Genomic DNA, 124,174 nt, shown 5'->3' with positions numbered 1-124,174 from the left:
CGCACATCTGATTCCTCTGTTGGCGCTCTTTCCTGTCCTCTCTGTCATCCTGGAGGACTGTAACCTGGAAGTAGCTCCCATGCTGCTATGTAAACTGCTTCCTGCTGCTTCTCTGTGCCTGATGTTCATTTGTGTTTACAAGTGCTTCTGGCCACCTGTGGTCTCTGAGCGTTCCTAGCTCTCTGACTTTGGGTCTCCTCCGCCCTCTGCAGTGCCTGCCTGTTTGCTGTGTTCCTGCCTTGTTCCTTCAGTTCCTTTTCCTCTGCAGTACCTGCCCGGCTCCTATATCTTTTCCTTGCTCCCGTCAGCCTCGGTCTCTCCATATTGTCCTGCCAGTCTCCGTGCCTGCTGTGTTCCCATCTGTTCTCAGTCGACCCTCCAGCTTCCGTGGCGATAGTCCCTCACGGGCCTGCCCCTAACTCTCCCTGTATAGGGGGCGGTCCACCTGGTCAGCTCGTCCGAGAGGGGTTCGTCATCACGGTCCAGTGGGTCCACTCTCCGTTTGAATATACATGCTCTAATCGGACTGCACTCGGGTGACATCCGAGTGCAGCCAGATTCTTACAGCGTCACAGTAACATCAGGCCATGGACCCCGCTGGAGTCTCTGCCACTCAAAGGGAGTTACTCTTTTTGCGTGAAAACCAGACTAGGATCATGTCATTTTTAAAGAATATGGAGTCTCGCGTAGCGGCTTTACAGCCTTCTGATCCTGGTATTGCTCCGCAGTTGGTTGCCCTTCAGCAGGAGCTAGGTCAACAACGGGACACTCGGTCCCATATTTTGAATTTTATGGCCTCCATTAATGATCGGCTTCGCTCCCTCCAGAATGTGGCCTCTGGTTCCACTCCTGTCTCTGCGCCACAACCCTCTCCCCGACTTGCTAGACCTCCTCGGTATGGTGGGGATTCTAAAGCATGCCGTGGCTTTCTTAATCAATGCCAGTTGCATTTTGAATTGTCTCCGCTACTTTATCCTACCGACCGAGCTAAGGTTGCTTTTATAGTATCCCATTTGGAGGGTGAGGCTTTGGCATGGGTTAATCCCCTCTGGGAGCGTGATGATCCTTTGGTCTCCCAACTCAATCCGTTCCTGGATACCTTCCGTAAGGTTTTTGATGAACCTGGTCGTCTGGTCTCTACCACTGAGTCCCTCTTTAACCTTTACCAGGGTACTCTCTCAGTAGCCCAGTACGCCATCCGTTTCCGGACTCTGTCCTCAGACCTTGGGTGGAATAATGAGGCTTTGGTTGGAGCGTTTTGGCGTGGTTTGTCTTCACGGATTAAGGATGAGTTGGCGGGACAGGACACTCCCACCTCTTTGGATGATCTTATCTCCTTGGCCATACGCATTGATCTGCGCTTTCAGGAGCGCACTCGTGAGCTTGCCAGAGAGAGGAGACCTCTTCGCCAGACCACTGTTGCTCGAGGGACTTCCTTTTCTCAAGCAGCCCCGGTGGCTTCTTCATCTTCTCCTGAACCCATGCAGGTCGATCGCCTTAAGTCTTCTGAGCAACGCCGCAAAGAGAGACTCGCACAAGGTCTTTGTTTTTACTGCGGCAGTGCCTCTCATCTCTTACGCGCGTGTCCTCAGAAGTCGGGAAACGCATCCGCCTAGGACAGGTAAGAGAGGCCTTCCTAGGTGGTTATGATTCCTCTCCGCCTCTGGTTTTGTCTGTTATTCTTCATTTAGGTTCCCATCACTTTTCTCTGGAGGCTTATGTTGATTCAGGAGCGGCTGGGAACTTTGTTCAGCTCGAGGTTGTTAACAGGCTTGGGATACCTGTTAGACCCTTGGAGACTCCTAGACAAATAGCTTCTGTCGATGGTCAGCCTTTGCGGGAGACCGTCAACTTGGTTACGGAGGAAGTCGAACTTCAGATTGGAGCACTTCATCGTGAGAAACTGGCCTTTTATGTTTTACCTTCTTTGTCTCATTCTTTCCTTTTGGGTCTTCCTTGGTTGAGAGATCACGAACCCACGCTGGACTGGCGTACTGGAGATGTTCTACGGTGGGGACAGTCTTGTCTGAACAGGTGCCTGCTTCCCGTCAAGCCTGCGTCCTCCTCTTGGTCTGCTTCGGAATCCATGGGAATTCCTCCTGCCTATTGCGCTTTCTCGGACGTCTTTAACAAGAAGGAAGCGGAGATTTTGCCGCCGCACCGTTCTTATGACTGCCCGATAGACCTTGTTCCTGGTTCTACTCCACCTAGGGGTCGTATTTACCCATTGTCTCCTACCGAGACGCAAGCCATGTCCGAATATATTCAAGAGAATCTGGCCAGAGGCTTCATTCGAAAGTCTTCCTCACCTGCAGGAGCTGGGTTCTTCTTCGTTAAAAAGAAGGACGGTTCTCTTCGCCCATGTATAGACTACCGGGGTCTCAACACCATCACGATCAAAAACAAGTACCCACTTCCTCTCATACCAGAACTCTTTGATCGTCTGCGTGGAGCACGAATCTTTACCAAATTGGATCTCAGAGGAGCTTATAATTTGATCCGTATCCGTTCTGGTGACGAGTGGAAGACTGCGTTTAATACCAGAGATGGTCATTATGAATATTTGGTTATGCCCTTCGGTTTATGCAATGCACCCGCAGTCTTTCAGGAGTTCGTAAATGATGTTTTTCGGGATCTACTTTACACCTGTGTTGTAGTGTACTTGGACGATATCCTTGTGTTCTCTCCAGATCTGTCTACTCACAGAAGAGATGTACGGCAAGTACTTCAGCGTTTGAGAGAGAATCGGCTGTATGCAAAACTGGAAAAATGTGTCTTCGAACAGTCATCTCTACCCTTCTTGGGTTTCATCATTTCCGACGCTGGTTTGTGTATGGATCCGGGAAAAGTTTCTGCCGTGCTCAACTGGCCGCGTCCTCTTGGAGTGAAAGCAATTCAGCGATTTCTTGGATTTGCTAACTACTATCGGCAGTTTATACCTCACTTTTCCTCTCTTTCAGCTCCAATCTCCTCCTTGATTCGGAAGGGTGCCAATCCTCATCTGTGGTCGTCTGAAGCCGAAGAGGCTTTCCGGTCCATCAAGCAAGCCTTTGCCTCAGCTCCTATTCTTCATCGTCCAGTGGCCAATAAACCCTTCATCCTTGAAGTAGATGCTTCTGCAATTGGAGCTGGAGCTGTGCTCTCGCAGAAATCCTCTTCTGGTCGTCTTGTGCCTTGTGGTTTTTTCTCAAAGATCTTCTCCTCCTCGGAAAAAAATTATTCCATCGGTGATAAAGAACTGTTGGCAATCAAGTTGGCATTAGAGGAGTGGCGGTACCTCTTAGAAGGGGCTTTACATCGTTTTATAATCTACAGCGATCACAAGAATCTGGTGTATATTCGTTCTGCGCAAAGACTTAATCCTCGGCAGGCCAGGTGGGCCTTGTTTTTCGCCAGGTTTGACTTCGAACTTCGTTTTTTGCCAGGAAATAAAAACTCCAAAGCCGACGCTCTGTCTAGGTCATTCCAGGTGGTGGATTTGGAGGACGAGCCTGCACACATCATTGATCCTGCCAGAGTCATCACAGTTGCTCCAGTCTCTCTTACTTCGTTGCCTCCGGGTAAGACGTTTGTCGCTGAAGGGAACAGGAGACGTGTCTTACTTTGGGGTCACGCCTCCAAACTGGCTGGACATGTTGGTTTCAAAAAAACCTTTCGTTTGATCTCTCGTTTTTACTGGTGGCCAACGTTGTCTAAGGATGTCCAAAGTTTTGTCGCCTCTTGTCCTTCCTGTGCCAAGAATAAGATTCCCAGGCAACTACCTTCTGGGCTTCTACATCCTTTGCCAGTACCTTCCTCTCCGTGGCAACATTTATCTATGGATTTCATCACTGATCTGCCTCATTCTTCTGGTTCCACCGTCATCTTCGTGGTTATGGACCGTTTCTCCAAGATGGCTCATTTCATCGCTCTCCCAGGTTTACCTTCTGCTCCCGAATTGGCAAAGATTTTTGTTCACCATATTTTTCGTCTTCATGGTCTTCCTTTACATATTGTTTCTGACCGAGGTGTTCAATTCACCGCCCGCTGCTGGAGATCCCTCTGCAGATCTATGAACATTTCGCTTGATTTTTCTTCGGCCTACCATCCACAGTCCAATGGCCAGGTGGAACGTACTAATCAGACCTTGGTAACTTATCTCCGCCATTTCTCCAATTCTCATCAGAATGATTGGTCTGACTTACTGCCATGGGCTGAGTTTTCTTACAATAACCATCCCAGCGAAGCTACTAACAAATCTCCATTTTTTATCGTCTACGGTCAACATCCTGGTCTTCCTCTTCCGGTTCCTCCTGTCTCTACTGTACCAGCGGCTGATCTTCTGTCTAGAGAGTTCTCCAGGGTCTGGCAGGAGACCAAGTCCGCCCTTGAGTTGACTCAAGTTAGGATGAAGAGACATGCGGACAAAAGACGTCTTGATTCTCCTATATTCCATCCTGGGGACAAGGTTTGGGTTTCTTCTAAATTTATCCGTCTCAAAATCCCTTCACATAAGCTGGGTCCTCGCTATATCGGTCCATTCGAAGTTTTGTCTCGTATTAATGACGTTTCTTACAAACTTAAGTTGCCTGCCTCTCTGCGTATTTCTAATTCTTTTCATGTGTCTCTCCTTAAACCTGTAGTTTTTAATCAGTTTCATTCTTCTAACCTTTGTTCTCCTTCGCCTGTTTCCGAGGATGATGTCTTTGAGATTAGGGACATCTTAGCCATGAAAAAACTTAGAGGGAGAACTTTGTTTTTGGTTGACTGGAAGGGTTTTGGTCCTGAGGAGAGGTCCTGGGAGCCTCGAGAGAACATTCGGGCTCCTCGTATTTTGTCCCGGTTTCTTTCTAGTCTTAAAAAGGAGGGGCGTAAAGGTGGGGGTACTGTCATGCCGTTGCTGCCGCCGCCTCTTCCCACTGCAGCTCGCCGGATGCGCGCGCGCGCCGCATTCAGCTCTGCGCGTGCGCACATCTGATTCCTCTGTTGGAGCTCTTTCCTGTCCTCTCTGTCATCCTGGAGGACTGTAACCCGGAAGTAGCTCCCATACTGCTATGTAAACTGCTTCCTGCTGCTTCTCTGTGCCTGATGTTCATTTGTGTTTACAAGTGCTTCTGGCCACCTGTGGTCTCTGAGCGTTCCTAGCTCTCTGACTTTGGGTCTCCTCCGCCCTCTGCAGTGCCTGCCTGTTTCCTGTGTTCCTGCCTTGTTCCTTCAGTTCCTTTTCCTCTGCAGTACCTGCCCGGCTCCTATATCTTTTCCTTGCTCCCGTCAGCCTCGGTCTCTCCATATTGTCCTGCCAGTCTCCGTGCCTGCTGTGTTCCCATCTGTTCTCAGTCGACCCTCCAGCTTCCGTGGCGATAGTCCCTCACGGGCCTGCCCCTAACTCTCCCTGTATAGGGGGCGGTCCACCTGGTCAGCTCGTCCGAGAGGGGTTCGTCATCACGGTCCAGTGGGTCCACTCTCCGTTTGAATATACATGCTCTAATCGGACTGCACTCGGGTGACATCCGAGTGCAGCCAGATTCTTACAGCGTCACAGAAAATTGTCTTGCAGAAGTTATTGTCTTGTTGCAGCAAGTAGCAGAGACAGCTGGTCACAGTGAACAACGTGCTTTGCAGAAAGAAATCAGAGCCCTAATGCGGAGACAGCAAGTGGAGCTGACTGGTGGTGAAATTAGCCGGGTCACAGTGAGTGATTCGAATCCCATTGCAATACCCCCAGGAGTGAAATGTTACTATGGTGTCGGGCAGCCATAGGCCTCGGGGGTAAGGACTATCATGCCCTGGTAGAACCTGTGTATTCAAAGAATAGGCCTACCCTCATGACAGCCAGAGGGGTGGTTGACGTCCGCAAGGGGAGGGTACCGGTGCGTGTTCTTAACTGCGGGGAGGAGGAAGTCCACCTAACCAAATATGTCACACTTGCCAAGCTGTTCACTGTTAATAATAGTGTGATACACGCACCCGGGCCCTTGGCTCCGTCCAAGTCAGTGGAGGACAACGGCTCTGCAGAGCAATCAAAAGATTGGTGTCAAGAATTACATGTGGGCACTGATGCTACTCCATCTCACCAGATACAGGGGGCCTACAGGGTGATTCACGAGTATGAGCGGGTATTCAGCAAACACCCCCTTGATTTCGGGCAGGTAAAAGGGATTCAACATCACATCCCCACCGGAGATCACCCACCCGTAAAAGAAAGATACCGTCCTGTACCCCCAGGTCATTATCAGTGTGCCAAGGACATGTTACGAGAGATGGAGGCTGGGGTAGTGAGAGACAGCTGTAGCCCCTGGGCAGCTCCGTTAGTCCTCGTTAGGAAGAAAGATGGCACCATGAGGATGTGTGTGGATTATAGGCAAATAAACCGCATTACACATAAGGACGCATACCCCCTGCCTAGGATAGAGGAGTCCTTGGCTGTGTTAAAGTCTGCTAATTACTTTTCTACTTTAGATCTCACCAGTGGGTATTGGCAGGTTCCCGTGGCAGAGGCGGACAAGGAAAAGACAGCCTTCATGACGCCGATGGGTCTCTGTGAGTTCAACTACATGCCCTTCGGATTGTGTAACACCCCGGGGACGTTCCAGAGGATGATGGAGTGCTGTTTGGGACACAAGAACTTTGAGACCGTGCTGCTGTATCTGGACGATGTCATTGTCTTCTCTAAGACCTATGAAGACCATCTGAAGCACCTGGCCGAGGTATTTGAAGCGCTGTCCAACTTTGGCTTAAAGGTGAAACTGTCCAAATGCCATCTGCTGAAACCCAAAGTACAGTACCTGGGCCATGTGGTGAGTGCCGAAGGAGTGGCCCCAGACCCCGACAAGGTCACGGTGATTAAGGACTGGCCGCAGCCCAGTACCCTTCATGAGGTCCGGCAGTTCCTCGGCTTGGTGGGTTACTACCGTTGGTTTATCAAGGACTTCTCCAAGAATGTCGCGCCGTTGCAAGACCTGTTGGTGGGCCAGCCCAAAAAACCCAAGGGTAAGAATACCCCGTTGGATTGGAACGACAGACTGGAAGGATCATTCACTTGCTTAAAATCGGCACTGACGGGAGAGGAAGTACTAGCCTACCCGGAATACGACCAACCGTTTGTATTGTATACGGACGCCAGCAACGTGGGGCTGGGAGCGGTGCTGTCCCAGGTCCAGAAGGGCAAGGAACGAGTAATCGCTTATGCCAGCAGAAAGCTTCGCCCCACTGAAAGGAACCCAGACAGTTCCTCGCCGTCGTTTGGGCCGTGACAGAGAGGTTCAAGCACTACCTGGCCTCAGCGAAATTCACCGTCTTCACGGATAATAATCCACTTATGCACTTGGACACAGCGAAACTCGGCGCCTTGGAGCAGCGGTGGATGGCCCGGTTGTCCAATTACGACTTCACCATCAAGTACCGGGCGGGGCACAAGAATGCGAATGCCAATACATTGTCCCGAATGCCTCACCTACCCGAAACGGAGGAAGACCCAGAAGCATTTGAAGAAGTGGAGCTGCCCGCTCTCCATCGTCCCAAGGCAACTCAGTGTTCCCATCAGGTAGAGAACAGGCGCAGAAACAAACAGGGCGCCCCGTTGAATCCCCTGCCCCACCACGGGTGGACAGAGAACCAGGATGGTGACCCTGCGGTCCATCGGGTGAAGGAGCTCCTGACGCAGGCAGGTTTGCACCCTGGCCCGGATGATCCACCGGAGACATTACAGTTGTGGAAGGAGAGGGGCAAACTGTTTCTTCATGATGGCAAGCTGTGCCGAAGGAACATCGACCCTCGCACTCACGAATTAGTGTGGCAGATTGTGGTCCCCAGACAAGATGTGCTCATGGTCCTGGGAGCGTACCACAATGGGGCAGGACACTTCGGATGGAGGAAGCTGGAGAGGCTAATCCGTGGGAGGTTCTACTGGATCGGCATGAGGAAGGCCATCGAGAAGTGGTGTCGAGAGTGTGGCCCCTGTAGCCTACATCGGAAGGATCATGGCAGCCAACGGGCTCCCTTGCAGCCCATCATCACCAAATGGCCGCTCGAGCTGGATCACGTAAAGCTAACACTAACACCTAGCCGGTCAGGGTATATCTACGCTCTCACCATTGTGGACCACTATTCCAGATTCCTGGTAGTCGTACCAGTCAAAGATCTGACGGCTAGGACGGCTGCCAAAACCTTCCAGCAGTACTTCTGTGGACCCCATGGGTACCCATAGAAGGTGTTGACCGATCAAGGGCCGGAATTTGAAGCGGAGTTGTTCCAGGAGTTCTGCAATTTGTACGGGTGTAAGAAGATCAGAACCACGCCATACCATCCACAGACCAACGGGATGTGTGAGAAGATGAACCAAGTGGTGATCGACTTACTGAAAACCTTACCTGTAGAGGAGTGGAACTTGTGGCCTACAAAGTTACCAGACTTGGTAGACATGTACAACCACATCCCGGTGAATTCCACCAACTGCACCCCAGCGTACCTGATGCGCGGAAGGTCTAGCAAGTTACCCGTCGATCTGGACATGGGGGTTCTGACCCCCGAAGATATATCACCAGATGCGGATTGGGATACCGAGAGGCAGCAGAGGTACTGCAAAGTACAGGAATGTGTGGAAAAGAGTCTCGCTCAGGCCAGACAGAAGCAAGAGAGGGACTACAACCAGAAAGCTCCCGCGGCTCCATTGGCACCTGGTGAGCAAGTACTCAAAAGAAAGAGGAGACTACACAAGCTTGATGATCAATGGGAAGCGGAACCGTATACCATTCTCCCCTCCGACTTCGACAATACAAAGGTCTGTCTCATCAGTAAAGACGGAGGGGAGACCTCAGTGGCCATATCCAGAGACCACCTGAAAATATGCCCTGATAAGCTGAAAGATGGGGAAATAGATCCCAGGACTTCTCCGCCCGTGGAAGAAGAGAAGATGATACACACTGTTCTTGGCGATTTTCCCCAGTCCTGAACTCAAATAAATCAGGCCATTGTGGTACCTGTCCTAATGTTCCATCAACCAAGACCGCCAGAACTAAATGTGGAGCCAGGGCAGCTGGACCCGCCAGCGCAGCCGACCCCACCAGAAGATGCGATGCCAACGGTCGAACCAGCGGGTCCTCCCTCTGTCATCGGTGAATCTGCCATGCCCACCACTAATAGTTGTAGCACTGAGGACTAGGGTTGAGCGAAACGGGTCGGCCACTTTCAGAAGTCGCCGACTTTTGGCAAAGTCGGGTTTCATGAAACCCGACCCCTGTGTGGGGTCGGCCATGAAGTCGGCGATCTTCTGAATGTGGTATCGGAATTCCGATCCCGATTTCCGATATGTTTGCAATATCGGAAATCGGAATCGGAATCCATATTTAATGTAAAATAAAGAATTAAAATAAAAAATATCGCTATACTTACCCTCTGACGCGCCCTGGTACTAACCGGGAACCTTCCTTCCTTCAAATCAGCGCTTCCAGGACCTTGCGGTGACGTCGCGGTGACATCGCGGCTTGTGATTGGTCGCGCGGCCGCCCATGTGACCGCTCGCGCGACCAATCACAAGCCGCGACGTCACCGCGATGTCACGCAAGGTCCTGCAAGCGCTGATTCTTAGGAAGGAAGGCTGCCGGAAAGAAGCAGGGCGTGTCCCAGGGTGAGTATATACCTAATAGGAATATACTCACCCTCGGCCGACCCCGACCCCGACTTTTTTTATAGGATCGGCCGATTTCACTCGACCCGACTTTTGAAAAAGTCGGGTTTCGTGAAACCCGACCCGATCCTATAAAAGTAAAGGTCGCTCAACCCTACTGAGGACTCCAGTATGCCAGTGCTGCCCAGACTCACTAGAAGTGTAGCTAGAAGACAGTGCACTACACTAGCGATAGCAAGAGTAGCGGGTCCTGTCAGGCCAGTAGCAGCCCCTGCACTGCGGAGGTCCACGCGTAGCACCAAGAATCAGACTCCACTTCGTTATAGACCTTGGCGATATTAACGGTAGTTGTTATTTGGTTGAAAATGCTTGTGTAAATATCTGTGTTATAGGTTTAAAAAATGGACAATGGTGTGATGGACAGTGAATCACTCCAAAACTTTCACAGAGGCCCCTTTGTTTACCCGGGGTCCCTGCTATTCTATGGTTACACCTACAGAACTGGGAGTCATGGACTGTGCATGACCAATCTTTTGCAACGTTCAAGCGTCCTTACCTTCCATAACGGAAAGCACTGTTATATTTATTTGTTCATAGTATATATATATAAGAATTTTTGTGTGTTTTCTATTAACATGTATTGTTGTTCTTCTTTTCCCAGTCCGGGAGTACTGGATTTAACCGGGGGGGAGTGCAGCACCCCAGAGATCTGGTCGTTGCAGTAATGTCGCTCTGCCACTAAGGGGAGTGATGGTACATCTGACTGCACTAAAGGAGTTCTTTGACCAGGTATCACCAGCACACATTACACTTCATACTCCGGCCACTAGGGGGAGTAAAAGGCTTATTTATTGGGGGCACTCCTCACATTGGTAAAACTGGGGGTTGGACAGGAAGTTAGGCAGAACGAAGCCTGGGAGAGCTCCAGGGAGGACCTGTCAGAACTGGGAAATCTGGCAGGTACCTAGCGAAAGGACAGATTGTTACGGAACCGCGCCTGCACTACCCTGCGGCGGTATCCTAAGAAAGAGACACGAAGCGAAGGATATTGTGGAACAGTGAGAAACGAGATCAGCACAAAGGAGATCCAGTAGTAGTCGTGCCCCGAGAACGGCAACATCCTACTGAGGCGCATAGCCGGTGGCCGGAGCACCGAGGAAGTAACAGTCTCTACGCATTACTTCAAACAGCGGCAGGACAGTTAATTACAGGTTGGCTGTCTACCATATAACACCTAAGCAGGACATAGGAGGCAATCGTGGGAGAGGGGCGACACTAGGGTTCCAGAATAACTCCAGGCCTACCTGTCATAAAGGTGCATCCTAGCCATAACATACCTGGGGGACGGAGAAGAGAAAGATCTAGAAAGAACGAGAACAGAAGTTGTGAGGACTATCCTGAATGCTCAGCAGGGAAGCACTACAACACACAGGCGCTAGTGGGTAGACACTGATTTCCACCTGCAAAGGGAACTCTGGAAGTGCCTTCGGACCGGCCGGTCTCAGACAGCCCGATTGACAGTGCCCTGGATTGAGGATCCTGAAACCTTCAGTAAAAGGTAAAGAAACTGAACCCTGTGTCCTTGTTATTCCTCGCACTACGCAACATCAACCCTTTATTGGACGCCCCTTAGCAGGGTCACGGACCGGGTCCAGCCACCGTGACATCCCCAGAACTGAGCCAGCAGAGGATCGGTACCGAGTACCTCGTGGCCCTGTGTCTGGGGGCGATCCATTAGCACAGCTGAAAACAGTTTGGCTGATTAGAGAACCTATAAACCTGACCTTCCTTTGAGCTAGTTGAAAATCTGGAGCATTACATCTGTTGGTTCCATTAAACTCTCAAAATGGCCAGAAAAAAAGAACTTTCATATGAAACTCGACAGTCTATTCTTGTTCTTAGAAATGAAGGCTATTCCATGCGAGAAATTGTGAAGAAACTGAAGATTTCCTACAACGGTGTGCATTACTCCCTTCAGAGGAGAGCACAAACAGGCTCTAACCAGAGTAGAAAGAGAAGTGGGAGGCCCCGCTGCACAACTGAGCAACAAGACAAGTACATTAGAGTCTGTAGTTTGAGAAATCGACGCCTCACAGGTCCTCAACTGGTAGCTTCATTAAATAGTATACACAAAACGCCAATGTCAACATCTACAGTGAAGAGGCGACTCTGGGATGCTGTACTTCAGGGCAGAGTGGCAAAGAAAAAGCCATATTTGAGACTGGCTAATAAAAGGAAAAGATTAATATGAGCAAAAGAACACAGAAATTGAACACAGGAAGATTGGAAAAAAGTGTTATGGACAGACGAATCCAAGTTTGAGGTGTTTGGATCACACAGAAGAACATTTGTGAGATGCAGAACAACTGAAAAGATGCCGGAAGGGTGCCTGATGCTATCTGTCAAGCATGGTGGAGGTAATGTGATGGTCTTGGGGTGCTCTGGTGCTGGTAAAGTGGGAGATTTGTACAAGGTAAAAGGGATTTTGAATAAGGAAGGCTATCACTCCATTTTGCAACGCCATGCCATACCCTGCGGACAGCGCTTGATTGGAGCCAATTTACATCCTACAACAGGACAATGACCCAAAGCACACCTCCAAATTATGCAAGAACTATTTAGGGAAGAAGCAGGCAGCTGGTATTCTATCTGTAATGGAGTGGCCAGCGCCAGTCACCAGATCTCAACCCCATTGAGCTGCTGTGGGAGCAGCTTGACCGTATGGTGCGCAAAAAGTGCCCATCAAGCCAAACCAACCTTTGGTAGAGGCTTCTGAAAGAATGGTGTGAAATTTCTACAGATTACCTCAGCAAATTGACTGCTAGAATGCCAAAGGTCTGCAATGCTGGAATTGCTGCAAAGGGAGCATTCTTTGACTAAAGCAAAGTTTGAAGGAGAAAATTACTATTTCAAATAAAAATCTTTTCTTCGAACCTTGTCAATGTCTGGACTAGATTTTCATTTCATTTGGCAACTCATTTGATTAATAAAAGTATGAGTTTTCATGGAAAATATAAAATTGTCTGGGTGACCCTAAACTTTGGAATCGTGGAAATTTTACCACTAAAGTGAAGTACAATATGTCATGAGAAAACAATTTCAGAATCTCCAAGATCTGTTGAAGTGTTCCAGAATTATTACCTCATAAAGGGGCAGTGATCAGAACTGTAAAAATTGGCCCGGTCATTAACGTGCAAACCACCCTTGGGGGTTAAACAGAGACCTAGGCTCCCATCTTTCTTTTTAACAAAGAAAAATTCTGCTACTACAGGCGAAGATGAGGGTCTAACATGTCTCTTGGCAAGACTCTCAGAGATATAGTCTTTCATGATCTGTATCTCAGAACCTATCAAATTATATAATCTAGTCTAGTAACTTTGAACCCGGAAGCAAGCTCACAGAACAGTCACACACACCATGAGGAGACAGCTCTTGATACCCCTTTTCACAGAACATCTCTTCATAATCAGAGAAAAAAGATGGAATGCTTTTAATGGAGACATTAGAGATAATAGTACATAGGCAATTATTCTTGCAAAAATCACTCCACTTAATTGTATCTCTGGCCTACCAGTCAATGATGGGATTATACTTAAGGCCCCTTCACATTAAGCGACGCTGCAGCGATACCGACAACGATCCGGATCGCTGCAGCGTCGCTGTTTGGTCGCTGGAGAGCTGTCACACAGACAGCTCTCCAGCGACCAACGATGCCGGTAACCAGGGTAAACATCGGGTAACTAAGCGCAGGGCCGCGCTTAGTAACCCGATGTTTACCCTGGTTACCATCCTAAAAGTAAAAAAAAACAAACACTACATACTTACCTACAGCCGTCTGTCCTCCAGCGCTGTGCTCTGCACTCCTCCTGTACTGGCTGTGAGCACAGCGGCCGGAAAGCAGAGCGGTGACGTCACCGCTCTGCTTTCCGGCTGACCGACGCTCACAGCCAGTACAGGAGGAGTGCAGAGCGCAGCGCTGGAGGACAGACGGCTGTAGGTAAGTATGTAGTGTTTGTTTTTTTTTACTTTTAGGATGGTAACCAGGGTAAACATCGGGTTACTAAGCGCGGCCCTGCGCTTAGTTACCCGATGTTTACGCTGGTTACCAGTGAAGACATCGCTGGATCGGTGTCACACACGCCGATCCAGCGATGTCAGCAGGAGTCCAGCGACGAAATAAAGTTCTGGACTTTATTCAGCGACCAACGATCTCCCAGCAGGGGCCTGATCGTTGGTCACTGTCACACATAACGATTTCATTAACGATATCGTTGCTACGTCACAAAAAGCAACGATATTGTTAACAATATCGTTATGTGTGAAGGAACCTTTAGTCATCCAGGGAAGACCAAACACAATAGGAGCAAGGAGGCCTTCCAGAAGATAACAAGAAAAGAGCTCCCTTTGAAGAGCACCTACAGTTGTGCTCAAAAGTCTACATACCCCGGCCGAATATTTGTTTTCTTGGCCTTTTTACAGAGAATATGAACGATTACACCAAAACTTTTTCTCCACTCATGGTTAGTGGTTGGATGAAGCCATTTATTGCCAAACCACTGTGTTTTCTCTTTTTAAATCATAATGACAACCCAAAACATTCAAATGACCCTGATCAAAAGTTCACATACCCTGCTGATTTTGGCCTGATAACATGCACAGAAGTTGATACAAATGTGTTTGATTGGCTACTTGTAATGTGCTGCTGCAGTGCAGTATAGAGCAACCTCCACCAGGGGGTGCTGATTAAGGAAAGGAGGCTGCACAAACAGCACAGCAACACTGAACAACAACACAGGTGTCACAGGTAATGAAAGGGACATGAAACAAGCCAAGGTCATACACGGAGATAGCAGCGCAGTATAGAAGGGGCGAGCAGAGAATCGTCGGGGACAAGCAAGATGTCAGAACCTACCGGGAACGTGGTAACCAAAACGTAAGACGTAAGACGGAGTCGGGGTACAGTCCAAAGGTCAGAACAAGTAACAAACGGATGCAGGCAGTCAGAGGCAAAGAGGAACACTAGAACAGGGATCCAGGTCAGGAGCTCAAACAGTGCAGGATGAACTATAGCTGACACTGGCCCACAGGCTTCAGAGGACTTAAATAGCTCAGCCAGCTCCAGGGTGAGGCAGAGAGGATTAACTCCCACATGACCAGTCCAGAGACAAGAGAGCTGAACATAATCTCAGAACTGGATCATGACACTACTAAAGGTAACATCCTCACCTGTGACCTGTTTGCTTATAATCAGTGTGTGTATAACAACTGAGTGAGTTTCTGGGATCCAGATAGACTCTTGCATCTTTCATCCAGCCACTGATGATTCTGGATTGTGAGTCATGGGGAAAGCAAAAGAATTGTCAACGGATCTACGGGAAAACGTAGTTGAACTGTATAAAACAGGAAAGGGATACAAAAAGATATCCAAGGAATTGATAATGCCAGTCTGCAGCGTTCAAACAGTGATTAACATATGGAAAATCAGGGGCTCTGTAAAAACAAAACCACGGTCAAGTAGACCAACAAAAATTTCATCAACAACTGCCAGAAAAATTGTTAGGTATTGTAGCATGGCTAAAGGGTTTGTAGTCGATGGGAGGTATGTGCCACATAAGTGCCTGGTTGCTGTAATGTAGCCCGGAGTATTCCTTTCTTGCACATAATCTTGTATATGTGTTTCAGGACCTGTGGTAATGTCAGACCACATGGCTAATCATGTGATGGGTTACTGGGTGGGGTTAGCTCTTTATAAGACTGGCTAATCCTTTACACAGCAGAGATGTGTGGAGGTGAAACCCTCCTGAGTGTGTTACGGCTTCAGGACTGAGCCGGATGAACTGGACACTTGTTTTTCTTTACCTGAACCAAAGGCTATTTGTTTTCTGTTGTTTGCAACATGGTTTATGAAGCAATAAACCCAGTGAACTTTAAAGGAACACGTCTCCTGAGTGTCAGCCGTCGCAGCTGAGTGAGTGAAATCCTTACAATTAGTGGAGACGTGCGAGCAGCATTCCCAGCGGAGACGTGAGTTTATTTTGAATGTCCTGGGTCAAGGCTGTTGCAAGCCAGCAAGCATTGCCGGAGAAAATGGAGGACCTGCTGAAACAATTGGTCCAGATGCAGTCACAGCAGGAGAAAAGGCAGCAAGAGACCAACAGGCTGTTGATGCAGCAGATACAACAGAGCCAGCAGGAGCAACGGCAGCAGATGCAACAAAGCCAGCGGGAGCAATGGCAGCAGTTACAACAGAGCCAGCAGCAGATGCAGCAGAGCCAGCAGGAGCAACGGCAGCAGATGCAGCAGAGCCAGCAGGAGCATCAGCAGCAGATGCAGCTTCTGGCAACCGCCATCCAGGGCAAGGCGAGCGCCCCAACCCCAGGTTTGGCTGATGACACCCACGTCCGGAAAACGGTAAGACGCGCGTTGCAGAAAATTACTCCCGGGGATGATGTTGAGGCCTTCCTGACGGTGTTTGAGAGGGTCGCTGAGAGGGAAAAACTTCCGCCAGAGCAGTGGGCAGAGGTACTTGCGCCATACCTGACGGGAGAACCCCAGAAGGCGTACTATGATTTGACCTTGCAGGATGCCAAAGAGTATCACAAATTGAAAGCCGAGATTCTCGCACGTTTGGGGGTGACACTGACTGTCAGGGCACAGCGAGTTCACTCCTGGGGCTATCACCGGGACAAACCACCTCGTTCCCAAATGTTTGATCTGTTGCTCCTGGTCCAGAAATGGCTGCAGCCAGAATCCTCTGCGCCTGCACAGATGGTAGAACGGGTGATGATGGATCGGTTTGTCCATTCCCTCCCGAGGCCTATACAGTCTTGGGTTGCCCAGGGTGATCCCCAGAATGCCGACGAGCTGATCGGACTGGTTGAGAGGTACCAAGGGTTGGAAGGCTCCTTCGGGAGGCAGCCCATGCCGTACTGGGGATCCCAGAAGGCAGCTGAGTCCCAAAAAGGGGTGGTGCGTCCAAAATCACAAAGGGCGGGGGAGGTGGTGCCCAAGGTCCCCACGGGTGATATTATTTGTTGGAGGTGCCACAAGCCAGGACATATAGCTGCCCGTTGTTCCCAAACCACTGAGCAGATGGACTGCAGCATGGGACGCCGTTGTTCATACTATGCGTATCCAGCTTGCAGTGTGAACTCTCCGCCCAACGAGGGACCTCAAGCATGTCCCGTGAAGGTGAACGGTCAAGCAGTAACGGCACTGTTAGACTCGGGGAGCCTAGTGACCCTGGTGAGGGCCACTTTTCCTCTCCACCTGCTCCCGGGAAAGAAGGTCGGAGTGCGGTGCATACATGGTGATGCAAAGGACTACCCTGTGGCCAGTGTGAACATTGAAACGACATGTGGCACGGAGTCCCACATAGTCGGCGTCGTTCAGGACTTGTTGCACCCTATAATTATTGGCCGGGATTTCTGTTTGTTTTGGGATTTGTGGGGGAAAGGTTCTGAGCTCCCTAGCAAGAGTAGGGAACCAGTGAACCCGGGAAGGGTGGTGCCACACCCAGAGTCAGACAGATTTCCTTTTTGTGTCCTGGCTGGAGATGAGGAGGAAGTGTCCCCTGCATCTGACATTCTGGAGTTAGAGGTATCCGGTGAAAATTTTGGGACTGCCCAACATAGGGACCCCACTCTGAGGGAAGCCTTTAATAATGTCACAGTTATTGACGGGGTGGTACAGGAGCCGGGGGCAGACACAAGATTTCCCCATTTTCTAATGAGCAGGGAGTTGTTGTACCGGGTCACGAAAATAAGGGAGGAGTTGGTAGAGCAGTTGGTAGTGCCGGGTCCATATAGACGGAAGGTGTTGGACATGGCCCATTCACACATCTTGGGTGGACACCTAGGGGTGGAAAAAACGCAGGAACGGGTTGTGCAGAGGTTCTATTGGCCTGGGTGCCACCGGGAAATAGTGAACTATTGCAGGTCCTGCCCTACATGTCAGCTAACTGCTCCCACTCCTCATTTCCGGAACCCCCTTGTGCCACTGCCCATTATTGAGGTGCCATTCGAGAGAATTGCCATGGACTTGGTCGGTCCCTTAGTTAAATCAGCCCGGGGCCATCAGTATATATTAGTCATCCTGGACTACGCCACACGCTATCCTGAGGCAATTCCCTTGAGAAATTCTTCTTCAAAGAGTATAGCTCGCGAGTTGGTCCATGTCTTTTCCCGGAAAGGTCTGCCGAAGGAGATCCTGACTGACCAGGGGACACCTTTCATGAGCAAGGTGATGAGGGAACTATGCAAAGCCCTGAAAATCTCCCAGTTGAGGACCTCGGTGTACCATCCCCAGTCAGATGGCCTTGTTGAGAGATTTAACAAGACACTGAAGAGCATGCTGAGAAAAGCTATAGAGAAAGACGGTAGAGACTGGGATTGTCTCTTACCCTATTTGATGTTTTCCATTCGTGAAGTTCCACAGGCCTCCACAGGTTTCTCACCGTTTGAGCTTCTGTATGGCCGACATCCACGAGGACTCCTGGATATAGCCAAGGAAACCTGGGAAGCCGAAGTCACGCCCCACAGAAGCGCCATTGAGCATGTGGCCCTGATGCAGCAGAGGATTGCAAAGGTGATGCCTATCGTGAAAGAACACCTTCTCCAAGCACAAGAAGCTCAGGCCAGGGTCTACAACCGGTCTGCAAGAGTGAGGCAATTCAATCCGGGAGACCGAGTTCTTGTGTTAGTTCCGACAGTGGAAAGCAAGTTCTTGGCCAAATGGCAAGGGCCATATGAGGTTGTCGAGAAACTTGGTGAAGTAAACTATAAAATTCACCAACCAGGAAGACGGAAACCATTCCAAGTATACCATGTCAACCTTATCAAGCCGTGGCAAGATAGAGAGCCGACAGTAACTCCATCGTTGTTAAGCAACCCAGAAGATGAGGTTGGAGCGGTTACTATAGCGGAGACGCTATCGGAGTCCCAGAAACAGCAATGCCGGGAGTTACTCCAGAAAAACAGGGACCTGTTTTCCGAGTTGCCTGGGTACACGAAGGTCATAGAGCATGAGGTCCTGACAGAGCCCCATGTGCGCGTGAACGTGAAGCCCTATAGAATTCCTGAGGCCCGTCGAGAAATAGTCTCCAAGGAAGTGGAGCGTATGTTGAAGCTTGGAGTCATTGAGGAATCCAAGAGCGGTTGGTCGAGCCCAATTGTCCTGGTCCCAAAACCTGATGGGGAGTGGAGATTTTGCAACGACTATAGGAAGTTGAATGAGGTCTCCAAGTTCGACGCATATCCCATGCCCCGAGTTGATGAGCTCATCGAAAGGCTTGGGCCCGCCAGGTACATAACCACCTTGGATTTGACGAAGGGGTATTGGCAGATCCCCATGGCACAGGAAGCCAAGGAGAAGACGGCGTTTTCTACACCAGATGGATGCTTCCAGTATGTCCGGATGCCATTTGGCCTACAGGGAGCTCCGGCCACCTTCCAAAGGGCTATGGATAGAGTCCTTGCACCCCACAAGGCATACGCTGCTGCGTACCTAGATGATATCGTCATCTTTAGCCCAGACTGGGAGAGTCATCTGGAGAAAGTCCAAGCGGTGTTTGATGCTATAAGAGAGGCCGGATTTACAATAAACCCGAAGAAGTGTGCATTGGGTAAAGAAGAAGCTAAGTACCTTGGATACATAGTGGGTCATGGAGAAATAAAACCCCAAATCAGTAAAGTGGAGGCAATTCAAACATGGCCAAAACCAGTTTCCAAGAAGCAAGTTAAAGCCTTCCTGGGAATCGTGGGATATTACAGGAGGTTCACGGCGGCGCCTCTGACTGACCTGCTAAAAGGGACAAAATCAGTAATGGTTAAGTGGTCCGAAGAAACAGATTCAGCCTTCCAAGAAATGAAAGAGGCTTTATGTAAGCAACCCGTTCTGATGGCCCCAAACTTCAAGAAAGAGTTTATTCTTTAGACAGATGCCTCAGATGTTGGGGTGGGAGCAGTCCTTTCCCAAGAACTACATGGGGAGGAGCATCCTGTTCTCTATCTGAGTAGGAAGCTGTCCTCATCTGAAAAGAACTACTCAGTCGTTGAGAAGGAGTGCTTGGCCATAAAATGGGCAGTGGACACATTGCGGTACTATCTGCTGGGACGTAAATTTAGACTGGTATCTGAGCATGCCCCGCTTAGGTGGATGAGAGAAACGAAAGGAAGAAATGCTAGAGTCACCCGTTGGTTCTTAGCCCTGCAGGACTTCAGTTTCCATGTGGAACATAGGGCCGGAAAGCTGCACGGTAATGCGGATGCCCTATCGAGAATCCCTTGTTTAGTGGGGGAAAGTGCCAAGCCCCACGGCTTTAGGCAGAGGGGGGAGGTATGTAGCATGGCTAAAGGGTTTGTAGTCGATGGGAGGTATGTGCCACATAAGTGCCTGGTTGCTGTAATGTAGCCCGGAGTATTCCTTTCTTGCACATAATCTTGTATATGTGTTTCAGGACCTGTGGTAATGTCAGACCACATGGCTAATCATGTGATGGGTTACTGGGTGGGGTTAGCTCTTTATAAGACTGGCTAATCCTTTACACAGCAGAGATGTGTGGAGGTGAAACCCTCCTGAGTGTGTTACGGCTTCAGGACTGAGCCGGATGAACTGGACACTTGTTTTTCTTTACCTGAACCAAAGGCTATTTGTTTTCTGTTGTTTGCAACATGGTTTATGAAGCAATAAACACAGTGAACTTTAAAGGAACACGTCTCCTGAGTGTCAGCCGTCGCAGCTGAGTGAGTGAAATCCTTACAGTATGCAAAGAAAAACCCACAAATAACATTAGCTTCAGTCCATACTGGACTCTCTGAAAGCTAGCGGTGTGGCTGTTTCAAGATGCACAATAAAGAACCACTTGAAGAAAAATGGGCTGCATGGTCGAGTCGCCAGAAGAAAGCCATTACTGCGCAAATGCCACAAAGTATCTTGCCTACAATGCAGAAAACAGCACAGCAACAAGCCTCAAAACTTCTGGAACAAGGTAATTTGGAGTGATGAGACCAAAATTGAACTTTTTGGCCACAACCATAAGCGTAACATTTGGAGAGAGGTCAACAAGGCCTATAATGACAGAAACACCTTTCTTACTGTAAAGCATGGAGGTGGATCGCTGATGTTTTGTGGATGTGAGAACTATAAAGGCAGAGGAAACTTGGTCAAAGTTGAAGGAAAAATGAATGCAGCAAGTATCAGCAAATACTACAGGCAAATTTGCACTCATCAGCCCAGAACATGCGCACTTGATGTACTTGGACGTTCCAACATGACAATGAGCCAAAACACAAGGCCAAGTCGACCTGTCATTGGCTACAGCAAAACAAAGTGAAGGTTCTGGAGTGGCCATCTCAGTCTCCTGACCTCAATACCATTGAGCCATTCTGGGGAGATCCCAAGTGTGCAGTTAATGCTAGACAGCCCAGGAATTTACAGGAACTGGAAGCTTTTTGCCAAGAAGAGTGGGCAGCTTTACCATCTAAGAAAATAAAGAACCTCATCCACAACTACCACAAAAGACTTCAAGCTGTCATTGATGTTAGAGGGGCCAATACACGGTATTAAGAAATGAGGTGTGTGAACTTTTGATCAGGGTCAGTGTTATGACCTGGTGGTCAGGACAATAATGGACCTGGTGGTTAAGAGCACACGGAATGACCTGATAGTTACTGATAATAAAGGACGAGCTCTGGGACGTGGGAACTCTGCTGACCGCAATCCCTAAACCTATCAACCACACTAGAAATAGCCGTGGATTGCGCCTAACGCTCCCTATGCAACTCGGCACAGCCTAAGAAACTAGCAAGCCCTGAAGAAAGGAAAATAAAGCCTACCTTGCCTCAGAGAAATTCCCCAAAGGAAAAGGCAGCCCCCCACATATAATGACTGTGAGTAAAGATGAAAATACAAACACAGAGATGAAATAGATTAAGCAAAGTGAGGCCCGACATACTGAACAGACCGAGGATAGGAAAGGTTACTTTGCGGTCAGCACAAAAACCTACAAAAAGACCACGCAGAGGGCGCAAAAAGACTCTCCGCACCGACTCACGGTGCGGAGGCGCTCCCTCTGCGTCCCAGAGCTTCCAGCAAGCAAGACAACAAATTAAATAGCAAGCTGGACAGAAAAATAGCAAACCAAAGAAATACAAGCTGGAACTTAGCTTCTGATGGGAAGACAGGTCACAAGAACGATCCAGGAGTGAACTAGACCAATACTGAAACATTGACAGGTGGCGTGGAGCAAAGATCTAAGTGGAGTTAAATAGAGCAGCAGCTAACGAATTAACCTCGTCACCTGTGAAAGGAAACTCAGAAACACCCACCAGAGGAAGTCCATGGACAGAACCAGCCGAAGTACCATTCATGACCACCGGAGGGAGCCCGACAACAGAATTCACAACAGTATTTTGGTCTTTTTGGATGACTGTTGTGAATTCCCATTTTTGCCATAGTAAAAGCACACTCACGTCTTGCAGCAAACTGCAAGAGACCCATAACAGGGAGAAGCCCCCCCTAACTGCATAGGTTCTTTAGAGGACACAGGGAGAACTACAACATGGGGTGGGGTTACTACTGGTCTATCCCGGAGGCATCTGTCTATACGTATGGCAAGAGCTATGGCGGCATCCAACAACGCTGGAGTTTTGTACAACATCAATACATCTTTTAACCATTCAGACAGGTCCTGATAAAACTGACTCCTAAGGAAGGAGTCATTCAACTGGGTGTCAGTGGACTGTCTATGGAATTCTGAACAAAATTTCTCTGCCGGTCGGTCTCCCAGCTGGATCTTATGTAGTTTAGATTCTGCAAGGGAGACCCTGTCCAGGTTATCATAAATGAGGCCAACAGCCCTGAAAAATCCATCCATCAACTGGAGTGACAATGAGTCAGATGGGATTAAGTAGGCCCAGGATTGAGGGTCTCCTTTTAGGAGAGAGATAGCAATCCCCACCCTCTGTACCTCACTCCCAGTTATCCATGGACGAAGCCTGAAATAGAGCTTACAGGCTTCCCGGAACACAACAAATTTATCCTGACACCCCCCCCCCAGAAAACCTATCCGAGAGTGCCACTTTAGGTTCCAGTCCAGCGTGAAGAAACCTTAGACTGTAGGTCTGATAGCTCACAAGACAAACCCTGCAGCTGTCTCGCAAGGCTAGCAACAGGATCCAAGTTAAGATCAAAAAGTGTGGAGCCTGTGAAAATGTCATGCTGTGACAATCTTTGGTAAGCTAGGGGGGCCTCAAATTGACCATGCAACTGGGACCCTAACTATCCCTGTCCCAGGGGTACTCTTAACCCCTTAGCGACCGCCGATACGCCTTTTAACAGCGGCCGCTAAGGGTACTTATACCACAGCGCCGTTAGCTGTGGAAAAAGTAAATAGCGCCCCCCAGAGTCGGATTTTCTCTGGGGTCTCGGCTGCCGGGGGTAGCCGAGACCCCAGAGAACATGATTCTGGGGGGGTTTTACCCACCCCGCATTTGCGATCGCCGGTAATTAACCGTTTACTGGCGATCGCAAAAAAAAAACGCGATCTCTTTTTAATTTCTCTGTCCTCCGATGTGATCGCACATCGGAGGACAGAGAAAAGGGGTCCCAGGTAGCCCCCCGATACTTACCTATCTCCCCCGGTGCTCCTCGTGGCTCCCGGTGGGCGCCGCCATCTTCAAAATGGCGGGCGCATGCGCAGTGCGCCCGCCGGCCGGCCCCGCGAGAATCTTTGGGGTCTCGGCTGCCGGGGGTAGCCGAGACCCCAAAGAGCATGATCGGAGTCGGTTTTACCAACCCCTGTTTTGCGATCGCCGGTAATTAACTGTTTACCGGCGATCGCAAAAAAAAAAAAAAAAAAAAGTAAAGTTTAATTCTCTGTCCTCTGATGTGATCGCACATCAGAGCACAGAGAAATAGGGGGATTCGGGGACCCTATCATACTCACCTGTGTCCCTGGATCCTCCTGCTGCTCCTCCTGGCCGCCGGCAAAAGAAAATGGCGGGCGCATGCGCAGTGCGCCCGCCATCTGTCTCCATCTGCTGGCCGGCAGGAGAACAGCAGTTGGGGCTAAAATTAGGGTTAGGGTTAGGGCTAGGGCTAGGGCTAGGGTTAGGGCTAGGGTTAGGGTTAGGGCTAGGGTTAGGGCTAGGGTTAAGGCTAGGGTTAAGGCTAGGGTTAGGGTTAGGGCTAGGGCTAGGGGTGGGGGTAGGGTTAGGGGTAGGGTTAGGGGTAGGGTTAGGGGTAGGGTTAGGGCTAGGGGTAGGGTTAGGGTTAGGGTTAGGGTTAGGGCTAGGGTTAGGGCTAGGGTTAGGGTTAGGGCTAGGGTTAGGGCTAGGGTTAAGGCTAGGGTTAGGGTTAGGGCTAGGGCTAGGGGTGGGGGTAGGGTTAGGGGTAGGGTTAGGGGTAGGGTTAGGGGTAGGGTTAGGGCTAGGGGTAGGGTTAGGGTTAGGGTTAGGGTTAGGGCTAGGGTTAGGGCTAGGGTTAGGGCTAGGGTTAGGGGTAGGGTTAGGGGTAGGGTTAGGGCTAGGATTAGGGTTAGGGCTAAATTTAGGGTTAGGGTTGGGGCTAAATTTAGGGTTAGGGTTGGGGCTAAATTTAGAGTTAGGGTTGGCGCTAAATTTAGGGTTAGGCTTCTTTCACACTTACGTCGGTACGGGGCCGTCGCAATGCATCGGCCCGACGTACCGATGCACGTTGTGAAAATTGTGCACAACGTGGGCAGCGGATGTAGTTTTTCAACGCATCCGCTGCCCAATCTATGTCCTGGGGAGGAGGGGGCGGAGTTACGGCCACGCATGTGCGGTCAGAAATGGCGGATGCGACGTACAAAAGAACGTTACATTGAACGTTTTTTTGTGCTGACGGTCCGCCAAAACACTGATCCAGTGCACGACGGACGCGACGTGTGGCCATCCGTCACGATCCGTCGGCAATACAAGTCTATGGGCAAAAAACGCATCCTGCGGGCACATTTGCAGGATCCGTTTCTTGTCCAAAACGACGGATTGCGACGGATGCCAAACAACGCAAGTGTGAAAGTAGCCTTAGGGCTAGGGTTAGGGTTGGGGCTAAAGTTAGGGCTAGGGTTGGGGCTAAAGTTAGGGTTAGAGTTGGGATTAGGGTTAGGGTTTGGATTAGGGTTGGTATTAGGGTTAGGGTTGGCATTAGGGTTACGCTTGGGATTAGGGTTAGGTTTGGGATTAGGGTTAAGGTTAGGGTTGTGATTAGGGGTGTATTGGGATTAGGGTTAGGTTTGAGGTTAGGGTTGAGATTAGGATTAGGGGTGTGTTGGATTTAGGGTTTTGATTAGGGTTATGGTTAGGGTTGACATTAGGGTTGTTTTGGGGTAAGGGTTGTGATTATCGTTAGGGTTGTGATTAGGATTATGGATCAGGTTGGGATTAGGGTTAGGGGTGTGTTGGGATTAGGGTTAGAGCTAGAATTGGGGGGTTTCCACTGTTTAGGTACATCAGGGGGTCTCCAAACACGATAGCCAATTTTGCGGTCAAAAAGTCAAATGGTGCTCCCTCCCTTCTGAGCTCTGCCGTGCGCCCAAACAGTGGGTTACCCCCACATATGGGGCATCAGCATACTCGGGATAAATTGGACAACAACTTCTGGGGTCCAATTTATTCTGTTACCCTTGTAAAAATACAAAGCTGGGGGCTAAAAAATCATTTTTGTGAAAAAAAATTTTTTTTTATTTTCACGGCTCTGCGTTATAAACTGTAGTGAAACACTTAGGGGTTCAAAGTTCTCACAACACATCTAAATAAGTTCCTTGGGAGGTCCAATTTCTCTTGTTATCCTTGTGAAAATAAAAACTTGGGGGCTACAAAATCCTTTTTGTGGAAAAATATATAAATATTTTTTTTTATGACTCTGCATTATAAACTTCTGTGAAGCACTTGGGCATTCAAAGTTCTCACCACACATCTATATAAGTTCCTTGGGGGGGTCTAGTTTCCAAAACGGGGTCACTTGTGGGGGGTTACTACTGTTTAGGTACATCAGGGGCTCTGCAAACGCAACATAACGCCCACAGACCATTCTATCTAAGTCTGCATTCCAAAACGGCGCTCCTTCCCTTCCGAGCTCTGCCGTGCGCCCAAACAGTGGTTTACCCCCACATATGGGGTACCAGCATACTCAGGATAAATTGGACAACAACTTTAGTGGTCCAATTTCTCCTGTTACCCTTGTGAAAATAAAAATTTGGGGCTAAAAAAATTTTTTTGTGAAAAAAAAAATATTTTTTATTTTCACGACTCTGCATTCTAAACTTCTGTGAAGCACTTGGGCATTCAAAGTTCTCACCACACATCTAGATAAGTTCCATGGGGGGTCTAGTTTCCAAAATGGGGTCACTTGTGGAGGGTTTCTACTGGTTAGGTACATCAGGGGCTCTGCAAACGCAACATAATACCCGCAGACCATTCTATCAAAGTCTGCATTCCAAAACGGCGCTCCTTCCTTCCGAGCTCTGCCGTGCGCCCAAACAGTGGTTTACCCCCACATATGGGGTACCAGCATACTCAGGACAAATTGGACAACAACTTTTGGGGTCCAATTTCACTTGTTACCCTTGTGAAAATAAAAACTTGGGGGCTAAAAATCTTTTTTGTGGAAAAAAAAATATTTTTTATTTTCACGACTCTGCATTATAAACTTCTGTGAAGCACTTGGGCATTCAAAGTTCTCACCACACATCTAGATAAGTTCCATGGGGGGTCTAGTTTCCAAAATGGGGTCACTTGTGGGGGATTTCTACTGTTTAGGCACATCAGGGGCTCTCCAAACGCGACATGGCGTCCGATCTCAATTCCAGCCAATTCTACATTGAAAAAGTAAAACGGCACTCTTTCTCTTCCAAGCTCTGCGGTGCGCCCAAACAGTGGTTTACCCCCACATATTGGGTATCAACGTACTCAGGAGAAATTGCACATCAACTTTAGTCATCTAATTTCTCCTGTTACCCTTGTGAAAATAAAAATTTGTGGGCAAAAAGATCATTTTTGTAGAAAAAATGCGATTTTTTTTTTCACGGCTCTACGTTATAAACTTCTGTGAAGCACATGGGGGTTCAAAGTGCTCACCACACATCTAGATAAGTTCCTTAAGGGGTCTAGTTTCCAAAATGGGGTCACTTGTGGGGGGTTTCCACTGTTTAGGCACATCAGGGGCTCTCCAAACACGACATGGCGTCCAATCTTAATTCCAGCCAATTCTACATTGAAAAAGTAAAACGGCGCTCCTTCACTTCCAAGCTCTGCGGTGCGCCCAAACAGTGGTTTACCCTCACATATGGGGTATCGACGTATTCAGGAGAAATCGCACAACAACTTTTGTGGTCTAATTTCTCCTGTTACCCTTGTGAAAATAAGAATTTGTGGGCGAAAAGATCATTTTTGTGTAAACAAAAGCGATTTTTTATTTTCACGGCTCTACGTTATAAACTTCTGTGAAGCACTTGGGGGTTCAAAGTGCTCACCACACATCTAGATAAGTTCCTTAAGGGGTCTAGTTTCCAAAATGGTGTCACTTATGGGGAGTTTCCACTGTTTAGGCACATCAAGGGCTCTCTAAACGTGACATGGCGTCCGATCTCAATTCTAGCCAATTCTGCATTGAAAAAGTCAAACGGCGCTCCTTCACTTCTAAGTTCTGTGGTGCGCCCAAAAAGTGGTTTACCCCCACATATGGGGTATTGGCGTATTCAGGAGAAATTGCATAACAAAATTTATGGTTACATTTCTGTTTTTACACTTGTGAAAATAAAAAAAATGGTTCTGAATTAAGATGTTTGCAAAAAATAGTTAAATGTTCATTTTTTCCTTCCACATTGTTTCAGTTCCTGTGAAGCACGTAAAGGGTTAATAAACTTCTTGAATGTGGTTTTGAGAACCTTGAGGGGTGTAGTTTTTAGAATGGTGTCACACTTCATTATTTTCTATCATATAGACCCCTCAAAATGACTTCAAATGTGATGTGGTCCCTAAAAAAAATGGTGTTGTAAAAATGAGAAATTGCTGGTCAACTTTTAACCCTTATAACTCCCTAACGAAAAAAAATGTTGTTTCCAAAATTGTGCTGATGTAAAGTAGACATGTGGGAAATGTTATTTATTAACTATTTTTCGTGACATATCTCTCTGATTTAAGGGCATACAAATACAAAGTTTGAAAATTGCAAAATTTTAAAAATTTTCGCCATATTTCCGTTTTTTTCATAATCGCAAGTAATATCGAAGAAATGTTACCACTAACATGAAGTACAATATGTCACGAAAAAACAATCTCAGAATCAGCGGGATCCGTTGAAGCGTTCCAGAGTTATAACCTCATAAATTGACAGTGGTCAAAATTGCAAAAATTTGCTCGGTCATTAAGTACCAAATTGGCTCTGTCACTAAGGGGTTAAAGGTAGAGAGGCCTGAGACTGCGACCTTACTATGCTCCTCTTAATGTTCTGAACTGTCCCCTCCCCCTCCTCCTAGGGGCCTGGACAGATGTTAATGTATATGTAACACCCCAGTAAGCCAGATGTTACAGTGGTGCCACTTTCCTTTCGGGAAGGGTGATGCCATGCCTGGAAGTGAGGAGGATCCCTTTGACAGGTGGTACATACATGCAACATGTTCTGATTCCTGGCCAGAAGGGGGAGCTCTGAACCCAGTTTCAGTGGAGTTTCCCTAGATATATACAGTAGATTCTGGCTTGGAGGAGTTAGTTTTAGTTGGTGTCAGACAGTCGGTTGGAGAAGAGAGAGGTGAGCAGGAGAGCTGGGGCCGTGCAGCCATGTGGTGCTGCAGCTCCAGGCCAGAGAGGAGAAGCAGACAGTGTTGTATCTGTAGAACGTGCCAGAGGGGAGAAGCACAGGAGAACTATGGAGTTGGAAGGGAGCTGGTCAGAGCTCCTTCCATGCTGAAGCGCAAGAACTGGGCACCGGGAGCCCGAGGCTGTGTGGAACTGTATTTCCCATAGCAGAAACTAGAGGGCAGAAGATTCTAGGTCGTCTGTCTGCACCCATACCCGAAGGCACAGCAACACATAGAGCATGGAGTCAGAATTAGAGACACCTGTAAAAAGGCTTGCGTTGCCTACCATGCGGGTACTGTCTTAGGACAGGGAAAGAGAGGACCTTGTGTGGAGCCATAGATAGCAAGGGACTCGCCTTACAGCACAAAAAGGAAGGCTTTTAACCTCACCTGAAAGGGGATCCATAATCGCTTTCAGGACGATCGGACCTTACCATCACCTGTCACTGGTACCCTGGACTGTGGCTGCTGCATATCAGTAAAGAAAGGTAAAGTGAATGCAACCTTGTGTCCTCTAGTTCTTTCTGGCACTATACCATATTTCCCTACAACAGCGGGAGCCCTGGGGACCCAGCTTTACCTGTGGGAAGCCCTACCATCCCTGCTGCCATAATATCACCCCAGTGGACCCCTTTTAGCAGCATCGGTCATCTCTGACAGAATACTACAGGTGGCGTCACAAACAAACTTTATTTCAAATAACCCCTTTAAAGTCCTTTCCATTTACTTGGATGCCCAGGGCCACGTACTAGGTCGCTGTCATCGTGACCACCCCTTTAACGACAACCGGACCCAGTACCGCATACACCCAGGGCCCTAGTGGGGCGCTACATATATACACGCAAGACAAACAGGATAACAAAAAGTAGCTTACATACAAAAACACTCACCAAGGGTAGAGATGAATAAAGGGAATGATAGTAAGGTGCAAACCAAATGGGAATAGGATAATGGAGATAGCATATACACAAAAACAGCAGATAACAATCTCCAGCAGCAACTACAAACTCCAACTTCATCACACCAACTCCAGCAAAAGGAGAAGCAAAACTTATTTTCTTATTTTTTCTCATTAATGTACACTCTGCACCCCATCTTGACTGAAAAAAACAGAAATGTAGAAATTTTTGCAAATTCATTAACCCCTTCCCGACCTGTGACACAGCGTATGCGTCATGAAAGTCGGTGCCAATCCGACCTGTGACGCATATGCTGTGTCACAGAAAGATCGCGTCCCTGCAGATCGGGTGAAAGGGTTAACTCCCATTTCACCCGATCTGCAGGGACAGGGGGAGTGGTAGTTTAGCCCAGGGGGGGTGGCTTCACCCCCTCGTGGCTACGATCGCTCTGATTGGCTGTTGAAAGTGAAACTGCCAATCAGAGCGATTTGTAATATTTCACCTAAAAAAATGGTGAAATATTACAATCCAGCCATGGCCGATGCTGAAATATCATCGGCCATGGCTGGAAATACTAATGTGCCCCCACCCCACTCCTCCGATCGCCCCCCCAGCCCCCCCGATCTGTGGCCCGCTCCCCTCCGTCCTGTGCTCCGCTCCCCCGTCCTCCTGTCCGCTCCCCCCGTGCTCCAATCACACCCCCCCGTGCTCCAATCAAACCCCCCCGCACTCCGATCCCCCCCCGTGCTCCGATCCACCCCCCCTGCACACCGATCCACCCCCCCTGCACACCGATCCACCCGCCCGCACACCGATCACTCTCCCCCATGCTCCGATCCCTCCCCCCCGTGCTCCGACGCCCCCCCGTGCCCTGATCTCCCCCCCCTGTGCCCTGATCTCCCCCCCTTATACTTACCGATCCTGGCGGGGTCCGTCCGTCTTCTTCCCCGGGCGCCGCCATGTTCCAAAATGGCGGGCGCATGCGCAGTGCGCCCGCCGAATCTGCCGGCCGGCAGATTCGTTCCAATGTGAATTTTGATCACTGTGATATAATCTATCACAGTGGTCAAAATAAAAAAACAGTAAATGACCCCCCCATTTGTCCCCCATAGATAGGGACAATAATAAAATAAAGAATTTTTTTTTTTTTTCACTAAGGTTGGAGTTAGAACTAGGGTTAGGGTTAGGGGTAGGGTTAGGGGTAGGGGTAGGGGTAGGGTTAGGGGTAGGGGTAGGGTTAGGGGTAGGGGTAGGGTTAGGGGTAGGGGTAGGGTTAGGGTTAGGGTTTCGGTATGTGCACACGTATTCTGGTCCTCTGCGGATTTTTCCGCAGCGGATTTGATAAATCCGCAGTGCTAAACCGCTGCGGATTTATGGCAGATTTACCGCGGTTTTTCTGCGCATTTCACTGCGGTTTTACAACTGCGATTTTCTATTGGAGCAGTTGTAAAACCTCTGTGGAATCCGCAGAAAGAAGTGACATGCTGCGGAATGTAAACCGCTGCGTTTCCGTGCAGTTTTTCCGCAGCATGTGTACAGCGATTTTTGTTTCCCATAGGTTTACATTGAAATGTAAACTCATGGGAAACTGCTGCGGATCCGCAGCGTTTTCCGAAGCGTGTGCACATACCTTTAGAATTAGGCTATGTGCACACGGTGCGGATTTGGCTGCGGATCCGCAGCGGATTGGCCGCTGCGGATCCGCAGCAGTGTTCCATCAGGTTTACAGTACCATGTAAACCTATGGAAAACCAAATCCGCTGTGCCCATGGTGCGGAAAATACCGCACGGAAACGCTGCGTTGTATTTTCCGCAGCATGTTAATTCTTTGTGCGGATTCCGCAGCGTTTTACACCTATTCCTCAATAGGAATCCGCAGGTGAAATCCGCAGTAAATCCGCAGGTAAAACGCAGTGCCTTTTACCCGCGGATTTTTCAAAAATGGTGCGGAAAAATCTCACACGAATCCGCAACGTGGGTACATAGCCTTAGGGTTAGGGTTGGGTTGGAATTAGGGTTGTGGTTAGGGTTAGGGGTGTGTTGGGGTTAGGGTTGTGGTTAGGGTTACGGCTACAGTTGGGATAAGGGTTAGGGGTGTGTTGGCGTTAGAATTGAGGGGTTTCCACTGTTTAGGCACATCAGGGGGTCTTCAAACGCAACATGGCGCCACCATTGATTCCAGCCAATCTTTTATTCAAAAAGTCAAATGGTGCTCCTTCCCTTCCGAGCCCCGACGTGTGCCCAAACAGTGGTTTACCCCCACATATGGGGTATCAGTGTACTCAGGACAAACTGGGCAACAATTACTGGGGTCCAATTTCTCCTGTTACCCTTGAGAAAATAAAAAATTGCTTGCTAAAACATCATTTTTGAGGAAAGAAAAATGATTTTTTATTTTCACGGCTCTGCGTTGTAAACGTCTGTGAAGCACTTGGGGGTTCAAAGTGCTCACCACATATCTAGATAAGTTCCTTGGGGGGTCTAGTTTCCAAAATGGGGTCACTTGTGGGGGGTTTCTACTGTTTAGGCACACCAGGGGCTCTGCAAACGCAACGTGACGCCCGCAGACCATTCCATCAAAGTCTGCATTTCAAAACGTCACTACTTGACTTCCGAGCCCCGACATGTGCCCAAACAGTGGTTTACCCCCACATATGGGGTATCAGCGTACTCAGGACAAACTGGGCAACAATTACTGGGGTCCAATTTCTCCTGTTACCCTTGAGAAAATAAAAAATTGCTTGCTAAAACATCATTTTTGAGGAAAGAAAAATGATTTTTTATTTTCACGGCTCTGCGTTGTAAACGTCTGTGAAGCACTTGGGGGTTCAAAGTGCTCACCACATATCTAGATAAGTTCCTTGGGGGGTCTAGTTTCCAAAATGGGGTCACTTGTGGGGGGTTGCTACTGTTTAGGCACACCAGGGGCTCTGCAAACGCAACGTGACGCCTGCAGACCATTCCATCAAAGTCTGCATTTCAAAACGTCACTACTTGACTTCCGAGCCCCGACATGTGCCCAAACAGTGGTTTACCCCCACATATGGGGTATCAGCGTACTCAGGAGAAACTGGACAACAACTTTTGGGGTCCAATTTCTCCTGTAACCCTTGGGAAAATAAAAAATTCTGGGCTAAAAAATTATTTTTGAGGAAAGAAAACGTATTTATTATTTTCACTGCTCTGTGTTATAAACTTCTGTGAAGCACTTGGGGGTTCAAAGTGCTCACCTCACATCTAGATAAGTTCCTTTCGGGGTCTAGTTTCTAAAATGGGGTCACTTGTGGGGGGTTTCTACTGTTTAGCCACATCAGGGGCTCTGCAAACGCAACGTAACGCCCGCAGAGCATTCCATCAAAGTCTGCATTTCAAAATGTCACTACTTGACTTCCGAGCCCCGACATGTGCCCAAACTGTGGTTTACCCCCACATATGGGGTATCAGCGTACTCAGGAGAAACTGTACAACAACTTTTGGGGTCAAATTTCTCCTGTTACCCTTGGGAAAATAATAAATTGCAGGCTAAAAAATCATTTTAGAGAAAATAAAATTTTTATTTTATTTTCATGGCTCTGGGTTATAAACTTCTGTGAAGCACTTGGAAGTTCAAAGTCCTCACCACACATCTAGATTAGTTCCTTTGGGGGTCTAGTTTCCAAAATGGGGTCATATGTGGGGGATCTCCAATGTTTAGGCACACAGGGGCTCTCCAAACGTGACATGGTGTCCGCTAATGATTGGAGCTAATTTTCCATTTAAAACGCCAATTGGCGTGCCTTCCCTTCCGAGCCCTGCCGTGCGCCCAAACAGTGGTTTACCCCCACATATGGGGTATCAGCGTACTCAGGACAAACTGGACAACAACATTTGCGGTCCAATTTCTCCTATTACCCTTGGCAAAATAGGAAATTCCAGGCTAAAAATCATTTTTGAGGAAAGAAAAATTATTTTTTATTTTCATGGCTCTGCATTATAAACTTCTGTGAAGCACCTGGGGGTTTAAAGTGCTCAATATGCATCTAGATAAGTTCCTTGGGGGGTCTAGTTTCCAAAATGGGGTCACTTGTGGGGGAGCTCCAATGCATAGGCACACAGGGGCTCTCTAAACGCGACATGGTGTCCGCTAACAATTGGAGCTAATTTTCCATTCAAAAAGTCAAATGGCGCGCCTTCCCTTCCGAGCCCTGCCGTGTGCCCAAACAGTGGTTTACCCCCACATATGAGGTATCGGCGTACTCGGGAGAAATTGCCCAACAAATTTTAGTATTCATTTTATCCTGTTGCCCATGTGAAAATGAAAAACTGAGGCGAAAAGAATTTTTTTGTGAAAAAAAAAGTACTTTTTCATTTTTACAGATCAATTTGTGAAGCACCTGAGGGTTTAAAGTGCTCAATATGCATCTAGATAAGTTCCTTGGGGGGTCTAGTTTCCAAAATGGGGTCATTTGTGGGGGAGCTCCAATGTTTAGGCACACGGGGGCTCTCCAAACACGACATGGTGTCCGCTAACGATGGAGATAATTTTTCATTCAAAAAGTCAAATGGCGCTCCTTCCCTTCCGAACCTTACCATGTGCCCAAACAGTGGTTTACCCCCACATGTGAGGTATCGGTGTACTCATGAGAAATTGCCCAACAAATTTTAGGATCCATTTTATCCTGTTGCCCATGTGAAAATGAAAAAAATTGAGGCTAAAAGAATTTTTTTGTGAAAAAAAAGTACTTTTTCATTTTTACGGATCAATTTGTGAAGCCCCCGGGGGTTCAAAGTTCTCACTATGCATCTAGATAAGTTCCTTCGGGCGTCTAGTTTCCAAAATGGGGTCACGTGTGGGGGAGCTCCAATTTTTAGGCACACGGGGGCTCTCCAAACGTGACATGGTGTCCGCTAAAGAGTGGAGCCAATTTTTCATTCAAAAAGTCAAATGGCGCTCCTTCCCTTCCAAGCCCTGCCGTGCGCCCAAACAGTGGTTTACCCCCACATATGAGGTATCAGCGTACTCAGGACAAATTGGACAACAACTTTCGTGGTTCAGTTTCTCCTTGTACCATTGGGAAAATAAAAAAAATGTTGCTAAAAGATAATTTTTGTGACTAAAAAGTTAAATGTTCATTTTTTCCTTCCATGTTGCTTCTGCTGCTGTGAAGCACCTGAAGGGTTAAAAAACTTCTTGAATGTGGTTTTGAGCACCTTGAGGGGTGCATTTTTTAGAATGGTGTCACTTTTGGGTATTTTCAGCCATATAGACCCCTCAAACTGACTTCAAATGTGAGGTGGTCCCTAAAAAAAATGGTTTTGTAAATTTCGTTGTAAAAATGAGAAATCGCTGGTCAAATTTTAACTCTTATAACTTCCTAGCAAAAAAAAATTTTGTTTCCAAAATTGTGCTGGTGTAAAGTAGACATGTGGGAAATGTTATTTATTAACTATTTTGTGTCACATAACTCTCTGGTTTAACAGAATAAAAATTCAAAATGTGAAAATTGCGAAATTTTCAAAATTTTCGCCAAATTTCCGTTTTTATCACAAATAAACGCAGAATTTATTGACCTAAATTTACCACTAACATGAAGCCCAATATGTCACGAAAAAACAATCTCAGAACCGCTAGGATCCGTTGAAGCGTTCCTGAGTTATTACCTCATAAAGGGACACTGGTCAGAATTGCAAAAAACGGCCAGGTCATTAAGGTCAAAATAGGCTGGGTCATGAAGGGGTTAAAAAAGAAAAACTGAAATATCATATGGTCATAAGTATTCAGACACTTTGCTCAGCCAAGATGGGGTGCAGAGTGTACATCAATGAGAAAAAAATGTACTGTTTTGAATTTAACAAATGGCTGCAATGAAACAAAGAGTGAAAAATTTAAAGGGGTCTGAATACTTTCCGTACCCACTGTAAATGATGTATTGGTAGAATACATCAGCACTGCTTGAATTGCTTGGTAGCCGCCGCCAAGTAGTGCAATACATTCACTTCAATAGAAGATAAAGTTTATTACTTTCTGCGACTACTAAGCCAGGCAAGGTGATGCTGTGTTCTGTCCAGACATCAAGCAGTTATTAGCTGATCGGTTAGTGTGCCAGGTGCCAGACCCCCTCTGATCTCATATCAAGCACCTATCAAATTGATATGCTATGATGAGACCCGGGAACCCCTTTAAGCTCTGTAGCAATACCATATACTGTGATTTTGGCACGCTGGATTTTACTGAATTGTTTATTGGGGGGCCGAGTCATTTTTCCAGAGTCTTGAAGCCACTGGTAACATGGAAAACCTTCATTTTTAGATTGACAGACAACAGATCTAAGTTGGGGCTTGTGTTCTGTGGGATGAATTGAAGATTTTATTGGTGCCATTTGGGGGTACATAATATTTTTAATCACTTCTTATCGCTTCAAATTTTTGGGAAACAGAATTAAAAAATAAACAGCAATTCAGGAATTGTCTTAACTTTTTTACACTGTTTACAGTGCTGTAAAAGTGTTAAGAAAACTTTATTCTCAGGTCATTGTGATCACAGCAATGCCAGGATTATGTAGTATTTTTGGCATTTGTTATTTAGCACACTAAAAACACTGATTTACAAACATTTGGTGGCTGACTAAATACTTTTTTCCCCACTGTACATAATTTCTCTGGGTGTTGTACTGCAGCGGTGACCTTGCTGTGCAATGAGACGGCAGTGACCCAGGAAAAGGTTCAAAATAAAGTCTTGTTTATTATTCAGCATACTCACAAACAGAAAGTAAACGAGTCCTCCGGTACGCAGCCAGGAAAAATGAAGACAGTTTCCATGAACGAACTATACCACCGTGCAGGGCTGCCACTAGAAATTTCGGGGCCCCATACTGGCAAAATTTTCGGGGCCCCCTTGAGACTCCGCCCAGGCTCCACCCCAGCCCCGCCTCCAGGCTCCACCCCTCGAACTGTCCACAGTCCCACCGCTCTCTCTTGGAAAAACTCCACTTCTCACCAATCACACATTAACAGTTCCCATCACCAGATCACACATATAGCAGGCAGCTTTTGTTTTGGCCAAAAGATTTTTTAAGCCGCCACCATAACACGGTAGACACTTTTGGCCGGGCCCTACTCTGCTGTAACCTATTAAATATTTGTTAAAATATGCAATACAATTTAGGTATATTTTTATTTATTTTTCAATTTTTAAAATGCCCAATAATATCACATAGAAGGAACAAATACCACAACACCATGACCAGATGACATATTACCACCACAGTGATCGAATAATATCACATACAAGGAACAAATACCACAACACCATGACCAGACCACATATTACCACCACAGTGATCGAATAATATCACATACAAGGAACAAATACCACAACACCATGTCCAGACCACATATTACCACCACATAGTGACTGAATACTACAATTCTGATCAGTAATTTTTAAAAAAGCACCATACTATCACCATAAGTGCCATTATACACAGGAGATCTGTACTTAGTATGCAGTGTCTGTGTACAGATAATATAGTGATCACTAGTGAAATTATACACAGGAGCTCTGTATACAGTGTATAGTGTCAGTGTATAGGTAACACACTGACTCACCAGTGACGTCTCTAGGTGAAGTCCTTCATCTTTCATCCAGCACAGACCGCCATCATTTCATCCAGCCAGGACTTCTCTCTGCAGGAAATAACACAGTTATCTCGAGCTCCGCTTGCAGAACACATTACTTAATTTTTCACAACTTCTACATTACACCACATGAAGAAGGCGACATAGTATCATTCTATACAGTAACAGGACCGCCCCCCATTTAAAACAGTATACTCAAAAAATAAAATAAATACATCACTGCAGTAATAATATCCCTAAATTAGTCCCTATGGTATTAATAATATCACCCAGCCTGGCCCCGTGTGTCTCATTCCTGGCGTCAGCCAGATATTCTCCCATCCTGCCCTCATGAGTATCCATTCTGCCCCATATGATCTCCTTATCCTGCCCCATATGATCGCCCCATGTGATCTCTCCATCCTGCCCCATCTGTCTCCATCATATCCATCCTGCCCCATGATCCTGCACGATCTGTCTCCAATTCTGCCCCCAGTGTCTCCAATCATGCCCCATGTCTCCATTCTGCCCCCTATGTCTCCAACCATGCCCCCATGTCTGCAATCCTGACACTTGTCTCCAATCATGCCCCCTGTGTCTCCATTCTGCCCCATCTGTCTCCAATCCTGCCCCATCTGTCTCCAGTCATGCCCCCATGTCTTTCATCCTGCCCCGTGTCTCCAATCATGCCCCGTATCTCCATTCTGCCCCGTGTCTCGCATTCTGCCCCTGGGTCTCACAGTCTGCCCCTGTGTCCAGCATTCTGCACCTGTCACTGTGTCCAGCATTCTGCCCCTGTCACTGTGTCCAGCATTTCTGCCCCACTGTGTCCAGCATTCTGCCCCAATGTCCAGCATTCTGCCCCTGTCACTGTGTCCAGCATTTCTGCCCCTGTCTCCAGCATTCTGCCCCACTGTGTGTCCAGCATTCTGCCCCACTGTGTGTCCAGCATTCTGCCCCACTGTGTGTCCAGCATTCTGCCCCACTGTGTGTCCAGCATTCTGCCCCACTGTGTCCAGCATTTCTGCCCCTGTGTCCAGCATTTCTGCCCCTGTGTCCAGCATTTCTGCCCCTGTGTGTCCAGCATTCTGCCCCACTGTGTCCAGCATTCTGCCCCACTGTGTGTCCAGCATTTCTGCCCCTGTGTGTGTCCACCATTCTGTCCCACTGTGTCCAGCATTTCTGCCCCTGTGTCCAGCATTTTTGCCCCACTGTGTCCAGCATTTCTGCCCCACTGTGTCCAGCATTTCTGCCCCTGTGTGTCCAGCATTCTGCCCCACTGTGTCCAGCATTCTGCCCCACTGTGTGTCCAGCATTTCTGCCCCTGTCTCCAGCATTCTGCCCCACTGTGTGTCCAGCATTCTGCCCCACTGTGTCCAGCATTTCTGCCCCTGTGTCCAGCATTTCTGCCCCTGTGTCCAGCATTTCTGCCCCTGTGTGTCCAGCATTCTGCCCCACTGTGTCCAGCATTCTGCCCCACTGTGTGTCCAGCATTTCTGCCCCTGTGTGTGTCCACCATTCTGTCCCACTGTGTCCAGCATTTCTGCCCCTGTGTCCAGCATTTTTGCCCCACTGTGTCCAGCATTTCTGCCCCACTGTGTCCAGCATTTCTGCCCCTGTGTATCCAGCATTCTGCCCCACTGTGTCCAGCATTTCTGCCCCACTGTGTGTCCAGCATTTCTGCCCCTGTGTGTGTCCACCATTCTGTCCCACTGTGTCCAGCATTTCTGCCCCTGTGTCCAGCATTTCTGCCCCACTGTGTCCAGCATTTCTGCCCCACTGTGTCCAGCATCCTGCCCCCATTGTGTCCAGCATCCTGCCCCACTGTGTCCAGCATTTCTGCCCCACTGTGTCCAGCATTTCTGCCCCACTGTGTCCAGCATTTCTGCCCCTGTGTGTCCACATTTCTGCCGCACTGTGTCCAGCATTCTGCCCCACTGTGTCCACCATTCTGCCCCACTGTGTCCGGCATTTCTGCCCCTGTGTCACTGTGTCCAGCATTCTGCCCCACTGTGTCCACCATTCTGCCCCTGTGTGTCCACCATTCTGTCCCACTGTGTCCAGCATTTCTGCCCCACTGTGTCCAGCATTTCTGCCCCACTGTGTCCAGCATTCTGCCCCACTGTATCCACCATTCTGCCCCACTGTGTCCAGCATCCTGCCCCCATTGTGTCCAGCATCCTGCCCCACTGTGTCCAGCATTTCTGCCCCACTGTGTCCAGCATTTCTGCCCCACTGTGTCCAGCATTTCTGCCCCACTGTGTCCAGCATTTCTGCCCCTGTGTGTCCACATTTCTGCCCCACTGTGTCCAGCAGTCTGCCCCACTGTGTCCACCATTCTGCCCCACTGTGTCCGGCATTTCTGCCCCTGTGTCACTGTGTCCAGCATTCTGCCCCACTGTGTCCACCATTCTGCCCCTGTGTGTCCACCATTCTGTCCCACTGTGTCCAGCATTTCTGCCCCACTGTGTCCAGCATTTCTGCCCCACTGTGTCCAGCATTCTGCCCCACTGTGTCCACCATTCTGCCCCACTGTGTCCGGCATTTCTGCCCCTGTGTGTCCAGCATTTCTGCCCCACTGTGTCCAGCATTTCTGCCCCACTGTGTCCAGCATTCTGCCCCACTGTGTCCACCATTCTGCCCCACTGTGTCCGGCATTTCTGCCCCTGTGTCACTGTGTCCAGCATTCTGCCCCACTGTGTCCACCATTCTGCCCCTGTGTGTCCACCATTCTGTCCCACTGTGTCCAGCATTTCTGCCCCACTGTGTCCAGCATTTCTGTCCCACTGTGTCCAGCATTCTGCCCCACTGTGTCCACCATTCTGCCCTACTGTGTCCGGCATTTCTGCCCCTGTGTGTCCAGCATTCTGCCCCACTGTGTCCACCATTCTGCCCCTGTGTGTCCACCATTCTGCCCCTGTGTGTCCACCATTCTGCCCCACTGTGTCCAGCATTCTGCCCCACTGTGTCCAGCATTTCTGCCCCACTGTGTCCAGCATTTCTGCCCCTGTGTGTCCAGCATTCTGCCCCACTGTGTCCACCATTCTGCCCCTGTGTGTCCACCATTCTGCCCCTGTGTGTCCACCATTCTGCCCCACTGTGTCCAGCATTTCTGCCCCTGTGTGTCCACCATTCTGCCCCACTGTGTCCACCATTCTGCCCCACTGTGTCCAGCATTTCTGCCCCTGTGTGTCCACCATTCTGCCCCACTGTGTCCACCATTCTGCCCCACTGTGTCCAGCATTTCTGCCCCTGTGTGTCCACCATTCTGCCCCTGTGTGTCAAGCATTTCTGCCCCTGTGTGTCCACCATTCTGCCCCTGTGTGTCCAGCATTTCTGCCCCTGTGTGTCCACCATTCTGCCCCTGTGTGTCCAGCATTTCTGCCCCTGTGTGTCCATCATCCTGCCCCCCGGGCCCCCCTGGATCGCAGCAGCTCTCAAAGAAAAAAAAAAACACAACTTCTTACCTGGCCAAGCTCCAGCGCCGGGTGAAGCTCCCTCTCCAGGCTCCACACAGACGCACTCGCCGCCGGGCCCGGCGGCTGACAATGACGTCAGACGCCGGCGGCGACGAGTGCGCACTGCGGCCCTTTTCAGCCGCCAGCCTCAGACTGGCTGGCGGCTGTTAACTATTGACGTGCGGGCGCGGGCCCGCACGTCAATAGTGTGCCGCTGCCACAGCGCCTGCAGGGGGGGCCCGGTGACCAGATGAGACGGGGCCCGATGCGGGCCCCCTGTGCTCACCGGGCCCCATACGCCAGTCACGGCTGTCATGCCCTGATGGCGGCCCTGCCACCGTGTACGCTGGGGTGTCAGGCTTTAGACTCTGCCTGGCCCTGTGTTGCTCCACACAGAAAGAGCTCTGCACAAATCTCATGCTTGGTCTGCTTCCAAGACCAACACTAACACCTGACACCTGACACACCCCTCCCTATACTACAGGGCTTTTAATCAGTCACTGCTTTACCATTGTAATCACAGCTACACCTGCGACTGCAATACCCCCTCATGGCCTCACTATGCCTCCGTGTGCATTCTGGGGACTACAAACAGCGCCCCCTAGCTGTAACAAGGGTCACTGCCTCACAGTGTTTAGTTTCTTTTAGCCTTGGTTGAGTTTATTTAGGGTACCAGGTGTTTTTATTTTCTCATTTGTCTGCCCTATCACCTTTCGGGTGCAGCTTTATATACTTCCCCCTGGTAGTATTATCTGCTGGTGATAGTCTTATTTGGGTGTCCAGCCATACTACTGCAGTTTTGGCCAGTCAGCGAAAGACCTGCTAGGGTTTATCTCCCTGTTGTTTGTTCTTTAACTTGCACCTATCTTCTGTAGGTGAAAAAATTCTCTAACAGTTCATGATTGATCCTTTATTTTATATTATGTGGTTGTTTAACTCACTCTGGGATCTGTTTCAGCACAGATACTGCTTTCGATTTCGTTAATAGTGATTTTGTGGGTGCACACTTTCAACTCTCGGTCATCCTATAGAAGTATCCGCAATTGATAATTCTCCCCTTATTCAAAGTCATGTTACTTTTAAGGTTGAGAATGTGTGCATGAGAGTGGGAGAGTTATACACAGAATCTATTTCATTCATGGTGTTTCCTTCCTTACAAGCTAAAAGTGTTTTGGCTATGCCTTGGTTGCTGAAACAATCCTACCGCAAATTTGGAGACTCGTGAGGTTAAGTCTTGGGGGAAGTTTTCCACTTGTTTATCTAAATCCCTGGCATCTATTAGATCTCTTCTTCCAGATTTTATTCAGGATTTTGAGAATGCTTTTTGTGAGACTGAAGTTATTCCCCCTGTTGTGAATTCTGTGGCAGAGCTCCCTCCTGTGGTCACAAGTGGTACTTCGGCTGATTCTCTCTGGGAGCTTCCGTTTGTGGAGGAAAGTGGTACTGCGGCTTCTGAGTTTCCTCCCTCAGGTGATCTGGTGAGGTCGTTAGGTGCTTCTCTACTTAACTCCACCTAATGCTTTGATCCATGCTTTGTCAATGTTCCAGTGTTGGACTTGTTTTTCCCTGGATCATTCCTGTGGCCTGCTGCTCTGCATAGCTAAGTTCTTCTTTGCTATTTGTTGCTATTTTTTCTGTCCAGCTTGTCTAATTGTTTTGCTGGAAGCTCTGGGACGCAAAGGGTGTACCTCCGTGCCGTTAGTTCGGTACGGAGGGTCTTTTTGCCCCCTTTGCGTGGTTTTCTTTAGGGTTTTGTGTAGACCGCAAAGTTATCTTTCCTATCCTCGCTCTGTTAAGAAAGTCGGGCCTCACTTTGCTGAATCTATTTCATCCCTACGTTTGTCTTTTCATCTTAACTCACAGTCATTATATGTGGGGGGCTGCCTTTTCCTTTGGGGTATTTCTCTGAGGCAAGGTAGGCTTATTTTCTATCTTCAGGCTAGTTAGTTTCTCAGGCTGTGCCGAGTTGCATAGGCAGAGTTAGGCGCAATCCACGGCTGCCTCTAGTGTTGTTTGGAGAGGATTAGGGATTGCGGTCTGCAGAGTTCCCACGTCTCAGAGCTCGTTCTATTATTTTGGGTTATTGTCAGATCACTGTATGTGCTCTGACCGCTATGTCCATTGTGATACTGAATTGCCTATCACAACATCCCCCGCATAAGTCATTTGATTGTGCTATCAAAATTATCCCAGGAGCCAAATTTCCTAAACCTTGTCTGTTTAACCTCTCTCTTGCTGAAAGAGATGCCTTGGAAGAATACAGCACATTTAAAAGAGTCTCTCCATGGGTTACATAACGCCTTCCACATCACCAGTCTGTGGGATTTTTCTATGCTAATAAAAAAGATGGAGGTTTACGTTCTTGTTTGGATTTTACAGAGATTAATAAGATTGCTGTAAGTAATCCATACCCAGTACCTCTTATTCTTGATCTGTTTAATCAACTAGCAGGGGCCAAATGCTTTTCTAAACTGGATCTGAGAGGGGCATATAACCGTATATGTGTTTGCCATGGTGATGATTGGAAGACTGCCTTCCATACACCTGAGGGTCACCTTGAAAATTTGGTGATGCCCTAGCATTTTTTCAGATTTTTATAAATGATATTTTTTACTCTTTGGTGGGTAGATTTGTGGTGATGTACTTGGATGATATCTTGATTTGCTCATGTTCTTGTGTGAAGTATATGGAGCAATTTCCTCTGGTGCTTCAGGTTCTTCCTGACAATCATTTGTTTGCCAAGCTAGAGAAGTGTAAATTTAAGTTGCATCAGGTTCAGTTTCTAGGTCATTTGGTTGCTAAAAGTTTTCAGATGGATACCATTAAGGTGCAGGCTATTCTTGATTGGGTACAACCTACTAATCTTAAAGAGAACCTGTCAGCAGGATTGTGAACAGTAACCTAGAGGCACTGGCAGGTCGGTGCCATTTTACTGATTAGAATGATACCTTATGTTAGGGTTGGTGGAATGCACCTAGTATAAATATATGTAATAATAGGTGCGTTCGCAACCCAGGGTCCACCGTGCAGGAGAGGAACCTGCTGCTAGTAATTGGCGGCGCTATATGACCGTATTAGCAAACTCTGTTACTTCACAGAATTGCTAGGATAGGGAAACCCTGTGCCCTGTTAACCTCACAGATGAACACAGCTACCAAACAGAGCAAAACTGTGGTCATGCAGTCAGCATAGCACACAAACAACTCCTCACCGGAGGTGCCGGTATTCTAGGGGCTTATTTCAGCCAAGACCTGAATCCAAACACACAAAACTCCTCACCGGAGGTGCCGGTATTCTAGGGGCTTATTTCAGCCAACCCTGACCACATGCAAACATGACCACACAGTAGCAAGGCTCAAAACATAGGTTAATACTAGAGCATGGCCATGCGAACCTTTTATAGCTGTAGCAGACAAGGACCTTCCTGGTGGTCCAATAGGAGCTGCTACAGGACCTGAGCATATGACCCCAGACCTCCAATGGGAGGTCGTCCCGTGGGTATGCTCAGTATGGGAAAAGCGGGACCTGCTCGCTGCTGAACATTGCTGGCTACAATGACAGAGCCTGGAAGGGCAGTAGTATCCTGTTGTCCAGTATCAGCCTGAGCCAGATGCTGGGACTGACGTCTCCGCTGAGCAGGCTCCACTGCGGCTGGAGAATGGGAGACTGCAGCAGACATGGTTCTAGATTCCCCCTGTGCAGCGGCGGGAACTCGACACCTAACACCTTGGTTGATTAAATCCGTCTTGAGGTTGTGGTTTAGTTTTTATTTTAAGTTTTGAGTTAATGATATGCTCGTGCTTCGGGTCAGCCTCTGGGGGTGGCCATAATACTGTATGGAGGATTATGGGGAGTGCATCATACTATATGGACGAATATGAGATGCACTATACTGTATGGAGGATTATTGGGAGTGCATTATACTATAAGGAGGACTATGTGGCGTTCATTATACTATATGGAGAACTATGGGTTGCATTATACCATATGAAGGACTATGCGGTGTGCATTATACTTTATGAAGGACTATGGGGAGTGCATTATATTATATGGAGGACTATGGGGAGTGCATTATACTATGTGAAGGTCTACGGGGAGTGCATTAAATGATATGGAGGACTATGGGGAGTGCATTACACTATAAGGAGGACTATGGGGTGCATTATACTAAGCGAGCAAAATGCTGCCTATTCATCAAGAGATTGGATTGTTTATGCCGGAACAAAAATCATTGTTCTCAGCAGCACATCTCCCGGGATAAAGTGCAGATATGCTGCTGATAGCATGATACTGTACTGTATGGGGACAGACTGATCTACTTGTGATCGTTCTGTGCTTATTATAATTTTCCTGATGAAGGCCATATTTGTGTAGGTGTCTGCGAACAGTGAAACAATGTACCACAACTTCACAGTTTGCTAAACTTATCTGAAGGTCTTTTGCATTCAATCATTGGTTCTGATTTACCTTTCTAGCAATTCTACAAGCAGCTCTCACTGAAATTTTGCTTGGTCTTCCAGACCTTATCTTGATCTCCACTGTTCCTGTCAAATGCAATTTCTAAGGGTACGTTCACACTAGCGTTGCGCCGCCCTGCGTCGGCGACGCAACGCGCGACGCATCGAAAAACGCGCGCAAACGCGCGCAAAAACGCGCGCGTTTTGCGACGCGTGCGTCGTTTTTGATCAAAATCGGACGCACAGAAAATGCAACTTGTAGCGTTTTCGTGCGTCCGACGCCAGCGTCGGAAACGACGCACGTGGCGAAAAACGCAACCAAAAAGACGCACGCGTCCCCTATGTTAAACATAGGGGCGCGTCGCCGCTGCGTCGCCGCTGCGTCGCCGACGCAACAGCGGCGCAACGCTAATGTGAACTTAGACTTAATGACATTTCGGACTGAGGAAAGGGCAATTTGAAACCGCTTTGCTATCTTCTTATAACCTTCTCCTACTTTGCGGGCCTTCACCATTTCCAGAGTGTTAGGCAGCTGCTTAGAAGAACCCATGGCTGTTGGTTTTTGGCACAAGGTTTGAGGAGGCTGGGTTTTATAAAGCTGGGAAAATTGCATCACCTGGTCTTTCTTAACGATGACAGTGAACAAGCCATGACCCAAACTGGCTACAGATGCTTCTCACAAAATTAGAATATCATCAAAAAGTAAATTTATTTCAGTTCTTCAATACAAAAAGTGAAACCCATATATTATAGTCATTACAAACGTCATTACAAACAGAGAGATCTATTTCAAGTCTTTATTCCTGTTAATGTTGATGATTATGGCTTACAGCCAATGAAAACTGAATAGTCATTATCTCAGTAAATTAGAATAATTAACAAAAAACACCTGCAAAGGCTTCCTAAGCATTTAAAATGGTCCCTTAGTCTGTTTCAGTAGGCTGCGCAATCATGGGGAAGACTATTTATTCACATAATCATCAAGCACCAACATACACTGTGGCTGAGAGCAAATGGAAATAGCCCTCCCAAAGCACCCCACGGATGCCAAATCATCAGGATAACTCCGAATAGATATGATCACCAGAAAATGGAGTAAAAACATCCAAAGCAACATATTTAAAAATACAAAGTTTATTAATTTACTCATACAAAAGTCACAAGTCTACATATACGTGCTGTATACACTATATATAAATCAGAAGATAAAAAGGAGGAGACATGACGGTAGCCGAGTCAGGAAGGGGATAACAAAATACATCCCCAAAAAGTAAGCGTGGAGAGAATATATATATATTACCAGAGGTCACAGACCCTCAAGAACATAAGTCACAATGAGTCAGTGCAGTATAGCCATACAAATAACACCCCAAAGTCACATTAGTACATGCTTACCCATTTCAGTAATCAGGGGAGTATCCCCACCTCACCCGGCAGCCCCGGACGCGTGTTTCGTGTTTTAGCTTTTTCAACAGGGGTTCATAGGGAAGACTGCTGACTAGTGTTGAGCATTCCGATACCGCAAGTATCGGGTATCGGCCGATATTTGCGGTATCGGAATTCCGATACCGAATTCCGATACTTCCCGCGTATCGGATACCGGAATCGGAAGTTCCCAGAATTCAAACTGAACGCAGCAGCCAATGAGGAATGATTGGAAGTGTGGGCACATCCTGTTTAGCATGGTGGGCATGTAAGTACTGGCAAGGCTGTGATTGGCTGCTGAAATGATGTCACTCTGCACTATAAAAAACGCTGCCGCCATTTTGCGCTCACTCTGCTGTGATTTCAGTTAGGGACAGGACGCTGTGTTCTAACTGAGGGCCAGTTGAGATAGCTAATTGCTTTATTTTCCTTTCCAAAGGCTAATTTAGCAAAACGCTGTGTGTTCTTCACTGTTCACCTTGCTCTTGCCTTGCAGCGCTGTTTTAACAGCGTTCTGCAAGGTCTCTGTGTGTGTGTTTGTGCAGCTCACTCTGTAGTCTGTGTGCAGCCATATACCCGGTTGTATTCAGCTCAGGGGGGGTTCACACTGCCTCACACAGTTGTCCTTCTTTGCTCATAGTGCAGCCTGCTGCACATTTTTTCTCAAATTTCCTATTAGTGTTTTTCCACCCGTCCCCAGCTAAATTGTGGAAAAACACTACATAGGATAACCTAGAGGGGGGTTTTTGGGCCTTGCAGCGCCGTTTACGGCTGTCTGCACGGTCTCTGTGTGAGCGCAGCTCGCCCTGTAGTCTGTGTGCAGCCATAGCCGGTTGGATTCAGCTCAGGGTGCGTTACTGCCTCATACCTTGAAAAAAATTTTACTTTTTTTCAAATAGTGCAGCCTGTTTAAACTTAAAAAAAAATTTCCTATTAGTGTTTTTCCACCCGTCTCCAGCTAAATTGTGGAAAAACACTACATAGGATAACCTAGAGGGTGTTTATTGGGCCTTGCAGCGCCGTTTACGGCTGTCTGCACGGTCTCTGTGTGAGCGCAGCTCGCCCTGTAGTCTGTGTGCAGCCATAGCCGGTTGGATTCAGCTCAGGGTGCGTTACTGCCTCATACCTTGAAAAAAAATTTCCTTTTTTTCAAATAGTGCAGCCTGTTTAAAATTTAAAAACAAAATTCCCTATTAGTGTCTTTCCACCCGTCTCCAGCTAAATAGTGGAAAAACACTAAATAGGATAACCTAGAGGAGGTTTTTTGGGCCTTGCAGCGCCGTTTACGGCTGTCTGCACGGTCTCCGTGTGATTTAAACTAGCTCTGTAGCTCGATCTGCAAAAAAAAAAAAAGTAAAGTTCACCAAACACAACTTAACACTTGTGTAGGCCACATTTGAAAAATAATAAAGTTTAGTCCATACTTTACAACATTAGTGTTTCTTACACCTGTTAGGAGGAGCATTTCAGGAATAAGCACACTAAGGCCTTAGTACTTTTCTGCTTATCTTTATCTGTCAACCAAGATGAAGAGGGCAGGGAGTAAGGCACGTGGGCGTGGGCGCGGAGCAGGGAGAGGAGCAGGGAGAGGACGTGGTGATTCTGTGCCTGCTGCGGGCGCCGGTGACTCGTCGTCACTCAGTTTCAGCAGGGAACAGTCCTTCATGCGCAGCTTTGTCGGAGAGCGCCGTGCACCGCTGCTGCGTGAAGACCAAATTGAAGCCGTTGTCGGGTGGATGGCAGCTAACGCCTCGGCATCGACTTCAGTTAGTGCCACATCCTCTCAGGCACAGACCACTGGAGAGCAGCCATCTGTCTCTTCACCACCTGCCAAATTGGCCAGGCAGTCAGAGAGCCCAGGACAGGAGCCGTCTCTACTTCTGTTCTCTGAATCTCTTCGCTTGGAAACAGGGGGCCAGCCAAGCAGCATTGGAGAAATGGAAGAAGAGGCAGTGTGCAGTGATGCCCAACAGCTTTGTCTCTCTGACTCTGAAGAGGCGGGTGGGCCAGTGCCTCCGGTGACCACAGCGCAGTACGCATCTGATGATGAAACTCAGGTGACGCTTTCTGGTGTGTACTGTGCTGCCGAGACTACCCAGGAGGAGCAGTTGGTGGCAGAGGGTAGTGGAGATGATGAGGTCGTTGACCCATGGTGGCGTGAGGAACAGGAAGGTGGTGGGAGCAGCTCTGAGGAAGAGATTCCCCTTACGGGCCAAAGAGGGAGAGGGAGGGGGAAGACTGCGGAGCCTGTAGCCTCCACTTTGGCACCCGTTAGGAGCCTGTCTCTTTCCAAAGCCAAAAAGGGTGCTCCCAAGACTTGCAGTGCCTGGTCCTTTTTTGACACAGTTGCAGATGACATTTGTTTTGTCAAATGCAAGCTGTGTCATCAGAAAGTCAAAAGAGGGAAAAATGTCAGCAACCTCAATACCACAAATATGTGGAAACATGTGCGGACCAGGCACGCGGTGGAGTTACAGAAACAGACTGAAGATGTAGGCCAACCAACAGCGGCAGCTACCACCTCTTCAGCTCGTGTTGCCTCTTCCTCCAGCTCACGCACAGCTGGTTTGGCTTCCTCCCAGGATCGCCATGGAAGAACCTCTGGCACTGTTGTCCAGAGACCTTGTGTAATTCCACCCACAGCACCACCTTCCCAGTCATCCTCACACTCCCAGTCTACTCTACAGCCATCGGTAGTACAGGCATGGGAGAAAAGGCGGGCATTCTCGGCCAACCACCCCCGAGCACAGGCTCTGAATGCAGGCATTGCTGTTGTGAATTCTGTGGCTGAATTCACTCCTGTGGTCACAAGTGGTACTGCAGCCTCTGGGCTTCCTCCCTCAGGTGTTCTGGTGAGTTCGTTGGCTGCCTTGTTATTTAACTCCACCTGATTCTGTCTTCCTTGCTCCTTGTCAATGTTCCAGTGTTGGATCTGAGCTCCTGGATCTTTCCTGTGGCCTGCTGCTCTGCTTAGATAAGTGCTTCTTTGCTTTTGTTGCTGTTTTTTCTGTCCAGCTTGTCTATTCGTTTTTGCTGGAAGCTCTGGGACACAAAGGGTGTACCGCCGTGCCGTTAGTTCGGCACGGTGGGTCTTTTTGCCCCCTTTGCGTGGTTTTTGCTTTAGGGTTTTTTGTAGACTGCATAGTTCTCTTTGCTATCCTCGCTCTGTCTAGAATATCGGGCCTCACTTTGCTGAATCTATTTCATCCCTATGTTTTGTCTTTTCATCTTGCTAACAGTCATTATATGTGGGGGGCTGCCTTTTCCTTTGGGGTATTTCTCTGAGGCAAGTCAGGCTTGTTTTTCTATCTTCAGGCTAGTCAGCTCCTCAGGCTGTGCCGAGTTGCATAGGTAGTGTCAGGCGCAATCCACAGCTGCCTTTAGTTGTGTTTAGGATAGGTTCAGGTATTGCGGTCTACAGAGATTCCACGTCTCAGAGCTCGTTCTATTGTTTTTGGGTTATTGTCAGATCACTGTATGTGCCCTGATTACTGCACACTGTGTTACTGGATTGCCTACACAACAGTACAAGAAGCCAAACCAATGATTCTCAATAGAGGGAAAAAAGAAGTTCTGACATCATTTTTTTTTCTCAGCTCTGTGTTCAGTCTTTTTTTTCCCCTAGACATTAGGGTGCTTCAGGACACAGCTGTGGACATGGATATTCAGGCTCTGTGCTCTTCAATGGATAATCTCGTTATAAATGTACAAAAGATTCAAGATACAATTGATCAGAAATCTATGCTAGAACCAAGAATTCCTATTCCTGATTTGTTTTTTGGTGATAGAACTAAGTTTCTGAGCTTCAAAAATAATTGTAAGCTATTTCTGGCCTTGAAACCTCATTCTTCTGGTAATTCAGTTCAACAGGTTTTGATTATTATTTCTTTTTTGCGCGGCGACCCTCAGGACTGGGCATTTTCTCTTGCACCAGGAGAACCTGCATTGAGTGGTGTCGATGCGTTTTTCCTGGTGCTCGGATTGCTGTACGATGAGCCTAATTCAGTGGATCAGGCTGAGAAAAATTTGCTGGCTTTGTGCCAGGGTCAGGATGATATAGAAGTATATTGTCAGAAATTTAGGAAGTGGTCAGTACTCACTCTGTGGAATGAATCTGCGCTGGCAGCTTTGTTCAGAAAGGGTCTCTCTGAGGCTCTTAAGGATGTCATGGTGGGTTTTCCTATGACTGCTGGTTTGAATGAGTCTATGTCTTTGGCCATTCAGATCGGTCGTCGCTTGCGCGAGCGTAAATCTGTGCACCATCTGGCGGTATTGTCTGAGATTAAACCTGAGCCTATGCAGTGCGATAGGACTATGACCAGAGTTGAACGGCAAGAACACAGACGTCTGAATGGGCTGTGTTTCTACTGTGGTGATTCCACTCATGCTATTTCTGACTGTCCTAAGCGCACTAAGCGGTTCGATAGGTCTGCCGTCATTGGTACTGTACAGTCCAAATTCCTTCTGTCCATTACCTTGATATGCTCTTTGTCATCGTATTCTGTCATGGCGTTTGTGGATTCAGGCGCTGCCCTGAATCTGATGGATTTGGATTATGCTAAGCGTTGTGGCTTTTTCTTGGAGCCTTTGCGGTGTCCTATTCCGTTGAGAGGAATTGATGCTACGCCTTTGGCCAAGAATAAACCTCAGTACTGGGCCCAGCTGACCATGTGCATGGCTCCTGCACATCAGGAAGTTATTCGCTTTCTGGTGCTGCATAATCTGCATGATGTGGTCGTGTTGGGGTTGCCATGGCTACAAACCCATAATCCAGTATTGGATTGGAACTCTATGTCGGTATCCAGCTGGGGTTGTCAGGGGGTACATGGTGATGTTCCATTTTTGTCTATTTCGTCATCCACTCCTTCTGAGGTCCCAGAGTTCTTGTCTGATTATCAGGATGTATTTGAAGAGCCCAAGTCCGATGCCCTACCTCCGCATAGGGATTGTGATTGTGCTATCAATTTGATTCCTGGTAGTAAATTCCCTAAAGGTCGTTTATTTAATTTATCCGTGCCTGAACACACCGCTATGCGCAGTTATGTGAAGGAATCCCTGGAGAAGGGACATATTCACCCATCGTCATCACCACTGGGAGCAGGGTTCTTTTTTGTAGCCAAGAAGGATGGTTCGCTGAGACCGTGTATTGATTACCGCCTTCTTAATAAGATCACTGTTAAGTTTCAGTATCCCTTGCCATTGTTATCTGACTTGTTTGCTCGGATTAAGGGGGCTAGTTGGTTCACTAAGATAGATCTTCGTGGTGCGTATAATCTGGTGAGAATCAGGCAAGGAGATGAATGGAAAACGGCATTTAATACGCCCGAGGGTCATTTTGAGTATCTAGTGATGCCGTTCGGACTTGCCAATGCTCCATCTGTATTTCAGTCTTTTATGCATGACATCTTCCGTGAGTATCTGGATAAATTCCTGATTGTTTACTTGGATGACATTTTGATCTTCTCAGATGATTGGGAGTCTCATGTGAAGCAGGTCAGAATGGTTTTCCAGGTACTGCGTGCTAATTCTTTGTTCGTGAAGGGATCAAAGTGTCTCTTCGGTGTGCAGAAAGTTTCATTTTTGGGGTTCATCTTTTCCCCTTCTACTATCGAGATGGATCCGGTTAAGGTCCAAGCCATCCAGGATTGGACTCAGCCTACATCTCTGAAAAGTCTGCAAAAGTTCCTGGGCTTTGCTAATTTTTATCGTCGCTTCATCTGTAATTTTTCTAGCATTGCCAGACCATTGACCGATTTGACCAAGAAGGGTGCTGATTTGGTTAATTGGTCTTCTGCTGCCGTGGAAGCTTTTCAGGAGTTGAAGCGTCGTTTTTGTTCTGCCCCTGTGTTGTGTCAACCAGATGTTTCTCTTTCGTTCCAGGTCGAGGTTGATGCTTCTGAGATTGGAGCAGGGGCGGTTTTGTCACAGAGAGGTTCTGGTTGCTCAGTGTTGAAACCATGTGCTTTCTTTTGCAGGAAGTTTTCTGCTGCTGAGCGTAATTATGATGTGGGCAACCGAGAGTTGCTGGCCATGACGTGGGCATTCGAGGAGTGGCGTCATTGGCTTGAAGGAGCTAAGCATCGCGTGGTGGTATTGACTGATCATAAGAACCTTACTTATCTCGAGTCTGCCAAGCGCTTGAATCCTAGACAGGCCCGTTGGTCGTTATTTTTTGCTCGCTTCGATTTTGTGATTTCGTACCTTCCGGGCTCTAAAAATGTGAAGGCGGATGCTCTGTCTAGGAGTTTTGTGCCCGACTCTCCGGGTTTATCTGAGCCGGCGAGTATCCTCAAGGAAGGAGTCATTGTGTCTGCCATCTCCCCTGATTTGCGGCGAGTGTTGCAAAAATTTCAGGCTAATAAACCTGATCGTTGTCCGGCCGAGAAACTGTTCGTCCCTGATAGGTGGACTAGTAAAGTTATCTCTGAACTTCATTGTTCGGTGTTGGCTGGTCATCCAGGAATCTTTGGTACTAGAGAGTTAGTGGCTAGATCCTTCTGGTGGCCATCTCTGTCACGGGATGTACGTGCTTTTGTGCAGTCCTGTGGGATTTGTGCTAGGGCTAAGCCCTGCTGTTCACGTGCCAGTGGGTTGCTTTTGCCCTTGCCGGTCCCGAAGAGGCCTTGGACACATATTTCGATGGATTTCATTTCTGACCTTCCCGTTTCTCAAAAGATGTCAGTCATTTGGGTGGTCTGTGATCGCTTTTCTAAAATGGTCCATCTGGTGCCCTTGGTTAAATTGCCTTCCTCCTCTGATTTGGTGCCTTTGTTCTTCCAGCATGTGGTTCGTTTGCATGGCATTCCTGAGAATATTGTCTCTGACAGAGGTTCCCAGTTTGTTTCAAGGTTCTGGCGAGCCTTTTGTGGTAGGATGGGCATTGACCTATCTTTTTCCTCGGCTTTCCATCCTCAGACTAATGGCCAGACCGAACAAACCAATCAGAACTTGGAAACATATCTGAGATGTTTTGTTTCTGCAGACCAGGATGATTGGGTGTCCTTTTTGCCGTTGGCTGAGTTCGCCCTTAATAATCGGGCCAGCTCGGCTACCTTGGTCTCTCCATTTTTCTGCAATTCTGGGTTCCATCCTCGTTTCTCTTCAGGACAGGTTGAGTCTTCGGACTGTCCTGGTGTGGATTCTGTGGTGGACAGGTTGCAGCAGATCTGGACTCAGGTAGTGGACAATTTGACCTTGTCCCAGGAGAAGGCTCAACTTTTCGCTAATCGCAGACGCCGTGTGGGTCCCCGACTTCGTGTTGGGGATCTGGTTTGGTTATCTTCTCGTCATATTCCTATGAAGGTTTCCTCTCCTAAATTTAAACCTCGTTTTATTGGTCCGTATAGGATTTCTGAGATTCTCAATCCAGTGTCCTTTCGTCTGACCCTCCCGGACTCCTCTTCCATACATTATGTATTCCATAGGTCGTTGTTGCGGAGATACGTGGCACCTATGGTTCCATCTGTTGAGCCTCCTGCCCCTGTTTTGGTGGAGGGGGAATTGGAGTATATTGTGGAGAAAATTTTGGATTCTCGTGTCTCTAGACGGAAACTCCAGTATCTGGTTAAATGGAAGGGTTATGCTCAGGAGGATAATTCCTGGGTTTTTGCCTCTGATGTCCATGCTCCAGATCTTGTTCGTACCTTTCATGTGGCTCATCCTGGTCGGCCTGGGGGCTCTGGTGAGGGTTCGGTGACCCCTCCTCAAGGGGGGGGGGTACTGTTGTGAATTCTGTGGCTGAATTCACTCCTGTGGTCACAAGTGGTACTGCAGCCTCTGGGCTTCCTCCCTCAGGTGTTCTGGTGAGCTCGTTGGCTGCCTTGTTATTTAACTCCACCTGATTCTGTCTTCCTTGCTCCTTGTCAATGTTCCAGTGTTGGATCTGAGCTCCTGGATCTTTCCTGTGGCCTGCTGCTCTGCTTAGATAAGTGCTTCTTTGCTTTTGTTGCTGTTTTTTCTGTCCAGCTTGTCTATTCGTTTTTGCTGGAAGCTCTGGGACGCAAAGGGTGTACCGCCGTGCCGTTAGTTCGGCACGGTGGGTCTTTTTGCCCCCTTTGCGTGGTTTTTGCTTTAGGGTTTTTTGTAGACTGCATAGTTCTCTTTGCTATCCTCGCTCTGTCTAGAATATCGGGCCTCACTTTGCTGAATCTATTTCATCCCTATGTTTTGTCTTTTCATCTTGCTAACAGTCATTATATGTGGGGGGCTGCCTTTTCCTTTGGGGTATTTCTCTGAGGCAAGTCAGGCTTGTTTTTCTATCTTCAGGCTAGTCAGCTCTTCAGGCTGTGCCGAGTTGCATAGGTAGTGTCAGGCGCAATCCACAGCTGCCTTTAGTTGTGTTTAGGATAGGTTCAGGTATTGCGGTCTACAGAGATTCCACGTCTCAGAGCTCGTTCTATTGTTTTTGGGTTATTGTCAGATCACTGTATGTGCCCTGATTACTGCACACTGTGTTACTGGATTGCCTACACAACACATTGCCAAACTGTTGTCCCTGGAAATGCTCTCGTTCAGGCTGGTGGAGACTGACAGCTTCCGTGACTTGATGGCATTGGCAGTCCCACAGTACAAGGTGCCCAGCCGCTTTTACTTCAGCAGGCAAGCTGTCCCTGCCCTGCACAGGCATGTTGAGGGAAACATAAAACATGCGCTACTGAACGCCGTCAGTAGCAAGGTCCACCTCACCACCGATGCGTGGACCAGTCAGCATGGACAGGGGCGATACGTTTCCCTCACTGCCCATTGGGTTAATGTTGTTGAGCCAGGTACAGATCGTGCGAGTGGCGCAGGACGTGTCCTGCCCACTCCAAGGATTGCAGGAATCCAGTCTGTACGCATTGACTCCTCCTCTTACACAAGTTCCTCAGAATCAACTCTGCAGGAGCCGTCACAGTCCACCTCCACATGGACCCGTGAACGTTTACCTATGACCGACATGAGCACAGCCGTGGCCAAACATCAGCAGGCCGTCTTGAAACTTGTTTCATTGGGGAATCGAAGCCACACAGCGCAGGAGCTCTGGAATGCCATCAAGCAGGAGAGCGATGTGTGGTTACTGCCAGCGAATCTCCAGCCAGGCATGGTAGCTCTGGTGGCAGCTTTGGCCCTTGGCAACCTCACTCACATCCCATGTCTGGCACATGTGCTCAATTTGGTTGTGCAGAGTTTTCTGAGGGACTATCCGGATCTTGATGCCCTGCTGCACAAGGTCCGCCTAGAGTGTGCTCACTTGCGGCGTTCCAGCTTGGCCAGATCCCGCATTGCTGCTCTGCAGCGCCGATTTCGCCTTCCGGAACACCGCATCATATGTGACCTACCTACCCGGTGGAATTCCACGTTACATATGTTGGAGCGGTTGTGTGAGCAGCAGCAAGCAGTTATGGAGTACCAGCTGCATCAGGCGCAAAGAAGTCGCAGTCAGCGCCGATCAGACTTCACAACCACAGAGTGGGCCACTATGAAGGACGTCTGCCAGGTTTTGCGTCCTTTTGATTATTCCACGCGGATGGCAAGTGCAGATGATGCACTAGTCAGCATGACTGTCCCCCTTATCTGCCTGCTTCAGCAAACTTTGCAAGGGTTAAGGGATGATGTTGTGGAAGAGGTGGAGGATGAGGAGTCACCTTTTCCATCAGCTTCTGGAGAGTCAGCGCCACGTGGTTCCTCACAAAGGGGTACGCAGGGGCCAATTTGTGAGGAGGATGAGGAGAGTCAATGGAGGAGGAAGAGCTCCGTCCAGAGGAGGGAGCGACACAATTGTCCAGTGGTCAGTGTGTACAGCGAGGGTGGGGTGATGACGAGCGGGCAGAGATCATGTCTCAAGCAGGGGACAGCGTTTCTGGGCCAGTTGGCAGTCTGCAGCACATGGTGGATTTCATGCTGCAGTGCCTGAGAAACGACCGCCGCATCGACCACATTCTCAACATGCCTGATTATTGGGTGTTCACCCTCCTCGATCCTCGCTACCGGGACAACGTCCAAAACCTCATCCCAGCATTGACCCGGGAGCGTAAATTGCGGGAGTACCACGACACACTGGTGAATTCCATCATCTTCTCCTGTCCAACTGAGAGGAGTGCTGCTAGTGCTTTACAAAGCAGCTCAGTGCGTCGAGGCAGTGGGGGAGGCTCTGCCCAAAGAGGGAGCAGAAGCAGTGCCTCTGCCCAAGGCAAGCCCAGTATGGCACAACTCTGGCACACTTTTGTGTGCCCGCCCCAAATGTCTACACCATCACTGGCGGCTCCAGTCAGCAGGAGGCAACGGTTCCGTCAGATGGTGACAGACTACATGGCTTGCCCTCTTACTGTACTCCCAGACGGCTCTTCCCCATTCAAGTTTTGGGTCTCTAAGCTGGATACATGGCCAGAGCTAAGCCAGTATGCATTGGAGGTGCTGGCTTGCCCTGCGGCTAGTGTCTTATCGGAACGTGTCTTTAGTGCCGCAGGTGGTGTACTAACAGACCGTCGCATGCGACTGTTCTCCGATAACGTTGACCGGCTTACTTTCCTGAAAATGAACCAGGCCTGGATCTCGCAGGAATTTGCCACTCCTCTGCCTGATTAAGTAATTGGGTGTCATCCAGGTCTCCTGCTGTGTTCATCTTTCTACCACCTGAACTGCTATTCCTGGGCTCCAACACCGCCAGTTGCGGCTCAGAAGTGCAGGCTGCACAGTAAAAACATACGACCCAGTGTTATTGGGTTTCAGTAACGTCAGCTGATCCCCAGCTGTGTAGCCGGCAATGTGTCCTGCGACCGCCACGCTGGCACAACAACCTAAATGTAAGGGAACCTGTCCCCCCCCCCCCCGTCGTTTGTTACTGAAAGAGCCATCTTGTGCAGCAGTGATGCTGCACAAGGAAAAGGTAGCTCTTTTGGTTTAGCTCCTTGCACACGCAGAACTTAACACTTATAAAATGTGTTCACTGATACCGTTATACCGTCCCGGAGCTGGGACTTTCCTTCGTAATGTGACGCAGCACAGCCGTCATTCCTACCCCCTTGGTGCCATGCGCTGCCTCCTCAGCGTTGTTTTAAGCTGTCACGGAGCCTGCACTGTTCTGTTATCCCTTGGGCATGCCCTATTTGCACTGCCTGTCTTCTGACATAATTTGGTGTCAGGCTGGCTGCGCCTGTGCGGCCGCGCTGCCCGAGATCCCGCCTCGCAGTGTCTTCTGATTGAGTCACACTGCGGGCCTGGGATCCATGGGCATGCGCAGTGCATATCTTCCCCTCGGGCTCTCGCTCATTTCCCTCTGCCTTCTTTAGACTGTGCGCCGTCAGCTGATCCCTAATAGCATGCCACGGCCGTGACACCGCACAGTCTGAAGAAGAGGGAAGGAGGGGAGTGAGAGTCGAGTATATGCACTGTGCATGCCCATGGATCCAAGGCCCGCAGTGGGATTACGTTAGACGAGACTGCGAGGTGGGATCTGGAGCAGCGTGGACGCACAGGCACTGACAGCCTGACACCAAATTATGTCAGAAGACAGGCAGCGCTAATTGGGCATGGCCAAGGGCTAACAGAACAGCGCAGGCTCCGTGACAGCTTAAAACAACGCTGAGGAGGCAGCGCACGGCACCAAGGGGATAGGAATGACAGCTGTGCTGTGTCCCATTACGAAGGAAATTCGCACCTCCGGGACGGTTGAACGGTATAAGGGGACACATTTTTAGTGTTTACTTCAGTGTTTGCAAGGAGCATAATTAAAAGAGCAACCTTTTCCTTTTGCATCCTTAGTGCTGCACAAGATGGCTCTTTCAGCTACAAACGTCTTGGGGGGGGGGGGTTAAAGGTTCCCTTTCAACTTGCTCCAATCAGGCTTCTGCCTACACTCTGTTCCTCTGCTCCTCCTGCTGACCCTGGGCTCTAACACCGCCAGTTGGTGCCTGGAAGTGCTGTGTGCACAGTTAACAGTCGCTCCTCTGTTATTGGGGTTCAGTAACGTCAGCTGATCCCCAGCTGTGTGTGCGGCAATACCTCCAATCTGCTCCTCCTGCTGTCCCTGGGCTCTAACACCGCCAGTTGGTGCCTGGAAGTGCTGTCTGCACAGTCAACAGTCGCTCCTCTGTTATTGGGGTTCAGTAACGTCAGCTGATCCCCAGCTGTGTATCCGGCAACGTGTCATGCGACCGCCACGCTGGCACAACTAAAATGTAAGGGGACCTGTCCCCCTCCCCCCCAGGCGTTTGTTACTGAAAGAGCCACCATGTGCAGCACTAATACTGCACAAGGGAAAGGTCGCTCTTGAAATTATGCTCCTTGCAAACGCTGAACTACACACTTATGTAATGTGTCCCCTCACACCGTCCAACCGTCCCGGAGGTGGGACTTACCTTTGTAATGTGACGCAGCACAGCCGTCATTGCTACCCCCTTGCCACCGTGCGCTGGCTCCTTAGCGTTGTTTGATTCCATCATGGACCCTGCGCTGTTATGTTATCCCTTGGCCATGCACAGTTTGCGCTGCCCGTCCTCTGACATAATTTGTTGTCGTCCTGGCTGCGCCTGTGCGTCCACGCTGCCCGAAATCCCACCTCGCAGTGTCGTCTAATGTGATCCCACAGTGGGCCTGGTATCCATGGCCATGCGCAGTGCATATACTAGCCTCTCACTCCCCTTCTTCACGCTTCTTCAGACTAGGCGGCGTCAGCTGATCCCTAATAGCATGCCACGGCCGTGACGCCGCACAGTCTGAAGAAGCAGGAAGGAGGTGAGTGAGAGGCGATGATATGCACTGCGCATGCCCATGGATCCCTGGCCCGCAGTGGGACTACATTAGATGACACTGCAAGGTTGGATCTCGGGCAGCTTGGACGCACAGGCACTGCCAGCCTGACACCTACAGTGGGGCAAAAAAGTATTTAGTCAGTCAGCAATAGTGCAAGTTCCACCACTTAAAAAGATGAGAGGCGTCTGTAATTTACATCATAGGTAGACCTCAACTATGGGAGACAAACTGAGAAAAAAAAATCCAGAAAATCACATTGTCTGTTTTTTTAACATTTTATTTGCATATTATGGTGGAAAATAAGTATTTGGTCAGAAACAAACAATCAAGATTTCTGGCTCTCACAGACCTGTAACTTCTTCTTTAAGAGTCTCCTCTTTCCTCCACTCATTACCTGTAGTAATGGCACCTGTTTAAACTTGTTATCAGTATAAAAAGACACCTGTGCACACCCTCAAACAGTCTGACTCCAAACTCCACTATGGTGAAGACCAAAGAGCTGTCAAAGGACACCAGAAACAAAATTGTAGCCCTGCACCAGGCTGGGAAGACTGAATCTGCAATAGCCAACCAGCTTGGAGTGAAGAAATCAACAGTGGGAGCAATAATTAGAAAATGGAAGACATACAAGACGACTGATAATCTCTCTCGATCTGGGGCTCCACGCAAAATCCCACCACGTGGGGTCAGAATGATCACAAGAACGGTGAGCAAAAATCCCAGAACCACGCGGGGGGACCTAGTGAATGAACTGCAGAGAGCTGGGACCAATGTAACAAGGCCTACCATAAGTAACACACTACGCCACCATGGACTCAGATCCTGCAGTGCCAGACGTGTCCCACTGCTTAAGCCAGTACATGTCCGGGTCCGTCTGAAGTTTGCTAGAGAGCATTTGGATGATCCAGAGGAGTTTTGGGAGAATGTCCTATGGTCTGATGAAACCAAACTGGAACTGTTTGGTAGAAACACAACTTGTCGTGTTTGGAGGAAAAAGAATACTGAGTTGCATCCATCAAACACCATACCTACTGTAAAGCATGGTGGTGGAAACATCATGCTTTGGGGCTGTTTCTCTGCAAAGGGGCCAGGACGACTGATCCGGGTACATGAAAGAATGAATGGGGCCATGTATCGTGAGATTTTGAGTGCAAACCTCCTTCCATCAGCAAGGGCATTGAAGATGAAACGTGGCTGGGTCTTTCAACATGACAATGATCCAAAGCACACCGCCAGGGCAAGGAAGGAGTGGCTTTGTAAGAAGCATTTCAAGGTCCTGGAGTGGCCTAGCCAGTCTCCAGATCTCAACCCTATAGAAAACCTTTGGAGGGAGCTGAAAGTCCGTGTTGCCAAGCGAAAAGCCAAAAACATCACTGCTCTAGAGGAGATCTGCATGGAGGAATGGGCCAACATACCAACAACAGTGTGTGGCAACCTTGTGAAGACTTACAGAAAACGTTTGACCTCTGTCATTGCCAACAAAGGATATATTACAAAGTATTGAGATGAAATTTTGTTTCTGACCAAATACTTATTTTCCACCATAATATGCAAATAAAATGTTAAAAAAACAGACAATGTGATTTTCTGGATTTTTTTTCTCAGTTTGTCTCCCATAGTTGAGGTCTACCTATGATGTAAATTACAGACGCCTCTCATCTTTTTAAGTGGTGGAACTTGCACTATTGCTGACTGACTAAATACTTTTTTGCCCCACTGTACATGATGTCAGAAGACGGGCACCGCTAACTGTGCATGGCCAAGGGATAACATTACAGCGCGGGCTCCGTGACAGAACCAAACAACGTTGAGGAGGTGGCGCACGGCACCAAGGGGGTTGGAATGACGGCTTTGCTGTGTCACATTACAAAGGAAAGTCCCACTTCCGAGACGGTTTGACAGTGTGAGGGGACACATTATATGAGTGTGTACTTCAGCGTTTGCAAGGAGCATAATTTTCGGAGCCACCATTTTCCATGTGCAGTATTACTGCTGTACAAGATGGCTCTTTCAGCAACAAATGCCTGGGGGGGGGGTTAAAGGTTCCCTTTCAACTTGCTCCACTGCAGGCTTCGGCCTACACTCTGCTCCTCTTTGATTCCCTGGGTTTCAACACTGTCAGTTGCCACCTGGAAGTGTTGTCTACACAGAAAAAACACTAGGTGATGTGTCAGTGGGGTTCAGCACCGCCAGCTGTTCCCCTGCTGTGTAGTCGGCAACGTGTCCAGCACAAGCCACGCTGGCACAACAGAACAAAAGCTGCCACCAGTGCAGGCTTCGGCCTACACTCTGCTCCTCTCCTCCTCCTGCTGACCCTGGGCTTAAACACCGCTAGTTTTTGCCCGGAAGTGCTAGCTGCACAGAGAAAAACGCCAGCCAATGTGTTAGTGGGGTTCAGCAACGCCAGCTGTTCCCCTGCTGTGTAGCCGGCAACGTGACCTGCAAACGCCACGCAGGCACATGAACTGAAATTAAAGGGAACCTGGCCCCACCCCCCCAGGTGTTTCTATGTATAACAGCCACCTAGTACAGCAGTACTGCTGCATTTGTACAAGGTGGCTGATTTTTTATCCTTGCCCACGTAGAATTAAACACGTAAAATATGTGTCTTATTACAGACCATTACAATGTCCCTGAGGTGTGACTTTCCTTTTTAATGACACGCACCACCCCCCTTGGTAGCGCTGCCCGTCTTCTGACATCATTGGTTGGCTGCCTGTGCCTGTGCGTCCGCCCTGCCCGACACAACCCCCCTTGTTTCATATATTTTGGCTGCGAGGGTGTGATTGATGGGCATGTGCAGTGCATATGTTCGCCTGTCTTAACTCATCTCCTTCCGCCTTCTTCAGACTGTGCGGCCTCCTGGCCGTGGTAGGCGATAAGGGATCAGCTGAGGCCGCCCAGTCTGAAGCAGGTGTAAGGACATGTGTGAGCGGCAAACATATTTACTGCACAAGGCCACGAATCCCAGCCACGCAGTGTGATTTTTTGAAAACACACTGCGGGCCTGGGATTCATATCCATTGCTAACCGCAACGGCCAAAATGAAATGAGGTGAGAAGACAGGCAGCGCTCACAGCGCATGGCCAAGGGTTCACAATAGCGCAGACTCCTGTACAGCTAATAACAACGCTCAGGAATCTGCGCCCAGCACCTAGGTGTAAATTTTGACACCTGTGCTGCGTCTCCTTAAAAAGACAAGTTACGCCTCCACTACTGTTTGACAGTATAATGGGCTAAATAGTGTATGTGTTTTATTCAGCGTGTGCAAGGAGCAAACTAAATAGAGTAACCTTTTACTTGTGCAGCATTAATGCTGCACAAGGTGTGGCTCTTGTACCTTGCAACACCTGAGGGGGGGTTAAAGGTTACCTTTGAAATTGGTTCAACTAGGCTTCGGCCTACACTCTGCTCCTCTCCTCCTCCTGCTGACCCTGGGCTCTAACACCGCTAGTTTTTGCCCGGAAATGCGAGCTTCACAGAGAAAAACACCAGCCAATGTGTTAGTGGGGTTCAGCACCGCCAGCTGTTCCCCTGCTGTGTAGCCGGCATCGTGTCCAGCACAAGCCACGCTGGCACAACTGATCAAAAGCTGCCACCAGTGCAGGCTTCAGCCTACACTCTGCTCCTCTCCTCCTCCTGCTGCCCCTGGGCTCAAACACCACTAGTTTTTGCCCGGAAATGCGAGCTGCACAGAGAAAAAAAACAGCCAATGTGTTAGTGGGGTTCAGCATCGCCAGCTGTTCCCCTGCTGTGTAGCCTGCATCGTGTCCAGCACAAGCCAAGCTGGCACAACTGAACAAAAGCTGCCACCAGTGCTGGCTTCGGCCTACACTCTGCTCCTCTCCTCCTCCTGCTGACCCTGGGCTCTAACAACGCTAGTTTTTGCCCGGAATTGCTAGCTGCACAGAGAAAAACACCAGCCAATGTGTTAGTGGGGTTCAGCACCGCCAGCTGTTCCCCTGCTGTGTAGCCGGCAACGTGACCTGCAAACGCCACGCAGGCACATGAACTGAAATTGAAGAGAGCCTGCCCCCCACCCCCAGGTGTTTCTATGTATAACAGCCACCTTGTACAGCAGTACTGCTGCATTTGTACAAGGTGGCTGACTTTTTCTCCTTGCCCACGTGGAACTCAACACGTACAAAATGTGTCCCATTAGAGACCATTACAATGTCCCTGAGGTGTGACTTTCCTTTTTAATGACACGCTGCACCCCCATTGTTAGCGCTGCCCGTCTTCAGACATCATTGGTTGGCTGGCTGTGCCTGTGCGTCCGCCCTGCCCGACACAACGCCCCTCGTTGTCTCATATATTTTGACTGCGAGGGTGTGATTGATGGGCACGAGCAGTGCATATGTTCGCCTGTCTTCACTCCCCTCCTTCCGCCTTCTTCAGACTGTGCGGCCTCATGGCCGTGGCAGGCAATAAGGGATCAGCTGAGGCCGCCCAGTCTGAAGCAGGTGTAAGGACATGTGTGAGCGGCGAACATATTTACTGCACAAGGCCAGGAATCCCAGCACCGCAGTGTGACTTTATGGAAAGGCACTGTGGGTCTGGGATTTATGGCCATCGTTAACCGCACCGGCCAACATGAAATGAGGTCATAAGACGGCCTGCACTAACAGGGTATTGCCAAGGGATATCACAAGAGCGCACTCTCCTGTACTGCAAATAACAACGGTAAGGAGTCTGCGCCCAGCACCTAGGTGTAAATTTTGACACCTGTGCTGCGTCTTCTTCAAAAGAAAAGTCACGCCTCCACTACTGTTTGACAGTATAATGGGCTAAATAGTGTATGTGTTTTATTCAGCATGTGCAAGGAGCAAAATGAAGAGAGCAACCTTTTACTTGTGCAGCATTAATGCTGCACAAGGTGTGGCTCTTGTACCTTGCAACACCTGAGGGGGGGTTAAAGGTTACCTTTGAAATTGGTTCAACTAGGCTTTGGCCTACACTTTGCTCCTCTCCTCCTCCTGCTGACCCTGGGCTCTAACACCGCTAGTTTTTGCCCTGAAGTGCTAGCTGCACAGAGAAAAACACCAGCCAATGTGTTAGTGGGGTTCAGCACCGCCAGCTGTTCCCCTGCTGTGTAGCCGGCATCGTGTCCAGCACAAGCCACGCTGGCACAACCAACCAAAAGCTGCCACCAGTGGAGGCTTCGGCCTACACTCTGCTCATCTCCTCCTCCTGCTGACCCTGGGCTCTAACACCGCTAGTTTTTGCCCGGAATTGCTAGCTGCACTGAGAAAAACACCAGCCAATGTGTTAGTGGGGTTCAGCACCGCCAGCTGTTCCCCTGCTGTGTAGCTTGCAATGTGACCTGCAAACGCCGCGCAGGCACATGAACTGAAATTGAAGGGAGCTTGCCCCCCACCCCCAGGTGTTTCTATGTATAATAGCCACCTTGTACAGCAGTACTGCTGCATTTGTACAAGGTGGCTGACTTTTTCTCCTTGCCCACGTGGAACTCAACACGTACAAAATGTGTCTCATTGAGACCATTCAACTGTCCCTGAGGTGTGACTTTCCTTTCTAATGATACGCAGCACCACCCTTGGTAGCGCTGCCCGTCTTCTGACATCATTAGTTGGCTGCCTGTGCCTGTGCGTCCGCCCTGCCCAACACAACGCCCCTCGTTGTCTCATATATTTTGGCTGCGAGGGTGTTATTGATGGGCATGTGCAGTGCATATGTTCGCCTGTCTTAACTCATCTCCTTCCGCCTTCTTCAGACTGTGCGGCCTCATGGCCGCGGCATGCGATAAGGGATCAGATGAGGCCGCCCAGTCTGAAGCAGGTGTAAGGACATGTGTGAGCGGCAAACATATTAACTGCACAAGAGCACGAATCCCAGCCACGCAGTGTGATTTTTCCCAAACACACTGTGGGTCTGGGATTCATGTCCACCGCTAACCGCATCGGCCAACATGAAATGAGGTCAGAAGACAGGAAGCGCTCACAGCGCATGGCCAAGGGATAACAAGAGCGCAGACTCCTGTACAGCAAATAACAACGCTCAGGAAGCTGCGCCCATGCACCAAGGTGTTATTTTCGACACCTAGGCTGCTTTTTTTTAAAAAGACAAGTCACGCCTCCACTACTGTTTTACAGTAGAATGGGCTAAATAGTGTACGTGTTTTATTCAGCGTGTGCAAGGAGAAAAATTAAGAGAACAACCTTTTACTTGTGCAGCATTAATGCTGCACGAGGTGTGGCTCTTGTACCTTGCAACACCTGAGGGGGGTTAAAGGTTACCTTTGAAATTGGTTCAACTAGGCTTCGGCCTACACTCTGCTCCTCTCCTCCTCCTGCTGACCCTGGGCTCTAACACCGCCAGTTTTTGCCCGGACGTGCTAGCTGCACAGAGAAAAACACCAGCCAATGTGTTAGTGGGGTTCAGCACCGCCAGCTGTTCCCCAGCTGTGTAGCCGGCAACGTGACCTGCAAACACCACGCAGGCACAACAGAACAAAAGCTGCCACCAGTGCAGGCTTCGGCCTACACTCTGCTCCTCTCCTCCTCCTGCTGACCGTGGGCTCATAACACCGCCAGTTTTAGCCTGGAAGTGCTTGCTGCACAGAGAAAAACACCAGCCAATGTGTTAGTGGGGTTCAGCAACGCCAGCTGTTCCCCTGCTGTGTAGCCGGCAACGTGACCTGCAAACGCCACGCAGGCACATGAACTGAAATTAAAGGGACCCTGCCACCCACCCCAAGGTGTTTCTATGTATAACAGGCACCTTGTACAGCAGTACTGCTGCATTTGTACAAGGTGGCTGACTTTGTCTACTTGCCCACGTTTAATTAAACACGTAAAAAATGTGTCTCATTACAGACCATTACAATGTCCCTGAGGTGTGACTTTCCTTTTTAATGACACGCAGCACCCCCCTTGTTAGCGCTGCCCGTCTTCTGACATCTTTGGTTGGCTGGCTGCGGCTGTGCGTCCGCCCTGCCTGAAACCACGCTCCTCGTTGTCTTACTTATTTTGACTGCGAGGGTGTGATTGATGGGCACGAGCAGTGGATATCTTCGCCTGTCTTTACTCATCTCCTTCCGCCTTCTTCAGAATGTGCGGCCTCATGGCCGCGGCATGCGAGAGGGGATCAGATGAGGCCGCCCAGTCTGATGCAGGTGTAAGGACATGAGGGACAGGCGACAAAATTTACAGCGCAAGGTCACGAATCCCAGCTCTGCAGTGTGACTTTATTAAAAGACACTGCGGGTCTGGGTTTCATGGCCATCGCTAACCGCACCGGCCAACATGAAATGAGGTGAGAAGACAGGCATCGCTCACAGCGCATGGCCAAGGGATAACAAGAGCGCAGACTCCTGTACAGCAAATAACATCTCTCAGGAATCTGCGCCCAGCACCTAGGTGTAAATTTTGACACCTGTGCTGCATCTCCTTAAAAAGACGAGTCACGCCTCCACTACTGTTTGACAGTATAATGGGCTAAATAGTGTACGTGTTTTATTCAGCGTGTGCAAGGAGAAAAATTAAGAGAGCAACCTTTTACTTGTGCAGCATTAATGCTGCACGAGGTGTGGCTCTTGTACCTTGCAACACCTGAGGGGGGTTAAAGGTTACCTTTGAAATTGGTTCAACTAGGCTTCGGCCTACACTCTGCTCCTCTCCTCCTCCTGCTGACCCTGGGCTCTAACACCGCCAGTTTTTGCCCGGACGTGCTAGCTGCACAGAGAAAAACACCAGCCAATGTGTTAGTGGGGTTCAGCACCGCCTGCTGTTCCCCCACTGTGTAGCCGGCAAGTGTCCTGCAAACGCAACGCAGACACAAAGCTGACTCCAGTGCAGGCTTCGGCCTACACTCTGCTCCCCCTGCTTACCCTTTGCTCCAACACCGCTAGTTGGGGCTGTAGGAAGACAATCTTTGATAGGCAACGCATCTGGGTTCCAGCACCGCCAGCTGGTTCTCGGCAGTGTTTTTGTCACAGGTACTCCCTCGTGCCAAACCTGGTTCCAGCACCGTCAGCTGTTTCCGGGTAGTGTCAAGCTCACTGAGACGCCTATGCTTGCCCCGTCGTGGTGCGGTCGGGTTAGCCAACTCCAGGGTGCCTCCAGTTTAGGAGCTTCCTATGTGGGCTGCGTGAACTGGTAGTCAAGGCTGGTTCTGTAGTGCCAGTAGGCCCAGCTCTCCCTGTAGGACTGTTGGGGTTCGGTAACTGCGGCTGCCTCGCGGCCTAGCTGTTCTCTCCTTTCCTGTGGGCCCTGGGGTCCACCACCTGGTTCCAGCACCGTCAGCTGGTTCCGGGCCGAGCCTTTGGCTTAGGTGCCTCCTCCTGGGTATCCGAGTTCCGCCAACGTCAGGCGGTCCTTGGTAGTGCTTTTATGCGCGGGCACCTACAGCTTAGTAACCGGGTTCCAGCACCGTCAGCTGGTCCTCGGTCGTGCCATTGGCTCTTGCACACTGGGGCAACGCATCTGGGTTCCAGCACCGCCAGCTGGTTCTCGGCAGTGTTTTTGTCACAGGTACTCCCTCGTGCCAAACCTGGTTTCAGCACCGTCAGCTGTTTCCGGGCAGTGTCAAGCTCACTGAGACGCCTATGCTTGCCCCGTCGTGGTGCGGTCGGGTTAGCCAACTCCAGGGTGCCTCCAGTTTAGGAGCTTCCTATGTGGGCTGCGTGAACTGGTAGTCAAGGCTGGTTCTGTAGTGCCAGTAGGCCCAGCTCCCCCTGTAGGACTGTTGGGGTTCGGTAACTGCGGCTGCCTCGCGGCCTAGCTGTTCTCTCCTCTCCTGTGGGCCTTGGGGTCCACCACCTGGTTCCAGCACCGTCAGCTGGTTCCGGGCCGAGCCTTTGGCTTAGGTGCCTCCTCCTGGGTATCCGAGTTCCGCCAACGTCAGGCGGTCCTTGGTAGTGCTTTTAAGCGCGGGCACCTACAGCTTAGTAACCGGGTTCCAGCACAGTCAGCTGGTCCTCGGTCGTGCCATTGGCTCTTGCACACTGGGGCAACGCATCTGGGTTCCAGCACCGCCAGCTGGTTCTCGGCAGTGTTTTTGTCACAGGTACTCCCTCGTGCCAAACCTGGTTCCAGCACCGTCAGCTGTTTCCGGGTAGTGTCAAGCTCACTGAGACGCCTATGCTTGCCCCGTCGTGGTGCGGTCGGGTTAGTGTGGCACCCCTAGGGGTATTTGCCACAAAAATAGTTACTGACACTAGACACAAATACTAAAATAGCAAAACTGCACTACCACCTCCGGCCAGAAGGGGGAGCTCCAGAGACTCCCCTTAATCCATTCTGGTCTGAGAGAAGAAATGGCAGTTGGGCTAAGGAGCTGATAGTGAGAGGTCATACAGCTGAATTTCTAACAGCCCTATGACGGTTTCCAGGCCCAAATCACCGGCCTGAGGAGAAGAGGGACAGAGAAAAGGGACATTGTGAGAACCGGGTAGCATTAATCACTACCCAGAACAGGCGCAAAGACGGATACCGGATCCGTGGCTGTATTCATTATATATAATACAGCACTTGGAAGAACGTGAGGTGATATCAGCTTCACTAGGGCCGGACGCAGCAACAGACACAGAGTTCAGCGGTACTCCCGGAGGGGGTAAGCCGATAAAAGGACTCGGGTTGCCCGTCGAACCAGGACCCGGAGGGGACAGATTGGGCCGGCAGCCAGTTGACATACAGCAGCAGGGCCACACAGAAATTGCGCACAATAAGAGGCGAAGACCCCGGCAGGGTCAAAGTAACTCAGAGTTCCCATACAGACTCCGGTGACAGGACTGGTTGTAAATCCTTTTATGTTAAAGTAAACTGGTTAAACGTTTCAGTGCCTCAGTCTTTCATTTGGACAATAGCCATCTATCCAGGATCGGGATCATCGCCGCTGGGAGAACCTGCTGCTGATCAAGTAAGTGCCTGTCCCCTCACGATACCCCTTACACTGTGCATTGCCTGAGGCCACAGCACCGGGTCAAGCCACCCGTGACATACCCCTCAAGAGACAGACCCCATTGGTCCGGTGCTGGGTATCCCGGTCTCTTGGGCGTCACAATTGGCGTCACGAACAGGATCTAGCCAGCCCGTATACCGGGTATTGTGTGCCGTGATTGGAGCCCAAAACTGTGAAAACTTGGATGAAAAATCTTGAAAATTGACTTTATTAAAGAAAAATCCATTCCCCATTGAAAACTATTGAAAGTGACTTTTCCCCATTGGTTATAATGGAGTAAAGATGGCCGCCATCCCCTGAGGTAATCACTTCATAACCGTTAGGCACGAGACTGTTAATTGAGCTACGCCATCACCTGAGCCCCAGTTTAACTGAAAAACTTCAGAATCCGCCATTACAGAGCGCGGTGGGTGAGAGCAGCAGGGGGCGTGTCATTGTGGGCGGCACCAAGCTGAGCGCTCTGACATCAGAGCAAGGGGAAAATCGATCCTGCTGCACAGCGGAACGAATCTACACTATCCCGACGGAAGCGGAGGACCGGAAGGGTCCGGATTAACTAAGGGGGCACAGTATGTCGCAGCACGGAGACGCCGCAGCACCCGGCGACGCTAATGCAGCTGAAAGACAGAGTGTCGATAGAGAGTCCGGTAGCGCAGCGGTGCAAGGAGTGGCGCCCATCATGCCGGTGCTGATGCCATATACCCCGGGTGGCCCATGGCTTCCAATGTATGAAGGTGAGCCTAATACCCTTGACGATTTCAGAGAAAAGATGCTGGCCCATTTTGACATGTTCCCTGTGGGTGAAGTTCAGCGTGTTAGTCTCCTGATGATGCAGTTAAGTGGCCATGCTAAGCGAGAAGTCACAGCATGGGCAGCTGATCTAAAAGGCACTGTTGAACGCATATTTGCTGGATTAAAAGCTACATTTGAAACCACTGCCAGCAGCAAAGCTAAAGTACGATTCTTTAATTGCAAACAAAAAGTTAATGAGGGTGTGAGAGACTTTGCCTTAAACCTGCAGGAAGCCCTTAAATCACTTACACTGGCTGAACCCATTATTAACACCGGAGCGGATAAACTGCTAAGAGATCAATTTATTGAGGGACTCTACACCCCTTCTCACCGGGGGCATGTGAGCATGCTTGTTTTTAAGAACCCTGAATTGACATTTGCCCAATTAAAGGAGAGCGTTATACGTCTCCAGCTGGCAGAGGCACCTCGGGATCAGGAGCCTGCGCAACTCATGGCAGAGGCTCCTCAACAACATGGAGTACCAGTGACATCAGCTATGTCCGGGGCCATTGCTAAGCCCCTGGGGCCCAGTACTAATGAGGCTCTTCAAAAAAAGCTTGACTCTTTAACTGATGTTGTTGCTTCAATGGCTAAAACCATGCAGGAGATGAGAGAACCCAAGATGGAGTTGTCAAACCGTAGAGAAGGTGTTCCATGGATGAGACCCCGGAGATACCCGACATGGAGAGGACGACCCCGCGACCGCTACCAACCGGATGGACAGCCCATTTGCCGCCGTTGCCAGCAGCCAGGCCACTTTGCACGAGATTGTGATTTAAACGGGAATCCCCTGGGAATGCGGGCCGCTTCGCAGGAATGAACTTTCAAGGCCCAACACCCTGGCACGACAGGTACATCGGAGGACGACCCATTATCCCTATCGTGCTGGATGGAATGCCCCTCAACGCTTTGCTGGACACAGGTTCCCAGATTTCATCTATACCGTATATCCTTTATAAGAGGTACTGGGCTGATGCAGATATTGATAAAGGGCCCTCTGATGTTGAACTAGATATATGGGCCAGTAATGGTAAGTTGGTACCGAAACTAGGATTCAGGGAGATGACCATAAAGATTGGTAAAGTAGAATTGAAGAAACAGGGTATAATTGTTGTTGATGTTGACCGGCGGAACTGTGAACCAACTGTATTGATAGGAATGAATGTGTTAGAGAACTGCTTTTCCGAAGTCATTTCTGTCTTACAGCAAATTGCTGAAACTGGCCAATCCTGCCAGCAGAGAGTTCTCCGGAGAGAAATAAAAGTATTGATGTTAAGGCAACAGGTAGAAGTTGCAGGTGGAGAAATCGGCAGTGTGAGGGTAAGTGATTCAACGTCTATTGTAATCCCACCAAAAACAGAAATGCTGGTATGGTGTAGAGCAGCCATTGGTACTAAGGGACGAGATTATCAAGCCTTAATAGAACCAGTGTACACCGACAGCAGGCCCACTATACTCACAGCACGAGGGATAGTCGAGGTACACCGGGGACGAGTACCGGTACGACTTTTGAACTGTGGAGAGGAAGAGGTCACTTTGCCAAGGTATGCTACAATGGCAAAGCTATATACTGTTGACAACAATGCCATCACAACCATTGAGCCCTTAGAACCAACCTGTCAGGTGGAAGGCAATGGCAAAGATGGAGAAATGGAGGATTGGTGCCAACAGCTACACGTGGGCATAAATTCAACACCTACCCATCAAAAACAAGGGGTGTATAGGCTAGTGACGGAATATGAACAAGTCTTCAGTAAACACCCATTGGACTTCGGACGGATAGAAGGGGTAGAACACACAATTCCCACAGGTGACCATCCCCCAATAAAAGAAAGATATAGACCCATACCGCCCGCTCACTATCAATGTGCAAAAGATATGCTGAGGGAAATGAAACAGGCCGGGGTAATAAGAGACAGCTGTAGCCCCTGGGCGGCCCCTCTAGTGATTGTCAAAAAAAAAGATGGAACTATGAGAATGTGCGTAGACTACCGGCAGATTAATAACATCACCCATAAAGATGCCTACCCTTTGCCTAGGATAGAAGAGTCCTTGACTGCTTTGAAATCTGCTAATTATTTTTCCACCTTAGACTTAACAAGCGGGTATTGGCAAGTCCCTGTGGCTGAGAGAGATAAGGAAAAGACGGCATTCACTACACCAATGGGTCTAAGTGAATTTAATCGCATGCCGTTCGGACTCTGCAATGCATCCGGTACCTTCCAGCGGCTGATGGAATGCTGCCTCGGACACAAGAACTTCGAGACCGTCCTCCTGTACCTAGATGATGTGATCGTCTACTCAAAGACTTACGAACAACACTTAAAAGACTTGGCAGAAGTGTTCGAAGCCTTATCCAGGTATGGCATGAAAATCAAGCCATCCAAATGTCACCTTCTCAAGCCAAAGGTACAGTACCTGGGACACATCGTGAGTTCGGAGGGAGTAGCACCGGATCCCGAGAAAATAACCGCCATAAGGGATTGGCCGAGACCTACCAGCGCAAAAGAAGTGAGGCAATTCCTGGGATTGGTGGGTTACTATCGCAGATTTATAAAAGGATTTACCAAGTTGGCAGCACCCTTGCAAGACGCCTTGGTAGGGCAGACGAAGAAACCTTCAAACCGAAACCCTCCTTTCCAGTGGAACGACGAAAGGGAAGACTTCTTTGAACAACTAAAGAAGGCACTAACCGGAGAAGAGGTTCTGGCATACCCAGATTACCATCAACCTTTCATCCTCTACACCGATGCCAGTAATGTGGGACTAGGAGCGGTGCTGTCACAAAAGCAAGAAGGTCGGGAGAAAGTCATCGCCTTTGCAAGTAGAAAGCTCCGGCCTACTGAAAGAAATCCAGAAAATTATAGCTCCTTCAAATTGGAACTACTGGCAGTAGTTTGGGCTGTGACGGAACGTTTCAAACACTATCTGGCCGCTGCAGAATTTATTGTCTATACTGACAACAATCCGTTGACCCACCTGGACACAGCCAAATTAGGTGCGTTAGAACAGCGATGGATAGCCCGGTTATCTAATTACAACTTCAAGATCAAGTATCGAGCAGGTCGCAAGAATGAAAATGCCGATGCCCTATCCCGGATGCCACACTTGAGAGATGTAGAAGAAGAAACGGGGGAGCTTGAAGAAATTGAACTACCAGCCTTCCATCATCCCAAGGCAAAGCATCATCAGTCATGTACCTATCAGAAACAACAAGAGGTGAATTTTAATCCGTTAGCACACCATAGATGGGCTGACACCCAAGACAGCAATCCGGCTGTGAAGTTGGTGAAGGAACTGTTAACTGAGCAAAGTGCATATCCCGATGAGGATGCCCCAGAAGAGACGCATCAACTCTGGAAAGAGAGAGGCAAAATGTTCCTGTATCAAGGGAAGCTCTGTAGAAGGTACACCAATCCGAAAACACATGAATTGGTTTGCCAGATTATCGTGCCTAAACAAGATGTCAAGATGGTCCTCGAAGCTTACCATAATGGTGCTGGTCACTTTGGTTGGAAAAAGTTAGAAGTACTTTTAAGAGAAAAATTTTATTGGGTCGGGATGAGAAAATCAATCGAACAGTGGTGCAGAAATTGTGGCCCGTGCAACCTCAGAAGAAACGATCAAAAGAACCAAAGAGCACCACTGCAGCCCATAATCACCAAACAACCACTTGAACTTGTAGCCATAGACCACGTGAAGTTAATACCAAGCCGGTCCGGCTATGTCTATGCCTTGACCGTCGTGGACCATTATTCACGCTTCTTGGTAGTAGTACCCGTAAAAGATCTGACAGCAAAAACAGCAGCCAAAGCGTTCCAAACGTACTTTTGTAGACCCCATGAATATCCGGAACAGGTTCTCACCGACCAAGGTACAGCCTTTGAATCAGAGATCTTCAGAGAATTCTGTAATATGTATGGTTGCAAAAAGATCAGGACGACGGCCTATCATCCACAACCAAACGGCTTATGCGAGAAGATGAACCATATTGTAATAGACCTACTAAAGACTTTACCTGAGACAGAAAGGAATCAATGGCCAGAGAAATTGACTGACTTGGTGGATCTGTATAATCATGTCCCGGTGAGCTCCACCAACTGCACCCCAGCTTATCTTATGCGTGCAAGACCCGGCCAATTACCAATCGATCTAGAAATGGGAATTCTGAAACCAGACGCAGAAGTTCAAGACTCCAATTGGGATATCATACGGCAAAAGCAGTATCGCCAAGTGCAAGAGAGTGTGGAAAGAAGCCTTCAGCAAACTAGAGAAAGACAAGAGCGAACTTTCAACCAGAATGCTCTAGCGACCCCATTAAGACCGGGTGACCAAGTGCTCAAGAGAAATCGTCGAACCAATAAACTGGACAATCAGTGGGAAGCTGTACCCTACACAGTTTTACCAACAAGAGTGGATAATCCTAAAATGTGTCTCATTAGCAAAAACGGAGGCTTAACATCTGTACTAGTGTCAAGAGACAATCTTAAATTATGTCCGGAAGCATTGAAAGAGCCAGACGTTGTCCAGCCAGAACCAGAAGTTATTCAACCCATACAGGTTCAACCAGTAAAGGAAAAAGAAGAGGAAGTGTATCACACCTGTATAGGAGACTTTCCCAAAACCCTACTAACATACCATGGTGCAGTAGTGGTTCCCATGGTGGCCTTTTATCCAACACCGAACCCAATATCAGAAGTCCCAAGACAGGAAGAGGCTGACCCCGTACTACAGGAGGTTCCAGGCCAGGAAGAACAGATTCCTGAAAAGAGTAATCCCATTCACGGTGGACTTGCCAACTCCATAGTTATGGAATTATCTTTAGCAGAGCGGGCAGATACTACATCCGCAGTAGACAGTAGTACTCCACATGAAGAGATACCGCTATTACGTAGATCACAGCGTAGTACCCAGGGTCAATTACCGGCCAGGTATGCAGATTACCAACTATAAAGCTCATAATGTGAATTGTATATATGTTATGCCGTATATAGTTAAACAGAAAATGTAGTATAGTCATTGTTATCAGTCTGCAACGTTTAAGCCCAGTACCTACTGTAGCATGGCTAAAGGGTTTGTAGTCGATGGGAGGTATGTGCCACATAAGTGCCTGGTTGCTGTAATGTAGCCCGGAGTATTCCTTTCTTGCACATAATCTTGTATATGTGTTTCAGGACCTGTGGTAATGTCAGACCACATGGCTAATCATGTGATGGGTTACTGGGTGGGGTTAGCTCTTTATAAGACTGGCTAATCCTTTACACAGCAGATATGTGTGGAGGTGAAACCCTCCTGAGTGTGTTACGGCTTCAGGACTGAGCCGGATGAACTGGACACTTGCTTTTCTTTGCCTGAACCAAAGGCCCATTTTGCTTTCTGTTATTTGCCACATGGTTTATGAAGCAATAAACCCAGTGAACTTTAAAGGAACACGTCTCCTGAGTGTCAGCCGTCGCAGCTGAGTGAGTGAAATCCTTACAATTGGTGGTAGACGTGCGAGCAACGTTCCCAGCGGAGACGTGAGTTTATTTTTGAATGTCCTGGGTCAAGGCTGTTGCAAGCCAGCAAGCATTGCCGGAGAAAATGGAGGACCTGCTGAAACACTTGGTCCAGATGCAGTCACAGCAGGAGAAAAGGCAGAGCCAGCAGGAGCAAAGGCAGCAAGAGACCAACAGGCTGTTGATGCAGCAGATACAACAGAGCCAGCAGGAGCAACGGCAGAGTCAGCAGGAGCAACGGCAGCAGATGCAGCAGAGCCAGCAGGAGCATCAGCAGCAGATGCAGCTTCTGGCAACCGCCATCCAGGGCAAGGCGAGCGCCCCAACCCCAGGTTTGGCTGATGACACCCACGTCCGGAAAACGGTAAGACGCGCATTGCAGAAAATGACTCCCGGGGATGATGTTGAGGCCTTCCTGACGGTGTTTGAGAGGGTCGCTGAGAGGGAAAAACTTCCGCCAGAGCAGTGGGCAGAGGTACTTGCGCCATACCTGACGGGAGAACCCCAGAAGGCGTACTATGATTTGACCTTGCAGGATGCCAAAGAGTATCACAAATTGAAAGCCGAGATTCTCGCACGTTTGGGGGTGACACTGACTGTCAGGGCACAGCGAGTTCACTCCTGGGGCTATCACCGGGACAAACCACCTCGTTCCCAAATGTTTGATCTGTTGCACCTGGTCCAGAAATGGCTGCAGCCAGAATCCTCTGCGCCTGCACAGATGGTAGAACGGGTGATGATGGATCGGTTTGTCCATTCCCTCCCGAGGCCTATACAGTCTTGGGTTGCCCAGGGTGATCCCCAGAATGCCGACGAGCTGATCGGACTGGTTGAGAGATACCAAGGGTTGGAAGGCTCCTTCGGGAGGCAGCCCATGCCGTACTGGGGGTCCCAGAAGGCAGCTGAGTCCCAAAAAGGGGTGGTGCGTCCAAGGTCACAAAGGGCGGGGGAGGTGGTGCCCAAGGTCCCCACGGGTGATATTATTTGTTGGAGGTGCCACAAGCCAGGACATATAGCTGCCCGTTGTTCCCAAACCACTGAGCAGATGGACTGCAGCATGGGACGCCGTTGTTCATACTATGCGTATCCAGCCTGTAGTGTGAACTCTCCATCCAACGAGGGACCTCAAGCGTGTCCCGTAAAGGTGAACGGTCGAGCAGTAACGGCACTGTTAGACTCGGGGAGCCCAGTGACCCTGGTGAGGGCCACTTTTCCTCTCCACCTGCTCCCAGGAAAGAAGGTCGGAGTGCGGTGCATACATGGTGATGCAAAGGACTACCCTATGGCCAGGGTGGACATTGAAACGGCATGTGGCACTGAGTCCCACATAGTCGGCGTGGTTCAGGACTTGTTGCACCCTATAATTATTGGCCGGGATTTCTGTTTGTTTTGGGATTTGTGGGGAAATGGTTCTGAGCTCCCTGGCAGGGAACCAGTGAACCCTGGAAGGGTATCGCCACACCCAGAGGCAGACAGTTTTCCTTTTTGTGTTCTGGTTGGGGATGAGGAGGAAGTATCCCCTACATCTGACATTCTGGAGTTAGAAGTTACCGGTGAAAATTTTGGGACTGCCCAACATAGGGACCCCACTCTGAGGGAAGCCTTTAATAATGTCACAGTTATTGACGGGGTGGTACAGGAGCCGGGGGCAGACACAAGATTTCCCCATTTTCTGTTGAGGGGGGAGTTGTTGTACCGTGTCACGAAAATACGGGAGGAGTTGGTAGAGCAGTTGATAGTGCCGGGTCCGTATAGACGGAAAGTGTTGGACATGGCCCATTCACACATCTTGGGTGGACACCTGGGGGTGGAAAAAACGCAGGAACGGGTTGTGCAGAGGTTCTATTGGCCTGGGTGTCACCGGGAAATAGTGAACTATTGCAGGTCCTGCCCTACATGTCAGCTAACTGCTCCTACTCCTCATTTCCGGAACCCCCTTGTGCCACTGCCCATTATTGAGGTACCGTTTGAGAGAATTGCCATGGACTTGGTCGGTCCCTTAGTTAAATCAGCTCGGGGCCATCAGTATATATTAGTCATCCTGGACTATGCCACACGCTATCCTGAGGCAATTCCCTTGAGAAATTCTTCCTCAAAAAGCATAGCCCGCGAGTTGGTCCATGTCTTTTCCCGGACAGGTCTGCCAAAGGAGATCCTGACTGACCAGGGTACACCTTTCATGAGCAAGGTGATGAGGGAGTTATGCAAAGCCCTGAAGATCTCCCAGTTGAGGACCTCGGTGTACCATCCCCAGTCAGATGGCCTTGTTGAGAGGTTTAACAAGACACTAAAGAGCATGTTGAGAAAAGCTATAGAGAAAGACGGTAGAGACTGGGATTGTCTCTTACCCTATCTGATGTTTTCCATTCGTGAAGTTCCACAGGCCTCCACAGGGTTCTCACCGTTTGAGCTTCTATATGGCCGACATCCACGAGGACTCCTGGATATAGCCAAGGAAACCTGGGAGGCCGAAGTCACACCCCACAGAAGCGTCATTGAGCATGTGGCCCTGATGCAGCAGAGGATTGCAAAGGTGATGCCTATCGTGAAAGAACACCTTCTCCAAGCACAAGAAGCTCAAGCCAGGGTCTACAACCGGTCTGCAAGAGTGAGGCAGTTCAATCCGGGAGACCGAGTTCTTGTGTTAGTTCCAACGGTGGAAAGCAAGTTCTTGGCCAAATGGCAAGGGCCATATGAGGTTGTCGAGAAACTTGGTGAGGTAAATTATAAAATTCACCAACCAGGAAGACGGAAACCATTCCAAGTTTACCATGTCAACCTCATCAAGCCATGGCAAGATAGAGAGCCGACAGCAACTCCATCATTGTTAAGCAACCCAGAAGGTGAGGTTGGAGCGGTTACTATAGCAGAGACGCTATCAAAGACCCAGAAACAGCAGTGCCGGGAGTTACTCCAGAAAAACAGGGACCTGTTTTCAGAATTGCCAGGATACACGAAGGTCATAGAGCACAAGGTCCTAACAGAGCCACATGTGCGGGTGAATGTGAAACCTTATCGTATTCCTGAGGCTCGTCGAGAAGTTATCTCCAAGGAAGTGGAGCGTATGTTGAGGCTTGGGGTCATTGAGGAATCCAAGAGCGGTTGGTCGAGCCCAATTGTCCTGGTCCCAAAACCTGATGGAGAGTGGAGGTTTTGCAACGACTATCGGAAGTTGAATGAAGTCTCCAAGTTCGACGCTTATCCCATGCCCCGTATTGATGAGCTCATCGAAAGGCTTGGGCACGCCAGATATATATCCACCTTGGATTTGACAAAGGGGTATTGGCAGATCCCCATGGCACAGGAAGCCAAGGAGAAGACGGCCTTTTCGACACCTGATGGATGCTTCCAATATGCCCGGATGCCGTTTGGCCTACAGGGAGCTCCGGCGACCTTCCAGAGGGCTATGGATAGAGTCCTTGCACCCCATAAGGCCTACGCTGCTGCGTACCTAGATGATATCGTCATCTTTAGCCCGGACTGGGAGAGTCATCTGGAGAAAGTCCAAGCGGTGTTGGATGCTATAAGAGAGGCCGGATTTACTATAAACCCGAAGAAGTGCGCCTTGGGTAAAGAAGAAGCTAAGTACCTTGGATACATAGTGGGTCATGGAGAAATAAAACCCCAAATCAATAAAGTGGAGGCAATCCAAACATGGCCAAAACCAGTTTCCAAGAAACAAGTTAAAGCCTTCCTGGGAATCGTGGGATATTACAGGAGGTTCATCCCAAACTTCGCCACGATGGCTGCGCCTCTGACTGACCTGCTAAAAGGGACAAAATCAGTAATGGTTAAGTGGTCCGAAGAAACAGATTCAGCCTTCCAAGAAATGAAAAACGCTTTGTGTAAGCAACCCGTTCTGATGGCCCCAAACTTCAAGAAAAAGTTTATTCTTCAGACAGATGCCTCAGATGTTGGGGTGGGAGCAGTCCTTTCCCAAGAACTACATGGGGAGGAGCATCCTGTTCTCTATCTGAGTAGGAAGCTGTCCTCATCTGAAAAGAACTACTCAGTCGTTGAGAAGGAGTGCTTGGCCATAAAATGGGCAGTGGACACATTGCGGTACTATCTGCTGGGACGTAAATTTAGACTGGTATCTGACCATGCCCCGCTTAGGTGGATGAGAGAAACGAAAGGAAGAAATGCTAGAGTCACCCGTTGGTTCTTAGCCCTGCAGGACTTCAGTTTCCATGTGGAACATAGGGCCGGAAAGCTGCACGGTAATGCGGATGCCCTATCGAGAATCCCTTGTTTAGTGGGGGAAAGTGCCAAGCCCCACGGCTTTAGGCAGAGGGGGGAGGCATGTAGCATGGCTAAAGGGTTTGTAGTCGATGGGAGGTATGTGCCACATAAGTGCCTGGTTGCTGTAATGTAGCCCGGAGTATTCCTTTCTTGCACATAATCTTGTATATGTGTTTCAGGACCTGTGGTAATGTCAGACCACATGGCTAATCATGTGATGGGTTACTGGGTGGGGTTAGCTCTTTATAAGACTGGCTAATCCTTTACACAGCAGATATGTGTGGAGGTGAAACCCTCCTGAGTGTGTTACGGCTTCAGGACTGAGCCGGATGAACTGGACACTTGCTTTTCTTTGCCTGAACCAAAGGCCCATTTTGCTTTCTGTTATTTGCCACATGGTTTATGAAGCAATAAACCCAGTGAACTTTAAAGGAACACGTCTCCTGAGTGTCAGCCGTCGCAGCTGAGTGAGTGAAATCCTTACACTACAGAGACTTGTCTGTATGAACTTCTTGCATATTCTTGAACTTGTTATCAGCCCGGAGGCACTAAATCAAAGCTCCGGAAAGACTGCTTTTTGAACTTTGCTTTTTGCTCTTTTTGAACTTTCTTTAGACTTTATATTGAGTACCTTCAAGGGTAGAACTGTATTAATGGACGCTATTTGAAGTGACTTTTTACAGAACTCTATTTTTGTTTCCTTGAGTGGTTTTTGTAACTTTTCATTTTTAAGACTCTGTACATATTAATTGTTATTTCAAAATGTTATCGTCCCACAGTCCCGGAGTACTGTTCTTAACTAAGGGGGAATGTGGCACCCCTAGGGGTATTTGCCACAAAAATAGTTACTGACACTAGACACAAATACTAAAATAGCAAAACTGCACTACCACCTCCGGCCAGAAGGGGGAGCTCCAGAGACTCCCCTTAATCCATTCTGGTCTGAGAGAAGAAATGGCAGTTGGGCTAAGGAGCTGATAGTGAGAGGTCATACAGCTGAATTTCTAACAGCCCTATGACGGTTTCCAGGCCCAAATCACCGGCCTGAGGAGAAGAGGGACAGAGAAAAGGGACATTGTGAGAACCGGGTAGCATTAATCACTACCCAGAACAGGCGCAAAGACGGATACCGGATCCGTGGCTGTATTCATTATATATAATACAGCAACCGGAAAAACGTGAGGTGATATCAGCTTCACTAGGGCCGGACGCAGCAACAGACACAGAGTTCAGCGGTACTCCCGGAGGGGGTAAGCCGATAAAAGGACTCGGGTTGCCCGTCGAACCAGGACCCGGAGGGGACAGATTGGGCCGGCAGCCAGTTCACATACAGCAGCAGGGCCACACAGAAATTGCGCACAATAAGAGGCGAAGACCCCGGCAGGGTCAAAGTAACTCAGAGTTCCCATACAGACTCCGGTGACAGGACTGGTTGTAAATCCTTTTATGTTAAAGTAAACTGGTTAAACGTTTCAGTGCCTCAGTCTTTCATTTGGACAATAGCCATCTATCCAGGATCGGGATCATCGCTGCTGGGAGAACCTGCTGCTGATCAAGTAAGTGCCTGTCCCCTCACGATACCCCTTACACTGTGCATTGCCTGAGGCCACAGCACCGGGTCAAGCCACCCGTGACATCCCCCTCAAGAGACAGACCCCATTGGTCCGGTGCTGGGTATCCCGGTCTCTTGGGCGTCACATTAGCCAACTCCAGGGTGCCTCCAGTTTAGGAGCTTCCTATGTGGGCTGCGTGAACTGGTAGTCAAGGCTGGTTCTGTAGTGCCAGTAGGCCCAGCTCCCCCTGTAGGACTGTTGGGGTTCGGTAACTGCGGCTACCTCGCGGCCTAGCTGTTCTCTCCTCTCCTGTGGGCCTTGGGGTCCACCACCTGGTTCCAGCACCGTCAGCTGGTTCCGGGCCGAGCCTTTGGCTTAGGTGCCTCCTCCTGGGTATCCGAGTTCCGCCAACGTCAGACGGTCCTTGGTAGTGCTTTTAAGCGCGGGCACCTACAGCTTAGTAACCGGGTTCCAGCACCGTCAGCTGGTCCTCGGTCGTGCCATTGGCTCTTGCACACTGGGGCAACGCATCTGGGTTCCAGCACCGCCAGCTGGTTCTCGGCAGTGTTTTTGTCACAGGTACTCCCTTGTGCCAAACCTGGTTTCAGCACCGTCAGCTGTTTCCGGGTAGTGTCAAGCTCACTGAGACGCCTATGCTTGCCCCGTCGTGGTGCGGTCGGGTTAGCCAACTCCAGGGTGCCTCCAGTTTAGGAGCTTCCTATGTGGGCTGCGTGAACTGGTAGTCAAGGCTGGTTGTGTAGTGCCAGTAGGCCCAGCTCCCCCTGTAGGACTGTTGGGGTTCGGTAACTGCGGCTGCCTCGCGGCCTAGCTGTTCTCTCCTCTCCTGTGGGCCTTGGGGTCCACCACCTGGTTCCAGCACCGTCAGCTGGTTCCGGGCCGAGCCTTTGGCTTAGGTGCCTCCTCCTGGGTATCCGAGTTCCGCCAACGTCAGGCGGTCCTTGGTAGTGCTTTTAAGCGCGGGCACCTACAGCTTAGTAACCGGGTTCCAGCACCGTCAGCTGGTCCTCGGTCGTGCCATTGGCTCTTGCACACTGGGGCAACGCATCTGGGTTCCAGCACCGCCAGCTGGTTCTCGGCAGTATTTTTGTCACAGGTACTCCCTCGTGCCAAACCTGGTTTCAGCACCGTCAGCTGTTTCCGGGTAGTGTCAAGCTCACTGAGACGCCTATGCTTGCCCCGTCGTGGTGCGGTCGGGTTAGCCAACTCCAGGGTGCCTCCAGTTTAGGAGCTTCCTATGTGGGCTGCGTGAACTGGTAGTCAAGGCTGGTTCTGTAGTGCCAGTAGGCCCAGCTCCCCCTGTAGGACTGTTGGGGTTCGGTAACTGCGGCTGCCTCGCGGCCTAGCTGTTCTCTCCTCTCCTGTGGGCCTTCGGGTCCACCACCTGGTTCTAGCACCGTCAGCTGGTTCTCGGCAGTGTCTTTTGCTCTTGTACCTTCTGCTCCCCATCCTGGTTCCAGTACCATCAGCTGGTTCCGGGCAGAGCCTTTGGCTTAGGTGCCTCCGTCTGGGTATCCAAGTTCCACCAACGTCAGGTGGTCCTTGGTAGTGCTTTCAGGCACGGGTACCTCCTGCTTAGTAACCGGGTTCCAGTAACGTCAGCTGGTCCTCGGTAGTTCCATTGGCTCTTGGACCTTCGGCTACCCATCCGGGTTCCAGTACCGTCAGCTGGTTCTCGGCAGTGTCTTTTGCTCTTGTACCTTCTGCTCCCCATCCTGGTTCCAGTACCGTCAGCTGGTTCCGGGCAGAGCCTTTGGCTTAGGTGCCTCCTTCTGGGTATCCGAGTTCCGCCAACGTCAGGCGGTCCTTGGTAGTGCTTTTTAGCACGGGTATCTCCTGCTTAGTAACCGGGTTCCAGTAACGTCAGCTGGTCCTCGGTAGTTCCATAGGCTCTTGAACCTTCGGGTAGCCATCCGAGTTCCAGTTCCATCATCAGGTTCTTGGCATTTTCTCAGCCTTCTTGTACCTTCTGCTACATTTCCAAGTTGAAGACCCTAAAGTCGACGACCCGGAAGACCACCCCGATGACGACGACGACGACGACGACAACCCGGAAGACCACCCCGATGACGACGACGGCGGAGACGACGACGGCGGAGACGACGACGGCAGAGACGACGACGACGGCGGAGACGACGACGGCGGAGATGACGACACTGGAGACGACGACATGGAAGACCGAGAAGCAGAAGAACAAGAGGCTGCAGAACAAAGAGCAGAAGAACATTAAGCATAACACTTAATATCAGAGCAAAAGATATTATCTCAATTATATGCAGAAGAAGACTAAGCAGTGTATGGGGGTGAGTCCGTTCCTCCTCGTGGTGCCCCTGGATAAAGCCTGATGCTGCAGGCCAAACTGAACGCGGACAAATGTAACTTTTGTGACTGGCAGAACGGAAGGTGTAATCTTCCAACTTTTATAGATAACAACTACGGGAATGCCTGTCACAAATGAGAATATGATGAAGAAGTAGAATAGGAAGAATAATACAGTTGAATAAAATGAATATGTAGAATAGGAAGAATAATAATAGTTGAATAAAATGAATATGAAGAATGTAATAAGAAAAAAAAAAAAGGTAAAGGATGAAGAAGAAGATGAATAAGGTGAAGAAGAAGTTGATGTCAAAGATGCTGATGATGATGAAGATGAAAGTGTGGGAAAAGTAAAAAAAAAAAAGAAGGGGAAGGTCGTGGAATAGTGAAACATCAATATCTGACAAAATAAAAAAAATATTTACATAGTCAATATCTTTGTCACTCCGAACGTCTTTAAAAAAAAAAAAAAAAAAAAAAACATGCTATTCTATTTGATTGGGCTAAACCTCTATGACTTTAATGTCTCCGCCACCTCCCCAAATACATCCTGCATTATTCTTAGTTGTTTTCCTTCATGTAGAATGAACCTACAAGGAAAGAAAGGGTTTATTTTAATTCCGATATTTTGGTCCCATTGACTTGCATTGGGATCGGGTATCGGTATCGGCGATATCCAATATTTTTTGAATATCGGCCGATCCTATCCGATACCGATACTTTCCGATATCGGAAGGTATCACTCAACACTACTGCTGACTTAACAGATGTCCAGAAGGCAGTTATTGACAAACTCTACGAGGAGGGTGAGCCACAAAAGGTCATTACTAAAGAAGCTGTTCACAGAGTGCTATATCGAAGCATAGTAATGGAAAGTTGGGTATAAGGAAAAAGTGTGGTAGAAAAAGGTGCACAAGCAACCGAGATAACCGCAGCCTTGACAAGATTGTTAAGAAATGGCCATTCAAAAATTTGGGGGAGATTCACAAGGAGTGGACTGCTGCTGAAGTCATTGCTTCAAGAGCCACCACACACAGACGTATCCAGGACATGGGCTACAAGTGTGACATTCCTTATGTAAAACCACTCATGACCAATAGACAACGCCACAAGCATCTTATCTGTTCCAAGTAGAAAAAGAACTGGACTGTTGCTCAGTGGTCCAAGCTGTTGTTTTCAGATGAAAGTAAATTTTGCATTTCATTTGGTCCCAGAGTCTGGAGGAAGAGTGGAGATGCACACAATCCATGCCGCTTGACGTCTAGTGTGAAGTTTCCACAATCAGTGATGAGCCATGTCATCTGCTGGTATAGGTCCACTGTGTTTTATCAAGACCAAACTCAGTGCAGCTGTCTACCAGGAAATTGTAGAGCACTTCATGATTCTCTCTGCCGACAAGCTTTTTGGAGATGGAAATTTCATTCTCCAGCAGGACTTGGCACCTGTCCACACTGCCAAAAAGAACCAATACCTGGTTTAAAAACAATAGTATCACTGTGCTTGATTGTCCAGCAAACTCGCCTAACCTTAATCCCATAGAGAATCTATGGGGTATTGTCAAGAGGAAGATGAGAGACACCAGACCCAACAATGCAGACAAGCTGAAGGCTGCTATCAAAGCAACCTGGGCTTCCATAACACCTCAGCATTGCCACAGGCTGATCACCTCCATGCCACGCCGCATTGATGCAGTAATTGATGCAAAAGGAGCCCCGACCAAGTATTGAGTGTATTTACTGAACATACATTTCAGATTTTAAAAACAATTATCAAGCTGGTGTTATAAAGTAAACAAACAAATTACTCCTAGAGGGGATTAGACGGGAACTTGAGAAGCAGCTGGTGATTTAAACAGGTTCTGAGTAAACAACTGTTTGAGAGGATCTGTTGGAGTAATATAAGTAGGCCCTAGAGTATATTTGTTTAGGTATATATACTACCCACTGAACTCTAGTGAAGTGCAGTGATTAACATCTATTTACAACTTCAGCAACACCGTCGGTCAGTTGACCACCATTATCGACAGCTCCTTGACATCCTATGCACACTGCACCACCTATGGTAGTACAACTTAATACTACATACTACCTCTTGAACTCTAATGCAGTGCAGTGATTAATATATATATATATATATATATATATATATATATATATATATATATATATACTATTCCAGCAGCACCACCGGTCAGCTGACCTCCAGTATCGATATCCTATTGATCTCCCATGCAGACTGACCACCTATGATAGTACGAATTTAATTAGTACTACCCAACAACGTTTCGTCCATTTTTGTGGGTACTTAACACCCAGATACTCTGACACCACCTTAGGTCTTAGCGTGGTGGTGTTATAAAGTATTCTAATTTACTGAGATAATGACTTTTGGGTTTTCATTGGCTATAAGCCATAATCATCAGCATTACCAGAAATAAACACTTGAAATAGATCACTCTGTTTGTAATGTCTCTATATGAGTCTCCCTTTTTGTATTGAAGAACTGAAATAAATGAACTTTTTAATGATATTCTAAATTTGTGAGAAGCACCTGTAATTAGGGTCCGAAACCATGGTCAAAGTTATTTTAGCACACAAGTCTGCAATGGTGTCCAAACTTTTGCATCAGCCCATTTTCCTTTTTGTTGTTTTTCACACAAAAAAAGTTTCATTTATTTGTTGTATTTTTTTTGCCTAAAATACAAATCATCTTTGACTTTATACCTTTTAGAGATCATTTCATCTTCAACTTGCTTAAAGGAAACCTGTCACCAGTTTTGTGACATAGCAGTAAAAATATCACCTTATTCAGCATTTGTTATGTATTCCCCAAATCCTTATAGAACCCCTGACTCCTCTTGTAAACTCCCGAAAATCTTTTTAATTTCTCCCACGCTGTATGATAATCTTCTCAGTCCAGTCCGATGGGCATGGTTTCGGGCCTCTGCATCCCTCCTCCTGACTTCTGCTCGCTGTCCTCCTGACAGGAATAATGATCCACCTCGCCATGCGACATATCGCGCCTGCTCAGAAATATCGCGTTTGCGCCTCCACAGTATGCTTTGGCCACCTGTGGGGAAAGCCGAAAAACAGAAGTGCGCATGAGCTGGCAAATGTACTTCAGGTACATGAGGCTTCATCCACAAAGTAAGAACGGTGAGCAAAAGTCGATGGGAGGGTTTAACAGGCCTGAAACGACACCCATCGGACCAGACTGAGAATCTATGTATGTGAGCGGCAGCGAGGGCCGTAGTCATGGCCCTCACAGATGTCTACTTTAACGCGCCCTGGCCACCCTCACCACATACACAGTCCCTTAGTCAGAGTATCTGTCTCTCTGCTTTCCGAACCCTCAGGGTCCCCTCTGGTTTGCTGATGGTTCACTCCTATCGATTGCACGCAAAGAGAGGGCAGTCCCACACATCCAGATAATTCCGGTACCGGAAAAATCGGTACCGGAATTATCCGTGTCCATGTGCCCGTGCGTTTCTGTGGCACATCAGTGTGGCACACGTGCGACACAATGTGTGCCGCCCGTGTTTCCCGACTGGGTACCACACGGAGCATGCAGGAGACAGCGCTAGAGATAAGCGTTGTCCCCTGCATCTGGTGCTGAAGCTGCCATTCATATCTTCTCTGCAGCAGCGTTTGCTGTAGAGAAGATATGATAAATCCTTTTTTTTTTTGTTTCTCGTGTTTAAAATAAAGATCCCTGTCCCCATCCCCCTCCCACACCCTGTGCGCCCGCCCGCTGTTATTAAAATACTCACCCGGCTCCCTCGCAGTGTCCTGTCCTCGCCGCACCTTCTCCTGTATGAGCGGTCACGTGGGGCCGCCCATTACAGTAATGAATATGCGGCTCCACCTCTATGGGAGGTGGAGCTGCATATTCATGACTTTAATCGGCGGCCCCACGTGACCGCTCATACAGGAGAAGGTGCGGTGAAGACAGGACACTGCGAGGGAGCCGGGTGAGTATTTTAATAACAGCGGGCGGGCGCACAGGGGGTGGGAGGGGGTGGAGACAGGGATCTTTATTTTAAACACGAGAAACAAAAAAAAAAAAGGATTTATCATATCTTCTCTACAGCAAACGCTGCTGCAGAGAAGATATGAATAGCGGCTTCAGCACCACGTGGGGGGGACAGCGCTTACTGTAGCGCTGTCTCCTGCACGGCACATGGACACGTGGTACGTGTTTTACATGGACCCATTGACATTAATGGGTCCGTGTAATCCATGCGCTCCCACGAACACTGACATGTCTCCGTTTTTTGCACACAAACACACGGTCCGTGAAAACACGCTGACATATGCAGAGACACATTGATTTCAATGTGTCTACGTGAGTCAGTGTCTCCGGTACGTGAGGAAACTGTCACCTCATGTACCGGAGCCACTGACGTGTGAAACCGGCCAGAGACAGAGCCCAGTTCCAACTTTAACCCCTTCGTGACCCAGCCTATTTTGACCTTAATAACCTGGCCATTTTTTGCAATTCTGACCAGTGTCCCTTTATGAGGTAATAACTCAAGAACGCTTCAACAGATCCTAGCGATTCTGAGAATGTTTTTTCATGACATATTGAGCTTCATGTTAGTGGTAAATTTAGGTCGATAACTTTTGTGTTTATTTGTGAAAAAAATGGAAATTTGGCTAAAATTTTGAAAATTTTGCCATTTTCAAATTTTGAATTTTTATTCTGTTAAACCAGAGAGTTATGTGACCCAAAATAGTTAATAAATAACATTTCCCACATGTCTACTTTACATCAGCACAATTTTGGAAACAAAATTTTTTTTTGCTAGGAAGTTATAAGGGTTAAAATTTGAGAAGCGATTTCTCATTTTTACAACAAAATTTGCAAAACCATTTTTTTTAGGGACCACCTCACATTTGAAGTCAGTTTGAGGGGTCTATATGGCTGAAAATATCTAAAAGTGACACCATTCTAAAAACTGCACCCCTCAAGGTACTCAAAACCACATTCAAGAAGTTTATTAACCCTTCAGGTGTTTCACTACTTTTGCTAAATATCTTAGGGTATGTGCACACGTTGCGGATTCTCTGCGGATCCGCGGCGTTTTTTGAGGTGCAGAAACGCTGCAGATCCGCAACTGATTTACAGTACAATGTAAATCAATGAGAAAAAAAAATGCTGTGCACACTTTGGGGAAAATCCGCTGTGGAAACGCTGCGGTTTAAAAGAAGTAGCATGTCACTTCTTTTTTGCGAATCTGCAGCGTTTTTGTGCCCATTCGATTATAGAAAACCGCAGCAAAAACGCACAAAAAACGCACAAAAAACACGACAAATCCGCAGGTGCGTTTTCTGCCAGGATAGGCAGAATCCGCACCAGAAATTCCTAAGCCTAATCCGCAACGTGTGCACATAGCCTAAAAGTGATGTATTTTTTTATGATCATCTCTTAAAATCAAGTAATTTTCAAAAGCAACATATTGCACGTGAGTCTGTTTATGTCACGCTTGAGATTGCACATCGTATGGGATATATTTCTGCGGAGCCCTTCAGTAAAATTGATTTATTAGCATACATTAAATAGTTAAATAATGTGTGGCCAGCTTCACCTGGCCTAATCACTGCAGTTGTAAAGCTTTATATCTTCAGGCTGTGCTGTGGGAGGAATCAGTGGGTTCAGCATGGGGGTTTGGGTAGAGCTTGTGTTGTGGCTGTCCTGGGTTAGTTTCATTGCAGGACAAAATGGTAAGTTGCTTTGTATGTGATGTGTAATAACTGGCGTTTACAGTGTGAATTGTGGTCAATAGTGTCTTATGTAAAGCTGTCCTAGCATGTGTGTGGATCATGAATCTGATATTTTGATGATTGCTTATATAAATTGAGCCTGACCTATTGTGCCTAATCTGTGGGCTATATGAGCTTGGCCAGGTATGTTTGATTGGAGAGGAAAAAACTATATAATTAGTCTCCGTCCCCAGTGGCGTGTGTGTGTGTGTCAGTCAGAGGTGTATCTAGTGTTTCTGGCACCCGGGGCAAGAATTCATTTTGGTGCCCACAAAGAATGACTGCAGACTCATCACAAACCTTGACATTCACTTTAATGCTCCTAACATAAATAAAAACATGAGTTAGTTAGCATCACACATAACATTTACATCCGGTACCTTATAGATGATGTCGTCTCTGGAGCCGTTCTACTTCTTTTCTTCATCTTGTCCAGACCCCATGATGAGTTTTCTCGTCCACAGCTCGTCTCTGCAGATTTACATCTTCTCTACTCTTTTGCAGAAAATCTCCACATGACGCCCTTAGGCTATGTGCACACGATGCGGATTTTGCTTCGGATCCGCAGCTGTTTCCCATGAGTTTACAATGTAAACCTATGGGAAACCAAAAACGCTGTTCCCATGCTGCGGAAAAAAACGTGCGGAAACGCAGCGGTTTACATTCTGCAGCATGTCAATTCTTTATGCGGAATCCGCAGCAGTTTTACACCTGCTTCAATAGAAAACTGCAGATGTAAAACTGCAGCGGAATCTGCAATAAATCCGCAGTAAAAACCGCAGCAGTTTTCCACTGTGGATTTATCAATTCCGCTGTGGAAAAATCCGCAGTGGTCCATTCTACGTGTCATTAAAATGCTCCTGAATAAAAAAATTAAAAAAATTGCCCCTCACTATACTGTCTGCACAAAATATGACCCCCCACATTGTCCCTCTTATGGTACATGATACCTATAATGGCCTCAGATTTTGGCCCCTGCTCCCTCCCTATCCTTGTGTATTTCTTTGGTGTCTTCAGCTCCATTACCCCGCCGTCTGGAGCTGGAGCACTTACCACCAACGCTGCCTGAGCCCTGTGTGTGTCTGTGAAGAGCCGGCGAGTGACGTCAGCAGCGTGATCATGTGACCTGATCACGCTGCTGGCGCTTCACTGATGCAGAAGTGCCGTTACCAGTCAGGGCTTAGAAATGGCTCAAGGGTACTAGCGTCGCTAGTACATCCTTGGGATTCAGAACCGGCGCGCAGCACTTTCTCTGAGCTGGCTGTCAATTTGACAGCTGGCTTAGAGAATGGGAGAATCTCAGTGTGGGGGTGGCAGAATACCTCCTCCTTGGACCGCTGCATCAGGCGGTCTGCTGGCGCCCGAGGCACATGCCCTGGCTGCGCCCCAACCCCCCCCCCCCCCCCCCCCCCGCTGGATACACCACGTGTGTGTGTGTGGTTTTTTGTTTGTTTTTTCTTCTGAAATGCCAGTTTCAAACATGCCTGGCTGAGGTCCTACATCCAGTGCCTGATGCTCAATGAATACGTATCATGTATCAGCTGTGAGGTCCTCTGTAATCTCTGCGGTCAGTTTTTACTATAATTCCCCAGCAGCATGTACATAAGCACTACCCCCATCATCCCATGACTGACTGTGGTCTACTCTTATCTATGATTAATCTGGGCCCGCAGTGTTTCATTCATGGTGGTGTTATTTGTCTGGCTGTGTCCAATGTTAGTCTAGAAATGCAGTTGTACAATGGATCGTCACTATTTAACTGTGTACAGTTCATTAACTCTTATTGCTAATAAAAGTAACATTTTTAAAATTATTTATAATTTTTTTTTTTCTTGGCAGCGCCTCCAAATGTTGTGTTTTATCAGTGCAACAGAACATCTGTAAGCGTGGCTGTTAAAAAGGACCCGTTGGATAACAGAATGTTGGTGGACCCTGGAAGCCTGACCTTGGGGAAATGTTTTCCGTCCAGTACTACTGCACTACGTGGCTTCTTGGTGTTTGAGTACAGTCTCTATGATTGCAGGTTTTCCAGAATGGTAAATTTTTGCCCTCTACCTTGAGACTTTTTCTTGTAATCTCTCTACAATCGTCTTCTGCAGGAACAGTATGTACTGGACGTGACCTTGTCACCTGTGGAAAGTTTATCAATAGCGAGAGGATTAATTGTGTTACAATGCTCAATTAGTAAGACACACTTAAGGTACCTTCACACAACGACATCGTTTCAACGTCACGCTTTTTGTGACGTAGCAACGATCCCGCTAACTATCTTTGGGTGGCAGCGACCAACAATCAGGCCCCTGCTGGGAGATCGTTGGTCGTGGGGAATAATCAGGACCTTTTTTTTTTTTTTTTTTTTTGTCGCTGTCATCGCTAGATCGGCATGTGTGACGCCGATCTAGCGATGTCTTCACCTGTAACCAGGGTAAACATCGGGTTACTAAGTGCAGGGCCACGCTTAGTAACCTGCTATTTACCCTGGTTACCATTGTAAAAGTGAAAAAAAAAAAAAAAAAAAATAGTACATACTCACATTCCGATGTCTGTCATGTCCCCTGCCGTCGGCTTCCCTGCACTGACTGTCAGTGCTGGCCGTAAAGCAGAGCACAGCCGTGACGTCACCGCTGTGCTCTGCTTTACGGCCGGCGCTGACAGTCAGTGCGGGAAGCTGACAGCAGGGGACGTGACAGACATCGGAATGTGAGTATGTACTATTTATTTTTTTATTTTTTTTTTTTTTACTTTTACAATGGTAACCAGGGTAAATAGCGGGTTACTAAGCGTGGCCCTGCACTTAGTAACCCGATGTTTACCCTGGTTACCCGGGGACTTCGGCATCGTTGAAGACAGTTTCAACGATGCCGAAGTCGTTGTCGCTGGAGAGAGCTGTCTGTGTGATAGCTCCCCAGCGACCACACAACGACTTACCAACGATCACGGCCAGGTCGTATCACTGGTCGGGATCGTTGGTAAGTCGTTTAGTGTAACGGTACCTTTAGTGATTAGAGACACACTTTCAGTAAGGCTATGTGCACACGTTGCGGATTAGGCTTAGGAATTTCTGGTGCGGATTCTGCATCTCTGGGCAGAAAACGCACCTGTGGTTTTGATTTTTTTTTTTTTTTTTTGCGGATTTACTACCAACTTTTTGCATATTTACTGCGTTTTTTTTTTTTTTTACCCCTGCAGATTTCTATAATGGAATGGGTACAAAAACGCAGCAGATCCGCAAAAAAAGTGACATGCTACTTGTTTCCACACGGAATTTTCTGCACCATTAGCACAGCATTTTTTTTTTTAATTTTTTTTTTAACCATTGATTTACATTGTACTGGAAATAACTTGCATTTCTGCACCGCAAAAAAAAGCTGCAGATCCGCAGGAAATCCGCAACATGTGCACATACCCTCAGACATCAGGAATGTAACTATTAACCCTATCTGTAGACAAATAGGGTTTTGAGGTGACGGTAAAGCAAATTTATGATCACTTGGGGGGGACCCCCACCTCTTGTGAGGTCTACTCAATTCACTGTCTCTGGTGGTCACGTATGCACATCATGACTTTAAGTGCCTCTGTTTAATTTGTGTGGTCCAAGCAGTATTGTGCACCCCCTCCCCGGTGATCATGTATACAAATTTTCAAACTAATGCTCCAACAAAACATGCTGCCATCACTTTCATGGTACAACAATATAAGGTTGCTTTTCTTTAGAAATGTGAGGAACCTTAAAGTATGTAGCCTGCACTGTACCATGATGGGATATAGAGATTATATAATATCTTATTCTTTTACAATGTTAAAATGCAGGCTCTGGCGCCATCTAGAGGTACAAGTGGCATACTACAAGATACGTACACTTATGGCATAAATAAATGGTGATGGAGATTGGGATGGGCAAAGCTCATGGATATTAAAGGCCAGCCTGCAGGAGCTTATTATTGAGGGAACTAGCATAGCTGCAGAAGAAACATTACTTTAGTAAATCTACAGGATGGGGGGTAATTGAAACCCTAACAAGCATTACAATCAAGGGTTTTCGCTTCTAGGATAAGGCTCATTTACACGTAAGTGTTTTCACACGTATCATAGAGCCATTCAAGTGAATGGATCTGTGCACATGTCAGAGCGTTTCCACGGACTGTCAATGGGCAAATATGCTGACATGTCCATGTTTTTTTGTTTTTTTTTTTATGTGATTTTGCAAAATGTCCCACAAACGGATGACATCTGTGTGACCCGAATCAGCGGTACTGTTCTCTGGCATCGAATGCTGAAGACAGCTCACCTTGTTCTGCAATGTTGAGAGTTGTAGTTAACTGATAACGGCGACAGCTGACGGGATTATTAATCAGCCGTCTCCTGTGCTAAAAACACTAGCTGGTATTCTCAGGCTAGTAAGGGGCAATTGATATAACCCCCAGCCTGAAAATAGCAGCCCGCAGCCACCTCAGAAAATATGTATCTATTAGATGCGCCAATTCTAGCGATTTGCCCGGCTCTTCCCACTTTGCTCTGTGGTTGTAGCAAGTTGGGTAGATATAAACCTTTTTGTATTGTGACAAGCCATGGGTTTGTAATGGAGAGGCATCTATAAAGCCTATCCATAACTAATCCTATAGCTGTAATGTAAGTAAACACACAGTAAGTATAAAGTCTTTTATTTTAAATAAAAACAAAAGAACTTTTTTCTTTATTTAAAAATGAGTTGTACTCGCCTAACACCCATTCCATTGAAGCCCTCGACTCCTGTAATAAAACAAAAATAAAAAGCAACCATGTCCTTCACCTGTCATACGTTCTCTCCCACACCACAATCCACGTCTCAAATGTTTTTCAATCTGGACAGTGCCAAGATGCAACCAATCAGGCTGAGAACCACTGTAGAATGAGCTGCTGTGCTCCTAGCATCAAGGAGCACATCAGTGAATTTGCTGACCTTTTACACTGAGATGTTCTCATGAGGTCACTGCGTTTCAGGGGTCTGGCTGTAACGTAACCTCAATTACGTCACTGATGGCGCACTCCTGCCAGCTCATTTGCCAGTGGCTTTTGGCCTTGATGGTTGTATCGTGATCCCTTCGGGTGCCATTGAGGAAACTGAAGTACCGGTAACTTGTTTTCACCAACTTAAATGATTTTAAATCTTTCTTGCACAGGTCTCTGGCAATGCTGTGAAATTCTTCACGGATTTAGTGTACAAGCCTGGTGCTGGTGCAAATGTGTTTCCACAGCCTTTCCAACAGCAAATAAACTGCATATCTGACATGTGAGTTCACTTTTTTTTTTTTTCTTCCCCATTTATTATCGCCATGTAAAGCTCATTTTTATAATAACTCCTTTTTCTACTGTTAGATCAATGAATCCTTCACCTATTGAATCTGCAGTAACTGTGCAAGCTTCTGGAGCAGGGCAATTTGACATTTCAGCCCAAATCATGAATGGTAACTATCTTGTTAACCCCTGTAAGACTTGGGCAGTGGGACTACTCTGCCTCACAGTACTAACACAAGGGACTACTCTTCCTAACTTGCCCACCTCCCTCCCCAGGATACTTAATCCTGCATCAGGTGCAATACGCCTGTCAGGCACAGCTGATGTTTTTTTGTTTTTTTTCCTCCTCCAAAAAGCAGGGGATGCTGCAGTACATTCCTATCTTTAGGTGCTGCTTTAAATCCCCGCGACTGGGTTTTTACCATCGCTGCAGAGAGCAGGTGTGGCATAGTAGGTTTGTGCTGTATAGGTTTTTTTTTTATTTTTATGAATGAATAATGCAAATCTTGGGGAAGAAGGGTTTTGGTGGTATCTATGAAAAAATATATATATTACGCTGAAGGTGACATGCAGCATATTAAAAAAAAAAAAAAAAAAAAAAAATGCATTTTTGTAAATTCAGGAGAAAAACTTACCCACATGCACAAGAGACAAATGTACCTTGGTAAAACAGGCTTCACTGCCAGGAGGGCAGGTTTTGCCTGCAGGAGAAAAAACGCAATGTTTGAACACAGCCTAAGGAGGGTAAAAAACCCTTTAGCAAAATTGCTGAGGAAACTACCAAAAAAAGGCGGTCATGTCCTGAATCATCTTCCTGAACACTCGGTTGGTTCATGCACGTCCATAACACACTGGATGCAGCTAGTCTTGGGCTGTGAACACTGTATATCTTTTGCTACAGATTTGTCACAACTTGATGGTTTCCTGACTCCTGCAAAGTGAAAATCCTGAAGTCTCATGCACATATTGCTTATTTGTTACTAGCAGCATGTCAATTATTTTTGCTGCATATTTCATCCCTATTATTGAGTGGGGGGAGGGGGAACTACACCAAATGCGAGTCTTACCTGCCAAGAGATGTAGAAATATCTGCACCAAACACTTGGCCTCAGGGTATTTTTCCACGTTCAGGAAACGCTGCGTGTTTGACGCTGCATAGAGACAGTGTCCAGATGTTACAGCATAGTGGAGGGGACTTTATGAAATCCCGTCTCCACTATGTGTGGTAACACACATCTGGCAGCCCTGTGACTCCGGACATGCGGCGCGTCTCTTTAGATCGCAGCATGTCGGTTTACCTTGCGGAGGCACAGGACCCTATGTGTGGGGTGCGATGATTCTGGATGTGTGCAAAGAACACATCCGGCATCATCACGTCTACAAAAGGGGCGGAGCTTTGGGCAGAGCGAGTTTTACGCTCCGTACAAAGCATCGGCCATCCTGAATGTGGACACGTACCGTTGGGGTATGTGCACTCATTGAGTAAATGGATGGAGAAATTTCTGCATCTATTGGCAGAAAAAACAACTTCAAAATTTATTTATTTTTTTTTTTTTTTTGAGGCCAATGGTGAAACACACAGAATCGACATGCAGCAGATTATCTGCAAGTCAATAATACTCATTGTGTACATGAAACTTCAGGTTTCTCATTCACTTTGGAACCAGGATTGCTTCAGGCTTTGCTAGCCAATCTGCAATGTGTGCACAAGCCCTTAATGGCTCAGACAACTGACAAACATGCAATATATGAACCTGCCCCAGAACACAAACTATGGATTATTTTTCTTAACCAAAAATTCCCTCAAGCACCTGAGCTCCTACCATGTCTTGTAATACTTGCATTTCTATTGAGGGCAAGGCTCCATGGATGTAACTTCTTGGTATAGGTAAACCTGTTTTGTGAAGGGGTAATCTGTCAGCTGCTTGACTCGTACAGAACAAAATGATTGTCAGGCTAATATCTGACAAGCTGGATCCTTGACGCTCCACAAAGAAATCAATTGTTTTGGGGCCCTAGACACATCAGTCAACTGATCCATTAATGTGTGTGTAAAGGGAATGTCTGCAGGTTTTTACTATGTAAACTGAGAGCAGCTTGATGGGGTTAAAGCACTGACTTCAACCTTGTCAGGCTGTCTACTTAACAGTGAAGACTTAAGGTACCTTCACACATAACGATATCGTTGCTTTTTGTGACGTAGCAACGATATCGTTAAGGAAATCGTTGTGTGACGGCGACCAACGATTAGGCCCCTGCTGGGAGATCGTTGGTCGCTGGGGAAAGTCCAGAACTTTGTTTCGTCGCTGGATCGGCGTGTGTGACACCGATCCAGCGATGTCTTCACTGGTAACCAGGGTAAACATCGGGTAACTAAGCGCAGGGCCGCGCTTAGTAACCCGATGGTTACCAGCGTAAATGTAAAAAAACAAACACTACATACTTACCTACCGCTGTCTGTCCCCGGCGCTGTGCTCTGCACTCCTCCTGTACTGGCTGTGAGCGTCGGTCAGCCGGAAAGCAGAGCGGTGACGTCACCGCTCTGCTTTCCGGCCGCTGTGCTCACAGCCAGTACAGAGAAGCAGAGCGCCGGGGACAGACAGCGGTAGGTAAGTATGTAGTGTTTGTTTGTTTTTTTTGTTTTTTTTACTTTTACGCTGGTAACCAGGGTAAACATCGGGTTACTAAGCGCGGCCCTGCGCTTAGTAACCCGATGTTTACCCTGGTTACCGGCATCGTTGGTCGCTGGAGAGCGGTCTGTGTGACAGCTCTCCAGCGACCAAACAGCGACGCTGCAGCGATCCGGATCGTTGTCGGTATCGCTGCAGCGTCGCTTAATGTGAAGGGGCCTTTAATCACCTGTGATTAACATTCCTGACTAGGTGGCCACTGTGCTTGTAAAGTCCAACTCCACCCCCTTTGTGATAAGCAGCTCATTGTCTATAGCTCGGCACACAGAGCCTGGTGGGGTGGGATTCACTTTCTCATATCTTCTGCATGGCTAAATGTAAGGCTGTGTGCACACGCATTCTTGAGGTCTGCGGATTTTTCCGCAGCGCATTTGTGAAAACAGCAGGTAAGGCTAGGTTCACATTGCATTAATGGCGTCCGTTAGACGGACTACGTTACACCGTGGTGTAACGTAGTCCCTAACGCTGCCATTAACTCCAATATCGGACGCATCGCTAGCGCACACCCACAATGGGCGTGCACTAGCGATGTGCCGTCATTGAGTGACGGACCCTGAGATGCAGGCTGCAGCATTTCCAGGTCAGTCACTGCTAGCGCAGATAGAGCTAGCAGATGCTCTATCTGCGCTAGCGGCGCGGTGCCAATACCTGCACTTGCGTTTATAGCAGCCAGTTCACATACGTGAACGGGCTGCTATAAACGCAATGTAAACCCAGCCTAAGGCACTGCGTTTTAACTGCAGAATTACCACGGTTTTTGTGTGGATTGCACTGCAGTTTTACACCTGTGGTTTTCTATTATGGAGCAGGTGTAAAAGCGCTGCAGATTCTGTACAAAGAATTGACATGCTGCAGAATGTAAACCGCTGCGTTTTTGCCTAGTTTTTCCGCAGCATATGCACTGCGGATTGCATTTCCCATAGGTTTACATTGTACTGTAAATGCATAGGGAACTGCTGTGGAGCAGCAGCAAAATCCACAGTGTGTGAACATGACCTAAAAGTTAGAACTTTTATACCCAGTAACTAATTGATACATTGTTGGATTCAGGGTCTCTTTGCCTAAATCATGCTGCTCTCAGAGGTAGTAAAAAGGTCCTGCTGACCTCCTTTACGATATGTATCAAAAGAAGCATGGACCTTTAACAAATTTTTCGCATATTCAGCTGTCAGACAGAAATGTGTTTTTTTTTTTTGTTTTTTTTTTATTTCAGTGTAAATGTATAAAATTGCCTGGCACACTTCGCCAGGCCATGTCTGAGACTGGCATAAAAAACAACTTGCAAAGATGATGCAACACTTCAAGTAGTTTTATGCCAGTAAACTAAATTTCAGCCCATGTTTCTGTGCATGGAATAGGCACATTGACTCTGCCTTGTTGCAAATGTTATGTACATAAAATATTATGGCTATGTTTATAACCTGGTTGTTACTATTATTATTTTTTTTTTTTTCCAGATGACTTTTCAACTGGCATAGACGTAAAAGACTTCTTTCTTGGCGCTCCAATATTCTTGGCTATATCTGTAGCAACAGCCAATCATATGGCTCTGCAGATCTTTGTGGATGAATGTATTGTTGCCCCAACCAGAGACCTCAGTATTGCAGGGGAGCGCTACATCTTGATTAACAACCACGGGTAACCAATATCCATTCCTACTTGCTGCACACATGGGACTAGCACATGTTCAATTCTCCAAACATGTACAGTGGGGATAAGTACTTGATACACTGCAAGTTTTTCCTTTCACCATGACAGCGCCGCACGTGAGATGGCATCCGCCCCCAGGAACAGGAAACCTGTAGCAGAGATATAAGAATGGGGTGGCCCCTCTCTCCTCAGTTTGGTTTCTTGTTCCTGCAGGTGGACGCCTGTCGCAGAGCTCCTACCTCCGGAGGGATACCCCCTCTGATGAGTCCGGTCCGGAGGCCGAGGTCCGCGGGGAAGCCAGCCGTAGTCGGCGGCATCGCGTGCGGTGCTGTCCGGTGTCGGGCTGCTGGGTCCGCGCCATCCCTTTCCTCGCTGGACTCCCCGGCGACCGCTCTGTGCAAGAGGCCGGTCCGGGGTTGCGGGGGCGTGTCCCTCACTGACGCTGGCGCCGAAGTGAGGGATGACTACTTCCGGTCGCAGGAAGTGACGTCACACGCCGAGGGAGCCGGTGTGCTGGACACTTCCGGGCGGAAGCTGATCCAGTGGCGCGCACACCGCTCCTCTATAAAATACGGCAGCAAAGAGGAGTCGCTGGTCCTGCTCTTCAGACGGAGATGACCGAACCAGCGGTAGATCCGGAGCTGCTGATGCCTGCGCCTAAAATGTCGGAAGACACTCAAGCTGCAGGGGTACCCAGGGTCCTGGAGGGGTGAGTGCCTTTGTAAGGCAAGCTACGCACACACTGATACCTGTACACTGTGTTTTGTAGGAAGGGAAAGCCACCTCCAAGCAAAAGAATAGGGTCTGTCCACTATGTAAAGAAAAACTCCCTAGGCTATACAACAAAAAGATCTGCCAGCCCTGTATTGACAGAACAGTTGCGGAGGAATCTTCTTGCCTATTACAAAACATTAAAACAATCATACGGGAGGAAGTTAAATCTACAGTTAAAGAACAGTTGAGACATCACACAAAGGAGACCCCCCCCCCCCCCCCCCCCTCCCCCAAGTGAACAAGGGTCGGACATAGATTCAGGGGATGAGCCGGGAGCCTTAACCCCCTCTGATGCCTCAGATTTAGACTCCTCAGATGAGGAGTATGGCCGCCCATGCTTTCAGTCGGAGGACATTGGAAAGCTGCTCAAACTTGTCAGAACGACTATGGGAGTAGAGACCCCTAGAGAACCACGGACAATCCAAGACACCATGTTTAGCAACTTGGAGGAGAAGAAGCGAAAGTTTTTTCCCTTCCATGATAACATAATTAAATTAATAAAACGTGAGTGGAAAAAGCCTAATAAAAAGATGTCTGTCCCTCAGGCATTAAAACGCAAATACCCCTTTGATGAGGAGGTCTGTGAGAAGTGGGATAAGGCGCCTAAGTTAGATGCAGCCATCGCCAGCACTTCTAAGGGGGTTGCGTTACCATTTGAAGACATGGGAGCCCTAAGGGACCCCCTCGACAAAAAAAGCAGATGCTTTTCTAAAGTCGGCTTGGGAAGCAGCGACATGGTCATTTAAACCCGGGGTTGCTGCCACTTGCACGGCACGTGCTATGGTCAAGTGGTTAGAGGAGTTAAGTGACCAAATCAAAAACAAATGCCCAAGAGAGAGGCTTCTGGAAGCATTGCCCTCTCTGCAAGGCACCGCAAGATTCCTAGCAGACTCCTCGATAGATTCAGTTAGAAGTGCCGCACGCGTGTGTGCCTTATCTAATTCAGGAAGGAGAACATTATGGCTGAAAAATTGGACGGCTGACTTCCAATCAAAGGTCAAACTCTGCGGAGTACCCTGTGAAGGGCAATACCTTTTTGGCAAATCTCTAGACGAAATCCTTGAGAAAGCGTCGGACAAAAAGAAGCGGTTTCCACCCCCTTCCTTTCCCAGGCGCCGATGGGATACCTCTCGTTCGTCCTTTCGTGGTGGATATAGAGGGACCCGCGGCCGATCAGATGACAGGTCTAGTCGAGGCAGACCCTGGAGAGAGCGAAAGGAAAGGGGATTCCTTTTCAACAAACCTCCCCCCAAGCCTGATCCCAAAAATCAGTGACGCCAGCATTCCGGTGGGGGGAAGACTCCGGCGGTTTGTCCATCACTGGGCAGCACTGCCGGCTTCTCATTGGATAACAAATTTGTTGTCAGAAGGTCTAAAGTTCAAATTCTCCAACCTCCCACCAAATCGTGTAAAAATGACCCAGGTGGGGGGAAAAAATCAGGCCATATTAGAAAGAGAAATTTATCTCCTCATGCAAAAAGAAGTGTTAGTAGAAGTACCCCATCAAGAGATAGGGAAAGGGTTCTACAGCACTTTATTTCTAACACCAAAACCAGACGGCTCGCTGAGGGTAATATTCAACCTAAAAGCCCTAAACCATTACATTCAAATAGACAAGTTCAAGATGGAGACTTTAAAGACCGCAGTAAAAGTACTCGACCCAAACTGTTACATGGTGGTGGTCGATCTTACAGACGCTTACTACCATGTGCCAATCGCCGTCCAACACCAACAATACCTAAGATTGGTGGTAAATCTGGGAAAAACCCCCGTCCATCTACAATATCAATGTCTTCCTTTTGGGGTAGCCATTGCGCCCCGTATATTCACAAAAATTATTTCCGAAGTAGCATCTTTCGTCAGGAAAGAAGACATAATGTTGGTACCCTATTTGGACGATTTTTTGATAATGGCAAAAAAACAAAGAAAGTTGCAAAAGTGCGGCCGCAAGGGTGCTGGAGGTACTGACCAATTTAGGATGGATGATAAACCTGAAAAAATCAAGGCTTGTCCCAACTCAAACCCAAGAATTCCTCGGAATTGTGTTAGATTCAGTCAAGCAGGAGTGTGTCCTCCCACAGAGGAAAGTTCAATCTATCCAACAGAGGGTAGAGTCATTCCAATTACAACAGACTATCTCTCTGAGAAACGCAATGTCACTCCTAGGGGTCCTAACGGCAACGATTCCAGCAACGCGATGGGCACAAAGCCACACACGGGAGTTACAATGGCAGATACTAGCCGAACAAGAAAAAAATCCATACAATCTGAATCGGAAGATTCTTCTGTCACCAGAAGTTCAAAACTCACTAGAGTGGTGGCTGAAAACAGAAAATCTAACCAACGCAGTGCCATGGTTAGTACGAGATCCAGTAGTCATTACTACCGATGCGAGTCCGTGGGGTTGGGGGGCACATTTGGGAGATCAGGTCCTACAGGGTCAATGGGGAAGCCCAATGACAACAGCGTCCTCCAATCTAAAAGAATTGTCTGCGGTGAGACTAGCACTTCTTCATATAGGGGAAAGAATTCTGGGAAGACATGTGGTAGTGTTATCCGACAACAACACAACAATAGCTTATATAAACCGCCAAGGGGGCACAAGATCAACATCCCTTATGGCAGAGGCCAAAGAACTTTTTCTATGGGCCGAAAACAACCTTCTTTCGCTAACCGGAACATACTTGAAAGGATCAGAGAATCAAGTAGCCGACTACTTAAGCCATCACACGTTACATCAGGGGGAGTGGTCCCTGAACCAGCAAGTATTTGGGAAAATATGTGCCAGCTGGGGCGTTCCAGACGTAGACCTGTTCGCCACAAAACAAAATCGGAAGGTGAAGAGGTTCTATTCTCTGAACCCAAGAGAGCACCCGGAGGGGGTAGACGCGTTCCTGTATCGGTGGAACTTCCATCTAGCATACGCATTCCCCCCAATACCATTAATCCCGGCAGTCCTCAGGAAAATTCGGGAGGACAAAGCACGAGTGATCCTCATAGCTCCCTTTTGGCCGAAGAGAGCGTGGCTCAGGCGCATGTCTATCTCGGACCCGTGGATCTTTCCGGATGCTCCGGATCTCCTATACCAAGGGCCAGTTCAACATCCCCAAGTTCAGAGATTGCATCTCACCGCCTGGAACTTGAAAGGGGACTTCTGTTAGCAAAAGGATTCTCAAGCCCTTTGGTGACCACATTGCTTGCTAGCAGGAAAAAGGTCACCTCAGACAAATACCAAAAAATCTGGCAAAAATTCCTAGATTTTTCGGGACGACAGTTGTCTGACTCTGGTCAACAGGTCCCAGTAAAAGAAATTCTTGAATTTCTCCAAAAAGGGTTGGAAAAAGGTCTGTCTACTAACACCTTAAAGGTGCAGGTCTCTGCCCTTGGTGCACTGTTCGATCAAAAACTTGCTGACCACCCTTGGATCTATAGGTTCATTCGAGCCTCCTTTACTTCCAGACCCTCAAAATTAATACCTAAGATAGCTCCCTGGGATTTGAATTTAGTTTTAAAGGCTCTTACCGTTTCCCCCTTTGAACCTCTGGATTCTATATCAATAAAATCCTTGACTCTAAAAACGGTTCTCCTAGTTGCCTTAACGTCTGCCCGCCGTACTTGTGAGTTACAAGCTATGTCGGTGAACCCTCCTTACACTACTTTCCATGATGACAAAGTAGTTATTAAAACCGACCCTGCCTTTCTTCCGAAGGTCAATTCTAAATTTCATAGAGACCAGGAAATTATTCTGCCCTCTTTTTGTTCCCAGCCAAAATCCCAGGGAGAGAAGACCTTCCATTGTCTCGATGTCAGACGCTGCCTCCTTCAATACTTAGAGGCCACAAATTCCTGGCGTCAGTCATCGGCCCTTTTTGTCACCTATCAGGGGACAAACAGGGGAAAAAAGGCATCAAAGGCAACTATTGCACGGTGGTTGCGTACGGCTATTTCACTTTCATATTCTTTTTCTGGTCAAGTTCCCCCACAGGGTGTTACGGCTCACTCCACGCGTGCTATAGCCACTTCTTGGGCGGAAAGGGCTAACGCCTCGATAGAACAGATTTGTAAAGCGGCAGTATGGTCATCACCCTCTACCACCTTCCGACACTATAGGTTAGACTTAGGTCAATCAGACTTGTCTTTTGGGAGAAAGGTGTTGTCTGCTGTCGTCCCACCCTAGGAATCTTCTATTTTTTCCTCTCACGTGCGGCGCTGTCATGGTGAAGGGGAAAAATGATAATTACTTACGGGTAATTTGATTTTCCGGAACCATGACAGCGCCGCATTAATTCCCGCCCTATCTTGGTGATGGTTGTGTGATTCACAAAAAAAAACAACAAAAAAAACTTATTGTATATGGATAAATGTATATATGCAAAGCATGTGTACACAAGAGCTAACGAAATGGCTATACAAATGTAAATATGATACATAACTGTGTACTAACAAAGCGGTCATCTTCCATACTCTGCAAACAAACTGAGGAGAGAGGGGCCGCCCCATTCTTATATCTCTGCTACAGGTTTCCTGTTCCTGGGGGCGGATGCCATCTCTCACGTGCGGCGCTGTCATGGTTCCGGAAAATCAAATTACCCGTAAGTAATTATTATTTTCCCACCTACAAAGAATGGAGAGGGCTATAATTTGTCATAGGTACACTTCAACTGTGAGACAGAATGTATAAAGTCACTTTTTTTTTTTTTTCACCTACCACCTATCAAGAATTCTTAGACCTGTTAGTTTTTATTTAAGAAGCACATCTACTCTGCACTCACTTGTCTGTCCACACACTCCAATCTCTCCACCATGGCCAAGACCAAAGAGCTGCCAGGGATAATCATAGACCTGCACAAGGCTGGGATAGGCTACAGGACAATGGGCAAGCAGCTTGGTGAGAAGATGACAACTGTTGGCACATTATTAGAAAATGACAGTCATCTTGTGTGTGTGTTCCAATCTTCCTCGGATGGGGATCCATGCAATGACTCCTCCTGGGATAAGGATAATTCTGAGGGGACAGGAATTGGCCCAGAACTTCATGGGAGGACCTTGTCAACCTCAAGAGAGCTGGGACCATAGTCTCTAACATTACCATTGGTAACCCTATGCAATCATGAATTAAAATCCTGCAGGGCACGTAAGCTTTCCACCCTGCTCACACCAGCACATGTCCAGGCCCATTTGAAGTTCACCAATGATCATCTAGGTCAGGGGTCCCCAACTCCAGTCCTCAAGGCCCACCAACAGGTCATGTTTTCAGGATTTCCTTTGCATTGCACAGGTGATGCAATTATTACCTGGGCAAGACTAAGGAAATCCTGAAAACATGACATGTTGGTGGGCCTTGAGGACTGGAGTTGGGGACCCCTGATCTAGGTGATACAGAGGAGGCATGGGATAAGGTCATGTGGTCAGTTGAGAACAAAATAGAACTTTTTTGGTATCTACTCCACTTGCTGTGTTTGGAAGGAGTACATCCCAAAGAACGCAGCCTCAATTGTTAAGCATGCTGGTTGAAACGTCATACTTTGGAGGTGCTTCTCTCTGCAAAGGAGATGTGATGACTACGTCATATTGAGGGGAGGATGGGGTCATGTATCGTGATATTTTGATCAACCACCTCTTTTCTCCTTTACCCTTATCTCAGCACCAGAGAGAGGGGATCTGCCCTTCAGGGACAGGAAACCTACAAATAAAAAGAGCAGTACCTGTCCCTCACATCAGTTTGGCTTCCTGTCCCTGTCGGGGAACCTTCAGTTCGGTGTACCTGAAGTCAGAAGGTATACTGACAGCGGGGATCCCCTGCCATGGCTGTGCAGTGTCCTGAAGCTGCTGTTGGGACTGAGGGATCTTTCAGGGCGAGCATGGGATTGGGGGGGTTGAGTGCAGCTGCCGCACCATACTCCAGTGCTGGACGTCTGGAGGGTGTGCAACATGCCCCCCCCCCATGTGACTGGGAGTCACATGACAAGGAGGAACGTCTGTTATGGAGCCGGAAGTAGTACAGGGGACGTCAGGTGGTTTGTCAAAAAGGAGCAGGATAAGACGCTCCCCGTAGCTAGCGGTCACCTGTATAGTGGACGACTGCGAACCGCAACAGCCTAGAAGACAGCATGATTCTTCAGGCAAGCTGCATGGACGTTCCAGCAGCCATTCCACCCAGCACAGCGGGAGCTCTAGCGTAATGGACACGTTTCCAGCCTCAAAATGCCCATCAGAGGACCCTATTCCTTCTCCAAAACTGGTACCCACAGCTGGATCTGATTGGTGAGTGATCTTTGTGAAAGCTCATTTTGTAATTGGGGTCCCCTTTCTATTCGGGGAGGAAAAAGTTTGGGCAACGTCTATATTTTAGCCAATGTGTAGTGAGGATTTATATATCACCTGGGATGAAAGGCTTTTGTCATTCATGCAAAGAACAGATACAAGATGGAGGTTGAAATCACCTTTTAGATACCTGACACTACCCCCTTGTGAGAGGTAACAGTAGGTCAGTAAGCACCCCGAATCTGAGTCCGCTAGTTCCGAGGAGAGATATTCGAGTTCATTGGATACTTCATCGGAGGAGGAAGCAATGGGGTGCTATTGTCTCCCTTTAGAAGAAATAGAAAATCTGGTTAAAGCAGTGGGATCCACGATGGTAATGGACCCTTGCCCAGAAGAAACAGTGCAGGATGTAATGTTTTGGGGGGATTGGGCCAAAAAACGCCAATTCCCCTAAATGGAAATATACAAGCCCCAAAATTAGATGTAGTGGTAGCCTCCAAAAAAAATTGCCCTCCCTTTCAAGGACATGGGAGTTTTAAAAGACCCACTTGATAAAAAGGCAGATTCCTTCCTTAGGGTATGTTCACACGTTCAGGATTTCCATCCTTTTTTTTTTCAGGACAGTTTTTTTAAAAACTGCAGCTCTTGGCAGAAAACGCAGGTCCTTTTTTTTGGTCCTTTTTTGATGCGTTTTTTGATGCGTTTTTTGATCCTTTTTTTATGCAGTTTTCTATGCAGAGACTGTGTTTCCTGGGAAGCTTTTTAGGGCTAAAATGGCTGAAAATACCCTACCCCTAACCCTACCCCTAACCCTACCCCTAACCCTACCCCTACCCCTAACCCTATTCTAACCTTAGTGAAAAAAAAAAATTCTTAATTTTTTTATTGTCCCTACCAATGGGGGTGACAAAGTGGGGGGGGGGGGGGGGTGTCATTTACTATTTTTTTTTATTTTGATCACTGAGGTTATATCTCAGTGATCAAAATGCACTTTGGAGCGAATCTGCCGGCCGGCAGATTCGGCGGGCGCACTGCGCATGCGCCCGCCATTTTGCAAGATGGCGGCGCCCAGGGAGAAGACGGCCGGACGGACACCGGGACGCCGGGTAAGTATAAGGGGGGGGAGATTAGGGCACTGGGGGGGGGGGGGGGCATCAGAGCACGGGGGGGGGGGGCATCGGAGCACGGGGGGGCGGGATCGGAGCACGGGGGGGCAGCCACACTCCTCCCCCGCACTTCCGCCCGCTCCCCCGCACTTCCTGCTGCAGCGGTTCTGCACATCAAATCGCAGTAAAACCCGCAGATATATTTTTGATCTGCGGGTTTTACTGCGATTTTGACCTCACAATGGAGGTCTATGGGTGCAGAACCGCTGCGGTTCAGAAAAAAGAATTGACATGCTCCTTCTTTTTTCCCGCAGCTATTCTGCGCGGCTTTTTACACGAAATTCCGGATCATGTGCACAGCAGTGACTGTTTTCCATAGGGTTACATTGTTATGTACCCTGCATGGAAAACAGCTGCGGAACCGCAGCGGCAATACCGCTGCGGTTCCGCAGTAAAAAACGCACTGTGTGAACATGGCCTTAAAGGTGCATGGGAAACAGGAGGGGGGGGGGGTTAAACTCTTAAAGGTGCATGGGAAACAGGAGGGGGGGGGTTAAACTTGCTATAGCAGCAACCTGCACCTCTAGATCCCTAATGATATGGCTAGACCAGTTGGAAAAGCAGCTCTGGGATAGTATCCAGAGACTGGATACTAGAATTGTTTCCCTTAGGCTATGTGCACACGATGCGGATTTGCTGTGGATCCGCAGCGGATTTATCTGAGCAGAAACGCTGCAGATCCGCACTGATTTACAATACAATGTTCTTCAATGGGGGAAAAAAAGCTGGTGGAATTGCTGCGGATTTCAAAGTGGTGCATGTCACTACTTTTGTGCGGATCTGCAGCGTTTCTGTACTCCATGTGAAAAATCCACAGAAAATCTGCATCAATTCTGCGGCAAATCCGCGGCTGCGAATTCTGCCAGGAGATGTGGATTTTGTGCAGAAAATTCTGCACCTTTTCCTACGTGTGCACATACCCTAAATGTGGGGGTCTGCAGCTTTTCTTGCGGATTCATCAGCTGACTCTGTTCGACTAACGGCCAAGTCTGCAGCTCTCGAGTAGCCCATAGAAAATTTTAGCTTAAATGCTGGAAGAGAGATAGACGACAAAACTATGCTCCATCCACTGTGAAGGGAATTTTCTATTTGGGGAAACATTAGATGACCTCCTCCAGAAGGCAGGGGGTAAGAAGTGGTTCCCTAACCTGCCCACCCCTGCATATAAACAGTCCTTTTGGAGTAGGAAATTCTTCCATAAGAGGCCCCCAAGAGAGGAGAGTGTGTGTGGGATAAAGGTTTTCTACGGGAAGCCCTCCTGTCCTTCCCAGGTAGGGGGCAGACTATCCAGTTTCCTTCTGGCCTGGGAAAAATATTCTGACAGTCCCTGGATCCTGAGACTAATCAAGTCGGGCCTGAGAATAGACTTTCGTTTATTTCCTCCCTGGAGGAACAAAGGTCCTTGGAACACAAGGTGTTGGATCTAGTGGACAAAACTATCCTCCATGAGGTCTCTTCTTGGGAAAGGACAAAAGGATTCTACTCCCCATTGTTTCTGGTAAACAAACCAGATGGAAAGTTCCAGACAAATAAAATCTTTAAAAGATTGAACAATTCTGTAACAACTTAAACTTTCAAGATGGAATCAATAGTATAGAAAAATAGGAGACAAAAAAAAGCGCAAATAGGGTCTTATCCCCAGGATTGTTTCTAATCAATTGTGAGAGAACTGCTCACCTGGTAGTACACAGTACAGGTGTGTAGTTTGTCAGCTGCTGCAGATGCACAGGTCGGCGCTGCGACCTCTCAGAACCGTTATAATAGATGCCATGTGGATTACATCCGCGCTGCTGCGACAAATAGATCCAGATATACTTGTAAGATATTCGGGTGGTTTATTCAACGCGTTTCAAAGCTCATGGTTTCTTCAGGAAGTTTCCACACAAAGATATCTTTGTGTGGAAACTTCCTGAAGAAACCATGAGCTTTGAAACGCGTTGAATAAACCACCCGAATATCTTACAAGTATATCTGGATCTATTTGTCGCAGCAGCGCGGATGTAATCCACATTTCATCTATTATAAAAGATGGAATCAATAAAATATGCCATCAAAACAATGTTTCAAAGTGCTTTGACAGTCCTGGGTTTTTTGTTCTCCATAGATCCCAGGGGGAACCCTCCAGGCTCTAGATGCCATTTAGAAACCAGGAAAAACATTCCTATCTACCTCAGGGAGGTCAGAGTCCAGGATGGAGTCCCAATGACAGCCATCCTGGCGTTTCTACAAAAGGGTTGGAACAAGGCCTTGCTATGAACACGCAGGTTCAGGTAGCCGCTCTGGGAGCCCTGTACAATCATGATGTAGCAAGATTCATTCAAGTTCTATGCCCATTACTAGCCAGGAAATGCTGCCTTGGGATTTCAATTCTTATCGGCCCCAACTGGGGGGGGGGGGAAACCTCTGCCTTGCTCAAGGTCCTGTCCCTTTTTAAAACAGTCCTTCTAGTGGCTCTAACATGAGCCCATAGTGACATCCAGGCTTTGTCTGCAGGCCCTCCCTTTACTAGGATCTTGGACAGTTATTTTAAAACCTGACCCTGCTTACTTGCCCAAGGTAGCATCTCTGTTCCTTAGGTCCCAGGAGGTAGTCCTTCCTTTGGAATTTCTCTTCTCTTGTATTTTTGGGGTTGGATCACTCATTAGGTACTGAACCAAACATATTTTTTTCCCACATCTAGCATCAACCCAGGGGTGTAGGAAGGATGAGTCTGTGTTCTTTCAGGGGCCTAGGAAGGGACTCAAGGCCTCCAAAAGTACTTTGGCAAGATGGATAAGAAACGTGATCTCCTTGACCTATTCATCTAGTGGGAATGTTGCCCTGGAGTATTTGAGAGCTCATTCCACAAGAGCAGTGACAACCTCATGGGCAGAAAGGTCAGAGGCATCAATAGAGCAGATCTGTAAGGCTGCCACTTGGTCAACCCCCCCCCCCCCATCTACAAGTCGCTGGTCCTAGCTTCTTCTGATCTTTGGGAGAAGGGTTCTACAGACTGGTCTCTCCCTAAGATGTAATTCTCTCGGCGGTGCTGTCATGGCGGAAGGAGACTGTTACTTACCAGTAACGGAATTTCTCAGAGCCCAGGACACCACCCTTTATATTCCCTGCCGTCATGTGAGGGTGAGCACACTTTCATTATTTGTGGTGTAATTTATGTATAGACATGGAGTGATGCTTGTGAGTATTGTTAAAAATGTTTAATCTTTGGCAAAAACCTGGAGGTCCTCCTATGATCTGTAAACCAACTGATGTGAGGGAGAGGTACCACCCTTATCTGTAGATTTCCTGGCCCTGAATGGCAGATTTCCTCTCCATGGTGCTGTCATGGGCTTGGAGAAATCCAGATACCTGTAATAACTACGTCTTTCATTAGTAAGAGCATTGAAGATGGGTCATGGCTGGATCTACCAACAGGACCATGACCTGACACACAGCCAGGGCAACTGAGTGGTTCCGTAAGAAGCATTTTGAGGTTCTGGAGTGGCCTACCAGTCCAGACCTGAACCCGATAGAAAATCTTTGGAGGGAGCTGAAAAATCTATAGATCTGTATGGAGGAGGGGGACAAAATCCCTGCTGCTGTGTGTGTGCAAACTTGGTCAAGAACTACAGGAAATATCTGACGTCTAATTGCAAAGGGTTCTGTTTTTCTATTGTATAAAATACAATAATGCATTTTCTAGCATGAAATTATGTAAGAATCATACAATGTGAATTTTTTTTTTTTTTTAATATTCCAGCTCTTGCAGTTGAAGTCTACCTACAACAAAAATTACAGACCTCTCCATTCTTCGTAGGTGGGAAAACTTGCAAAATCAGCAGTATCATATACATACTTTTCCCACTGTATGTGTAACCAATGTAAAACACTCGATCATGAAAATGCAGGCATCATGTTATACAAGAGTAGATTGCTGTGTGGTTCTGTGAATTCAGTAAAACTTGTTGTCTTGGGGATTTCTCGGTCCAGTGGGTGGTCCTTATCAGTGACCGACAGCTATCCCAAAACAGCTGCCACTCACTGATGGGACCGCCCACTGCACCAAAAATCCCATTAAGGGTTGAGATATAAATGTGTAAAACACGCGTTATACTGAATCTCTGCACAAAACTGTCCATCTACCCTCATTCATCACTTTTAAGGCTATGTTCCCACAATCAGCAAGTAGCAGCGCTTTGGACGCAGCATATTTTCGCTACGTTCTAATCACGCAGGTAAATCCACATGTGATCACTGAATAATTTACCACATCCAATACATTCTACTGTGGAAATTTCTGTTGCAGCGCCTAGCGTCTCGGCATCAGAAATTGACATGCAGCGGCTTGTAAACCCGTACCATAGGCGAGCTTAAGCAGTGTCAAATGGGCACAATGGGCATGAGACTTCTAGAAATCACATCCACTGTGCTTGTACTGTACAGCGAGTTCACTGCGTCCTAAACGCTGCTATTCCTGATCATGGGCACGTACGCCAAAAGTCAAATGGCGCTCCAAAACCCCCCCCCCCCCCCCGGGCCTGCTGGACACAAGTTCTGTACCACATAGGGTATTGCTGTTTGAGAAACTGCACAATTGTGGGGTTCTAGTTCCCTTTAAAAAAAAAAAAAAAAAAAAAAACTGGGTTAAAGCAATGATTTAGCAGTAAAGCTGTAACTTTTTTTTTTTCCCCCCTTCTCCATGATCCCTCAGACACATGGTAAATGTTTATCTGCTATAAAGTCACTTTGAAAATTGTGACTTTTTGCAAAAAAATTTTTTTTATCCTATTTTAAGGCTGAAGTTACCACTACCATAAAGTACAATCTCCAGCATGGTTGAAATGGACCTTAGTTAAAGGCCAAAAGTGACCTGTGCTATGCAGATTGGGTTTTATAGTAACCCTGAAGTATTAGCCTGCCCCCACTGTGGTACACTGATAAGTACATGCTTACCGCTAACATCACTTCTGCAGATGTTTTGTAGATGGTAAAGTTGCTGCTTCAAGGTTTGTGGAGCCTCTCCAGTTGGATACTGTGAAACTTACATTCCCAGTGATGAAATTCTTAAGCAACAGTGGTGATGAGGAAAGTATTAATTCTGTTAGGCAGGAGCAAAACTACAGCATTGGAGACTAATTTTTATATTTTTTTTGGTCTTCTGCAGATCTACCTTCACTTTAAACTGGTTGTCTGGGATCCTAGAGCTGTGATTGGATTAAAGATGTGCTCCTACTTGAGTGAGGTTAACAGGTGAGAATGAGCTTTCTAAATTTTGGGCAGATGTTGCCAAACAAGCATGCAAACAATCTTCTACTTTAATTTTTATTATACGTCTTATTGGATGTCTTTAAATACTTCAGTTGGCAGCTTCTGGGCCACCCACGAAGTGATCTCTGCAGCTGCTGTGACTCGGTCTGCCGGCTGTTCTCCAGAAGGAGGAGAGAGGCTGGTATGTGGCACTTATATTTTCACTTTCAATTTAATGAGTCATGACCTCAATATGTTTAACGTTTTAATAAATCTTTACACTTTTGCAGAAAAAGGTGTTACTGGCATAATTCACACCATGGTTTTAGGACCCTTCAAATTACATGGTCCAGCTGTTAATGGGAGTCTAAATGTTAGTAATGAACACAAAGCCTTGGAAACGGTGTCAGGTAACTATTTACTAGATCTTAATGTGCTATACTGTGGTGCTGTTCCATTGAAACTGTAATGTTCAGTTTCTTTTAATCTCTTTAAGGGGTTATCCGACTTCATATTTTACTATGGGCTTAAGAGCTAACTGCCTGTTCTGCCCTCTTGGCACTGTCGGACTGCTCCTGCCGGCGATTCTGCGGCTTCCACTGACACGTCGACAGAAGCTGCTGATCTTCAGCTCTGCAGTCTGTGACAACTTGTCATGCTGACTGACAGCTGGGTTCCCACAGTAAGGCAGTGGGGGGGAAGTCAGCGGTCAATCGGCATGAGAAAAAGCAGCTCTGACATTAAGCAGCAGTCAGTGAGCACTCTGTGCCAGCTAGAACAGGCAGGTAGCTGGTAACTTGCCCAATGGCTCTCGGGTCCATAGTAAAGTCACACATCGCTTTTTTTTTTTTTTTTTAAATGCGGTGTTCTAGAATAACTTAGTCTTGAATAAATGGTGCTTCCCTCTCATTAAGGTGAGGGAGCGAAACAAAGATGTCTCATGGAATGCTAGTATATTACTCAACTATGCAGTAACCTAGGCCATATTTATAAACGAGAAATCTCCTTTCATGATAGTTGGTCTTCAACCAGTTTAACATCTTGAAGGCCATCTTTGTTAAACCCCCATATAGAACAACATCTTGAACTGCTGTTCCTGGATCTACAATGTGTAGATTCCCTAGTTGTTGCATTGGTGGTCTGAAAAGGCAAACCTTGTATTTGTAATGGTGGGGGCACCACAGGTCAGATGTAATGGGATACAACAAATCTTTCAGAGTATGGTTTAGTGGCACAAAAGTCCAAATCTTGCTAAATTAAGCAGATCAGTGATGCTTATCTCATTAGACAGTCATTTGCTGACTTCTGTAGAAGGCAGGGGTCACACTTGCGAGTGATGCAAGAAATTTGGCAACTCTCTCATTACCCGGCACTCAGACTGGAGCGTGTGGCTGCATGAATTTCGATGCACACGCCGGTTCTGAGTGATGGCAGCAGTGCCAGGTATTGATGTGAGATTCAAGCAAGTTTCTCACATCACTCGCAAGTGACCCTGGCCTATGTACTGCTCAGTCTCTTGCATAATATAGTACTCTTACACAGATTTTGCTACATACAGATTTATGTAAGTGCACCAAGCAGAAGCTCCTTTTGATGTAACCCCTCACTCCTATCTGCAGAAGATGGTGAATGACTGTGTATCCTAATCTGGTTTGATGCTGTGGGAGCTTCCTGCTTTACTATTTATTCAAAAGTTTAAAATCTAAATTTGCATAAATCCAAGAACAGATGCAATGTAGGTGCACGATCACTGAAATGTTATATTCTTTTCTCCCTCAGCCTTCCCAATACCACCTGCTGCTGGAGCACTCTTCCTTGAGCTGGCAGTCCTCCTCCTGGTGTCTGTGGGTGTTGCTGTGTATGGCCGCATATCCAGAAGGGAATATGGAGAACTAGAGAAGCGATCGCTCATTACTAATGAAAACTAACTTTTTTTTTTTTTTTAAATAAACTTATGTGCACCATCACAAAACGTGGGATTTATTCTTAAAGCTTCACCTCTAAACTTGCTGTGCATACAACTAGGTATGGAACTTAAGACTATTTACAAAATTCAAAGTATATGCAAGGAACTGTAAGCTAGGTCCAGTACAGTGTTTTGGGGTTTTCTTTGTTGGCTTTATTTGCATAGTTCATAACAGTTCCAAAAGTGCTGCTCTCATGTTCACCAGCATTGCTATTAAGTAGGCCGAGATTCATTTGGCTTGTGTGTATTATAGAGTTTGCGAAGGCTTGAGTCCATCAAGTAGTCCACTGATCTAGAGAATGGAACATGTAAAGTTAGTACAGGAAACTTGGATGCCAGATCAGGATGTATTGAATTTACTAAGAATCTATAATTCATTTTTGACTGCAATGGGGATTACTTACATATTGAGAGTACAGAGGTCACTTATGGTATGATGGGGTTCTATGGTAAAAATTACATTCAGAATTGGGACTGTGGCACATCTGCAGTGCTGGCACTCAGCTGTCTAAAGCCTTCTCGATAAGGTTCAAGCCCTTAAATTTCATAGAGCTTATCACAAAAATGACACATACCTGTCAATTGGCGTTATAATGACAGGAATGGCTGAGAGTCCTATTGCAGTAGTAGCCCACTTTCTTACTGGGAGAGGCCAGTGGGTAACACGTCCCATCAAATAAAGAGAAGTGGCACATATTCGATTGATGGTAAACCCCGGTATGGCCACCGATGCAAGAGCTTGCCAAACAAAGGTATCTACCACAGCCACTGTGATATCTGCTGTATGACCTAGACCATTTGTGTTTGCCTAAGAAAATAAAAATGGGTACAAAAATTGCACAAGATTAAAAGTTTGAGGACCTGAGTTTGTCCATTCAGATGTTTAGACTTTTGGTTGCAGAAATCTGCTGTGTGTGTGAACACAGAATAGCTCCATTAATAACGCTGATGTAGGAACATACAGTAGAGCTACAGCCTAGCAGAAAGCCACCATAAGAAACCATCTTACATTAACTAGGATAAATACCTGTGCAGCTTTTCGTCCTTTATCAGCCGCATCTGCAGTTACATAAGCCGTAGCTACACCATAGGTTGCCCAAACAAGAGATTTTGGTACTAGGGCCCGAAATGACTCCCCAACTTCATTGGCGTAACCTGAAAGACACAAACCAATTGCTTGCACACTTTTATAGTACATGTGCCCTTTTAAAAAGGCTCTCCAAAGAGAAGCGTGGTTTTTATACACCTTTCACAAAGCTGCTGTACTCAATCACTATGGTCAGCTGTAATACCATGTAATTGGCATAAGATGGCTGAGCCCAATGACTGGCTGCAGAAGTTATGTTAACAGAAGACCAAGTGCAGCAGAGAAAGGGGGACTCTGGGAAAATGTTCACAGGGAGTATTGTACAGATCGAATGCATTACTCATGATGTACCCACATTTACGTGTTTAGTGTATTAGGCTTGTTTCCCCTTAGACCCCATACATAGAACACTTATGGGCCAGTAATGGAGTTGAGGACCACGACCATACAGTTCCCAAATGGTAAAGAACAGATGCTATGTTACACTAACATCACAAATTTGCTGCTGTTTTTGGATGGAAGGCTTTCATAGACGAAACATTTAACCTTGTGTTTTACTTGTCCATGCAATATGGATAAAAATATGATTGTAACAGAGTGCTGGCGCCATATGGGCCGAGAGGATATTATAGGAAAGCACAAATAATTTGAACAAACTGTCAGAGGAAAAGTAGGATTCTATTCATCGTTAAGTGATCTGCACCTCTAAATGATTCATGCTTCTCGTACTGCACCACACCTTCATTAAGAGTGATGTGTATAATGCCAGTCTCACATGTCCTGATATTTCCAGTACCGGAGATGTCAGTGTTTGTGTGTCTAATGCTTTCGGCACACGTCTGGCAAGTGTGCTGCATCAGTATCACACACGGTGCCAGGGAAGCAGCAGTACAGTAAGCGCTGGGTGCTGCTGGCTCTCATCATTCTCCTCTTCTCTACCGGCGAGAATAAGTTCTATTTAAGTGACAACAATGACAGCAGGTGGTGGCTGATGGGACTATTACTCCCATCAGCCTACACCTGCTGCTAACAGGGACAGCAGGAGTATTCCTCACCTGCCGCCTGCACAATAAATCAAAATTCTGGTGTGGGTTCCCCTGTATTTTCTATACAAGCCAGGCAAAACAGCACCAGAATTAATAGATGTGCCAGTTATGTGCAGCTAGGGCCTGCTATTGTTAGGTTCAGGGGGGATACCAATAGCCATGGCCCCTTAGCAGCTTGAGAAAGCCCCTGCTGTCAGCTTTATCAAGGCTGGTTGTAAAAAAATGGCCTGGGGACGCCTGTTTGTTTAAATTATTTACATTTAAAAAAACAGCGTGGGGACCCTCCTATTTTTGATAACCAGCTTTGCTAAGGCCTCTTTCACACTTCAGTCTTTTGGCATCAGTCTAAAACCACCATTTTCCTCAAATAGCGGATCCGCTATTTTCCCATAGACATACATTAGTGGTGGATGGTCGTCCGTTCCATCCGCCATGTGACGGATCCGTCGAGATTTGGCGGACGTCATCTAGACATTGATGGACACAACGTTTTTTTGTCTACGCCAAAATGGCGGTTCGTGACAGATCCGTCACATCCACCATTCTATAGAATGGCCGCCTATGGGCGACGGATCTGTTGCAACCCTCTTTTCGGTGGATCCGTCGCCCCAATCCGCTTTTCCAATTGCGCATGCTCCAAAAAGTAATTTTCCCTGACAACCCCCAAGTAACGGATCTGTCAAAACGGATCCGTTAGAACAGTTTTCTCAACAATTGTGACGGATCCGTCACTATGTCGGAGCAGACTGATGCCAAACAACTGAAGTGTGAAAGAAGCCTAAGGCTGACAGCTAAGAGTTGCAGCCCCTAGCTGTCAGTTTTGTCTGGCTGGATAAAAAAAATACAAGGGAACGCACTTTTTTTTTTCATTTATTTATAGCACAGGCGGCAGGTGAGGAATACTCCATCAGCTGCCACCTGATGTCACTATTAGCAGCAGCAGGTGTAGGCTGATGGGAGTAATGGTCCCATCAGCTGACGCCTGCTGTCATTGTTTTCACTTGAATATGACGCTCCTTATTCTCCCCTGATCACTGGCAGAGCAGGAGAAAATGTGAGCCGTTTTCAGCATGCGGTGCAGGGGAACAGCGCTAACTGTACCGCTTCTTCCCTGGCACTGGGGCATGTCATATGGCTGACATCCATGTGTGTGCCTGTGTGCGGGATGTTTTGCGGCCCGTGCTGATGGTAAAAAACTGAGATGTCAGCGTGTTTTGCCCAGGGACACATGGTCCATGGATACACACTGACATGTGCACAGACCCATTCACTTGAATGGATCTACATGTCATGTATAAGTGTCACCACGCATACCGGAGACAAGGACGTGTGACAGAAGCCTAAGGAATTGGGGGGGCTAAGTGACTTTCCCAGTAACAGTATTTCATTTAAAAAAATCAATGTCTGCTGTAGTCACATTTTATCATCTGTGATTTAGACTAATGACAAGAAATGGTCCAGAATTCACTCAGCTGCTCCTTCTGAAAATGGGACAAATCCCCTGAAGCCTCTTAAGAGCGATGAATAAAAATGGCCTGGTTTACTGTCATCAAAGCCACAAAACTGCAGCACTGATCATGGTGAAAAGCCGACAAAAGGAAGGAGATAAGACCTAATTGGAGCTTTTCAAAAAGCTGGAGACTACTCAGGATGGCATTGTGCCAGGGACAGGACAGCCTATTCTTATCGGCACTCTTCTGTAAAGGCCCCTTCACATTTAGCGACGCTGTAGCGATACCGACAACGATTCGGATCGCTGCAGCGTCGCTGTTTGGTCGCTGGAGAGCTGTCACACAGACCGCTCTCCAGCGACCAACGATGCCGGTAACCAGGGTAAACATCGGGTAACTAAGCGCAGGGCCGCGCTTAGTAACCCGATGTTTACCCTGGTTACCATGCTAAAAGTAAAAAAAAAAACAAACACTAGATACTTACCTACCGCTGTCTGTCCTCCAGCGCTGCGCTCTGCTTCTCTGCTCTCCTCCTGTACTGGCTGTGAGCCGGAAAGCAGAGCGGTGACGTCACGGCTCTGCTTTCCGGCTCACAGTCAGTGCAGGAGGAGAGCAGAGCGCAGCGCTGGAGGACAGACGGCTGTAGGTAAGTATCTAGTGTTTGTTTTTTTTACTTTTAGCATGGTAACCAGGGTAAACATCGGGTTACTAAGCGCGGCCCTGCGCTTAGTTACCCGATGTTTACCCTGGTTACCAGTGAAGACATCGCTGGATCGGTGTCACACACGCCGATCCAGCGATGTCTCCAGGGAGTCCAGCGACGAAATAAAGTTCTGGACTTTATTCAGCGACCAACGATCTCCCAGCAGGGGCCTGATCGTTGGTCGCTGTCACACAGAACGATTTCATTAACGATATCGTTGCTACGTCACAAATAGCAACGATATCGTTAACAATATTGTTATGTGTGAAGGTACCTTAAGATGATCTGATGCTTCTGGGCCATAACGTCTTGTGAACACTGGAGAAAACCTTGTGTGTGAAGGATATTCGGAATATGGCTCCAGACCTCTATAAACAGGTGCAATCTGCGCACCCAGCCTAGCTTGGGCATGTGTACGGGTGGCACCTGTATAAGCCTTGGCATGGGATTTGGGGAGTGTTCTAGCACATAGTAATATATAAATAGGGAGGACTTATCACTAATGCTGTCCACACAGTTACAGGGGTTGTCCACTACACTTGCACACTTTCTTAAAGGGACAATGGTGGTTCAAAAGTTATGCCTGGTGTAAGATCGAGAGTTGGCGCAGGAAATCAGACAACACCAAAATAGCTCTTAAAGGGAACCTACTATGTTGATAATGGTATCGGATCTGCAGCAATACGTTATAGAGGAGGAGCTGGAAAAGTTTCAGTAAAATGTGCAATTTATTCATTGAAATCTGTGATGTTTGTATGTAGCCCGCTCCCATTCAGTGACTGACAGTCTTCTGTGTGTGACTCTGCAGCACATAGCTGTCAATCGCAGCAGGACTGCCCACTGGACTCCTGTACAAACAGCAGGGATGTCAATGAGCAGAGTACATACTGGATCTTTTCCCACAATCCTATATATTATTCTGCTTCTCTTCTCCTTCTGTACACAGATCAGGCCGCACTACAATGTCACTGTTTCCTCTAAAGGGGTTGTCCGTTAAAAGCCTGTAGTCATTCTGTGTGACTGCAGACTCCTGAACCCTTAGGCTATGTGCACACGATGCAGATTTTGCTGAGGATCCGCAGCAGTTTCCCACGAGTTTATAGTACAATGTAAACCTATGGGAAACCGAAAACGCAGTGCCCCTGCTGTGGAAAAAAATGCGTGGAAACGCTGCGGATTACATTCTGCAGCATGTCAATTCTTTGTGCGGAATCCGCAGCAGTTTTACACCTGCTCCATAATAGAAAACCACAGGTGTAAAACCGCAGTGAAATCTGCAGGAAAAATGCAGTGTTTTTGCCCTGCGGATTTATCAAATCTGCTGCGGACCATTCTACGTGTGCACATACCCTTACAGAGTGCAGCATGGATACTGTCAGGATTGCCAGTGACAGCGTTCACGTGCCTGCAAGTATGCGATCACATGCCGACTAGACATGTGCGGCTTCTCTCAAATTCCCATATATTGAGGGGGCCAGGTGGCACGTCTAGTCTGAATGTGCCCGGAAGTAGGCAAATCGCATAAATGTAGTCATGTGACCTCTCGCACTTACCGCAATAGTGGGGATCCCTGACAGCATGCGGTGCACAGCCTGGACAGCCCCTTTAAGGCTTATTTGTACTATGTGATCACATTTTATTACCAGAAGACTTCAGCCATGTGTAATTTTTTTTTTTTAAAGACAGCATTTTGATGCGGAGCCATGATAACCGTGTGTAGGGTGGGGGATGGGAAGTCTCTTACTACAGCCATGGTCTGCAGGTACCCCGGCCCGGTCACAAGGACTTTCCGAACCCCTGACAGGACGTATCACTGAAGCACAGTGCCGCTCTTCACCCACACGGCAGGACAGCGCTCAGTGCCCCCGTCACCGGTGACTTACCCAAGTACCGGACCCACGTGTCCCTGTACAGGTCGGGCTCCTCCGCCGCGCTGTGCCCGGCCATCACCCGAGAGCAGAAGGACACTGCAGTCAGGGACTGTCACACAAGAGTCCTCGTCCACATAGCCGGCAGGTAACAGCTGGAGTCACATCTTACATCCAGGGAGGGTATATAAAGAATGCACTGCACCGAGGCCAGAAGCCAGGGAGAGCTGTCATTACATAATGCGCGCCGTGAAGAGCCGCTCCCGAGCACTGGACTGTGCGCACACTGTACCGACCACCGTCGTCTACGCCGCAAAGAAAGGCATGTACTTGTCACACAGTCCCAGCAGAGTCCTGTCCGAGTTCAGCCAATGAGTGGACGGCAGCAGGGTCACGTGTCACCCCAAGCCTAAGGCTCGGTATTTGAAAGCACAACTCTGCAGTGCAGCAGTAGACGGCGGCAGGATGTGTAGTCTGCGCATTCACATTACAATCTGTGAAAATTGGCCAAGTAACTGTTTTTTTTTTTTAAAGGGTTAAATTACTTTTGGCGGCTGATCTCATACCGCCACTGCACAGATCAGTGGCCTAATCAGTTAACCCTTTAAAAACACCACTTATTTAAATCTTTGAAAAGCGGCTATTTGCCCGCTGTGATGCCTGTTCTGATGCCCAGAACCCATTTGGGCCACGTTGGAGTGACCTGAAATTGTCACAGTGGTGTGAGATCAGCGGCCAAAGTCATTTAACCCTTTCAGTAACACCCTTCGGTGCCCACTTGGAGACCTATTTTTGTGTCACCTTTTTTTTAGTTTTTGTATCTGTTGGTAAGTGTATTCACACCAGGGCACCGCAACGCATTGTATTATTGTGATTATTTCTAATTGTTATTAAACCTGTAAAAAAGAAGAAAAATGGAAATTTAGCAAATAAAAACCAACTTCAGCATCATATGAATACAAAGCCATCCACAACCTGTCTCCTCCATACATCTGTGACCTCGTCTCCCGGTACTTACCTACACGCAACCTCCGATCCTCACAAGATCTCCTACTCTACTCCCCTCTTATCTCCTCTTCCCACAATCGTATACAAGATTTCTCTCGTGCATCCCCCCTACTCTGGAACTCTCCAAAACATATCACTCTCACCTACCATGGAAACCTTCAAAAAGAGCCTGAAGACCCACCTCTTCCGACAAGCCTACAACCTGCAGTAACCACTGATCGACCAAACCACTGCACGACCAGCTCTACCCTCACCTACTGTATCCTCACCCGATCCACCAAACCACTGCACGACCAGCTCTACCCTCACCTACTGTATCCTCACCCGATCCACCAAACCACTGCACGACCAGCTCTACCCTCACCTACTGTATCCTCACCCGATCCACCAAACCGCTGCATGACCAGCTCTGCCCTCACCTACTGTATCCTCACCCGATCCACCAAACCACTGCACGACCAGCTCTACCCTCACCTACTGTATCCTCACCCGATCCACCAAACCGCTGCATGACCAGCTCTGCCCTCACCTACTGTATCCTCACCCGATCCACCAAACCGCTGCATGACCAGCTCTGCCCTCACCTACTGTATCCTCACCCGATCCACCAAACCGCTGCATGACCAGCTCTGCCCTCACCTACTGTATCCTCACCCGATCCACCAAACCGCTGCATGACCAGCTCTGCCCTCACCTACTGTATCCTCACCCGATCCACCAAACCGCTGCATGACCAGCTCTGCCCTCACCTACTGTATCCTCACCCGATCCACCAAACCGCTGCATGACCAGCTCTGCCCTCACCTACTGTATCCTCACCCGATCCACCAAACCGCTGCATGACCAGCTCTGCCCTCACCTACTGTATCCTCACCCGATCCACCAAACCGCTGCATGACCAGCTCTGCCCTCACCTACTGTATCCTCACCCGATCCACCAAACCGCTGCATGACCAGCTCTGCCCTCACCTACTGTATCCTCACCCGATCCACCAAACCGCTGCATGACCAGCTCTACCCTCACCTACTGTATCCTCACCCATCCCTTGTAGATTGTGAGCCCTCGCGGGCAGGGTCCTCCCTCCTCCTGTACCAGTCGTGACCTGTGTTTAAGATTATTGTACTTGTTTTTATTATGTATACCCCTCCTTACATGTAAAGCGCCATGGAATAAATGGAGCTATAATAATAAATAATAATAATAATGTCCTTCGGAAAAAAAATACAGTTAAAAAACAGCAATTAATGGCTACACTTTGCACTGTTTTTTTCTCTCTTGGCTAATTTTTTTTTTATTTCCCGCAAGGCCACATGAAAGGCAGTAAAGGGTGTAACTTTATCACATGATGTCACAACCCCCCACATAACTACGTAACATTAATCCTATGTATGCATCTACTCTGATGGTTCTGGCTGTGTATTTACTCTACCTGGCTGATTACATTTCAGGTTTCCTTTGAGATGTGTCAGTAAAAACGAAAAATAATCAGATGGCACACACATAGTCCTTGTACCGTCCGTTTTTTATCTTGCACCCATTGAACTACATTGTCGAGTCTTGTCTAATTTACGTGGCTGATCGCAGCACACTGCAATTTTTTTTTCTACACAGCTGATAGAAAAACCCACAGATGAACACTACCTTATTGCATAAAAGTGGTCAGAGTGCAATGCGATGTTTTCTCACATATATACAAGTGGGAGTGAGGCCTTGTACTCCCCTCCGATGATGTTCCAATGATGTCGGCAACGGCTCTCCTGGGGCTTGCATGACATTATGTCACATGATCCCTGTGGCCAGTCAGCGCTGGCTTCACTCTCCCACCTTTGGATGAATTAATTGGACATCAAGGGTATGTGTCCACGTTCAGGATTGCATCAGGATTTGGTCAGGATTTTTCATCAGTATTTGGAAGCCAAAACCAGGAGTGGAACAATTAGCGGAAAAGTATAATAGAAACATTTGCACCACTTCTGTATTTATCATCCACTCCTGGTTTTGGCTTACAAAAACTGATGGAAAATCCTGACCAAATCCTGATGCAATCCTGAACGTGGACATATACCCCAAGAGGAAGGGAAAGCTGCGGCTGCACACTCACATCTTGATGTCTGACTTGTCCGAAGGTGGGAGAGTGAAGTCAGCGCTGACTGGCCACAGGAATCATGTGACATAATGTCAGGCAAGCCCCAGGAGAGCCAGTGCCGACATCACAGGTGAGTATACATGTTATTATTTTACTGAGGGGAAAAATGCCGATTGAAAAGTTGTTGGCCAAGTCGTGGACAACCCCGTTAATATTACCTGTGTGATTATAATAAAGCCCTCCATTCTTTACATTCAAATGTCATCATTGGATTTGAGAGTCCCAGTATGAAATGTAGGTATTAGTTTTTGTTCAGTCAGCTGGCATATATACTTATATCGTCCCTATTCAGCCCTTTGATATATCCTGCCAGCTGAATAATACAGAAGAGGACATGAAGTCCGGCCATAACCAACAGTAGCACTGAAAACACTTCACCTCAAGCCTTATCAAGCGCCAGTCGTGCAAGAGTTAAAGGATCCTTGGCAATACATTGTGTGATGTAAGTGCATAGAAGCAATGGTCCATATATCCGGGTGTGTGAACTTTCAGAACAATAGACATCGAGTCATTGAGCATTTGCACTAGCTGCACACAGACACTTCATGATAAAAAAAAAAATCTGCATTTGGTGCTTGGTTATAAGGCCATGGTCACACTAGCAGTATTTGGTCAGTATTTTACCTCAGTCTTTATAAGCCAAACCCAGCAGTGGGTGATAAATACAGAAGTGGTGCATATGTTTCTATTATACTTTTCCTCTGATTGTTCCACTCCTGGTTTTGGCTTACAAATACTGAGGTAAAATACTGACCAAATACTGA

At 47.8% G+C, this 124,174-nt stretch overlaps 2 protein-coding genes across 2 annotated transcripts; one reads left to right on the top strand and one right to left on the bottom strand.

The window, feature by feature from the left end:
* Positions 1–20,446: 20,446 nt before the first annotated feature.
* Positions 20,447–98,696, top strand: LOC138664607 (zona pellucida sperm-binding protein 3-like). The gene is made up of 5 exons (XM_069751485.1): positions 20,447–20,591; positions 90,930–91,126; positions 94,250–94,359; positions 94,446–94,555; positions 98,512–98,696. The coding sequence occupies exons 1-5, from the start codon at positions 20,447–20,449 to the stop codon at positions 98,694–98,696; spliced, it is 747 nt and encodes a 248-aa protein (XP_069607586.1).
* Positions 98,697–114,098: 15,402 nt separating this feature from the next.
* MTFP1 (mitochondrial fission process 1) lies at positions 114,099–120,699 on the bottom strand. Its single transcript, XM_069760200.1, has 4 exons — positions 120,271–120,699; positions 115,128–115,255; positions 114,676–114,908; positions 114,099–114,392 (listed from the first exon to the last, which is right to left on the bottom strand). The coding sequence occupies exons 1-4, from the start codon at positions 120,332–120,334 to the stop codon at positions 114,314–114,316; spliced, it is 504 nt and encodes a 167-aa protein (XP_069616301.1). The 5' UTR covers positions 120,335–120,699; the 3' UTR covers positions 114,099–114,313.
* Between the last annotated feature and the right edge of the window lie 3,475 nt (positions 120,700–124,174).

Source organism: Ranitomeya imitator, chromosome 1 (genome assembly GCF_032444005.1).
Source record: "Ranitomeya imitator isolate aRanImi1 chromosome 1, aRanImi1.pri, whole genome shotgun sequence".
Taxonomy (NCBI): domain Eukaryota; kingdom Metazoa; phylum Chordata; class Amphibia; order Anura; family Dendrobatidae; genus Ranitomeya; species Ranitomeya imitator.
The sequence above is the reverse complement of the archived record's forward strand: the minus strand, read 5'-3'. Positions and strand labels throughout refer to the sequence as shown.

What these genes read in the sequence shown, in the direction of transcription:
- LOC138664607 (XM_069751485.1), top strand. Translation starts at nt 20,447, where the DNA reads ATGCACAATAAAGAACCACTTGAAGAAAAATGGGCTGCATGGTCGAGT. An exon ending in ATTGCAGGTTTTCCAGAATG is followed by an intron (nt 91,127 to 94,249) that starts GTAAATTTTTGC and finishes TTTCTTGCACAG; the next exon opens with GTCTCTGGCAATGCTGTGAA. An exon ending in ATAAACTGCATATCTGACAT is followed by an intron (nt 94,360 to 94,445) that starts GTGAGTTCACTT and finishes TTCTACTGTTAG; the next exon opens with ATCAATGAATCCTTCACCTA.
- MTFP1 (XM_069760200.1), bottom strand. Translation starts at nt 120,334, where the DNA reads ATGGCCGGGCACAGCGCGGCGGAGGAGCCCGACCTGTACAGGGACACG. An exon ending in AAGGACGAAAAGCTGCACAG is followed by an intron (nt 114,909 to 115,127) that starts GTATTTATCCTA and finishes TTATTTTCTTAG; the next exon opens with GCAAACACAAATGGTCTAGG. An exon ending in ATTATAACGCCAATTGACAG is followed by an intron (nt 114,393 to 114,675) that starts GTATGTGTCATT and finishes TCCATTCTCTAG; the next exon opens with ATCAGTGGACTACTTGATGG.